Source organism: Barbus barbus, assembly GCF_936440315.1.
Source record: "Barbus barbus genome assembly, chromosome: 5".
NCBI lineage: Eukaryota > Metazoa > Chordata > Actinopteri > Cypriniformes > Cyprinidae > Barbus > Barbus barbus.
In genome coordinates this window covers 34301805-34414342 of record NC_136733.1, presented here as the reverse complement: position 1 = coordinate 34414342, position 112538 = coordinate 34301805, and the positions used below count along the sequence as shown (strand labels likewise).

At 37.7% G+C, this 112538-nt stretch overlaps 9 protein-coding genes, 1 long non-coding RNA gene and 1 pseudogene across 14 annotated transcripts; 4 read left to right on the top strand and 7 right to left on the bottom strand.

Annotated features, from left to right (window-relative positions):
• Positions 1–3906: 3906 nt before the first annotated feature.
• LOC306870332 (junctional adhesion molecule A-like) lies at positions 3907–8559 on the bottom strand. The gene is made up of 7 exons (XM_079417542.1): positions 8377–8559; positions 7670–7732; positions 7365–7481; positions 7090–7230; positions 6778–6980; positions 5824–5926; positions 3907–5148 (listed from the first exon to the last, which is right to left on the bottom strand). Exons 1-7 carry the CDS (start codon positions 8444–8446, stop codon positions 4934–4936), a joined length of 912 nt encoding a protein of 303 aa, XP_079273668.1. The 5' UTR covers positions 8447–8559; the 3' UTR covers positions 3907–4933.
• A 1251-nt stretch (positions 8560–9810) lies between these two features.
• Positions 9811–11919, top strand: LOC306869680. Its single transcript, XR_013784189.1, has 5 exons — positions 9811–10126; positions 10359–10421; positions 10710–10800; positions 11168–11293; positions 11468–11919. It is a non-coding gene; the product is annotated as an uncharacterized lncRNA (long non-coding RNA).
• Positions 11920–12689: 770 nt separating this feature from the next.
• Positions 12690–20153, bottom strand: LOC306870067 (upstream stimulatory factor 1-like). 2 transcript variants are annotated; one of them, XM_079417109.1, is made up of 11 exons: positions 20047–20153; positions 19517–19567; positions 19190–19236; positions 18377–18495; positions 18176–18301; positions 17922–18069; positions 17422–17476; positions 17269–17327; positions 17036–17130; positions 14548–14676; positions 12690–14265 (listed from the first exon to the last, which is right to left on the bottom strand). In XM_079417109.1, the coding sequence occupies exons 2-11, from the start codon at positions 19519–19521 to the stop codon at positions 14179–14181; spliced, it is 870 nt and encodes a 289-aa protein (XP_079273235.1). In that variant the 5' UTR covers positions 19522–19567; positions 20047–20153; the 3' UTR covers positions 12690–14178. The 2 variants fall into 2 exon arrangements, with proteins under 2 accessions (XP_079273235.1, XP_079273236.1); XM_079417110.1 differs by having other exon boundaries at positions 13484–14265; positions 17922–18054; positions 20047–20104.
• A 46-nt stretch (positions 20154–20199) lies between these two features.
• LOC306870066 (uncharacterized protein) lies at positions 20200–22733 on the bottom strand. Its single transcript, XM_079417108.1, has 4 exons — positions 22239–22733; positions 21407–21464; positions 20832–21155; positions 20200–20567 (listed from the first exon to the last, which is right to left on the bottom strand). The coding sequence occupies exons 1-4, from the start codon at positions 22356–22358 to the stop codon at positions 20467–20469; spliced, it is 603 nt and encodes a 200-aa protein (XP_079273234.1). The 5' UTR covers positions 22359–22733; the 3' UTR covers positions 20200–20466.
• A 676-nt stretch (positions 22734–23409) lies between these two features.
• On the bottom strand, positions 23410–28058 carry LOC306869242 (uncharacterized protein). Its single transcript, XM_079415922.1, has 4 exons — positions 27955–28058; positions 27478–27558; positions 25595–26014; positions 23410–25380 (listed from the first exon to the last, which is right to left on the bottom strand). Exons 2-4 carry the CDS (start codon positions 27515–27517, stop codon positions 25274–25276), a joined length of 567 nt encoding a protein of 188 aa, XP_079272048.1. The 5' UTR covers positions 27518–27558; positions 27955–28058; the 3' UTR covers positions 23410–25273.
• A 2673-nt stretch (positions 28059–30731) lies between these two features.
• Positions 30732–46404, top strand: LOC306869289 (cilia- and flagella-associated protein 77). Its single transcript, XM_079415981.1, has 7 exons — positions 30732–30885; positions 31056–31136; positions 37521–37620; positions 39185–39413; positions 43340–43445; positions 43540–43641; positions 46196–46404. The coding sequence occupies exons 2-7, from the start codon at positions 31074–31076 to the stop codon at positions 46316–46318; spliced, it is 723 nt and encodes a 240-aa protein (XP_079272107.1). The 5' UTR covers positions 30732–30885; positions 31056–31073; the 3' UTR covers positions 46319–46404.
• Positions 46405–47317: 913 nt separating this feature from the next.
• Positions 47318–50084, top strand: LOC306869620 (barH-like 1 homeobox protein; the record flags this gene model as incomplete). Its single annotated transcript, XM_079416427.1, has 3 exons — positions 47318–47705; positions 48601–48823; positions 49820–50084. 3 exons carry the CDS (start codon positions 47318–47320, stop codon positions 50082–50084), a joined length of 876 nt encoding a protein of 291 aa, XP_079272553.1.
• Positions 50085–50687: 603 nt separating this feature from the next.
• LOC306869701 (ATP-dependent DNA helicase DDX31-like) lies at positions 50688–70391 on the bottom strand. Its single transcript, XM_079416577.1, has 20 exons — positions 70083–70391; positions 69650–69957; positions 69479–69554; positions 69342–69385; positions 69201–69271; positions 68913–68977; positions 68642–68686; positions 68489–68530; positions 68327–68391; positions 67561–67680; positions 64460–64566; positions 63985–64199; positions 63588–63755; positions 61886–61945; positions 60065–60115; positions 59778–59917; positions 59244–59328; positions 57914–58025; positions 57336–57531; positions 50688–51988 (listed from the first exon to the last, which is right to left on the bottom strand). Exons 1-20 carry the CDS (start codon positions 70182–70184, stop codon positions 51841–51843), a joined length of 2220 nt encoding a protein of 739 aa, XP_079272703.1. The 5' UTR covers positions 70185–70391; the 3' UTR covers positions 50688–51840.
• A 2386-nt stretch (positions 70392–72777) lies between these two features.
• LOC306869509 (adenylate kinase 8-like) lies at positions 72778–94615 on the bottom strand (annotated as a pseudogene). Its single transcript has 13 exons — positions 94587–94615; positions 93979–94030; positions 93850–93903; positions 93479–93559; positions 93016–93126; positions 91914–91982; positions 87977–88058; positions 87741–87812; positions 87123–87326; positions 84664–84810; positions 79727–79779; positions 73126–73206; positions 72778–73017 (listed from the first exon to the last, which is right to left on the bottom strand). The product of its transcript is annotated as an adenylate kinase 8-like (transcript).
• A 131-nt stretch (positions 94616–94746) lies between these two features.
• LOC306870312 (sperm acrosome-associated protein 9-like) lies at positions 94747–96704 on the top strand (the record flags this gene model as incomplete). Its single annotated transcript, XM_079417510.1, has 3 exons — positions 94747–94890; positions 95414–95616; positions 95972–96704. 3 exons carry the CDS (start codon positions 94747–94749, stop codon positions 96267–96269), a joined length of 645 nt encoding a protein of 214 aa, XP_079273636.1. The 3' UTR covers positions 96270–96704.
• On the bottom strand, positions 96365–111819 carry LOC306870311 (hamartin-like). Of its 3 annotated transcripts, none has more exons than XM_079417508.1 (22): positions 111700–111819; positions 109212–109409; positions 108953–109056; positions 108687–108839; positions 106845–106989; positions 106582–106736; positions 106391–106464; positions 106137–106297; positions 105757–105863; positions 105287–105449; positions 105083–105195; positions 104932–104989; positions 104759–104842; positions 104178–104658; positions 104047–104090; positions 103429–103601; positions 102855–103037; positions 102588–102698; positions 102334–102456; positions 101971–102158; positions 98752–98916; positions 96365–98591 (listed from the first exon to the last, which is right to left on the bottom strand). In XM_079417508.1, exons 2-22 carry the CDS (start codon positions 109318–109320, stop codon positions 98096–98098), a joined length of 3390 nt encoding a protein of 1129 aa, XP_079273634.1. In that variant the 5' UTR covers positions 109321–109409; positions 111700–111819; the 3' UTR covers positions 96365–98095. The 3 variants fall into 3 exon arrangements, with proteins under 3 accessions (XP_079273634.1, XP_079273633.1, XP_079273635.1); XM_079417507.1 differs by having other exon boundaries at positions 96370–98591; positions 104020–104090; XM_079417509.1 differs by lacking the exon at positions 109212–109409 and having other exon boundaries at positions 96370–98591; positions 104020–104090; positions 111700–111724.
• Positions 111820–112538: the final 719 nt, after the last annotated feature.

Here is a 112538-nt window from a genome sequence, read left to right as displayed (position 1 = left end):
CACAGAAACTGATATATGATGTTACAGTTTCTGTGAGCTCGTCCAGATCATCAAAAACACTCCAATCATTAAGGTCGAGACAGGCTTGTAAAATCCGCTCTGTCTCATTAGTCCATCTCTTTACAGTCCTTAATACAGGTTTAACAGATTTAAGTTTCTGCCTGTAGGTTGGAATAAGATGAACCAAACAGTGATCAGAGAGTCCTAAAGCTGCCCGTGGGACAGATTGATATGCATCCTTTATCGCTGTGTAACAGTGATCCAATATATTACTCTCTCTGGTGGGACATGTAACATGCTGTCTGTATTTTGGCAGTTCGTGGGAGAGATTTGCTTTATTAAAGTCAGATCAGCGAGTTTCTGTAAAGCTGTTGTGGTGGAATGTAGACACTCACGAGAATGAACGAGCAGAACTCCCGCGGCGAGTAGAACGGTTTACAGTTGATGAAAAGCGTTTCTAGATCTGAACAGCACATCTTCTTTAACACTGTCACATCTGTACACCACCTCTCATTGATATAGAAGCACGATTTCTCCGTTGATTCCGCGTCGCGATCTGCTCTGATCTGCGTGAAATTAGGCAGATGTAAGGTGCTGTTTGGAATGGTGTCGTTCAGCCATGTTTCTGTGAAACACAGAGCAGCAGAGTTTGAAAAGTCCTTGTTAAACCGGGAAAGCAGAAGGAGTTTGTCCGTTTTGTTGGGTAGAGAGCGGAGATTCGCCAGATGGATGCTAGGCAACGGCATTCGAAATCCACACTGTCTGAGCTTCACGAGCGCGCCAGCTCGCTTCCCCGTCTGCGCGTCCTGAAGCGTCTAAACAGCGATGCAGCTCCGCCGACTACTATGTTCAGCAAAACATCCGAATAATCGAAAACCGGTTGGAGATTTGGAGTGTTCTGTCGAATGTTCAGCAGGTCTTCCTTGGTGAAACTGATCATGTTAGACAAACAAAAAACAGGAAAAACTAACAAAAACACTAAAACAACTGGAGAGCCAAGCACAATGGCTGCCATGCCATCTTGTTGAGAGATCATACATAAAAAAAACATAAACACATTCCCATGAACTATGGCAGATCAAACCAAGAACAAACCTTCATCTGCCAGCACCCCTTAATATGGTCCGTGGCGTCAACAAAAACCTGCACATTAGTGTAGCACCAACATTGGCCCCATAGTCACATATTGACTAGGTAGTATCTCTATTAAAAAATAAAGAAAGAAAAGAAAAGAAAAGAAAGAAAGAGAAGGAATAAAACATAACTAAAATAACATCATAATCAGTAAGCGATACTGTATGCACAATGAAAGCTTCTAGTAACTGTGAATTAAGAAGTGAACATTAAAGTGAACAGTGAAAGAGACAGTTACCCAACCATTTAGAGCACCTCTTCTCCGATTAGACAGCACATGTCCAGCTGAAGTTCACTGAGAGTTGGTGGATGAATGGGATCTGAGAAAAGCTACTGCTTCTTCTGGGGAGTAGGCCTTTAGCATTTTAGGTTCACCTTGATTGAGAATGACCTTCAGCGTTGCAGGATAAAGAAGAAAATTCTGGATGCCAGCGTCTCTAATCTCCTTCCTAAATGGCGCAAATGCATTTCATCTTTTTCCGGTGATTGGACAAAAATCTGGAGAGAAAGACAGCGTTGCTCCGTCAGATGTTTTCACCGGGACATGAAGTCTGGCGGCCCACAGAATGAGCTCCCTGTCCGTGTACCTCAGCAGTTTAAAGATGAAAACCCGTGGTTTAGCGCGATCTGAGAAGAGCCTTGTGTACACGCGATGCGCTCGCTCCACTTCAATCTCTTTTCCCGCCAGAGACGGGAGCCACATCGGTAACGATCTTTTCAAAAAGCCCATAGGGTCGTCCTTTTCGGAACCTTCAGGCAGACGCAGACCAGATGCAGATTGCTGCGCCTATTGTGATCCTGTAAGTCCACAACCTGTTGCTCGAGCGCGGCTACTCGCCTATCGTGATCTGCAACAACTTTCTTTTGTTCTCTCATCTCCGCTGTAAGAAGTCTAGTTTAGAGCATAGCGACTGAACCACTGACATGTGAGAAGCGAACTCGTTCTGCATCGCCGTCCACTCGGTTCTTAGAATGTCCTCAAAGTGTGTAACAGTGTTCGCCATCTTGTCCATCATATCACTCACGGTAGCTTAGATTTCTTCTTAATTGGAGAAGCTGATGGAGACAACTCCTGCTGTTTCCGATTGTATGCCATCAGGGAAAGTATTATTAATGAATAAAACTTAAAATAAAACAAAAAAATGTCAGCAAAAAGGGGTCAAACGTACAGAGCTCTACTCAAGTCCGACTAGGTTCATGAGCATGTCACGTGACTCTTGCATAAATATATTTTATATTCATAACTTTATAACAAAAAAAAAACTATACTTGTATGGAGGCCTACACTATAAAGATTTATGTGTAGGTGAATTTATGGATATGTTCTGATACTTGACTTTCTTTACTTGTTGAACAGTATAGGCTAATACAGAAATGGAGCCCACCATTTTTTGTTTTTGCTTTCATTTAGATGATTAGAGTTTACAGCTCATGAAAGTCAAAAATCCAGTCTCTCAGAATATTCAAATATTTAAATGGTTTCATTAAATGGCCATCCCTACAGTATAAATTCCGGGCATCTCTTGTTTTTTGAAACCACAACAATGGGGAAGACTGCTGACTTGGTAATGGTCCAGTAGACAGTCACTGACACCCTCCACAGGGTAAGTCACAGAGGGTCATTACTGAAAGGGGTGGCTGTTCACAGAGTGGTGTATCAAAACATATTAAATTCAAAGTTGACTGGAAGGAAGAAATTGGGTAGGAAAAGGTGCACAGGCAACAGGGATGACCGCAAGCTTGAAAATACTGTCAAGCAAAGCAGAATCAAACACTTGAGAGAGTTTCACAAGCCGTGGATTGAAGCTGAAGTCAGTGCATCAAGAGTCACCACGCTCAGACGTCTTCAGGAAAAGGGCTACCAAGCCACTTCTGAAACAGAAACAACGTCAGAAGCATCTTACCTGGGCTAAGGAGAAAAAGAACTGGACCGTTGCTCAGTGGTCCAAAGTCCTCTTTTCAGATAAAAGTAAAATTTTCCATTTAATTTGGAAATCAAGGTCTGGAGTCTGGAGGAAGACTGGAGAGGCACAGAATCAAAGCTGCTTGAAGTCCAGTGGGAAGTTTTCCGAAGCCATTGATGATTTGGGGTGCCGTAACTACTGCTGGTGTTGGTCCATTGTGTTTTATCAAGTCCAAAGTCAATGTAGCCATCTACATCTTCTGGGGCAGTCATGACCTAATGGATAGAGAGTCGGACTTGTATCCCAAAGGTTGCAGGTTCGAGTCTCAGGTGCGGCAGGAATTGTCTGTTGGGGGAGTGAATAACCAGCGCTCTCTCTCCACCCTCAATTCCATGGCTGAGTTGAGACCCTTGAGCAAGGCACCGAACCCCCAACTGCTCTCCGGGCGCTGCAGCATTGGCTGCCCACTGCTCCGGGTGTGTGTTTATGTGAGTGTGTGTTCACTTGGTTGAGTTAAATGCAGAGCACAAATTCCAAGTATGGGACACCATACTTGGCCACACGTCACTTACCAGCACTTTATGCTTTAGATGCTTTATGCATCTGCTGACAAGTTTTATGGAGATTTCCTTTTCCAGCAAGACTTTAGCACCTGCCCATAGTGCCAAAACCATTTCCAAGTGGTTTGCTGACTATGATATTATTGTGCTTGATTGGCCAGCCAACATGTCTGACCTGAACCCCATATGGAATCTATGGGATATTTTCAAGAGAAAGATGAGAAACAGTCGATCCAACAATAAATCCAGTTTATGCTTCCATGCCACTCCTCACTGATGCTGGTGTAAGGTCCACAAATTTGGCCCAAAGAAGGTATCCAATGGTGGCTGAAGGTTTCCTGCGTGTTTGGTCTTTTTAATGCACAAAGTTCTTTAATTTAAGTTAAACTCTAATCTGACTCCATTTTATTATGACCTCAAATTTAGGTTGAAATGCAAATTGATTGTTTGTCTATTTCTAATTAGTATTCTTCTGATATTTGATTATTCTAGTTAACTCTTTACTTTATATTAACTTGTTCATTCGGGTGCTCATTTCGCTAATAAGGATACAACGTAATCTACTAGAGTCAATAATTACATAGTAAAACAGAATAAGATCAAATGTAACAATTTATTATCAGTCAGGTAAATACTGTATGTGTTATGCCAATTACATAGCCAATTCAGAGATATCAAATCGTATCAATATAAACCATCGAATTCTCAAAGATAAATCTACGAGTAAAAGATGCATACCTGACTTAATAGAAATACATAGAGTGAAGTATAGAGACACACCACACTACGGAATCGCCCAAATCCTTTTGCAACATTTCCTTAAGTACTTCAGACCAAGACAATCCTCCCCCGAAATGCAGACAGACAGGAACTAACAATTTGAATTTGTGTTGATCAAACCGAATTAACACCGTTTGGGACAGATGCTAATTTGCATGGAACGACACACCTTGTACAGTGAGCCAAATATCTATTAACTCTTTAAGAACTGTATTATCTTTTAGTCTACTTTTGTAGACCATTGTACCACTCGCCCTGAGACTATTCAAATGATACCAAACATGACTGTAAATATCACTTGCATTCATGTAGAACATGTTACCAACAAGTTACCAAAAAAAAAAAAACTTTTCTCAGTATTCTAATTTTTTGAGATGCACCTGTGTGTATATATATATATATATATATATATATATATATATATATATATAGTATATATTGGAAAATATTGAACATGGTACCTTCAGTTATCAATTTAACTGATTTGCAAAACACATCTGAAATAATGACATTGAAATAAAGTCCTGGATTCAAAACAGCAATGTTCAATGGTATTTAAGGTTCTTGTCCAAGTTTTTGCAGCTCCAACTTTAACTTGGTTATTTCTAATTCTAGCTTTTGTATCTCTAGTTTTAGTTTCACCTCTTGCAACATGAATACACCATACTGTTTTTCCAGCATGTGGTTCATGGTGATCTTGCTTGGGACATTCTGGGTCTCTGTGCTCAAGCTGCCCCTCGCAGCTGATGCTTGGCTGTTGTCCTCATCACCTATAAAACCAAAAAAGGTAGCTAGAAAACCTAGCAGAAAAACAACACTCTACTCACAAGATAGAAGCAGAGCATTGGCAATAATGGCAATAGGAAGTGATGTTTCTTCTTTTGTTACGTGAAATGGACTGGCCTGCTCTCACCGACTTCAAGGATTCCCCAAAACATTCTGCATACACTTCTATAACTTTCTGTTTTTATGTATAGTTTTCGGTTGTCCTCCAGTTGCTGTATTGTTTATTTTAAATATCTCTTTCTTTACATCCTGCACCATGTTTAGAAAATGTTTTTAAACATCTTTAACAATTTGTTTATAAAAAAAAAGATTTGATGGCCTTATATTTTTCTCAAATGCAACTTTACTTAGGTTAATGGATATGTTTGTGCAACCAGCCCCATATATGCTAAGGATTTATATTTGTTTGCTTGCATTATAGTAAAAAACAAAATGAGGAGGTAGATCTGATCAAATGTGAGAATATGGAAGTAGTTATTTAAAGTCTTGTAGTGCAGTGACAACTTAAGTGAACTGAGTAGTATGATTTGAAAAATAAAATGTTTTTATTTATAGATAATATGTTGATATTGAGAGCACATCCGCTGGTGACTCTGAAAGTCCTATAACTGTGTGTAAATGTGCAGCTATTATTTGAAAGCAATGACAATGTTACTTACGGACTTCCATTAGCACAGCATCGCCGCACTGAGGAGTGCCTTCTCCATTACTGGCCTCACAGAAATATGAACCAGTATCCAGTTTAGACACAGTCGGGAACTCCTGATCACACAAACAATCCAGTTTTACAAATATACTTTATCTTTCAATACAATGAGGAGGTATATACAAAAAAATAAAATTATATATATATATATATATATATATATATATATATATATATATATATATATATATATATATATATATATATATATATATATATGTGTGTGTGTGTGTATGTATGTATATATATATATATATATATATATATATATATATATATATATATATATACATATATACACACACACACACACACATATATATATATATATATGCATAATTACAGTCAATAACAACAGAGATGTGGAAAAGTGCATAAAACTAAGCCAGCAAGAATGCAAGCTGTTATCAAGACCATAGTTTTTATTATGTGTGAATAAAGACTATTTAGTTGTTTTTAGTTTGTTATTTGCCTAATAAATGACAATACATTTTTTGTGTTAAACATTTTTGACAGATTGCTAAATGATTTCTGTTTTCTCTTTATTATGACAGGTGGTCTAATAAATTTGTTAAGCACCTACAGTGCTTTACAAATCTATTAGACTGTATTTATTGACTGTAATTGGGCATGTGAATAAAAAAATAAAATGGTTTACTATTTTTCCTACCTTTCTTGTAAAACAGTACATTTGAAAATTCATGGATAACAACAATAATTATATTTTATTTCACATACTGCTGGATTAACCATTACAGAAGCATAAAAATGATTTTTGTAATCACCAATACTGTTAGTTTAGGGCAGTTGTGGCACAAACCTGCCATCGGGTGGTGGTGGTCTAATAAATTTGTTAAGCACTGCATATATTTGTATGTATTTTCTAATATTGTAGATGAACACTCACCAGGGTACCATTGTAAACGTTCATCTTGTAGGTGAGGTTCTTAAAATTGGGGAACTTGGTTGGATCCTCAGGGAGGGGAGTGTTGTCTTTGTACCACCTATAGGTGGATGGAGGGGAGCCATCTGCGTCGAAGCAGGTCAGGAGAACGTTATTGCCTGTAGTGACTGATGAAGGGATTCTGGATACAGGCTTGGAAGGAGGCACTGTAGTGGAGGGAATTACAGTGGGAATGACAAGGCTGTTTTATCTGTTACATTATTTCATCAAAACAATAATCTTTGCAAAATGACTTTTTTTACTACTCAGATTTACCAAGGACCGTAAGCTTGATGGTCTTCTCGTCATATCCACTATTGCCAGACACCTCACAGTCATAGTCTCCACTGTCTGCTCGCGTCACCTTGTTAAATCTCAGTCCTCCATTATACACAGTGATACGGCCTTCATATTCAGCTACAGAAAGAAAAAAGATGCATAATGCAATATCTTTTCTTTATGTTCATTACAATAAGACACACGTCAGCACATAATAAGGAAACTGCCAGGTAACAATCATGACACTGGATGACAACAATAAAGTCTTATACCAGTTATCATTCCAGCAAAGTAGATGAAAAACTGATAGCCCTTGAGATCCTCGAACTTCCATTCTATTCTGGGAGTTGCTCCAAAGTCAGCCGTGTAAGAACATTTCAAGTCAACTCCTGAAAAAAGTAATACTTTGTGCATAAATCTGAATCCTTGAATCAACCCAAACAGCTATTCTAGTGTAAAACCTATACAGACACATCCAATTTTCTCCATTATTTTTATTTATCTGATTACTGCCACACAGAAACAATTAGGCTGTAACTGAAAGGCAAGTAAACAGAAAAAAGAAAATGAAACTTACCCTCATTCTCTTTGACTTTTACCGAGGGGCTATCAACAACAACCGTAAAAGCAGCATGCAGGCCTGTAGACAGAAAGAGCAATACCAAGCTTTAATTACATCAGTAAGAAAGAATTCCTTGTCTAAGAAAGAACTGTCTTCATCTAGGGCAGCCACTTATTTTTCTATTTAATAGAAACATCAGGACAAGAAGAATCTTACAAATGCAACATGCCTGTTAAACAGACTATATATAATTCCTGAAACAATGCACAAGATTATTTCAACACTTAAGTAAACATATTACACTTCAACAGTGTTGAAACATTATTACCTCAACCAATTTCTTCTGAATACTTAATGCACACTCTTGCGAGGTGTTAAAATTGATGTAATTAGGCAACATTTGTGAACAGTGCAAAGTAATGATATGTCGGTTATTGGAGACTTAGGCTATATCATTAAAATAAACTCCAATTAAAACAATAAATTCTACTATGCATTTTTATCTTGTTTTATCTACGGATTGGTAAATTATTATTCATTCAATAAAAAAGATAAAAACATTGATGGAAACTGTATCAACAAAATAATAATAATAATAATAATAAAAAGTTTGTTTAGGCTGAATAATTCACTGCAGACAAAAGACAGCAGTCAATGATACAACGTGATAAAATATATATATATATCGTGCAAACCAATACTGAAAACATGGAGTAACTTACCTGTAACTGAGATAGAGAGGCACACAAAAACAAGGGTAAACATGTCCACTCTGAAAGTCTTCCAGAACATTTATCTTATTAAAATTATAACTTGTTTTAAATTATTTTAGCAGAACTTTATTGCAGTTGTTTGTTTGTTAGGCCCCTACAATACTAGATAAGCTGAAAGGCTAATAGGTTACTGTGTTACCTGTACTCCGTCTGTGATTGGCTGGAAACAAGACACTTCGACGACCCCGCTGCGTGACGCAATGAAAGTAAACAGATTCAAGGATAGACAAATAATTGGAGATCGTTCTCAGAATGAACCCTGTTTAGGAGTCCAGACTGCTATAGGTCTTTGTACTCTACATATACTGTACCTACATGATAAGACGTACAGAAACAAACATTTGTGAGGGAGAGTTAAAGCAAAGTCACAGACAAGTCTTGTAAAAACAAACAAACAAATCAAAAGTTTTGGATATTTATTAGCATCTCTTCGGGTAATTTATTCAAGAGTTTTATTCAAGAGTTTTATTTGTCACATACACAATTATACAGTGTATAACCAGCAGTGAAATGTAGGTAATTTTGATCGTTAGGTCATGAGACTTACTTTTGACACACCTGTATATTTCACCCGCACTGGAATGGAAAAAAATGCATTTTTATTTATTTATTTATATAACTCAAACTGAATTTTAATATATATATATATATATATATATAATAAAATATAGATTTTGTAATGTTTAAATACATATCTTAATCCTTAAAAAAAGCAAATTGAGGCTTCAAGTTGTTTTGCTCAGTTCAGAATCTCCTAGTGGAAGAGACCTATTTTATGTCATTTTTTCCCCCCACTAGATGGCACACTCGGTGACCCAATTTAAAATTCACTTCTTTTTTTTTTTTTTTGTAGTGTATGCGAATCTACTTGTAGAATATCCAGAATTTAAGATTAATATAAATGCAAAATCACTAAAAAGAAAATACTACAAAACCCTACATAAATAGCAAGAAGAAGAAAAAAAACATAAAAAAATGACCAAATAAAAAAAAAATAGTAGTGTCATTTTGACCTGGGAGGGAAGGATCTGTTACGGGAGAGGATGAGAGTTAATAGGTGTGAAATCATTTAATAATCGAAAACTAATACACTTTGCTGAAATAAGAAATTATTATTGCTTGTCCTATTTTGAGAAGAAGTTGTGGACCCAGACACCCATTTGTGTAAAATGTGATTAGAGCATGCGGTTAGAATGTTAACTAATGCATAAAAGCCAAAGAAAATTTTATATGATTCTTGTTTTTACTATTCCTCTTCAGCACTACATTACTAACAGATACTACAAATAAAAGCTAAAAAAAAAAAAGAATGTTGACATCAGAAGCACAACTCACCCCAGCATGTAAATGTGGTTCAGCATCTCTGCTAGGGTGGGCAGAGATAGTATCGAATCAGCTGTGTGGAGACTGGTTACAATGGTACCACCAGCAGTTGCAGTGCTGCCAACTCTCACGCTTTCGCCGTGTGACACACGGTTTTGCCTGTTTTCACACACACTCACGCCACACATCCAATTACTCACGCAAAAAAAAAAAAACGATCTTCGGCCGAGACTCGTTCGTTCCTTTTCAAACTCCCCGATGGTAGATGGCGCTGATGGCGTCTATGGCTGGCTGCACCCCGAAGTAAGAGATACCCCGAAAGATAACGAGAGAAACTACCACCTCGAGAAGTCTGATGCATCTGAGCTGAGACTAAGTATGTGACAATGAAATGTCGTTCAATTGAGTACTCACTCTCTTAAACTTTAAATCTTGAAAGAATTTTTTTTCAACAAGTTTGTGTCTGTGAACATGATTTAGTGTGGTGAATGTTAACTCAGCTGTCATAACAAGCAATGATCAGTATATTGCTTCGTGATATACTGCATGCTCAAAACATCAGCTCATAGCATTATGTACTCACATGGCATTTATATTTTTATCACCAGGCCAAAGAAAAGGACTCACTGTGGATGAAGACTTTCTGTAGGACCAAACAGCATTTCGAACAGGTAAGATGTATTCCAAAGAATTTAACATAAATACAGGAACTGCACAAGAGGTTTAGGTATGATATGTGTAATGGTTCAGTCAAGAGTTTTGTGTTATAGTTGATCACAGTAAAGTCATGGTTGATAGTTTTGACTAATTTGTGGTTTGTATTTCAGTGTAGTACAGTCCAGTTTTCTTAATTTGAGATCTTAGTTGCGGAATGTGTTTTTTACCTGTGCCCTATTATCGCAGGTGTCTATTTGAAATAAATCTTTTGGGAGGATTAATAATTTTTTATTTTTTTACAGACAAGAAGGGCTGAGGTCAAAGTGACAGCTGGGCTAGTAGTTCACAACGTACCCCTAGCCTTTGCAGACCACCTGGGGCCTCTCCTAAAAGGTGACATCACACCACAGCAGGTGGATTTATTCCATGAAGCTGTGTTGTGTTTCCTGACAAGTGCTGTGGTCTATGCACTTAGGAAGCTGCCACTGATCAAACATGCAAAATTCGTAGATGTACGGCAGAGGGCTGAAAGTGACATTGAAGATGTCCTGTACTTTGTTGAAAGATTAGTTTTTTTTCTCTAATTATTGTCTATCATCTTAGCTAAAATATCCTGCATTTTATGATGAGGTATGTTCACTCTTAAACTGCACATGAGCTATTCTTATGTGGCTTCTCCTCAAAGATGCGTATGAACTGCTGCTGGCTGATGATGATATACCTAGAACTTAACAACTTGTAACTCTACTTTCATAAATAGGTTTCCCCATCTCCTCCCATACCATGCCAATGATATCCCTGCAGGACGAAACTGAAATGGAAAGCTTTTGGGCTGAAATGGCAACCCGAAAAAAAACACTTTTTTTTTTGTCTTTCCTTTTGGCAGGTGTGGTTTGGCTACATCTGTTGCTTAAAAATTGTTGCATGCATATGTGTCATGCATGTTGCAAATTATGCATGTTTTTGTCTTTAATGGATCAACCTACAGTGTACTTGCAGTATTAATCAATCAAAAATCAAGGTATGTTTTTCCATTGTGTTCTTGGTGCATTTTCCATAGGTGACAGGTGCCAAAGAATTTGAGAGGCTTGCTGCCATCGGCAAACTGGTCCTGGTGTTGCCACATGCAAACGCAGATGCTGAGAGGGTGTTTTCAGTTGTGGGACTGAACAAAACCAAGAGAAGAAACAGCCTAGCACTGGATCCCGTCATCAATAATGACCATAAAGATGGCCAATCTGGAGCCCTGCTTCAAATGGGAGCCCCCTCAGATATCATCAAGGCCTCAGGCCAGTATAACCATGCCCACAGATCATAGACAAGGACTTTACCCAGCTTCTCATCTGCATCTGATACTGATTATGCCTCATTTTTAGTTATTTTTGTAATGCATTCATTTTTTGTAATGCATTCAGTTTTATTGCTTGAAAAAGTTGTACTGTTTAAGCACTTTATTTGTTTCTGATGGACCATGTGGTGGGAGACTTTGAATGAAGAATAATGTCCCTCCCTAACTAATCTTGTGTCGTTTTTGGCTGAACATTAATCATCAAGTGAGAATGCAATTATTCACAACATAGGCTAGGTTTCAGTTAAGAATTAGCTTAATACCATTCTAATCAAAATATCAATCAACCTACATAGGTCAAATCTTAAACACTGGTCTATGAATAAGGTTTTATTGTGGTACACAGGCAGTCATTTAGGCACAACAATAGTTTTCTGGTTGAATGTTCAGCTCAAGTCTAGCAGGCCCTACAAGTCAAGATGCCGACCATGAATCAGAACAAATTCAGGTATTGCACATCTTTAGCAGACCACCCAAAAATCCACTAGAATGCAGGAAATCACATCTACTTAATCCAAAATTTCCTGGGGGTGGACCTTCAGCTATGTCTGCATCACAGAATGTAACCAATATTGTCCATCTCCAGTAGGCTGCCCCTATCAAAGGCTTTGGGCCTCCCCACAAACCACCAGATGCAGGGTACAACATCAAATTAATTCCAATTTTCTGATATCTGCCAACTTATGTGGCTGCATGCGCGGCATAATTTTGATCACCCCTGACAAAATCTCACTCCAAGGTTTTTTGAAAAGTTGGCAGGTATGCAGTTGTGTGTGAGATAGTATCATCAGCAGCATATTAGCGTTGGGTTTCAGACCCAAAATATGTTTTGAAATGTGTGAGTACGTTACTGACATTGTACTCACAGGGTTATTTCATTGATAAAATGTATGAAACAGGAACATAAAGTATACACACATACAATATGCAGTATAACTTTTAAGACAAATTTTATAATAATAAAATGCAACCTGAACATTGTTGCAGACCACATAGCCCCTTTATTACAGTGGTGTTCCTTATGGCAGTGGCCACACTGCAAAAATAGTTTAAGAATGGTTTGAGTAACATGACAGAGAGTTCAAGGTGTTGGCTTGGCCTCCAAATCTGACTGAGAATGTCTGATGTGCTGGACCAGAAAAAATCCGGTCCATGGAGGTCCCATCTCACAACTTGCAAAATTTATTATAGGACCTGCTGCTTAAGTCTTTGTGCCAGATACCACACACGTTCAGAGGTTTTGCAGAGTCCATGCCTCGACACATCAGAGCTACGTTGGCACCACAAGAAGGACCTACATGATTTTAGGCAGGTTGTTTTAATGTTGAGGCCCACAAGGATTTTTAAATGTGTATGTTATAACATAGATTGAAATTAAAGTATGACATTAACTTTGCAACTTCCAAATTTTGCTGTTTAATTCACAAGTTCTGATTTTTAATTATTATTTTTTTCATAATATCAGCGTTTTTGTATTTAACCCTGGATATTTGTACTTGCATTATTGAAAATACCTTTCATTTATGTATGAATTTTCATGCATACATACAAAACTTTGTATGTGATGTATGTTACAAAATATTAGGCACACACATCAAAAGAGAACAATATCCGTCCTGTAATATTTTGTCTTCAAGCTAGTTTTCTCCAGCCAACCTTTTCACTCTGTTGTTAATAATAGTATTTGAGAATCTGCTGTACCAACAGGTAAAATCTGAGGTTCAAATTAGTACAACTGCGTTATTAGTAATTATTACTAATTTGCAATTGTTTTTGATATACAGTATTTAAATCCTGATCCAGTCTTACCAAATCTGTGCACTTGTGCTTGTTCACCAACATTTGAGTCAAATAAATCAACCAGTGTTTAAAATGTCATGAGGTTCAATCAAGATTTGATCAAACAATATTGTGTAAAGACATTTTGTAAGTTTACTGTGATGTGTACATTTCCTAACTGCAATACAAATTACCAAATTCTTGAAGCTGGTGTCTTGGCCTAAGTTGACTGTCAAGGCATTGTGTAAGAAAGTTTCAACAACAACTTTCACTGAATAGACATAAAAGAATAAAATTTTGTTTAAAGAACGCAATGAAGGTCACCAAAATGTAAACACATTTCAATGCTAAAAAAAAAATATCTGAAACACCACAGTAGTCATTCAAAGTATGATCATTCTTTAGACACAGATCTACAAATATACAGATCTGACAATTATACACAATATCAGTACAGTTAAAATACCAGACCTCTGGAAATAATCGGAAATAATCAAAGGCTGTGTGTGAACAGTGAAGGAGACAAAGAGAAAAGTGTGATTGTCCACAGTAAGAATGACTTCTTACAAGTCATTTCAAACATGAATTAACAGAATTAATGACAAGACCACAGCAGGAAATGCTTATAGTCGATCTGCAGTTCTTCACTGAGAGTCCATTGATGCTGCCACTATGCCGTGCTGTCTTAACTGGGCTCTGATCATCTGATTCTTTGATTTCCACTCTTCCATCTGTGAGTAGGTGGAGACAAGGCATAAGAGAGAGAAAGACAGACTGTATGGGCAAATGAAACAGTGTTGTCCATTTTATTTAAAACAATCCCACTAACAAAGTGCAGAACTGACTTCAGAAGTACTATTAGCAGCTGCAGTTGTGGTTATAGTGGAAGCTGGTAGTCATCCTCTAACTGTTCATTAAAGCATTTGATTCTGAAAATATGCTTACAACATCAGTTTTAATAAATGGATAACTAAAATGTTCAGAATGCTCTTTCATTTGAAGTGGTAAGTTACCTCTTGTTTGAGAAGCTGATTGTCCATCCTCAGTCTATCCACAGTATTGAGTTCCTCCTCCAGTCGTGCATTGCTCTGACGCAGCTCTTGGATATAGTCACATGCCTTGGACAAGATCCCACCTTTACTCTACACAGAAGAGCAGAAGACAATCTGAGGCAAGATTTCAATGTTTCATTTAGTTTAAAAAATTTGTGAAATGCATAAAGTAAAACTCAAAAATTAGAACTATAAAGACAAAAAAAAAAAAAAAAGAAAAGAAAAAAGTTTTAAAGGGGTCATCAGATGCCCATTTCCCACAAGTTGATATGATTCTTTAGGGTCTTAATTAAAAGTCTATAACATACTTTCATTAAAATTTCTCAATGGTAGTGTAAAAAAACACCTTTTTTGCCTGTCAAAATCAGCTCTGTTTTCAGTAAGCCATTCTAGTCCATGTTGCTTTAAATGCTAATGAGCTCTACTCACACCTCCCCTCATGTGGGGTGCAGACTGTAAACAGTGTTGCCAGATTAGTTGGTTTTGAACATGATTATGTGGGTAAATATTGGCTTGGGCAGGTGGACAAAATTTGGGCTTGTTTTTGGTCAGTTTGGCGGTTTTCTAAACTTATAAATTGTATAGGCTAATTGGTTAACAAACAAGCCCATGTGTGCATATATAACCAACTGCATGCATCCAATCAGTCAACTGTTACTAAACACACACACACACACACTGCAAAGACGACTGGTGCTGATATTGACGTCGCGGCCGCACTTTTGGCCAATCACTAGGGATCAGCAGACAGATGATTCATGAGCGACGGGTTTTTAGCGCGATAACGGATCTGATTTTGAATGTATAACTGTAAAAGAGTGGAGAGTGTTATAACTCTCAAAACACGAATTACACCTGTTGAGGGAGATGATGGCTATATCACTGCAACTCCGAAATCAGAGCACAGTTAAAACGATTTCATCAAAATCTGTTTATATCTATACGGTCATGTCTTTTATCTTTTAAACGGCTCAGATTGGTATATTTATTGTCGGATTATCATACAGAATGACACATTTTTGACTGCCATGGTGTGTGCATGAACGAGTGTGAAATACCTATAATAATGTTGCTTATTCTGATCACTTATTGGGCACGTTTTTGCATTTAAATTCTGACTGTTGACATTGAAAATGATGCATGAGTTTTTCGAGGGTATCGGTTCATTTCTTGATTGCCATTTTGACAGTGTCTGCTTGCATATTTTAATCATATTTGGTAGTTCTCTTTAATGTATCTGCCCCGATTTGATCCATGGGAAATTTATCTAGCATTATATTATTTTGTCGTCATTATTTAATTATAAGGAGTTAAAAATGTCTCTTATTAACCTTGATTTACATTGCATCACATTATTTTGACAGTTAAAGTTTTGGGCGGTTTTCGGGTGGGTTTTTGTGAGCTTTTGGGCTGGAAATCGTCCATCCAATCTGGCAACACTGACTGTAAACGTCAGCCGCGAATTGGCTAACTAGCACATTATTAGGAAAGGCAATTTGCAAAGACTCGTAAAAAAAACCTTATTCTCACTTCTTCTGTAGATGAAGCTTGATCTTGAATGATTCGTGTGAACACTCATTTAGGCAGATCGGGATCGGCTCATTCCCCTCAAAACGAAAGTAGTGTTAATCCTCTGCGTCTTCAGCAGCTCAGATCTCGGGAGTTAATGATGACTGCTATATTCATTATTACATCTAACAACAAAACACCTCAATCGCTTAATCTGAGACATCTTGTCTTCCCCTGCACCGGAGTCGACACAATGGCGGATGGACTGTTTACAGTTCACTCAGGGCGGGTCTAAGGTAAAACGGCCTTGTCAATCAACTGTCGTGGGAGCGGTCTGTAAAGAACTACATCATTCTGACAGGAATCTCAGAAAAGCCTGATTTGAGAAAGGGGATTTTAAAATGGGAATAAAAAATAAAAAAAACACTGGGTGGATTTTTCAGGGGTGCAAACTCGTCTGGAGTGAAAAAGGTGACAAAAAGTTAGGCTTCAGGAGTGAGATTGGTTGGATGAGGTAAAGAGCATTAAGGTAAGCCAATCAGAGGCAGGGTAGGACGGGTCCATTCCTTTGCCAACAGGGGAAAAAAACGCTACAGGTGACGTGACACAGATGACTTGCAGATACGACTACGAAACTAAAATATTTCGCCGAAAGGTGACAAGTTTGCACCCCTGGATTTTTATCATTATAGGATGGATGTGTACACACACTTCCAACACACATTTATGTTCAAACAACTTGTAAAGTGAATTTTGCATCCGATGACCCCTTTAAACTAAAAAAAAAATCAAAAAACAAATAAAAACCCAAATAAAAAAATTCAAAATATTAATAAAAATGTACAGCATCCCCATTATTCTACAATAACACTGTACATTAGACCTTTGAATAAAACATTCAAACTGGACACTGCTGGTGGCTTGTGCTAACTAAGCTTACTTGACCATTTTTGGTTGCATCCACATTGCAGTCAGGAATTGTTTTGGAAAGCTGGACAATCCAGTTGTTGATCTTGTCCCTCCGTCTGCGTTCCACTGAGGGGAAAAAATGCTTACATTCAGACAGACCTTCACGACATTTAAGATAAATCTTTTTCAGTCTAATATGAAATAGAGCAACAGGGATTGGATAATGAGGTGGAGCAGCCGATTTCAAACAAAACACAGAATAACCTTCATTGTGTTGAGCCTTCCGCTTGTCATCCCTGGAAGCACGCTGTGTTCCCGACTTACTGTGAAGAATATAGGATTCGTTGAAGATGTTGAGAAGAAACAGAATAATGTGATAGGACATGCGATTTTATGCATGTGATACGAGAGAACAACCTCTGTTGTGTTGTGGCTAGAACTTCCTGAGGTGACATCATTACATAGAGTTGACCTGCAAGAAAATGAAGGCAGGCAACTGAAAACGATATACTGTTGATATAATTGCATCATTAAGTCTCACAAAGGCATTTATTTAAATAAGATAAAATACTACTATTTCAATTTAAATATTTATTAAAATGTAATTAATGTCTGTGTTGGCAAAGCTGAATTTTCAGCAGCCATTACTCCAGTCTTCATGATTCTTCAGAAATCATTCTAATATAGGCCTACTGATTTAGCTTCCAAGCAACATTTCTTATTACTATCAATGTTGAAAACAGTTATGCCACCTAATATTGAAACCATTACATGTTTTGCCAGAATTCTATAGTTCAGAAGAATGACCTTTATTTGAAATGTCATACATCTTTACTATCACTGTAGCTCAAATATAATGCGTCCAAATTTGAATTCTTTAGAATTTGAATGATATTGTACATGTAGTTTGGCATTACCTGCAGAGGCTGGCTGAGATAGTACCGAATCAGCTGTGTGGAGATTGGTGACCATGGTGCTGGCAGTTGTGTCAGAGATGGTGGCAGGATAGTAGTATTGAGTCTCAGACGTCTCTCCCTCTAGACTCTCAGACTGAGAGATTACAGCCTAAAAATACATGCACACAAGCACCTACTAACACAAGCACCTCTTTGATATAAAAAGGTTTCAGTAACAAGCTCAAATATCTATTGCTGTTAAAAACAACTAATACCTGGGTTATAGGTGGTATGGCTGCCTGAGTTACAGTGGGAAACCCAGTCACCACACTGACTGCTGCAGCCCCATCTGCCTGTCCTTCTACCTGCCCATCAGCCAAGTGGATCACCCGGTATGTTACCTGAACCACGGAGGTCAAGGGTTTAATCATCATATCTCATGATCTGTTTTTACTGTGCATACATGTGCCACATACCTGCCCCCCTGTTCCTTCCGTTTTTACAAGATGATACTTAATTTGCTGATCTGTGGAGAATGCGGCAGCTGACTGGATGGCTGCGATAGCCAGTGGGTCGTCTGCTGTTTCAGAAACACCTGGTAAAGCAGCACATACAGGTTATTGTTTGGTAACTCCTAAAAGGACTGGATACAAATGTATCATGTCAATTTCAACATGGAGTTTTTGTAAAGTAGAGAGGTCAGGTATTTGATCAGCAACAATCTCACTGATGTTGAATGTAGGGGTGATCATCATCATCCTCGTTTTCCCAGGCATGTCCTGGATGGGATTTCTAAATTAACTAAAATGTCAGAGTTTTGGCTTTTTTACCTATTGACATGCTCTCTACAGTTCTCATACATTATGTGCATTTGCTGAAGATCCCACCCTTCTCGCATGCCACGATTGGTCGATTATGTACAATGCCTGCATGGTATTGGACTTTTCATAACCTTTAGCAAGTATGAAAACATTAGGAAAACAGAGCCTAAACCCATGCATTTTAGGCAATTTAGAAAAGAGGGTGTATGGTCACCTTACTGAATCTACTGATGGGTTTTTTTCTTGCTTGAGAAAATGTGAAGTTTGTTTCTTGATGTGCAGGTACATGTACTGTATATACTTTGTTTAGCACTAGATGGTGCTATACAGGGGGTAAACTGTCACAACTAAACTGAAACTAAACTTAAGACCCTGCAAACCCAAGCATTATTATGTTGTGTATTTCCCTAAACACACTATGACTCAGAATGACAAAGGAACTTGGACAGCTCAATTTGAGCATCTCACCGTCTTGCAGTATGGGAGAATCTTCAGGATCAGGACTATTATGGTTTCTAAAAAAAAAAGGAAACAAATGTATAATTAAATAATTATGTTATATAAGAAGTGCATAACTATAATGCTAGATAAATATATTAACAAATGTTTTATTACAACATAGAAAAGCATAGGTGTTTAAAATAAGCAGTACAAAGATTGTATAATATATACACTGACGTCTTGCTTTTTCAGAGGATTTAAAATCACTTCAGATAACATTGTAGAAGTGCAGATTTCAACAGTAGGATGATGAGCATAAGGTGTGACAAGCATAATACTGAAGATTAAACTCACTTCATATTTTTAAGCAAATAAGGCTTTGGAGTCCTCAAACGTAAACATTCACTGCAAAAACAACGGGAAAACAAAGGAGCACATTTGATACATAAACTTTGCACAACTGGACTACATCCTGCTCTTAAAAACGTCCAACAACTCAAAGCAGGTGTGTGGCGTCGGCGGAGTTATGCATTTTACACAGTTGCGTTAAAACTCCCATCACACCGATGTGTTGAGAAACCGCCCGGAAAGCTATACATAGCTCACTTTAAGAACTGATTACATGCTGTTCAATATTCATTTTTACTAATAACCGTGATATTATTTAGTATAAAAATCACGAACACTGGAATTACTTCGACTAACTCGGCAAGAATCAAAACAAGAACGGAAACAAAGCAGCATTTAGCATTTGAGCCAAGCAAAAAAAAAAAAAGATACGTGAAAACCATCCCGCTAAAAAGTTTGTATGCATGACTAATTATAATCCATATTATCGTATACCCCCTCCAATAACATTCTCTAGTGACATTTAACAGAGTTACCTGTTTGTCGTTAGCAGCTAACGTTCAGCCGACATATCCTTTTCCTGCGCATGTGCAAGCTTTTCTGGATTTTAATGTTAGTAAGAGGGCGCCATACACACGTTTGTAAGGCTGAGCAACAAATAAACATGCTTTAATAACACCAACATATGATACCATCCAAATAGAACCTTTATTTTACTGTAGAATTCATACTTGAAACAGTGGGTTCACAAACTTTAAAGCATAATTCCACATCCAAGGTACATACTTTTTCATTGTATTTAAGGGACATGCATAACATGACAGTGTTTTTGACATCAGCATCATCATTTCTGATGGAGGAAACACACAGATTACTTATATTTTGATTCAGTACAAGCTAGAGGATTTAACATTTTGGTTTTAGGGATTGGTGTTGTAACGAGATACATTGTAGACTCAGAGAAGCTCTGACAGCAATGGGAAAGTGAGGAAAACAAGCAGGAGAGCTGCTCCACTGTGTTGCATGACACACCAGGCAGAACAAGTCTGAAGCTTACCTGGAAAAAACAACAACAGAGCAGCCTGATCAACATCTGTCAGTCACTGATTCATTACAATAAAAGTCATAAGTTCATGAATAAAAGATAAAATAAAAAGAAAATGCACAAAAACAACTACAGTGTGCTTTCCTTGTCAATTCCAAGCAATCAGGTTGCTCATTTACTAGTGCAGCTGCAAAATATACTTAGTCAATAAATATGCAATGTATTTAAGGGGAAAGCAAGATGTAGCCTAATAAATGTTTAAGTTTTGTTGCTTACTCTTGTCCACGACTGCAGAGATTGACACTGGTGTGGCAGTTTGTTTGATGAAACAGGTGTAGGTTTTGGGTTTGTCATCTGAGAAACCTTTCAAATTCAGCTCACACATGTTTTCCACTAGAGAGACAACGGCACGGTTTTTGAAGGTGCTGTCTGGTTCACTGCTTTTGTTCGAAGAGCCAATCAACTTATTCTCCGTCATGTAGTAGCAAGTCTTCTGGAGCTTGGGGTCTGAAGCTGGAGTGAACTTGCAGTACATGTCCAGGTTTTGGTCCTTAGTCAAACAGGATGAAAGCTGAACAGGAGTCTGGGCAGAAGCAACACCTAGAAAATAACACCAACTTAGCCTTAAGTTTGAGTCATGGTACAGTACTTGTATGGCATAATATAGGCTACAGTTAGATTACGGTGATATTTGTCCTGTGTATTTTCAAAGGACAACATTGTTAGTACATCATACTGAAATACAACTAGTGTAACTGGTTAAGTAAAAAAAACAAGAAAAAGGGGAACAATTAAATGTTCTTGTCTTCTCTTCTCTTTTCTAGGAGCATGTGATGATAATGTAAATTTACCCAACAGGAAAAAGGTAGCAAAGGCAGTATAGTACATCATCCTGACCACAGTATCCTGCTGGAGAACAAACACAAGACAAGTCACACTTACAACACAAACTAATACTGATTACCTCAGTATTGTATACTATTTGTATCGTGCAAAAACATGAGCATTAATGGCGTTTAAGAACTTTTAAGTTTTCACCTGCATACAAAACAAATCTATGTATTCCTGGCAATGTTTAAAGACAATAAATACAAGCGCTCTTGTATAGCCAGTGCAGCAAATTTCTCAATACGGGTGGGGTCATGAGTCATGACATATCGGAGCACATAAACAAACAAACAAACAAATCTAAAAAGTATTATAAATAATAAAACTATTATTATATAACTAATGCACACGGATACATGGACCCCACCCAAACCACACACAGCGTTCGGTCAGAAACCCCTTCCAGACATGTGAAGAACTCATTACAAGGCCCCGTGTGCATCTCTTTTTTTTGAGGCAAGACTCAACTCGTGAAGATTCTTTAGAAGTGACATGTCTCATGCAACATTCTTTGGCAAGAATTCAAGTCGAACTTCAGCAATAAAAGTCATTCAAATCTTTAAAAAATATTGTAAAGTGGCTTTACGTCATCATTTAAAAGGATAACGTGTTTTATTTCAACTTAATTTCACTTCAAAGCGTCCTGAACAGAAGTCAAGGTAACCTACTTATTTTTTAGGCTGGGTGGTTGGCGTTGTAAATAATGAGGACCAGACCGCTACACACGCGAGTTGAGTTTCCACTTGCGTCTTTGATATCGATACATAGACTTTCTGAGTTTGTTACGGTTCTTACCTTGTCTTCTCTGCTTTCGGATGCTGGAGCTGTTGGTCCGTTATTGAGGCAACTCCCTGAGTGATTACTCGAGGAAGACAGTGGGATGGTGAGATTAAGTAAGAGGAGATTCACGCCCATAGACTACATCACGCGACCTGCCCATTACCACCAGTTTAAACGTGTGTGTACAAGTTGTTGTTCAAGAAAACAACAAGATGACACTCGTGTAAATAATCTAGACAAAGTCATCATTGTTAAAATGTATATACTTGCGCCACCATTTGAGGTTGCCACACCCTTTAAAGGTGCCTCAGATATTTTAATGTGCAACCAAATTCAGAAATATAGATATATTAAGCTTTTCCTTTGAAACTAGGTTACTAAAGGAGTCTTCAGAGTTCGGGAAGAATCTTTTGGGCTCCATCTTGTAAGTTCAGAGAACTGCCCTTTTTGAAAAGGTGCCTAGTTTCCAGAGGGTTCTGCCAGTGTGGCAGTCTGCTGCCTCAAGTATCTGTTCATGTTTATAGTAAAAACTCAATGCAACCTAATTGAAATAAAAATGTAACGGTGTTTCTTTGCGCACCAGTTACAGACAAAACGTCATCAGTCTGATACGTTATTAAAATTTAATGATGGATCATAAGGCTTTATTGGATTATATGCATCCTATGAATATTTCATAATAAATGCAGAGAGAGAGAGAATTGTAATAATATTTAATATCATTTTCATATTTGGTGTGATGTGTCTCCACTGTCACTGGTGGTTATGGTCCTACAGTATTTTCAGCAAAGCTGTTTTGTTACATTTATGATGATACTGTGCAATTCTATACAAATATTTAAATTGAATAGAAAATGTTTCTTTTATATTCTACTATTGCATATGGAAAAGGCAAATATAGCCTGTTTATTTTTGGCTTCAGTACAAGAACAAATAAACCCCTGTTATTTAATTTTGGAAACAATATTAGAAACATATTTTGTAATATCATGCTTATTATTTTTAGGAAGGTGGTCCCTCTAAACTAAAGGGATTAATAATAATGGTCTAAAATGGGTTTCTGACATGCAGCATGTTTCTTCAAAAATATTTTTAAATCTCTGATAAAGCCAACTAAGAATAATTGTAATAATTCAGCACTTTTACATTCTCAAATATGTGTTGATGTAAGTAAAAAGATCAGGTTACGCTCTACATTCTTTATTGTTTTCTGTGACATTTCTCAGTACAGATCCTTCAAAAAATAAGACGAAGCAATGGAAAGAGTGAAAGAAGGGAAGACAAAGGCTTTCAAAAAAAGGCTTCATGCGTGAAATGCTTGCGCTTGAATATATTGCTATGCAGTATTTGTGAGTCAGTAAAATGAAACAGACAAAGCACTACATTTCTAAAGCTCAGATTATACCTTAAAGCCAACCTAAGGCACTTAAGGTTAGTGCAAGGAAGCATGTGTAAAAAGCAGCTAAACGTGTGGAAGCATACAGCAGCTGCACCGTGCATGCGAGTGCAATGGATGACACATAGAAACACATGTAAGAGTACATTTAAATACTCAATCATCATGTAACTTAATAGACTCATTCTTATGCACTTGTGTTCTGTTCCAGGCCTGAATCATTCGTTCCGCTAAACATAACTGAACAAAAAGTCCTTGAATTGTTGTCCACAGGATATTTAGTTGCATCATGTGTAAGTTTTGCAATATAATATGTCAGCAGTGGTGATGTCCTTCAGACAGAGCTGACCTTATTCATAGTGATAAACAGAAGCGATTAGACAATGATAATTGCACTGGACAAATCGCAAGGATCGATAAACCAGCCATCCGATAAATGAGATTACAGATTACTCTTACAATGATTTCACTCAATTATTTCTATAAATATTACAAAAATGTCAGCAATAAAATGTATAATATCTTTTTGAGCTATGACTTGATTTGAAGGAAGCACATAATTGATACTGTATAAAGGTCCTATGCCATGTGTCAAAACAATAACATATATTTCTTACAACAGAGAATATTTTAGGTGACATATACTTTATACTTTTTCGTGCCGTCCTTCATCTGAATTCAATGCAAATGACAGACATGCTGCGTTCAGTGATACTGTAAATTCAAGAATAAATTCATTTCATAGATTGTGTTAAGCAGCTGCAATATTTGCTGTTACAAAATGTTCCGATTGAAATATTTTAAATCAACATACACTACTGTTCAAAATTTTGGAGTAAGATTTTTTTTTTTTTAAATGCTTTTAAAAGAAATCTCTTATGCTCACCAAGGCTGCATTTATTTGATTCAAAACACAATAAAACAGTTATATTTTTAAAATAACCATTTTCTATTTGAATCTATTTTTTTTTTTAATTCTGAGATGGCAAAGCTATCCAGAATTTAGTGTCACATGATCCTTTAGAAGTCATTCTGATATGCTGATTTGATGCTTGAGAAACACATTTTATTATCAATATTGAAAACTTTTTTGAAAACTGTACTAAATGTTTTTCAGGATTCTTTAATGAGCAGAAATGTATAGAAATAGAAATCTTTTATAACATTTTAAATGTCTTTACTGTCACTTTTGATCAATTGAATGCATCCTTGATTGTATGTATTAATTTCTTTCCAAACCTCTTACTGACCTCAAACTTTTGAACAGTAGTGTAGTACAACTGTAGTATTTCGCAATAACACTACCTTCAAACACCTGTTATTTGGACGTCTTTAGGTGATAAGAACATGTTCACCATCCTAATTTGCATTGTATACCAATGTTCTTTCATGTTTAATATCGAACAGCATTTTGGATATATATACTTGAGTGGGTCGCATATCTAGTTTGTTTTTTGTTTTCACTGTGAATCCTGAAGATGTAATAATGATGGTCTCCACAGAAACTTTAGAACTGTAAAAAAAAACAAAAAAACATAAAAGTCAACATAACCATGTAAGATGTAAAAATAACTAAATATAAATCTAATTCAAAATGCGAAAGGCAGTTGATTGTGAGAATGGCTTTGCTTTAGCCTGTTCGATATTGGTCTGGTCATGCTGATAGAAGCCCGAGGGAAACAGGAAGTGATATCACGACTGCAAGCATCCATGGTCCAGTGTGAAAGAATATGCTTAATGCAGAGCACACCAGAAGATTTCCTGTTTGAAACAGAGAGACAAATAATAAACAGCAGAGCAATGACTTGAGAGCAGACAGATTGCGAAAGCCAACAGATTGGGAAAGAAGAAAATGTCACAAGCAGTGACAACACCTTCAATTTAAATGAGAACAGGCATTGCACAATTCCTAAGTAATATTTATTGTCTTTCAGCATATGTTAAGGAGGTCTTACTGAGTCATGTTCAAACTCACTTTGGTGGAACGCCATGCTATTCTCCTTCCAGGTGCTGCCCTGATAAACCCTGCAGGTGTAGGTGTACGCGCGGTCATCGGACATGGGCATCCAGGTGAGGCGACAAATGTTAGGTGACACCAGGGTCACATTGACTCGGCGTCGGGTCTCAATAGGTGGGATCATGTGGACCGGGTTATTTGGGTAGGTGGAGCCCATGAGTCGCCCATCCTGTTTGAACTCGCAGAATGGCCCAGGGACCTTGTGGGTCTCTGGGAATTCACAGTCAACCCGGAGGTTCTTCTCAATGTAAGTAATGCAGGAGTACATCTGTGGCCCTCGAGGGGTGTTCCAGAACCAAGAATTAAAATCCAAGAAGCTGGGTTTCTGGTATGGATCTGTTGTAGTGATCACTTCCACCATACATGACAGACATGATACTGGGAGAAAAGCACAAACACTTTAAAATATGAATATGATTTTGGAGTTTGCAATGCTTATGGAGAAATTAATATTTTCAGGAATAAGATGAGCATTTTGTTGTTTTTATAGAATAATTATGTGCCTCTCTACATATATTTCTGATATGTAGCCTATCATAAAAGCATTTTTACTCTAAACAGACAAGGAGAAGTGTTATGAGCACAACTCAGAACAGTTGACTTCTAAGTAGTCTAATACATTCTTTAAAAAGATGTAAGGAAGGGGAATTGGACTTGATTTGTGGCCAGTACTGTACTGTACTCTCTAATCTTGTGATGTTTAGAACAGCTGTCTCTACTTCCTGCTACACGTTGTTGTTCTTACTGGTGCCATAGTGTCATTTGTGTGTTTCCATGCATGAGAAAATAAAATTATGATGACAATACTGCATAATAGTACTTTTGATTGAATTTTGACACATATGAAAACATGCTTCTGTTGTTCGGTCATTTAAAAAAGAATTGGGGGTTTCATCATCAGAATGGTACAAAACTTGGTAAAGGTTTTGGCACTTGCTATGTGAACACACACACAAAAAACAATGGACATGATTCAAAAAGGAAAAAATAGCCACACTTGTATTGTTCGCGGTGAAAAATGGCCACATTGGAAATTAATGTGAGGAGTGAATTTTATCTGGAAACGTTTGGTACTGTGCCCCAAACAAAATCCTACTGAAATTTTGAGATCTCAGCCTCAAATTTGTAACACAACTTGTTTAGATTTATGGCTTTGATTCTCTTGCCGTTTTAGAGTAAAACATGTTGGAAAATATATATATTTTTATATAAAATTTTAAAATAGTATTTTTGTGCATTTTTCATAACAATCAACTTGAACTTCTATAACTTTTTTGTTTCACTTTTTAAACGTTTTCACTTCAGCAAGAATCTGCCAAGGGACTAAACTCAAGTCTGTGCTCCAACGCATTCAAAATTTACAAAATTCTATTATCAAAAAGTCGTTAACAGGTACTAATTGGATCATAACTGTTCCATTAATATTGTTTATAAAGATTGAGTGATGCTATTATAAATTAAAATAATGAAGTACAATTTTTTTTATAATAAATAAGATCAATAACATACATTTAGAAAATAGGGTGGATTTTCACTCCATGCTGACTTTAAAAGAGTTTTATTAGGAATTTACTTAAATTTACATTGCCCTGCAGTGTGTCAAAAGGTTTTTTAATAATATTCCTTGTAGTTAAATTCAATTAAAATGAGCTCATTATAGGTTAACCTAATAATAATTTACTACAAAATTTAAAGAATTATTTTATAATGAAGCATATGTTGGCCAATGTTTAACATTTCAGTTACCAAATAACACAGTAGCCCTCAAACCATCTCACGACATATAAATAAACAGGGAACTTTTGCATTAATGTTATTAGTCTAAAGGACATGTTACTTACACAACAAAAAACAAGCTGCTAGTGAAGGATAAGACTTCATTGCCTCTTCTGTATAGGGTCCAAATTTCCTCCTTTAAACAACTGTAGAGAAAAATGTTAAACGTGTTGGACATAGGCCTACACAAAAAACAAGCATGAGCTCCGAGACATTAAATATAGAACCTGGGAAGGTCATTATGTGGCCCAACATTTTTATAGGTGACGTCCTGATATCTCAGTATCATTTTTATAGGTGACGTCCTGATATCTCAGTATCAAACATCTCACCTATACACATTTCAAACAGATTAGCTCTATTTAAAACAGAGGCAGCCTAACAAATTCCGTCGGGCACTAAATTACCGCATACCGCAGACCGACCCATCCCATATCTGTTCAAGGACAGTGCAGCTCATTGAATTTACATTGTTCTCTTACAGAATCTAAAATCACATGCAAATACAGACTGCGATATAGCTAAACGACAATGTTTGTTACCTTCAAGCCGATATATTCGGCCGTTTCCTCTTCTGCTCGTCAGGGTACTCAAGGATGCGAGTCGATGGAGATGATGCTGATGCTGACGAAGCCGCGGCTCGAGCATTGACTGCAGCCGCCGGGTCCTGCATGCACGAGTTTCAACTCTCCTTACGGCGACAACCCTGTCTCTGACTAATCTTGAATGCCTTGTTATATATTTTCCTCTGTATTAAAATAAGCGGGCACACTTTACATCGCTTATAGCCTACAGACTGACTGAGCTTGTTTCTATAAATGTAAACCGATTTTAGACATTATTAAGGATGTGGTAGGCCTAACTTCTAAAAGACCCCATAGGACTAGATGAGCTATATTTAGTAATCTGTGGGAATTTAGGCAGCCATAGATAGAACAAATGATGACGCGCCAGATTTGAGAAATTGCTCTTGTCAGTGTTAAGATTTCCACCAGCAGAGGTCGCTTTACACTAGAAATTAGGGGTTCAGTTACAGTCCTTTTTACATGCAATGGAAGTGAACGAAGATTAGGTTTAATTGTCTGGCTTGTTTCTTAAAAAATAGTCAATTTCTCGTACAATAAACAGATGTGAATCTATGTACATTTTCTTCGCTGGAGGAGTTCGTTTCTTTAAAATCTAGGTGTAGCCACTGTGGTTCCCAACCACATTCCTGGAGCCCACCCCCCAACACTGCATATTTTGCATCTGTCCTTTGTCTGACACAACCATTTCAGGTCTTAAAGTCTCGACTAATGAGTTGATGATCTGAATCAGATGTGTTTGATTATGGAGACATGGAAAACATGCAGTGTTGGGGCGACTCCAGTATGTGGTTGGGAAACTAAACACTAACTAGAGTTTTGTATTCACAATGCAGGTTATAAGTAAACTACACCTAGCTATTAGAAAAATAAATAAATAAACAAAAAAAAATAGCTTAAGTTTAGCTACTCTTTGATCAAATTCCAAATGGCTAATGTGAGCTATTAACTTATTAATTCAATAACCATCAATAACCTATTTTAATTGAATTGAAAACTTAAAAATCAAATGAAATTTACACAAGTGGTTTAATATACATTAGTCAAGTCACCTTTATTTATATAGCGCTTTTAACAATACAGATTGTGTCAAAGCACTTAACAGTATCAAATTGGAGGATAGAGTGTCAGTAATGTATCAAAATAAGAATAAACACTCAATTTTCAGGTAAAGGCATTTCACTATTGAATTCAGAGATGTCATTGTCTAGCTCAGTTTAGTTTAAATAGTATCTGCTAAATCAAATTGACGATAATCACTAGAAATTAGTGATTTAGGCTATATAACTTTTGTAAAAAAAATTAATAAAAACTATGGGTGAAATGATATGCCTTCATTATTCAGAGTAACAGATATATAGTCTTTATTTAAGTAAAAATGGCCATAGCCCACATTCATATAAGCTTATACATATATAGGCCTACAGTTACTATTTGGTTTATTTGAAACAGAACAATAAAACACGAAAATTTTATTTTATAAAATTATATCAAAACCCATATTTTTGATGAACATATTTACATTATTAATCTGTTATTTATCTTAGCAAAATGTTATATTCATCAGTCAAAATTGATTCAAAAGAAACCATATATATTTTGTAATAATGATCTTAAAATATAATATAAGAGAACAAAATTCTCTAAATTCTCTCTTGGCTTGTCCGGGAAGCCCCTACAGTTGCTGCTGTCTCATCACCAGCTTAAGCTTATAAAAACAATAACAATTCTAAAGCTTTTGTTATATTATGTTATATGGCACTTTTTTATCCTGGCATTTTTTTTATTTTTTTTTATTTTATTTTATTTAATCTTAATATATATTCTTTTATTATTATTCTGTTTTACATGCTTTAAACTGTACGACATTACCCTATATATACTTTTGGAATAAATCTGTGGATGGTAAAACTGGGTAAAACACATCAGTCGCTGAGGCTGGGGCAATACGTAAATGTTGTACACTGTTAACAAGTAACAATTAAAATACAGAATATTTTAGTTTATAGTCTATGTGGTTGAGCTTGAAGTATGTAATACCCCTGACTTTGATTTTAAAACTGTGAAATATTTGTCCTTTTGTCGGAATTGTGATGTTGAATTTTTGGTTAATAATATTTTGATTTTGGCCAATTACTTCATTCATAAATTCATAGATTCTTTAATAACCCTCCCACTTTATTACTTTTCCAGCAAGATTCTATGATTTTCTTCAAATCCTTGAAGACTATGTAGCATTTTGAAGGTGTTTTTTGATGATTAAGCCCCTTGTATTATATTACTGTATTATTTATTTTTCTGTATTTTTTTTTTTTTTTTCTTTGTTGGTTTTCCTGTTATGTTTATTTTGTTTATCTGTATTTTTTGTTATGCTGCTATTTGTACTTTTTTAAATTGTATTAAGAATGTTGTTAATTGGTGTTTTTGTATGTTTAAGCAATACAAAAATTAATTAATAATAAAATTTTAAAAAAAGTTTATATTCTATGTACGCTTTCTCTTTTGTTGCATCTGTTGTACAATGCTTCCCTCTATCGTGCTGGAGTGACGATCATGAACCGGTGACTTTGAAATGTTGAATATATTGAATATGATTTTTATTTTTTTTTACTTTTAGAATAAAATATATCTCATTATAAGTTTAAGTATTAAATGAATACATTTAAAAATAATCACAATCTTCAATAGAAACATCGCAATACTCGTGCTTACGGAAGCGTCCCATCTCCATGACAACGCAAGACAACAAGAAACACGGCCTGTGAAATCACTGAAATATATCGGTGTATTTTAGTGCTTTTGAACTGCAGTTACTACATTCACCAAGATTTGTTTATCCACAAAATCACCCGGGGACCGTGTTTTTCAAGCTGTCATCTCGCCCTACAGGTTGGAAATCGTCTTTCAAAAAATAACTCGAAAATATGCCAAAGAAAAGTCATAGTTGGTTCGACAATATTGTTTTCGACAATGTGCAATCGACATGTAGTAATTGTTATTTTGACTTTGTCAAATCATAATATCTTATAATCCTCTATAATACTTTTATTTTGCACTAGGGATTGAAGGAGTCAGAAATGGAAAGTCCTCGTGTTGGTGTGGTGAGAGAGTCCATGCTGCATCGTCCTCTCTTAATTAAGGTCAGGACTGATATTAATATTAAGAATGGCTTTGAATAGTAAGTTACTAGGAAAGGCAACTTTGTAAACGTATTTATCTGCATAGCACCATGTATGAATGCTTTATTCTCGCATATATATAATAAACAAACAAATAATTAGTCTTAATGTATAAATTCCTGCTGTGTTTCACAAGCAAATGGTGAAATGTTCACCTTTTTGTTTCGAAAAGCACAACAAAATAACGTCATAACTAAAATGAGCACTAGATGGCAGAGTTAGTCTCTGAATAAATCTGACTATGACTTCTCAGCACTCTCACACACATCGTGCAAGTCACTTAACACTAATATTAATAAGCTGAAGCGTAAACCAAGAGTTTTTTTTTAAAAGATACACTCCCAGAAAATGTAACCCACCCTGGTTTAGTCTGTTTTATTTTTAAACCTTCATACTTTGTTGTAAACGCATTAAGTTATGCTCAGAAGGCTGTTAATGGTCTGTGAATTCTCGCTTTTTTTATAAGTATGTGTATTGAATATTAAAGTTTAATTTATTTTTCATTAATTCATTCAAAAAAAAAAAACAACAATAACTGTGAAAAAGATTTGCGTCTCCATGGGATTCAATGTTCCAATGAATATGTTTTTGTAACCAACAAATGATTTCTTCTGAATGTTTGAATAAAGGAATTGTGCACGTTAATAGTGTCAAACTGTAAATGATCCAAAAGGGTGTTTTCACAATGATGCCACAGGAGAACTTTCAGTGATTAATTTTTATTCGTTTTTCCACTACAAAGAACTTTTAGTGCAGTTGCAAGGTTCTATGGATGTTAGGGGTTCTTCTTAGAAACACAGATTACAGCAAAGTAGGCCTACTTTTATTTTTAAGAGAGTGCGGTACTGAGATTTGTTTGGTGCCGATCACATTTTTTTCTCTGCTTTCCTGTAGTTAGCCCTCTTTGTGAAACCCAGCGCAAGTCTTGAATCTCTAAGTACTTCCAGCGTATCTTTCATCTAATTCTGCTTCATTTCAACCTCATCAAGTCTACCATTGGAGCAGAAGGAAGAATGAAAGGAACCTGCACAATTCTCAATGTTTCTCCTTTTCTTTCGCTTCCATGGCCTTTCTCTCTTTTCACACTCATCCAATCATCCTGGCCATCCCTGGTGGGATAAGATGCCTCTGTTAGACCTTTGCTTGCTTTCGCCCCTCCTTTCTTTCTAATGTTCTCTAGGGTTATTTGATATGCCCCTTTTGACTGATGCAGAAAATAGGATTACTGTATTTAAATGACTATGATAATGAACTGCGTGCATGTTCCCATAGTCCCATGAGATCAAGGATTTCTCATTCTTTTTCATTGTGAGCAGTCATAGCTACAGGTTTTGGCAATGCGCTGGAACAATGACAGAGTCATCTGTGAGGATTTAAGCTTTTGTTCTTGTGGCGTTGCCTGATGTTGCTCTATTTCTTCCCTATTGCACATCTAGTTTTGAGAGCTGTAGGTTCGAACATTCAACCTTCTTCAATCAGCGGAGTCTGTCTTTGCTCGCTTGCAATGTAAAGGGAGACCCGTGAAAGGCTCATATTCATTAAGAAATAGGCCAACTGCAGCAAGTCCCTTGTGCTGAGCACTCTTGTCGGCCTGCGCAGCAGTTCATCATCGCCGAAGTTTTCTCTGCTTACGCAGGGCTGATGTATGGCTGTCCCGTGGGGAAAAGGGACATATATCTTAGTAATGTGCTAATAGGCCTCAAAGTGAAAAGGAGAGGAATTAGTCTGCATCTTGAAGCGAGCACCCAATGTGCAGTTTTCTGTGTTTCTGACCAAAAAGTTGATAGTGAGAAAAGTACAAAAAGGCCTCTCCTCTCCTCTTGTTAATTCCTTTTTGATGAGGCATGGCCAATAAATCCTGTTTTCATGCCTGTATTCCCTGATGACCAGTAAATTAGAGATCAGGGGAGCAGATTTGGGGCTTTTGTTGTTCTCTGGTGTCTGAGAGAGCCCTGCTGTGCAGCAGGCTGGCTGGGCCCCATTCACAGTTCCCTCTTCCCACTCATTACCATTCGCTTCATTCAGCCTGTGTAGCTAATGCTAGACACACGGCAATCTGCGGTTCATTCTTAAGCAAATCTGTACTGTAGCCGATACTTTCCTGCAGCACAAATTTATTATATATATGTGGTCTGGCCTAAAGCTGTTTTTGCATGAATTTAACTTAAATCTGTAAAAATAAAAAAATATATCTTTTGAAGGCTCTGGGTGCTTTAAAAAGCAATATCAGAGTTTGAGAGTTGGCAAATTAAGCTAAAATTTCATACAGTTGCCTGGTGACTTTAATTGACCTCTGGAATTTATTTGAATTGCAAAAGAACTGGCCCAGACCTTGACCTTCACCCACCTCAGTTGTACATAGGCATCTACAGTTAGGCCCACGCATAGTGCCTCACTATAACTTCTGCAAGGTGCTTTAGCTTCCACACGGTCTCTGTAGCAACACAGGGCCTTATTATTAATGGGATCCAGCTGGGACTGCTGTAGACAAAAGCACAGAGAGACAGATACATAAGCATGAACCCAATACATAACTGTAAACTGCTTGCATAATAGATACATGTAAATGAGATAAGTAAAAAAAACCTTTGGCATATGTAGTCTGTCATAACAAGGGCCGTATGCATTCATTTATGGATTAAGAGAATGGAAACAGATGTATCATTCTTGTCCGTGTTCAGTTGTAGTGCTAACTATTTATGTAGTCTGAGGGGCCACTATCAGCTGTGAACTATCATTACAATTTAAAATAAAAATTATAATAGTATTTTATTTCTGTCATGGTAAAGCTGAATTTTCAGTAGATCTGGTGCTCAAGAAACATTTCATGTTGAGAACAGCTGCTTCAATACTTTGTGGAAACCATGATATGTTTCTTAGAGGATTCTTTAATGAATAGAAAGTTGAAAAGAACAGCATTTATTTGATATAGAAATCTTTTTAACATTATTAATGTATTTTCGATTAATTGAATGCATCTCTGAATAAAGGTATTCATTTCTTTCAAAACAATTTTTGCACTCTTGAACTACTTTCTATACCGCTTATTAACATGGTTTAAACGCAGCTTGTGATCCAAATTTTTTTTATTAAAGACACCCACACATACATACTTAAGCATACATACATCTTAAGCAGTAGGATAACACTCATCTGTATTGAAGAAGGGTAGCACAAGCTTGCCCAGACACATGCTCCCAATTAGCTGACCCTCTTTATGGAAATGCCTCATCAATTATACCCAAAGCTTCAGGATTTGCCACACATAAAGAGAGTTAGCATCTTAATAACCAGCCAGACTATAGAGGAGATGAGATGAATGTGTGTGTATGTTTGCATTGCACATATGCGCGCATTGACATTCTGGGGATTTTAGAAGTTGGCTGATATTAATTTAGAGTTGACGGATTTAGCTAGAGAAGAGAAAAGCTGTGATCTGATGAGAAAGTTAGGGTTATGATTCCACTTTCTGTCCCCTCAGCATTTTTGACTTAATCCTTATTAATAAATTTATTTTTTAGCTGACTTAAACATGTTGGCATTTTCTGGATTGCCTTCTACTGCATACAGCAGTGAGGTCGAAATTATGAGTATGGAGCATGTTTTCATCGTCTGCTTCTTTATAACAGTGTATATATTTGAAATCTCTCCATGAATTGTATCAGATAACACTGTGACAAAGATACAGATTCTTTTTTGTGCTTCCCCACTTCCGCTTTCTCTCCATTCATTCCCTCCATTTACTTTAGTTGAGATGAAGAGATTATTTTTAAACCAATGTGCCTGCTGTCCTGTAATCAGGCACCAGATGGCGCTGAACCGAGTTGGAAGAGTTGGATAATAATTAGTGGAGACAGTTCGGTGAGCATTACTGTCGTTATCCTCTAATCGTCATCATGGGCACTTTTATTTGTAAGTCTGACGGAGAAGCTGTCTGTCAGCACTGATGAGATGAGATGATCAGGCCTGGCTCGCAGTTCTTCATGCCGCTGCCTGACAAGATTAAACCAGTTCCACAGGGACCAAATAAACCTACTAGGTCCTGGACAGGAGGAGCAGACCAGTTTTATCCAGAAGCTTCCTCCAAAATGTGTGTAAATCTAGTAGCAAGGCTGTCAGGAACGATGTCTGGATGAGATCAAGGGGAAAAAAAGACAAATACCACATGGTACTCGCAACAACTGAGAAAAAAAACAAAAAACAATTTGTCCAAGGGTTCAAACAGGACCGGCAACGGGACTGAAAAGTGCAGTGATGGACTCACAGGGTCAGCACTAAACTAATCTCAGCAGCTCAAGCCAAATCCTAAAAGCACACATGAGCAAGAGAACACAAAAGGATGGTGAAATTAAAGCACAGGGACCTGAATAGACTGAAGGGGTCTCCTTAGTAAGAGATGATTATGTCCCCCTGTTCTCTGTTTCTTTTAGCCTGTGCGAATAATCTGCTCCCGCTGACCCTCGTGTAGCCTCTCCTGAAGCGGCCCTATTCTCATGCCGGCCTCTGGCTCTTTCAGCAGGTCCATGCCTGGTTAATAAAAACACAATATAGAGACAGATCACCAGTAAATGACAATATAAAAGGAGCTTTTGCTTAACATAATCCTTCGCCCGACTTGCCTTTTCTGTTGTCCTCTTCTCTTTCAGCCCTTTTATTGCGAATGAAAGGCCCAATAATGTTTTGAGGGGTCTGATTAGCCGTTTTACGCCAGTGGTCAACACGTTCCGTCAGGCATCTCTAAGTGTTCTCCTCAAAACAATCTGCAGATTAAAATTGCGAAGGGGATTAAAGGGTTGGCTGAGAAGCCTGGTGGCACTTGCTGAAAAGATTGGTGCTTTTAAGAAGCGTTTGATACGTTTCAGCAGACATGTTAACTAGAGGTTTGGTGTCTTGTGAGTTAAAAAGGCCAAGAAAGATTTAGGTTATCTCAGTTTGGCCGTGCTTAGGAATTCATCATCAAAAAGGGCCAAGTTTGGCAGTCGAGTTTGGTTTTTGGAGGGCTTTACTTGCCCAGCATGATTGGTGGGGGTCCAGTGACAAATATCTTTCAAATCCATTTTTCAATGTAGACTATTCAAAGCTCAGAATAATGAAGGATTGAGGGTTTTTAACCAAGAATTAAGTCTTTAGAGCACAGCAAACACAGAGATCTCCAGAGATGACGATAGGCTCACTGCGTTGATTCTTTTCTCCCTCCAAAAATTGCATACGGCATCGTGAGGAGAACCGCCGACATGAATGTAACTCTGTGACTGACACATGAGCACACCTGCCTCATGTTCCATCAAACATCAAAGATTTGTGCTTCTGGAGTGCTCAGGCACCATATTCCACAGATCACTTTTGATACATCCGGTTGTCACCTTTGCCGTGGTTTGATTCTCAATTTTCCACCTTTTCGCAGCTAAGCTGCTCTTAAAACAACGCTTTCAGCTGTTTAACAGAGCTCAGAGAAAAATAGTGGGCTTTTCTTTTGCCCCATGAGAGCTTCTCTCTGGGTAGATTATGATAGGGGGTAAATACCCCCCTCCCAAACAACCCCCCCTACACACACATGGTAGGATAAGTGTTGCCTTTTTCAACTTTTTAGCTGTCAATCATCTTACAGTTATGACTCTGGAGACATAAATCATACTCTACATGATCTGACTGGACTACATTGTGCTAGTAATTCAGTCCTGACTGAAGAAATCAGCCATCAAGATCACTCACATCAACGTTCAATGGGAATTCATTTTACTGTGCTGCCAGACACCACAGTCATTTGGGCTTCTTTTGCGGCATTTTTTATGGTAATAAGTTTGTGCATAATTATGATTTTATTAATAGACACAATCAGATGCTTTTGTGTGCCAGGGTTTGAAGGTGTAGGTCGGAAAACTGCCTGTCAATCAAGAAATCAGCCGCCACTCTAGAGGTCCATAAAACTTTGACATTGTGATGCATGCATTGTCTTACGCCGTTAAATTCTTCAGTTTAACAGGGCCTTTATTGTGGTGATGTAATTGAGGTTGATTGACAGTTTGATTGACAGTGTTCAGGTTCAGAAAAAAAAGGGTCTTGAAAAATAAGAGCTGTTGTTCTGTCAGAAAATAGACATAAACAGCCTTTAGAGAGAAAATGAGATAAATATTTAGATAAAAACAATTACTAAAATAATTATTATTTACAAATATATACATATTTAGTAACAAATAATTATTAAAATGTACTTAAAATAAAAAATGAAATTTAAATTTAGAATTGAAGTCTGTCTACATCTGCATGATATTTTTAAAATGTAATAAATACAAATATTTCATGAAATAGTGTCCTTATAATCTCATTATTGTGTTCTCTCTATAGCCAGCTCTTGGAAAGACCAAGTCAAGAGGTTTGTCCTATCCGGGGCCTGACTTTGTTTTTGGGACAGCGACCACAATTCAGGATGGAGGAGTGCCAGAGGGTAAGTGGCAAATATTTGCCTTTAAAACTGTACCACTGTTGGCTTTACATTCGAAACCTCATCATTATGATTCAGTCATTATAAAGCTCCATCTACACTAACTCAAAGCCTTTTGTTTATGAGACACCATTCCCGTTCCCCCTCAACTCTTGTCACAGAATGATGTCACAGTGCGTTTTCTTGAGTAAGTGTCCCCTCAGGCGCTTAGCCTGTGCTGTCAGTGCGCTCCTGTTAGCATACTAAACTGTGCCTGACTTATGCACTGGCTCCCCGTCTCACACTTTAATTATGCACTTCCAACGGACGACAGGCAGTGACTGCAAGTGTCAAGCCCTTATACAGTCCCATAACCAATGATGCAGTTCTAGGCTGAGGTTACCCTGTCATGCTTATCTAAGCTTACTCATCACAAATCCTTATGTAACAATTATTGCAGGAAACACCCAAAACTGATCTCTACTTGGTTCTGAACATGTCAGCCAGAGCCTTGCAGGAGCCCATGCCTGCTTTTATTTTGCCGGTGTCATAAAGGAGAGCTGCCAGTCACCAAAGCCATTGAACAGTTTTGGGTTTTCGCTGCCTCAAACTGCTTATCTGTCTATGGCTGTATCTAATAGTTTGAGTACTGATAATATTTCTAACTTAAGCATTCAGAACAAGGTAGAAGTATATGTCATTTATTTGAAAAAAATAATTTTTTTGTTACCACTTTTAAGTTAATTTAACTTTTAACAGTATAGTGATGTTTGTTCATAGTGTTATTTGTCTAAGAAGTCTCCAGAAGTTATGACTTATTTAGACCTATAAAACCAGTGTGTATTGCATTCTCAGTGTCCAAAGCTGCCACATTGCAAGAAAAATAGTATTTTTAAGTGAAAATAACAAGATAAATGTACTTTAAAAGCAAAATGATATCAGACAATATTTCCTGAATTAAGTTTTTCTAACCCTGTTGGCAAATTGATTTTCTTGTTTTACGCATACATTTAATTGCGTTCAGTTTCAGATATGTGACCCTGGACCACAAAACCAGTCTTAAGTGTCAATTTTTCAAAATTGAGATTTATACATTATCTGAATGCTGGATAAATAAGCTTTCCATTGACGTATGGTTTGTTAGGATTGGACAATATTTGGCTGAGATACGACTATTTGAAAATCTGGAATCTGAGGGTGCAAAAAAAATCTAAATACTGAGAAAATCACCTTTAAAGTTGTCCAAATTAAGTTCTTAGCAATGCATATTACTAATCAAAAATTAAGTTTTGATATATTTACAGTAGTAAATTTACAAAATATCTTCATGGAACATGATCTTTACTTAATGTCCTAATGATTTTTGGCATAAAAGAAAAATCGATCATTTTGACCCATACAATGTATTTTTGGCTATTGCTACAAATATACCCCAGCGACTTAAGACTAGTGTTGTGGTCCAGGGTCATACATGACGAAAATACTGATTAGAAAAACTTGCAGTGCCTTGTAATCCTTCTCATCAAAGGAATTTTGTGTGCTGAATTAAGTCTATATATCAGTTCTCTCTCTCTCTTTCATTTTTTAGCTATCTCCAGCTGGCACACTCACACTATGTCTACCAGAAACAGGGAGGCTCAGAGGGATTTTATCGCCCTTAACAGAGAAGGGGTCAAGTCAGGCTTGGTTACTGCTAAAGAGCTGCATCAGTACCGCGCCACCCATGACATTCGGCGCCAACCGTTAGCCAGAGAGGGGTTTCGCAGGTCTGCCCCAGATCGCATACCACCAGATGCTTCGTTTGGAATTACTAACAGGTGAGTGTATAGGTGTGTTTACCATTATAGTCTCAGTCTAATCTCAATCAAAGCTTGCTGAGAGGAATCAGAAGAAAGCAAATCATTATTTTTAGTGAAAACAATAATTTATATTTTCAAAGAAAAGGGTGTTACTACATTATTTAAAAACTCACTAATACATTTTTATAAAGAGGAAGAAACCATTTATAAATCTCTACATACTGATATGCATTTTAATGATACCCCCCTCTGCCTCGGCTTTGTCTCTTTCCCACTGTCTGTTTACATCTCCCACCCACATATACACACCCTCATGTCAGATATAGGCAGTGAATCAAAACATCCAAAAACACTTGGCACCGCACAGGAACAATTTTATAGTCTGCCACAAAGCTTTGTCTAAAAGAAAATGTCAATAAAAGTTTTCATAAACATATTCAGTAGCATTGCATTTATATATTTAACAGTAACCTTTTTTTAAATTAATAATAATAATTGGGGGGGGGGGGGTTATTTTGAAAATAATCATTATATTTTAAGAATTTTGTTTTGCTTGGCTGAAAATTATAGCCAAAAGCCAGCCATGTAAATAAGCATCTGAAGAAACATCTGTCAAATGGTTGTATCAGTATTAGATTGAATAAATCCTATTATGTCCAGCACCCAGCCTTTCAGCAAATCATTTAGGACTTCTGGGTGAATATTATTTCTGTAATTAATATTCATGAGCCAGTAATCAGTTCTGTACTGTAAAAAAGGAATTGTTTTGATTTTTTGGTCCTCTCAGCTATTGTCTTAAGTCAGACTATTTTTTGTCATTTCACATTTGTTTATTTACTAAATGCTAAATGTGTCATTCAGCCAATAAATTTCTTGTTCAGCAAATGTTCATTTAGTAATACAATAAATTATTGATCTAGCATTTTGTTGTCACATACTTTACAAAGCAAAAAGGCTGTACACAGACTCCAGATGAGAATGAAAAATAAAAGATGTAAAAAGTCAACAAAAAAACTGCAAAACAATAATCCTACAACAAGAACAACATAATTAATTAATGCTGCAATGCATGCTTGGAACTCACAAACCCAGTATAGTTGAATCGGTAAACTGGAAAATATGTAGTTGCTTTTACTCACCTGGATATATTGAGGGAGCAGATCTGTAAATAGGTCCAAGAAAACAATTTACAAATCTGTACGCCATTCTTATGTGGGAATCTGAGGTGGATGGGTGTTGATCAACTTAGAAAGTGATTTGGGTGTTTTATTTTTCTGGAAGCGGCAAAAGGCAAGAGCAGGAAAGTGATAGAGGTACAGAATTGTATATCAATAAGAATCAGAGGGAAAGAGGTAGAAGGAAGGGAGAGAGCACTCATCTTTGAGCTCTGTGCCCACTGAGATATGACACGAGCACTCTGCTGAGAGCACAGGTAAGATTATTACAGCGGTCCGCAGCGCCACAAGCTCCCTTCACTCCTTCCTTCTGCCTTCCGCCTGCTTTCTTTTTTGTTCTCGTCCTCTAGGGCCTTGATACTGTTGAAATGGAGCTGAATTATTTAACTGAAAACACAGCTTTGTGTCCAGACTTTCTCTCTTTCGCGCACACACAGACACACACACTTGATGTTGATACATCCAGTGTGAGAAGTGCTAGGTGAGAATGTGTTTCAAGAGTCAGTCAGGAGAAAGGAGGTCTGAAGCAATGAGAGGTAAGATCAGGGGTCCACAGGGACTTGTTTGGCCCTGCACTCTATCCATCAAATGCTGTTTGCCAATGCCACGGTAAGCCCTAATGAGGGTGTGCTAGGATCCTTGCACAAAATGTCACTATTCCCATGCACACACAATAAATACAGCACACACATGCACACAAGAGATATATATCTGGAGATATCTATTTGAGATATAAGAATGTTTTGTTTTCACAACTTTACACCAGGCGGTCTAAGATCAAATGCCAGTGAAATGGAAGTGCTCGGCGTTCCATTGCACTACCCAGAACCTCATTGGGAGGCTCCCTTAGCTGCCTATTTAAACTCATTAGGATGTTGAGCCATTGATCACAATGCCCAGATAGAATATGCATAGCGGCATAGGGTATATATATATATACTGATGATTATGAGTTTGCTATCACTGGCCTACTATACTGAACGTTATTATATAAACAGCAGCAGAATATGGTTATTATCAGTCCCAGAGTTGTAACTAGTTACAGTAATAATATTACTTTTTTGCAATAACTAGTAGTGTGACTAATTTCTAATACAATTTTAGTAATAATATTACAGTTACCATCCATAAAACAGCTTGTTACTTAGTTATTTTGATCCCTTAAGCCCTAGTGATTTGAAATCCACCAATCCAGTAATTCCTAGAATTATTCTCAGAATTCTCATGACTTGCACATGAAGTCACCAGTGCAGCAGGCAAGCTTGGAATATGGAAAGGTATTGTCATTACATTGATTTTGTCAGGAGAAAAAATGATCTGAACACTGATGTGTAAGTTGTGGCATTATTTTATTCTGCATTATATGGCTTGCCCACCCACATCCCTCTGATCCCAATATAAATTGTATTACTAGAATTAAAAACATTTTTAGAAACCGTATTTTCTTATGAACTTTTGTGATTTCTTTTGATAAAATGCATCATGAAATACAATTGTATATGAGTAACAGAGATATTATAGCAACAATTAGCTTCAAACTACACAATTAATGAGAATAATACAACACTTTGACTTAAAGGTTACTATCAATCACCATTGAGTGTTTGCAATAACTTCTAACTGCGATCCAATGTGAATTTTGGTGAAATGATGAGGCAGAAATATATTTTTAGTAACATTTTAGAAGAATTTTATGGGGAAGATATGCAATTACAACTTCTGTGGGTGAAAGAAAAGTAATGTAACTAGTGTAACTAAGCCAGAAAGTAATTAGTAACGTATCCTAATATTAGCTATCAGCCTACTTTTGAAATGAGTAGCCTAACTATGAGTAATAAATTACATTTTTGGAGTAACTAGCCCAACACTGGTCAGCCCTGTATTAGAAAGATAACCTAATGCTTCTTTACGAGAGTGACAACCGTAGGCTATTCTGTAACCGAACTTAAACACGTTCGTACATTTTCTGGACTCACAAACCATTTTTGTCGAACCGCTGCTGTGTGAATGGAACAGTATGGTGTGTTGTTGTGTTTTGTTTTCATGAATTTACAGAGACGGAGATGTGTGCCATCTGAAGGTTTTAGATTCAGTCACCATCTTCAATCCGCGCTAATCTCGTCAGTTTTGTGGTCTGTACTGTTATCTGTACAATTATCTGTACTCAGATAATTAAGATTTGACAGATGAACTCGGCCTCGATGGTAGGCCTACTCGCTTCGCGTCAACTACGATGCCAGTGTTATGAACATCGCCATCTTTGATACACGGTTTTGTCACCTGCGGTTACAGATGATATTCACGGCTAGCGCAGCAATAATCACATTGATTATTCGTTCATACAGTAGCGACTCGAATACTGCATGTAATGAGTTCTGTGAACGTTAGAGTCACACCTGTTATTAAATGCAACTGTCAATGCCAAACACTGAACATGGCTTAAAAGACTTTATAGTTCAACTCGTGTCATTCCAAACCTGCATGACTTGCTTTCTTCTGTAGAACACAAAAGATATTTTAAAGAATGTTGGAAACCAAACAGTTTTGGTTACCACTGACTTCCATTAGGCCTATATGAAAACAAAAATCTTATTTTATGTTCCAGAGGAGAAAGAAAGTCATACAGGGGAGTAAATGATTTTGTGAACAATCCTTTTAAATATATTGTCTAATTTGATTATGCTTTTATCTACCAAAACAAGTGTAAACCACGGAATTCTTCATATTCAGATTTGGGTAACCTGAGAAAACTGTTTTGTTCCATTTTAGACCATCAACCCCAATCTCAGAGCTCATGGAGTATAAGTATGCTCAAAAATGGCTGGAAGAGCAGCAGGCCAAGGACAAAATCCTGCAGGCCCATCGGCATAAGAAGGTCTGTTGAAGATATCGCAGTATGACTTTAATATTAACCTCCGCTTCTGTGAGAAGAGTGATTAAGCTGTAAGTGTCTATTGAATCCTTCACAGGCTCAGCTTGGACGTATACAGGATACAAGAACAACCATGCTCCGCAAGAGTCGCCCCTTACCTGAGGCCCCATCCATGTGGAAAATGCCTCGTTTCCAGCAGGTGAAAACTCCCCTAGTGCCTGCCTACTATTTCGTTTTCACTCTGTAGTGTTCATGCTAATTTTTCTTCCACACCTAATTAGTCTACTTGTTTTTTAAATAATACATAATTATATTTGTGGCAACTATATGCATTTTATATTATATTATTTTTTTCATTCAGTAGTTTAATTGACTCCCACTGGAAGGATAGACAGGATCAGTGCACTGTGTGTGTGTGTGTGTGTGTGTGTGTGTGTGTGTACATGTACATGTACATGCATGAGAGAGAGAGAGAGAGTGTGCGTGTGTTGTGACAGCATGAAGTATGAGGATGCCTTGCTGAAAAATCTACGCTGAAAGTAACAATATCTGCCTCAAGCCCTTACGATTGTTCACATGCACACTAACCTCTTCAGTTTTAGTCCATCTGCTAGCCTTAATGCAAAAGCACCAAGTAAATCAAAAGTGCTTTGTTTTTATTGGTCTTTTGCGTTGACAAGCAGACTACCAGCCTGACAGCTCTACCTGTCAGCGGTGCATGACAATTCTCTATTGACAATCCCCAATGCTTCCAATTATGAAGGAATCAGACTCCTGCTGAGCTAATGATGGCCCTTACACACATCCAAACACACCTTTACAAGCATTGACGGAACACCACAATACATATGCACTAGCAACATTATTTATTTACACAGGGCTCCGGACCGTGAGTAAAAATTGTCGCAAATGCAACAAAAATATTAAATCATTTTAAAAATGATTTAAAACCCAGTTGAGGAAGTTTTGTCCATATGTGATATCATCTTGTTCTAGCGTGAGTCGCTGATTCTTGCACACAACAACAAAAAACACAGTGTGAGACCACAATCCTTCGTGTCTGATTCATGAAAAATTATTTCTTTTTAATAATTCAGCCAAAAAGATTCACGAAATGGCTACAGACTTGAACTTGGGTCAGATCTGAAATGAACTGGAGGTAATTAACTTAAGATTTGTGACACTTTTTATTGACGTTAATTTGACAATGTGTTGAAAAATAAATATATATTCATAACTGAGTTTTGTTGGCCAAATTAATGTTGTTCTATTATTGGTTATTGAGAATGATATTTGTTGTAAAACATCAAATTGGAACAAATGTATTCAGTATTTAAGCCATCTTATTACACAGAAGTGACTGTTGTAAAAGGATAAATGTAAAAGCTTTGAGAATTTAAGATTTTAGCTAAATTATATATATATATATATATAAAATAATTTCGCTCCTAAATATTTAATTTTAGGATCCAGTGGGTACCTCACCTTTTTTTGTATCACACAAATATAGGAACACAAAAAAGCATAAACACAACAACATGGAGATATATTTATTTGCATGACACATGCACGTTTAAACATGAATATTATTGTTGTACGGTGCATATAAGCTCTCTCTCACACAATGATATCCCATACTGCTATTTTTTTTTCCTTTTAACTCTTTCCATGCACTCCTCCACCATCCTATTTTTCCTCTCTGTCTGAATTTCCTCTGCAAATTACATCCCCCTCCCCAACCACACACACACACACACACACACACACACCACACCCCGTGGCTGCCTGTCCTGTCGTCCACCCTCAGTCGGCTCTAATGAGGGAGGGAGAGTGTTATTTTGGTTGCACGTCTGCGCTAAATTCTCTCTTGTATGACAGCTGATGGAGAGAGAGAGGAGCGTTAACCTTATAAAAGATTTACCTCTGCTCATTACAGCCTGTCAAGTAGCTTTCCTGATAGCACCAGGTTCGACATTTGCATCCTTGACTCTCTTCTTCATTCTACACTCATTTTCTTCATCCCTGTTGTTTGTTTGTTTGTATTGTCACCTTCCTTTACATCTCTTTCATTCCACCTTTCTTGAGACGTGTGTTCCTCCTATTTAATTCAAAAAGGTTTGGAGGTGTCAAAAGTGTTTGTGGGAGGCAACAGATTTTTAGAATAGAAAAAGGAAAAAAGATAAACAAATAAATATTTTTAAAACATGATGTGACACCGATAAAGTTTCAACGTGTTTTTGCTGTTCAGAAACATGCCATAAACATGGTAAACATATAAAATAGAAATTTTCATGCATATTTTTCTTACATATCTGCCTGTTTTGAGCCATTGTTCAAATTATAAATGTGCTGTGCCAACAAGTTCCATTATTTAATAGCTGTCAGTATACATTTTTACGTACCAGCTTAGATGCTACAGAAGTAAAACATGGCAAAGCGTCTCTGCTGCCTTTTACAGGGATATGTTTTTTAATGTTCGACTATTCTGACTGCACTTTTGTGTATCAAAACCGAAAGTCTTCCATGTTCCAACAGTGCCATCCATGTTACTTTCCTCTGTCATTCATATCTTTTTGTTTTTGGTGTTGAACTGCAATAAGCCTAAATCTATTTTCCTACTCTAGGACGATTTATCAGATGCAATGAGATTACACACTCTTTTTTTCCTACATATTATATTATTATATATTATAGCATCCCAGTCTGCTGAAAGTCAGTGTAAGATTTATGGGACACTGTTTTGTATTCTGTAGGTGGGACCAGCTCTGGACACCTTTCGAGATCCTGAAGCCCGGAAGAAAGCTATGAGCGCCCACCACTCAGAGTCTGCAAGCAGGAGAGGGATTCTGGGTCAAGGCACTTATACGGTGAATTAACAGAGCTACAATGATTTGATCTCAGCGCCTCTGTGAATCAGGCTTCATCTTTAAGTATTAATCTCTCAATAAAAAAAATGTGATGTAATTTGTTCTGTTTTTTTCTTATTATTTATTATCATATCATATTGGTCTCTGGGACATCTGAGAGTTGGAATGGGGGTCTTTGAGTCTGTCCAAGTTTAAAAACCCTGCTTTAGATGTTGGTTTAAAAGGGAAACTGGTGGATGAATGATAAAGTGGTGAATGTAAAATCTAGCACCTTGTGCAGGATCCACATGTCAGTATTACGTGTCTGCGATTTATTTAGAAGAGGGAGGGTTGACTATCTTTCTCTCCCTCCCACAACACATACGTGATCATCAGCCCCCAAAAACACCCTTAAACCAATAACGACATGGCGCTCGGGACAAACGCGGAATGGACACCTTTAAAAGCTGTTCCTCCTCCGGTATTGGCTGTTTCCTTCAGGGTGTCATTTTCAGGTCGTGGAGATCACTGCCTGTGTTTATACTCCGTTACACAGGTTTAGTCCTCGCAGACCTGGACTAGAACTTTACACATCAGCATCGGGTTTAGGTCAGAGGATTTGGGGCTTAGCAGGGTTGTAGTTGTGTCTCTAGAGAGCCAGATAAGTTTCCAAGCTAATGAATAGTTTTATAATGAATGCTGATAGTGCTGTTCTTATGTAGTTGTACCTGTCCTTGGTGCTGAAACTGACCGGTGCACTTCACGGATTTGCTTTCGAGGGACTGTACGACAACAAATTCAACAAATCTGACCTGCAATCATCGACAGGAGGAGGATCTGGTAAAAACAACTTTAACAAATATAGGACCTTTTTCCCCCGGGATAAAATCTAAAGGAGTTTGGCGGACTTTAAAAAAATGGCCAGAATAGTCATCTAAATTTACCGTTGTAAATCTACCAGTTTTCGCTGTATCAACAAAACCAGTGTCAGAAAGGACAAATGCACATTTGATATCGATTTGTCTCGCGATGGAGGTATCAAACGGGTCGAGCTTTGGGATCGAGTCTATACTTTCTCACAGACCGACCAGTCCGTGTGTGTCAAAGGGGGAGTGCAGGTCTCCAGCGGAGTTGAGCCCGCGGTCGGATCTGGACAGCGGCTGTTCGTCGCCTCCCTCCCCGAGACGGACTTCGGTGGAAGACGCGGTGCAAAGACACGCTCGCGCCCTCGGACTGGACTCTCCTTTACAAATATCTCAGCAGCCGCGAACAGTCACGTCCTCGTTCTTGATCAGAGACATACTAGCGGACTGCAAACCCTTGGCAGCCTGTGCTCCTTATTCCAGCACTGGACAGTCAGCACAAGACTGCATGGATAAACTTCACAGCAATTCGTCCTCGGACAGTGAATACAGGGGTGAGACACACTAAGCTTGTTTTTTTTATTTTTTTAAGCAAAATATATCTACTCAAAAGATTTCCAATGCAAACACTGTTATATTATTATTTTATTTTTACATTTTATATTTAGATTAAATTAAAACTGATATATGGTCACACGCTGTTTTGCATTTTTACATTCTTAAGAAATTAGGTAAAACTTACTAAATCAAGATAAATATGTAAATGTATTTTTTAATGTTTAAAATCGAGATCTAAAATAAGAAATCAGTCCGAAAACGGAGGGTTTTCTAAGAGATCACAAAATAATTACAAATAAATGGGCAGCATTGCTGACCTCCGTCAAGAAAAAATAACAAATTATTCAGGCCGATATTTTTATGATAATATTTTCGTTTACTTTTTTATTCCTTCCTATAACGCAGTCCAATGTAATTAATCGTTCAATTTATTTGCAATCGAACAATATGGTATTAAAATAAAAATGTATCCCTGTTTTGGAGGTCATTTTGACCCAAATCAAATGTCCTGATACAGGTTCAATCAACTGAGAGAGCCTGTTTGCTCACAATTAAGCTCACAACTAATTGGCAATAAATGTGTTTCCTTAAATAATTTTGGCTGTGAATTTGTCCATCTGATGATCAGATGTGTAACACAAAGACAAGCCGCTTTTGAGAGACTTCAGTTCTCATTGCAGCTCATTTGAGCTGTTGTTTAAATTCTTAAATGTAAAATTACAACAAAATAATATCAAGAAGTGTCTCGTGCTGTTTAAAACCATATGCATTTAAATAATGGAAATAACTGAATTTAACAATATAACAAACGTGAATGAGCTCGAGAAAGAAATGGCAATTCTGTCAAAATGCTAAATGCTTATGATATAAATGTGTGCATGGCGTTTTCAGTGAAAGACGAAGCTGATCGAGAAATCTCCAGCAGTAGAGACAGCCCCAGCTCCCGGCTGAAGAAGCCTCGGAAAGCGCGCACTGCGTTCACGGATCACCAGCTGGCGCAACTAGAGCGCAGCTTCGAGCGTCAGAAGTACCTCAGCGTGCAGGACAGGATGGAGCTGGCAGCGTCCCTCAACCTCACCGACACACAGGTCAAAACATGGTACCAAAACCGCAGGTGAATACAAACATCATATACTTTTGCACAGTCAAAGATGAAATTAAATTGACAGGTTTTATACAAAATCACTATGAAAGGTTTTATATTTCTGAAATAGGCCTAATATAATATCAGTAGCCTATTATTTTGTAAAAGAATCGGTTGTTGTGTGTTTTTTCTGTTATGCTCTCAAAAAATTCAACCACAACGGGAAAAAGTTGTGCATATACAACCACTCACAGCACGACTCCAACACATTTAGTCATAAATAATAAATTACCGCATCGTGTATCAATAATTTAGCTTCCGAGTAGTAATTAAACAATTGCCAAAATGATCAATTATTTATCTGAAATGGCTCTTTGCTGAGTGACAATTTGACGGATGAGTGTTTTACAGGATATTACACGGATTCATCCTCGACGAACAAAAACTTTCCACGAAGCGCCAAATAGCTTGTTTGTTTGTAGTTTATTATTATTTTTAAAATATTCATAGCTCTGACTGCATTATGGAAAAAGCTAATATTTGTCATTTTTGAAAAGCATATAGGCCTACCCCTTTCCAGAAAAAAAAGTAACTTGGGCTATTAAAAATTCACCTTGCACCTTGAATTTTAAGAACATTTTTGAATCACGAGGTTTTCTTTGGGTTACTTTATTTGATCTGAGCAAATTTTTCCTTTTCATAAAAATGTCAAATTATGCGAAAAAAAAATATATATAGGCTAAATCAAAGGCCTAAAAACTTGAAGACATCGACACACCTAGGGGGTTTTTGTTTTATGGTTTAGTGTCACATGACATGTCTTCCTGCATGTTAGTTACGCCACACTTTGATTTGATGGACAAGATTTAAGAAATATATACATTTAAAAAAACAACAACAGTAATAATAAACATTCTAGACTCCGAGATAATTTCCTACAATTTCCGTCATTTAAGAAGAAAACTGATATATAAAGAAAACATGAACATGATGTTGCAAATTAATGAGGCTGTATGTTTCAAACAGGACGAAGTGGAAAAGGCAGACAGCAGTTGGACTGGAGCTCCTCGCGGAAGCAGGGAATTATTCAGCTCTACAAAGAATGTTCCCATCGCCCTATTTTTACCCTCAAAGTCTGGTGTCTAACCTCGACCCGGGACCAGGGTTGTATCTGTACAGAGGGCCGTCCGCGCCTCCTCCACCGGTCCCGAGGATCCTCCTGCACGGTCTTCAGGGCGGCGGAGAGCCAGCGTCTCTCCCTGGAGTCATACCGCGACATACACCGCGATGAACTCATCCAACCTGACAAAAAACTCCAACCTCAGGAACGACAGGGTTGCGCTTGGACCCATGTATACTGAACATATAAACGCGCAATAATAGACTTTTCAAATGACTCTGACCAAAAGGTGAATGCTAACTATTTATGAAACTTTAAAGTGCGGAAGTAGTTATCAGAAAATTATTTGACGAGGTTCCATCACCTCATGAACCTCTTTACTGTTTTCTAAAAGAAGTTGCTTTTCCCCAAGAAATGGCGTGGTTTATTTGCACATAATTATGACGCAAGCAAACCAAAATAAACATATCCTAAAAATTTCAATTCAACCATATGCAATTCAATTGTGAATTTTTGATAATGCATTGTAAGAGCAAAAATAATAAAACTAAAACACTAATAACTAACAAATGTAATTTGTCACCGATTAATGTAGTGCTGAGCGACTGTTTTACAAAAGTTCAACCGTTTTTCTGATGAAATGCACAGATGAGCGCAACTAATGGCACTACAACCTGTTCAGACAAGGAATCCGTTTTTGTGGAAATTGTGTTGTTTTCATGGATAGTTTACAACCCAGTTCAACAGACTCTTCTAAATAAAGACTGTGAATTTGTCACACAAGACAGAAGTACTTTATTCTTCGATATTCTCTTGGTCAAACAGTTTTTGTATATTAGTTGTGAATATATGGTGCACATGAGCAGCTTTAAAATAAGCAAAAATGTCATTTTTATAACTGCATTAGAGCTGGACATCAAACCAACAGCCCGTGAACGCAGTTACGCAATAAAAACAATCTTTTCCGTCTGTTTCCTGCGCTCATATTGTGACTTGTTCTCCTATCCCTCTGCATTTACATAAATGTTTACGTTTTTAATTAACATAGGCTAGGCATATGCATAATTTCCCAAGGAAACCTTTTGTGAGCTCTCTTCACAAGCACACTCACATCGAAACCAGCGTGGGCAAGTGGTTTGTTGTGTGGGTTTAATTGACCAATCATAATAGTCGTTTCATTATTACAGACCAATCAAATTTTTACAAGCGCTTTTACGCTAATAAAGCGACCGTGAAACGTAATATTCCGGTCAAATTTCTTTAAACGCTCGCAGCGAGACTCGGCCAAAAGACAGCAGCTGGTGACCGGGCGAGTCAGACTCAACGCTTGGACAGCTGGTCAGCGTAAGCCTCCATACATACCCACCCCTATTTACCTGACCAAGCCAGGGAAATGAGCTAAAACGCTTTTAACAAAGGCTATTTATATGCAGTGTTCTCATAACCTTGTGTACTACATGAAAGGCACGCCTAGTTTGGTCGCCAAATCGTTTGGATTCAATCCTGTGGAGAGTCCAAAATCTGATTAAAATAAACAAACACACTTATTAAATACAATTCACTTTTATATCAAATTCAGTGACTATTACAACAATCTGTAAATCCCATTGCTTACGCATATGCTTAAACAGTCATATTTCTGGCACATTTATAATAAATTCATAGGTGAACAGACTGAGCAATAAAACATTTCATATGCACTTCACTCTATTAAGCCTATTTTACGATTTGCAGCAAAGCTTTTTTTGACAGATGGTAACAGCAGGTTTTCAGACCACGCTGCTGACCATTCATGCTTTGTTACAGGTAAAAAATATCACTCTGTATAAAAAACACCTGTGTTCTCAACCCTGAGAATCCACCTGGCTGCAAGGACTCAGACCTCAGCATTAAAAAGAGCCTCGGATCTCTCTGAAAGTCTTCCGCTTTATGCTGCGGTAGATTGCTCTTCCTCTGCTTGACCTTTCTTCTTTTTCCTCTTCTTCTTAGACTTGGATTCTCCACCTATCCCACTGAGATACTCTGAACGCATTAGGTTTGACACTCGCTCTTTCGCCGTGAGTTTCTTGGGAGGCCTGAAAAACATTTCAATGAACTTATCACTCTTAAGTGCATTTAAAAAGCCTTTCCTCCTAAAACCAATACAGAATAAGGAAAAAAGGGCGGAATTAAACATCTTAACCACAATGATAAAAAAATAACCTTGTGAATTCCTCTAAAGCATCCCAAAGCACGAATCTGAGATTTACCCTGTAAAGAGAGGCAGTAGGTTAGCTGGCTGGCTTGAGACCGGCTGAACAAGTTTCCCACTGTCGTCGATAAAAGGCTCGTAGACAGCAGCGGGGGCCTGATGTAAAACTAGTGACTGTTTATCTAATCAATAACTCTGGAGAATGAAGCGTCGCTTTGGCCCCGTGGGGCTGCTTAAGGATCCAATACACACGCATCTACCTCATGGTGACACGACACACTCTACCCCCGGGGCTTAGAGAGGCTATGAGACAGCAGTTATTGTTCTTTTGGTCCCTGAGCGCTCTACAGGGACCCCTACAGGACATATGAAGCATGTATGCAGATATACATGAAGGTGGTATATTATATACAGTATAGAATGTCACTATATTTACACATACCGATAGACATGTCAATGCTTCAGCAGAAGTGATGCATCCAAATAGTTTTCAACTTAAAATAATTTGTTACCGACTTCAAATTTTTAGTTTAGTCAACTAAAATATTGCAGTTGTCCCTTAAATTAACATTGAGTAACTTAAAATTTCAAGTTGACTAAACTACAATTTCTTAAGTCAGCGGGGTAAATTATTTTTAAGCTGAAACAAGTTTAAAGTTTATATGTTTTTTTACAGTGTAAGCAAGCGTTAATCTTTCAAAGTTCTCCTTGGAAGTAAAGATTGCACTGAGGGAGACCTTCAAGCAGAGCTACAAAATGGAATGAGATTAAGCAAAATAAAACAATGGAATCTCCACAACTAATGCACTCAAAACTAATTAGCTTTAACACTCAGACAAGAAAGACGGACCAAAGAACGACAAAACGAACATCCTGCAGGATGTCCGAATCTAGACACACTTTCTGACCAATGAATCTCTGCCATTTGTCCACGAGTTTTCCAGTCATTTATAATGACTAGATAAGAGTACATAAAGAAAAAACATTTTATAAATAGTTTTGGGGGCTGTTATTATTTTTTTTAATTAATAGTTTTATTGAGCAAGGGTGCATTAAATTGGCCAAAAGTGATAGTCAAGGCATTTGTGTTACAAAAAATCTATTTCAAATAAACGGTTCATTTTATGAACTTTCTATCCAAAGAATCCTGAAAAAAAATGCATCACTGTTTCTACAAAATATTAAGCAGTGCAACATTGATAAGAAATGCTTGAGCACCAAATATATTAGCATATTAGAATGATTTCTGCAGGATCATGAGACACTGAAGTCTGCTGAAAATTCAGCGGTTATCACAAAAATAAATTACATTAAAATAGAAAACAGTTGTTTTAAATTATATTTCACACTACTAGATTTTATCACTTGATCACTATTCTCCATATTATATAAATAAAATATATTAATTATAAAATATTAATACAACACCCTCCAAAAATAAGAAATAGAATGAAACTTTCAGAGGGATTGGTGTGTGTGTGTGTGTGTGTGTATTTTTGGTTGCCTGTAATGGCCTCTCTCCCGTGCACCAAAGGTCTTTGTTGTTGCGTCGCGTGTCTATAAGTGTGTGTATGTTTATATTGGTGTGATCTGCTCATTAGAGAAATCTTGTCTGGACATGGACAGTGTACACCACAGTCGGCTGTAATGAAGTCTCTCCTGACAGGACAGCGAGACTCGACTGAGACCGTAAGACAGCACAGCACAACACAGCGATGACACACACACAATTAGGCTGGGAATGGTAAATGTTAATAGGGCCAAAGCACTGACCAGTTAAGTGGTATCGGCATAGTGCGGCATGAATATTCCATACTGAGCGATGGCTGGTAAATATAGATGTCAGCTGTCAGCTATGACGGCTGATAAGTTCATTACGGCTGTTGTCTGTTGTCTGGGCAGAGGAGGGAGAGTGCGAGTACGTTATGGCTGCTCTGGGGCAGCTCCTCAGGGACTGACCTATTGTCGCGCTCCATGGGTTTCATTCACAGGTCCTGCTGCAGGTCACCCTGCCAATTACTAGTGGTTAGACACATGCTTCTCCCTATAGTGTCTGAGCCAGCATGTGGCACAAGTCAAAACTCAATAGTACCATAAAGAAGTGTCCATGTACAATCGAAGCCACAAAACTATTTAATACACAATTCTGAAATGAGCAGGGCTTCAAACACACGAAAAGAAATTTGAGGGAGCCACTGGATCCTAACTTAAATGACATTTTTTATTTTTTTTAAAGCTGATAAATAAAAAATAAAAATCTATTGTTCAGTGTGATGACAAGATGTTATCGTATATAGACTACAAACATTTAAGTTACTCAAAACTAGGTAGCTTTTGTAGTTGAATATAGTATCAATTTGTGCCATGTGTTTGGATCTCGTATGTTAATCAATAACCAATAATATTTGTTCGTTATAAATATTTAAATTATAAACTATATTTGTCACAGTCCATATACTATAAACTATATTTATGCATTTTTTAAAAATACTGTAAAACGGGTTAAGAATATTATTACTTATTATAGAGTATCAGTTCTAAATTCAGATAGTGTACAAAAATATTCAAATTCAAATATTTATAACAAATATGAAAATGATTGGTTATTGGGTGTCTTTATCCTTATTTACACAATGTTATATGAATAATATCAGCAAACAGACTGATGTAAAAATGTAAAGTAAATCACAGAAAGACTGATTAATTCAGTACTTTAATTCAGTATTGTCGCACAATTCTTTATTTTTAGCTGCATTTTCAATTTAAAGCTGTGATAGGACTTCATCCTAATAGTTTTACATATAAAGCATTCTATAATGAAAGTAGCTACACACACAGCGCCCTTCGACAATGGAATAAGATCTTGAGTAAAAAACGACTACCGGGAGTCTGCTTTGCACTCTGAAATAAAACCATGCAACTCAGTTAAATTTAATGCTTCACTAACTTTGAGTAGAGCAACTTTAACATCAGATTTTACCAAACTGTACCTGACACCCCCTTTACAGCGCACAGACAGCACACAGGGGCTTTTGAGCCTTTATCTCAAAGGCACAGTAAAGAACTGAAGGTGGGATGAAAGAGAGGGAAGTAAAATACAGCAGAATACACTAACAATAACAGAAATTTTCAAATGACAGTTCTGGTCTAACAAGAGAACTGTGATCACTGCATGTGCGGGTCAGCTATGAACACTGAGAGGAGAGGCCCATATGTCAATATTCTTTATTTAAACGCGCTGTGGATACAGATAAAGCTCCTCACTATGTGACAGTAATGACGTTGAAGGTGGTTTTAGGCTCTGGCTCGGTTTAATTAAGTGTCCTGTGGAGAATCTGACCACACTAAGGTCTACACCAACACATCCATGCGTGAGGGCTAGTCTGGACATGGCCTTTGCTAACCAGTCCCCAAGCTTTCAACGCCACATTCAATCCTGTGGGAAATGACCACTAATAACCCTGCAGTATCAAGCACTGGCCAAATCTCATAGTTTGTGGCCTAACAACCATACTGCAACGTACTGGCCAGTGGCCATATCATCAGCACATAATCAATCATCACCATCCACGTCTGCAGTGAAAATTTGCACATACTTGTGCCAAGGACTTGTATCAGATTAAGTATACCGGTTTTTAGGACAAGAGTACAGTCTGTATAGAAAGCAACAAAAACAGCTCTTTATAAAGGATGGCATATCCAACATACTTTGGGAATAACGCTGTTACTGCATCACATAAGGGAAAACAAGAGGGGTGAGTGTGTCAGAGGTGCAAGGTAAAACGTGCAGCTGGTAAAGGCAGGACTTGACTAGTCCTTTTTGACCCTGAAGAGCTCTGCTACAGTGAAAGACTCACAGCTGCCAAGAGTGTGTGTGAGCTGTGGGCTTTTCTCCAGCGCAGCAATGCTGGCAATTTTCAGGGGAGCCATAGCAGGACATTTACACTAATTCAACGTCCTACAAAATGGCTCGAAGGCATTTCTCTTCCCTTTTCTTCAAGAAGTGACACTAGATAAGTGGATGCATCTTACAAAAGCAATAAAGGATTTTGGTGGTTTCATATTTTTGCTAAACACCAGATTTATAGTTCGCTTAGAAATGTCAAAAACACTGGTACTTTGGTACCTAGTTGATTCCACAGCACATGTAGTAATGAGTCTACTGACTCAATTTGGTTTTGCAGTGGCTGTTTTAAACAGAGAGAAGCAGATTAAGCATTTGTTTTTTTTTTTGGTTTATTAATTAAACAGGTTTAAATTACTTGTAATGTTTGCTTAATAGAATATTCTTGAAGACTAAATGTTTTAATTAAACGGTATTAGTACTTAATAGTATATTTTGTTGAAACTCATATAGAGAATCTATAGGTATCGATTGCTGAAATTTTGGTATGACAGCTTAAAGTCAAATAATGAGCTACATTCCCAATTCTGTCTATAATAATGCACTTCTGTTTTCAAATTCTAGGATACGGTACTGTTCAAAAAAACTTTAATGATTTTAAAACGGCATTTATTTGATCAAAAACACAGTAAAAACATTAACACTGTGAAATATTGCTACAATTTAAAATAACCGTTTTCTATTTTAATGTATTTAAAATGTAACTGATTCCTGTGATGGCAAAACTGAATTTTCAGCAGCCATTACTCCAGTCTTCAGTTTCACAGAAATCATTCTAATATGCTGATTTGATGCTCAAGCAACATTTCTTATTATCAAACGTTGACAACAGTTGTGCTGTTTTTCTGGAAACTAATAAATTTTTAGCCAGGATTCAATAAATAAAGTTAAAAAAGAACAGCGTTTATTTTAAACAGAAATAATTTATGATATTATAAATGTCTTTACTTTAACTTTTGATCAATTTAATACTGAAAAAAGAATTAACTACTTTCTTTAAAAAAAATAAAAATGCACTGACCCCAAACATTTGAATGGTGGTGTATATGACATTGAGCAAATCAGAACACTTCCCTTTAATTACAAAGGAAAATAAAAACAAAACAATGAAAAAGTAAAGAAAAATAAATATTTAAAAGAGCTCACAATTTCAAACCTTATGTGGAAAAAACCCTAAAGGTGTTACAGAAGCCACAAAGAAAAATTTTCAAATCAAACAGAACATGGCTTAATTTATCTAAAAGCAGAACCAGATCATACTATCTGGCAGAGCAAACTGTTTGACAGATTCATAAATTACGGTCCAATTGCTGAAGACTTGCAGTACCTCTTGGCTTTGTCTTTGCCCTTCTTGGAGTCTTTGCTGTTGGCAGGATTAGTGGTTATGGAGCTGCCCAGGCCCTGGGGTGCGTCCCTCAGGCCAAAGCTCTTAGCAGCGTGGCCCAGGTGCAGGCTGCGGATGTGGAAGATGTGTTTCAGACTGGAGGGGTACGTGGTGTATGCTCTCAGGAAAGACTGCAGTGCTACAGGACCAAAAAAAAAAAAAAAAAAGTTACAGCTCACATAGCAGATTTTTCCAAGCACTTTCACTGGCAATAAAGGATTTTAAACACTATTTTAATGTTACTAATATTGCTTTAGTTTAATTAATTGATTTTACATTATTAAACTATTAAACTAAAATACACTTAATACTTTGTTGTTGTATTTATTAAAATATTTTATTGAATACAAATAATCACAATTGCAATACCAAGAGAAATAACAATTATGGTTTAGAGATTTAATGGTTGCAAAAAAAAATTAAATATTCTATGTAATGAAAATGTAGCTGGGCTGCAAAACTGTAGAACAAAACATTAGTTTAACACAGTAACCCTACATGATAATTTTCTTTTGGCTTACCGCTCTTCGCTGTTTGCAGAGACTCGTTATTGGCATGAACATAATTCTCAAAGTCAGTCTGTAAAACAGTGGCTCTCTCTCGTACCTCCTGCTCAAAAGCAGCAGCTGATCTCTGCAGAGTCATGTACAAAGAGACACACAAAGATAAAAAAAAATCTGAGTAAAATGAATGCATTGCATTCCAGCAATTATGCGGGGGAAAAAAAGAAATCACATTTTATTATAATAAAAGCCGATAAAAACCAACAGCATCACATAAACTTTATTGGTTACACACACTAATGACACCTCCCCTCCCCATCAATGACCTCTGACCCTCAAATGAGGCTGCTAACAAGGGGGGTGGCACGGGTGAGGATTACAACCAGCCGATTGGTGCTGGGAGGGAAAAGGACATTAAATCAGGATTAGGACTGACTGAGCACTGGCAGAAACATTTGCTCATTGTTGTCAGACGGCTCTCATTGTTGAGAGAGAGAGGGGGGAAAAAAGAGAGAGAAAGCCATTCTTCTCCCACAGCTGTTCTCTAGATCTGCATTTTTAACCACATGCGATCTTCAACCAAGATAGAAAAGTTATAACAGTTATGCACAGTTCAACAAGTCAACACTGACCACGTTTACAAGCGCACGAATAATGTGATTATTTCCAATAATCAGAGTAAGGATTTAATCGCATTATGATGTTTACATGTCAAGAGCAAACCTCTTCACTCCTGCTTACATGCAATTTCCATTACTTTAATTATTCGCTAAGAATTGTGGTTATTGTTTTACTGCCATTATTCACATACCCCACTGAACAGCACAACTGGCCACTGTTTTAATTTATTTTCGTCTAATGCAAAACACTTATGTATGGTTGTATTCTATGCTTTTTCAGCGCCGTAGAAATGTGATGGCAATTTGTTTGCCTACGCTGGTGTCGTGTTCTGCTCGCCGTTTCTGAATGTGGGTAAGGAACAGAGACTGGTGGCAGCGAGTTGTGTTTTCCCCAGAAATGCGATGCTTTCTTCCCCACCATCGTTTCTAATCTCTGTATTATTACAGGTGCGTGTCCCGTCATTCATGTACATCAGAACGGCAATACTGCGATTAAGGTGTTTACATGCTTGTATATTTCGATTAAAATCGGCGTACGCCACCTATGTTAATACGATTATGCATGCTCCGATTATGAGCATAATTGCATTAAATTGAAGTATTGAGTTTACATTAGATAGTTTAATCGCAATATTGCCAAAATCTCATTATAATCGCATTAAGAGGGTGCCTGTAAACGCACTCACTGACTCTTTGACTGTTTTTATGGCTTAGATGTCAGAAGTTACCTTACTGTCCCATTTCCCTCTGCATTTGAATCGCTCGTCTTTCATCAGATTGGTCAAGATGTCCTCCATCTTCATCTCGGACAAACTGAGGGTGTAGATGGATATTATACATTAATATATTTATCAATGGGAAATAAATAGATAAATTGCACCAAACATTTTCCTGATTGTAAGTTGTCTGGTTTAGATAGGGCTCAACGTATCGAGCCCTGCTAACCCTACCAAACTCCTTTTGATCATCCTTTAGTCCTGTAAACTGTAACGTGAGCCAAATATCATAGTCCTTGTGCCAGCAGAACAGATTCATTCTGCTCTCACGCAGAGAGACTGAGAGTGTGTTTTCTCTCAGCACAGAGTCATCAGTCCAGCTTTTGACTGTTATATTGTGGGCTTTGGAACAGAGACCATCTTTAATCAGTGTCAGGGACTGGACTTCATCCACACATAAGACAGGTCTTGCCTTACAGTCCCCTACTGCTGTGTTCATCAAAATGATAAGTAAATGTGATATAGATGAGACGCCAGGCAGCACACCTGATGTTGTGATTGGCCAGCAAATCCACAAAAGCCGTCTCAGAGGGGGTGAGGAAGAGCAGGCTGCTGCCCTGAGCTCCAATTCGTGCTGTGCGGCCCACACGATGAACGTACTCCGCCGTGGAAACAGGAGGGTTATACTGAAACAGAAAGATGATATTTATATATATAAAAAAAAAAGTAGTACTGGAAAACTGAACAGTTCAGTAATAGTAACAAAACCGGCTAAATTATTCATTGCACTTGCGATGTGCAATTATGAGATTTTACAAATGAAGAAATCTAACCTGAACAATCCATGTAACCTGAGGCAGATCCAATCCACGTGCAGCCACATCCTAAGGAGAAAATAAACAAAAATATTTAAACAGACTTTAACTAAAAAATATTAAAATCAACAAAAAAAGGGAACAAACTGTCAACTAAAACTTACAGAAATTATTTTTAATTATTGAAATAAAAGATGGAAAACGCAAACTTATTTCAGTTAGTAGCCTAGGCAACATTTCTCATTTATTTTTGTGTGTTTTTTTAAATACTAAAATCACTAAAACTGTATATTCATGACAAAAGCACATAAAATGACTAAAACTTAAAATAAAACCGAAAATATAAAAAAGGTCATTTAAAATCCTAATAAGCTCAATACAATATAAAAACAGTAAAATAACACTGTGTGGAATAAGACTGTGATGGACCAAGAAATATTCACCTAAATCTAAGTTGTCTCATTCTTGTTCCATAATTTTCAGTCATATTCTAACTTGGTTTGTCAAGACTCAGGCTTTATTTGTTGGTCTGACAAGTGCAAACAATGTCCTAGATTGACCTGATTCACTCAACTGAATTTACTATATTGCCTTATTTTACAAATCTATTGCCACACTATGCTATTATGATTTTTGAGCAAGATGTATATTTACGGCTCCCTCCTTGTGCAACTGAATCTGCTTACTTATGGTTACCAGCACTGAGCTTTCACCACTAAGCCACACTATTTTTTTTTGGGAGAATTTTCAAACTTAACTCGAGCTCTCAAGCTCAACTAGCCTAAACTCTCAGTTGAGGTGTCTGGAGCTGGTACAGATGGAGACCAACACAATGCCATGCCAGACTGTCAAGAGGAATAGAAGCACTCATTTACTCCAGGAGTCCATCTGCAGAGTGACGAGATGGAAGAAGAGGAGGTGGAGGAAAGGGATGCACACACCTGTCCATACATTTTTTTAATCAACTAACTTATGTAACTTGAGCTACATCATTAGAATAATGCGTTAATGAGTTATTTAACAAATGTTTATTTTAAAAGAACCCTTATATTTTAAGATATTCCTCAAAGGGGGTTCACAAGTTCATGAAAAGCTAATACTTAATTATATCTAATATAAAACTAAAATAAATGAATGGGATTGCACACTAATCGTGATATAGCTTAGTGTGATCATCAAATCAAAGACTGCATTATAAGTAATTAACTTTATAGACTTATGAGTTTTGGAGTGAAGCACATGCAGCTCGTGATCCAGAGTGTTTCAGTGTCTCTGAGTGGCTTGGTTCACAGTAAATACCGCAATCTCAATCTCTGCATGTACTGCGAGCTTAATGTGCATTTGGGAACGCAACATGCACTAGGTTTACATTAAGAACATAAGATGTAAATATTAGTATTGTAATTTGCACTGCAACTACTATAATTATTTAATATAAATTTATTATTTCGCACCACAGTTGTAATATAAAACAATAATATATTTCTGTCTTCATTTTATAATTAGATGTGAATTTTCTATAAATAATAATAATTATTATTCCTCACACAAAATGACAAAAAAAATTTTCCATATAACATAGTAACTGAATACGTTAATTAAAAATGTGTTTATAATATTTTAACCTTTTGACAACTACATATTTTCTCTTTTAATTTGTATTTTATCGATTCTATAGGTTTAACAAGATCTTACAATTGAAAAATTATTTTATGTATTTCTCAAACCTGAGCAAACAGGCCCTCAGGTATGAATAAACCTGACTGGGAATCACTGCTCTAGACTGCAGACATGGTCAGACAGTTTACCATACAAATTGCACCTGTTCAAATTACTTACCGTGCACAGCAGAATGCCGGTTTTACACTGAGAGAACTCCTGGAAGACTTCAGTGCGCTCCTGAAGGGAGAGAAACAGGAAAGTTCATTGCCATTATGTTTCTAAAGTGGTCAAACGCTGTACAAAAGAGAAACACTTTAGCTTAATCTTTAATTTGTTGTGAGACAATATTTCAGCCAAAAAACTCTCTGCATTTATATCAGAACACAAGGTGAGGCAGAAACACAGATGAGAGCCCATCTGAAGATGGGATGTCCAACAGCTCCTCTCTCTTTTTCTGCATGGAGCGCAATCTGTTGTGTGCTGGAACAGCTGCCCGTCTCCTGCAGCTCTCCTCATCGGAGGAGACGTCCAGAGCTCAGCCTGTGCTGTCCCATTACCAAACCCATCCATAACACTACAGGCCAGCACCACACCCAGACCTGCTCTCTCATACATCTGACCAAGAGACTTCAGAGTCCCATGCCCTTCCAGTGCCATATGGGCGACCCACGGCAGCTCCATTTATGTGGGGGTGAGGATGCAGGCTGGACAGTGGCAGGATGCAGTTCCCCTGACACTGCCACAGGGAACCGACTGCTGCTGTTGCCTGAACGCCAGCTGGCTGAGAGCTGGCGGACCCCAACGGTCAACCAGACCATGATGGTCTAACCTAGTGTCATATGTTGCTAGTGATTCTGGATGCTTTTAAGAGACATGGTCATTTTAACAGAATAGAAGCATGGGCTCCATTAATGTGTTGTTGTAGTCTGACTTTTGCTCAGATTTCTGCATCAATTTACTTTCTGGAGAAGATGCTGGTTGCCCAAAGTTCAAGGCATTCCACAGCTTTGAGATGACAGAATTAATAGAAAAATCACAAAGTATGATGGTCAAGATTTTTTACCTTCAGATTATGACTCCATCCAGTTGGAGGATATCAACCATGTTTGATATTTTGATTCAATTTTAGAACACACATTGTGTTCATTTGTCACACATCTAGCAATAAGGTATGCGTTTCTGCGTGATTTTGTTGTATTTGGAATGACTTGAAAGACTGGTAGAGTAAGTGATCCTCAGTCGTGTATGATGCCCATTTTTTCTCTGTAACTTTTTATAAAGTTGGCAAGTGCATGATGCCTACTGTTTTAAAAATCTGTTCCTATTCAAGTGTCGCGTAGTGTATTCCAGCCTTAAGGTAAAATCTGAATATTTAATTGCTGCCTGAATAACAAAAGTGAGGCTATATAGGACAGATACATACTAGCCTGCCATGTATATAAATATGTATTTTTTTTTATTTATATACATTAAATATCAAACTTTTATGACTGTTTTTTTTTGTTGAAGTCTTTTCAGAAATTTTTCAAGAGTTATTTCCCAAAAAATATTTCATGCTTTTCACAATAAAAGGAATAAAATTTCTAAATATATTAAAATAGAAAATAATTATTTTAAATCTTTGTAATATCGCACAATATTAATTACCGATATATATAATCATTCTTTATTGTTACTATTTTTCACATTATAGAATAATAGTAAAGTCTTCAAAACTATAAAATGCCTGAAATGGAAGAATGGGAATTATGTAGGGACCAAAGAACAAACAATTAAATCCTGTGTCCTGTGAGGGAGTGGTTGGTCTAATAAAGTTAAACTGCATTCTGTGAACAAAACCTTGACAATCATTATAACTGGACTTGACACAATGTCTGACCTCTTGTCTCATGTTGCCATGAAGCCTGTAGAAGGTAAGGGATGCTGAGGTATGTTTGGTTGATGTGGTGCTGGGCTTCTCACAGAGGACTGCAGTGAAGAGAGTAAGCAGAAACTCCACAGCCTCACAGCTGGATATGAAAATGATCAGCTTCTGCCGCTGCTCAAACTATGTACAAAAACACAATAAAATACTTAAGTCCAGTGACAGCTACTGTGCATCTAACATGAGCAAATGACTTTCTTTGTAACAGTAAGCTCTAGCAGTAATAACATTGTTGGTTATCAGTTATAATATTTTGGTAATTGGGTCACACTTGATTTTAAGGTCCAATGCTCACTATTAACAAACCATAAACTATGACTTTTACCTCAAACTCAAAAATTGTGTCCTGTACCTTGCATTTGGCCAGAATAAAGGCAGCCAAACAGACCAGGTGGAGTTTGCTGGGCACCACCACAACATGCTGCTGCAGCCTCTCAGGCACCGCATAGCTGTCTGACAGAGCCCGAGGGGCCACCTGGGGACACGCTTCAACTGTCTCCTCACTCCCCTCTGTCACATGGATACTCACGGGCTCCTTCATACTGATACTGGCTAATCGGGACAGTCCTGGACGTGAAGAGAACAGGATCAGCATAAACGGTTGCACAGCTATGCAGATTGTCACCAAAATGCTTTTGTGTTCTGTTCTGTCATGCAAAGAAGAGAAAGACTGGACTTGAAAGACAAAAACTCCAGTCAGCTCATCCTAGTCTGTTTCTAAAGCCAGTACATTACCTACCATAGTCTAAAGCGAGCACTTATGCCACTGTCTCACTTTACATCCAGACACACTCTGAACAGTGGTAGTGAGCGGACGATAAGCTTACCCTCGGTGAGCGTGGCTGAAAGCAGCACATTCTGCCTGGCAAGTCCAGTGGCATTCAGAGCATTCAGAATCACAGTCAGATCTTTCTCAAAGCCCAAATCCAGAGTCCTTCAAAACAGCATGGATGAACTAATCGTAAATACACACGATACTGATACGGCTTCAAATTATGGCAGCAAGAACTAATAAAGTAAAACCGAAATGATCAACACCAAATTTCTTTGTCAATTATTCAGGTACTTCACACTGTGAACTGATGAATATCACTTTAAAGCAGTAAAAAAAAATATATATATTTTTATGATTAAGAAATCATTTTTAGTTTAATTTTACTTTGAGTAGTAGAATAGTAGTATAATATCCAATTAATAAGATATTAATAAAATAAACAATTAGCAGATTAAAGGTTAACAAATTTGCCCTAATGTAAACCACACCATATCATTCTCAGTTCAAATCGGCAAACAATTTATTTATTTGTTTGTTTATTTAATGCCATATCAGCAGCAATGTCTATATTCATGGCAAAATTAACAGTAACATTTCAATACATCATATACAATAATCAGGGCTCCAAACTGCGACTAAAATGGTCGCATTTGCGACCAAAAATATTAATTTGCGAGTGAAGTTTTTGCTGAGGTCGCCACTGGCGACTATATACACTCACCTAAAGGATTATTAGGAACACCATACTAATACTGTGTTTGACCCCCTTTCGCCTTCAGAACTGCCTTAATTCTACGTGGCATTGATTCAACAAGGTGCTGAAAGCATTCTTTAGAAATGTTGGCCCATATTGATAGGATAGCATCTTGCAGTTGATGCAGATTTGTGGGATGCACATCCAGGGCACGAAGCTCCCGTTCCACCACATCCCAAAGATGCTCTATTGGGTTGAGATCTGGTGACTGTGGGGGCCATTTTAGTACAGTGAACTCATTGTCATGTTCAAGAAACCAATTTGAAATGATTCGAGCTTTGTGACATGGTGCATTATCCTGCTGGAAGTAGCCATCAGGGGATGGGTACATGCTGGTCATAAAGGGATGGACATGGTCAGAAACAATGCTCAGGTAGGCCGTGGCATTTAAATGATGCCCAATTGGCACTAAGGGGCCTAAAGTGTGCCAAGAAAACATCCCCACACCATTACACCACCACCACCAGCCTGCACAGTGGTAACAAGGCATGATGGATCCATGTTCTCATTCTGTTTACGCCAAATTCTGACTCTACCATCTGAATGTCTCAACAGAAATCGAGACTCATCAGACCAGGCAACATTTTTCCAGTCTTCAACCGTCCAATTTTGGTGAGCTCGTGCAAATTGTAGCCTCTTTTTCCTATTTGTAGTGGAGATGAGTGGTACCCGGTGGGGTCTTCTGCTGTTGTAGCCCATCCGCCTCAAGGTTGTGCATGTTGTGGCTTCACAAATGCTTTGCTGCATACCTCGGTTGTAACGAGTGGTTATTTCAGTCAAAGTTGCTCTTCTATCAGCTTGAATCAGTCGGCCCATTCTCCTCTGACCTCTAGCATCAAGGCATTTTCGCCCACAGGACTGCCGCATACTGGATGTTTTTCCCTTTTCACACCATTCTTTGTAAACCCTAGAAATGGTTGTGCGTGAAAATCCCAGTAACTGAGCAGATTGTGAAATACTCAGACCACCGGCCCGTCTGGCACCAACAACCATGCCACACTCAAAATTGCTTAAATCACCTTTCTTTCCCATTCTGACATTCAGTTTGGCGTTCAGGAGATTGTCTTGACCAGGACCACACCCCTAAATGCATTGAAGCAACTGCCATGTGATTGGTTGATTAGATAATTGCATTAATGAGAAATTGAACAGGTGTTCCTAATAATCCTTTAGGTGAGTGTATAATTTGCATGAAAGGACTTTTTTCCCGATTGTTTTGCGCTCACATCTTTTGTTATGTTCACGTATTAAACTTACATAAGACGATGCGCATCAAAGTTTTACTGGAAAAGAGTTTCAAACAGTCCTCGTCTCTGCCGCACACAGTCTGCTGAACGCAGTGAGAGAGACCTGAAAGGTGATAATATAAACACCAGTACCCCGCGTCCACACGGTCCGTGTATGCGTCCGGATCGCGCGAGCGGAGAGTATCGCACTTAATGCTCAGGCGCGATCTCTTTAGCACCTCAGTTAAAGCAGCAAGTGAACCCATTATATATTTCGATTTACTACTATAGTATGAAATGAACATGATCAAAAGGTAGGCAATAAGAAAGCCTATAGTACAACTTACTGAAATGTTTTATGTAAAAGCTCATTGTTTCAAACTGAGGAAATGTATAAAGCTTGTAAACATTGCATTGTAATACATTTACCTCAGAATAACCACTGTGTCCATAAACTCATCAGTCAGCTAGAAAAATAACTATAAAGAGGAGCGTTTTGCTATATTTATGCGCTGTTGCATATTAATATTTTTACTTATTGTGTTGTACATGATTCAACTCCTCCTATAAAATTGCATTTTACTAATGAAGAAAAACAGACTGAATGTGTGAAAGACGTGACAACATTTATAGGATGCACTGCACTCAGTTGCCAAGTGATGCTTATGGTCCATGATATTGGTACAGATTCTGTGTAACGAACAATTCTTTGTGACTGTACATTTCAAGTTGTAAAAGACATTTAATTCACACTTTAAGTGAACCTTAGTCCCCCGGTCGACCTGATCATCTACAAGATGGATTAAAATGCTGATAAAGCCTAGAAAAGATAAGACATAAACGCATGACAAAATGATTGAAATGTTAAAATAGGGGGGAAAAATAAAATGATAATAATAAAATAAACCACTTTTATTCTGTGGCACCTAAAAAAATAATTTGGCGCCTAAGTTTTTCTTTTATAGGAGCCAATGGCTCCTTACTCGATTTTTTTGTCTGGAGCCCTGAATAATATAACATTTTCTTAAGCAGCAATCACTAAACAAAAAAACATACATATAACAGCAACAGTACTGTTAAAAAAATCATATAGAATCTTTCATTTTAATCAATGATACATTTTTTCCAGGAAAGACCTTTTTAAAAATGTCTCAAATCAGCAACCAAACTGACCTGTCGGCTTCATCCAGAATGAGCCAGCACACAGCGCTGAAAGCAATACTTAGAGTGTTCTTTATGTGGTCCACCAGTCGGCCTGGAGTCGAGATCAGAACATTAATGCCCTTCCTCAGTCTGAATTCAAGACAAAGACAAGCAAAAACATATGGAAACACAGCAAGACATCGCACAGACTGAAGTGAAATTGCAGAATGAACTATATACTACTGTTAAAAGTGTGGAGTCGGTAAGATTTTTATGTTTTTGACAAAAGTCTCTTACACACAAGGCTGCATTTATTTGATCAAAAATACAGTAAAGCATTAATGGGGATTAATGTCCAGCAGCCATTACTCCAGATCCTTCCGAAATCATTAGATAGTGATTTTCTGCTCAAGAAACATTTGTTATTATCAATTCTGAGAACATTTGTGCTGCTCAGTGATTTTGTAGACACTGACATTTGTTTTCAGGGTTCTGAATCTAAAGTTTAAAGAACAATATTTATTTGAAATATAAATGTTTTGTAAAATGCTAAATGTCTTTGCTGTCACTTTCGATCAATTTAATGCATCTTTGCTGAATGCATTTCTTTAAAAAAAAAAAATCTTACTGACTCAAAGCTGTTAAACTATTGTGTATTTGCAGTGATTCTGTAATTATTCTAAATGGATCTGTAATGCAAGATACAATACTTTTACATCTGAATAATCACCAGAAGTCTAATTCAGACCCATTGCAGTAGATATAAGTATTTTGTGTGGCTGTGTGTGCTGTTAACCTGGCTTTTTCTGCTTTTCTTTTCTCTCCTCCCATCAGAACGCCAGGCACAATCCAAGTGAAAGGCTGAAAATAATCATTACAGTGAGTGAATTTTAAAGATTGGAAATGGTTCAATTAGGTCCATACAGCACAATAATTTAGCAAAAGTGCAAATCCTCACTTTTAGAAGTTTCTGAAACATCTGAAAGCTCTGCAGAGCAAGCTGAAGCACAACCAGAAACAGATCCATGTTGGAAAAAGGGTACATATAAGTGGAATATGCTATAAGATAAATCAGAAAATTATTGTGGTTTTGTATCATTTAATACATTACCTCTCTGGTTGGAACAATCACAACAGCCAAAGGCCCGTCTGATCTCTGAAAAAAAATATTATACTTAATTTAAGACATCAAAAGTTGATGCATATAATGGTGCGTTAGCTATTTTATGGTTAACATTACTTCAGACACAAAATTTATTTTATCAATTTGAGTTTTTATTATAATACAATACAGTGTTGAATGACTGCTAATGACCCCAATTTCTACTTTAAGCCAACTATAACTGTTGAGTGTGTTGTTTTAGGCATTCAGGCTGTCTTGCCTTCACTTTAGGCTGCATCGCTTGTAAGGACTGAACCACTGGAATTCCATACGCCAATGTTTTTCCTGCAGGACAAATGTAAGAAAAATATGAATAATCACATCTTTTAAAGTTGTTTAGGTTTTGTTCATTCTTCTTTCTTTGCAACATCTAACTTAAACACTCTAGCGATTTCTAGTTTTAACAGATTAGAGTTACTACTACATAAGGATTTTTTGTAAACAAAATCATCTGAACATTCAATATTTTATTACATTTTATTTACATGAAATATTGCAGGAGTCCCACCTGATCCAGTCTGTGAGCGCACGACAGCATCTTTGCCAGACATCAACACTGGTATGGTTTTCTTCTGGACACTAAAAACACAGATGAACATGAGAAAATGCAAAGAGATGGACAATAAAAGGTAAGACGAAGCTACAGTACCTCGTCATGCTGGTCACATTCAACACCTTATGGAGCGTTGCCACCTGTAAATAGTTTAGGTGAGGAGAGAAGAGTATAAGACAGTAGAAGCGTTTTAGTTGAGAGATTTGTTAAGCGATATTGAGGTTTGTTCGTACCAGATGAGGATGTAGATCGAGTTCTTCAAACATGTTGCTGGTGAAGACTTTCTCCTTTACTTGATTTACAGCAGGACTGGGAGAAAAAAAGACAAGTAAATTGCATGCAAAGGTCAATTTTGAGAAAGACCCCTGGGTCCATTCACACAAGCTCAAATGTGTTGCATCTACCGGAGGACATCAGGGATCTCTGGGTTGTTTCTGAAGAGAGACGATGTCTTGATAAATGGTCTGCCATGCTCTTCGGGAGCTTTCTTTGGAAATGTTTTCACCTTTGATGGGGACTTTGCAGCAGAGTTTTCTCCCTGGTCCGCGTTCTCCTCTGTGTCTCTATTATTACTCCTCTGAGAGGGGCTTCTGGGGGTTTGCAGCTTTTGCTTATGTGTGTGCTGTTGACCAGTTTGATTAATCTTCCTCTGTTTGGAAGCACTGCTCTCCTGGGGCTCAAAGACAGCCTTCCTCTTTGATTCTCGCTTTTTCTTTAACATCAACACAAACGGTACAGCACTTTAGAATCAGGCTGAAAGAAACTTGTGTGTAAAACAGAGTACATCAGTGTGTAATGAAAATTACAGCAACAGCATAGCGAGCAGGAGTGACTCACCTGTGCCCATTTCTCTGCTGTTGACAGATGTCTTCGATTTGTCTTTTTGTGAAACTTTACTGGATCTGAGGAGATGTTGAGCATCAGCTCGTCCTCAGCCATGATAGTAAGCGGGCTATAAACGCCTATTAAAACAGGTGCTGTAGTAGCTAAATAAGTAAACTACACTCGCACAGTGATAAATGTATGTTTACAAGTGATTTTCACTTTAAAACAGTAAAAACACAACACAGACAGCTATACATAAATGAAGCGGAGCTACACACGTGTTTTTCCTGCGTCAACCACAACGTGAAGAAACTTCCGGGTATGACGTTACCAAAATAAAAGTCCCGCTGCTTTTTTTTTTTTTTTTTTGGCGACTCGAAGGACATTTAATCTCATTTGGGATATATTATGTATAGTAATCTGCTGCTAATTATGTTAAATTGCTTGTTTTTGAAAGTGTAAACATTTTCAATAACTGTTTTCTTTAATAAAAAATATTTACACCTTAATATAATATGAAATCTCCTTTTTAAAAGTTGTTGAGGAGAAAAATATTGATTTTGTGTTTTAGCATTTAGATTAAGTTGGATTATTTTTATATAATTTAATTTCAATTATTGTAAATCATCCTGCTGCACTTGCTAAGGCCTATTGCTTAGAACAATTAAAATACAGTATTATAAGATACACATAAACCATAACCCTAATCAAATTATGGTTTTTATTAAAATTCTCATATTGTTTTCTCTTATCTCTACTTTTCTTCATGGTTCTGCAATTAGTCAAGCTTACTCTTAATTAATACAGAGGATTAGGACAATACTTTCTTGTTTTCAGATTTAGATTTTAGTGGATTAAGAACTCCATGTCATCTGCAAAAGACCATTTTTGTTATATTGTATACTTGTATGCATTTTATGGTATAAAGATGTTGTGAGGCCTTTTAAAGGGATGGTCCACCCAAAAATGAAAATTCTGTCATCATTTATTCATATCATTCCAAACCTGTATGACTGACTTTCTGTGGAACACAAATAAGATATTTTGAAGAATGCTGGTAAGTTTTGGTTACCAACATTCTGTATTCCAGAGACGAGACAAAGTCATACAGGTTTGGAATGACATGAGCAAATGATGAGAAGATTTTCATCTTTAGGTGGACTATCTCTAACATTGTATAAAGTTTAAATAGGAATCTTTCTAATATTATAAAAATCGCATCACTTTTTTTTTTTTCTACGTATACAGATTTGAAATAAAACCTTTGTTGAAAATCAGTCTTTGTTCAGAGTATAAACAGATTAGGGTGCTACAGAACCAAGGGGAGCTCAGGGAATATACTTCCTCATTCAGACACATTTCATTTTTGTAGCCTCCTCTCCCTTTGGATATACACTGGCCCTCATGTTTACATATTCAGAGATGCAGCATATTCTGGACCTCATCTGCTGTAATTAAGTCAGTGTCTGCCTGTCATAGCACACTATCTGAGGGGAATTTAAAAATCAGCCTGTTAACATGTTCCTCTAACCAGTGCACTTAACTCCTTTCCCCCCAGTGGGAGTCATCCAGTGGCCTCGAAGAAAGGAAGAGAGAAGGAGAGCGAATTTAATAATCAAAGCAGCATCGACTGGTTTCCTTAGCATAAGACCACTGAAGCGGGACTAATAATGCCCACCACAAATGGTCTGGCCAGTCTGCTTTTTCTCGCTATGTTAATTAAACATACGTTGAATTAGCAGGTGCCATGCACTCCCGTGAGTTCACACACGGTCAGATGGCAAGAATGACTACATTGGTTGGGTAATGTATTTTTCCCATGAAGAATTTGGAGACATACTGTAGCAGCATTAATTAAAATAAAAGATACAAAATATGACCAAGAAAAGATAACCAAGTCAAATTTATAAGCAATTTATTAAGTAGCCTATCAGAAGTTTACAAGATGAAATGAAAATTAAAACAAAAAAAATTTACTCCACCCAAACAAAATGTTTTCATGCAATCTCAGAAGTTTATGGCTCTTTCTTTTGTGAAACACAAATGGTGATTTCTAGACAAACAACCCATCTCTGTGTATTCATATAATGTAAGTGGATGGGGCCATCAAAGTTGGTGCAAATAGATTAAATGAATACATACAACACCAGTGGATGAATCAGTGTCTTCTGAAGCAAAACCATATGTGTGTGTGTGAGAGAAAATACTAATACTAATATTTTAAACTTTTATATAAACATTAAACTATAAACTATTACTTCCAGCCAGTTGTCTTGCATCACCTCTTGCATGAGTTTCATAATGGGCGTATGTCTCGCATCACAACATGCTGAAGTTTACATCAAGAGTAAACTCATGAAACTGCGTTTGACAGTTATCTAAGTGGCTTATAGTGTAAAAAGTTGAAAATATTACTATTCTTCTCACATTTTTCATTTTATTTCAGAAGACACTGATTCATTCACAGGGGTTGTATTGTATTACGGTCATGTTAATTTTGTGTGGATTTTAAAACGTCAGCTTTGAGGGTGCCACTTGCATTATATGGACTCAGAGAGAAGGATTATTTTACTAAAAATCTCATTTTTTATTTACCAGAACAAAGAAAGTCCTACACCTGGGATAGTATGAGAGTGAGTAAATGATGAGAGAATTTTTTATTTTGGGTGGAGTATCCCAATAACAGTGTTTAGCCCTCAAATGTTTCTTAGTAAGACAGGACATTAGGTAGTCGGCCCACTAGCCTACTTTCCAGTGATTCAAACACAGCGTGTGGGTCCTGGTCAGCGTTGATGCACACTGCCTGTGTGTAGAAGGCCTGCAGGTCCGCTGCATGGTTCCAGTACTCCTTAAGCCTTTTAGCAGCTGTGCCTCTGAATGTCGCGGGTTAAATCGAAGCCGGGACTGCACTTCCGGACCAGGAGCAGGTTTATATATGCTGTGATACCTGCAGAGTTTAAACGCAACATTCAGAATGCAGATATGTGCTTACTGGAACCTAAAGGAATGGATTCTTTACACAAATTTACAATGCGCTAAGCAGATTCTCTCTCACCATTCTCCAGTCACAGGATCCACACCCCTAAGTGTTACCCTCTCGATAGCAATGTCATCAGTCATTTCCAGGAAGAAGACCCTAGAGGGGAGAGAAGCCGAAATCATGTGGAAGTCTGTTATGATACCTGTGATCCTCTCAAATTGACCTTAAGAAGTGTTTCTTAAGCACAAAATCAGCATATAAGAATGATTTCAGAAGATCATATGACACTAAAAGTTGGAGAAATGGCTGTTGAAAATTTAGCTTTGCCATCACAGCAATAATTACATTTTGAAATATAATAAAAGTTATTTAAAATTGTAATAATATTTCACAATATTACTGTATTTTTGGTCAAATAAGTGCTGCCTTGTGGAGCACAAGAGACTTCTTTAGAAAAACATGAAAAAATCTGACTCCAAATTTTGAACTGTGGTGTATATTTTGCGAAACCAGAATTGTAGCAGGAACTGTAACCATTAAATTCTTTACAGTTCCCAAATTCAATTGTAAAAATGCCTGCAAAAAATCACAACATGTCAAGCGAAAACCATATCAATCCATTATTCCATTATATGAAGACTTCATCTAGCATTCAGACAGGAATAATCATAATGCGCTGGTATTGGAGCTAAATAAATAATGAAGAAAATAATGGAAAACAGGGACACTCTCCTGAGCTACGAGAGGACTTCAACAGAGGAATGTTGAGGTCTCTACCCAGGGGTCATTATGCTTTGACATTGTCCAGACGCAAAGTGGGCCTAATGGTGTGGTCAGGTGGGGGGGTTTACATGTCATTCTCGTCCCAAATGATTTCATCCAGGCCTCCAGAGGATGGGAACCTCACAGCCTCTTCCACATTATTTAATTTTTAGCCACCTAAACATTTTACACAGACTGAGATTTTTGTGAAATGTAATTCTGGACCAATTCAGCTATATATAAAGACCAATAGGAATTTTACATCATGAGGCCTTTCCAACAAAAAGGGGTGAGAATAGTAAGGAAAATAGGAGAGATCTAAGTTGGTGCTTTTGATTAAATATTTAAATGTCTTTGTGTTCCTGGCTCTCAGTACCACTGTGAACCACTGGGCCCTCTGAAATGGACAAAGGAGACATGGTGCTTTAACTGGCTATTAGTCTGGACTGAAAATGCTAGATATTTGATGTGTTTAAGAGCCATGATAATGTGTGTGTATATGTGTGTCTGTGTGAGTAGGTTTAATTATTTCAGAAAAAGGCTTCTCTCAATTTTTAATGAATATTTGTCTTAAAAAAGAAATAATAACTACTCTGCAAAGCTATTAGAATTAATATTTATGCTTCCTCATGAAATATTTATAAATCTGGGGGAGCAAAAGGATGGTGCGTTGTGTCTGAGGCTGGAGGATGGGAGGTTGGGGGCTTCTCATTCTCCCACTTTTTATGTGGGGGGAGCTGTACAAGATGAATTGATTTACATTAGATGTTTCTTACATGACAGCTGGAGATCCTCTAACAAATGACTGACTAAAACAAGGCAGATAACAAGAGCCTGACAGTCCTCAGCTGCTACAAATGATCACAAACCATGCAAGCATATTCTGCCATCAGTATATATACGTGTGTGTGTGTGCATTTCTATTCTTCCACTGGTATACAGTATACATTAAGTAGATAGTAACCTATGACCCCTTTGTTCTTCAGTTTACTCGCTGAGCTGAAGTGATCCAAGAAAGCCTCGGTCCATCCGATCTCTCCGAGCATTGCCGTTCCCGTCAGCCTCCCTTTCTATCTCTCCAAATTAAGAAATTAATGAGGGAAAGATTCTTTACAGGTGGCCACGGCAATGTTTACCACTGATTAAATTGTAATGCTGCCCCTGCTGTATAATTGATAAGCCAATCAGAGGAAGTGTTGCTTGATTTGATGGGAAGCAGACATATGAAATACATTTAAGTAATAGAGAGCAAGAGCGCAGTGCAGGTGGAAAGAGAGAAAGAGAGCAAGGTAATTGGGCCAGACTCTAAGATTACATGGCTAATTGCTCTTCTTTATCTACCTGTCACAGGTAGCCATGCATATTTCAAAGCTCTCAAAGACTCTGATTGTTTGCAAGCGTGTCAAGGCTGTAAGAGGCTGATGACTAGCCAAACTGGAGAGTAGTTAAAGACTGGTAGGAGGGGTGGGAGTGAGATCAGCGAAACTGAAGTAGTAACAGTGACCTGCTGTACAGTCCGAGAATGATTGTGCAAGAGGGTTTTGGATATGAGTCTTAAGAGAAGCTCATTTATTTTGTGAAACCTTTCATTTAATATTCATTTAAAAGGGATAGTTCACTTGAAAATGGAAATTGTGTCATCACCCTTGTGTTGTTCCAAACTTCTATGACTTACTTTATTTGGTGGAATGCAAGAGATTTTTGAAGAATATCATGGTCATTGTTTTCCATATAATGAAATTGAATGAGAGCAGTCAAACTAATTCACGGAAACCTGTTCATGAACTAGGGTAGATGTTAAGATTTACAACCTGAATTACAGAAATGTTGGGACGTTTCTTAAATTTGAATAAAATGAAAACTAAAAGATTTTCAAATCACATGAGCCAATATTTTATTCACAATAGAACATAAAGAACATAACAAATGTTTAAACAGAGAAATTTTACACTTTTATCCACTAAATATGCTCATTTCAAATTTGATGTTGGCACGGGGGCAACAAAGGGCTGAAAAAGCAAGAAATTTTGAAACGATTCAACTGGGAGAACATCTACCAACTAATTAAGTTAATTGACATCAGGTCTGTAACATGATTAGCTATAAAAGGGATGTCTTAGAGAGGCAGAGTCTCTCAGAAGTAAAGATGGGCAGAGGCTCTCCGATCTGTGAAAGAGTGCGTAAAAAGATTGTGGAATACTTTAAAAACAACATTCCTCAATGTCAAATTAAAAAGGCTTTGCTAATCTCATCATCTACAGTGCATAACATCATCAAAAGATTCAGAGAAACTGGAGAAATATCTGTGCGTAAGGGACAAGGCCGAAGACATTTGTTGGATGCCTGTGGTCTTCGGGCCCTCAGACGACACTGTATCACTCATCGGCATGATTCTGTCATTGACATTACTAAATGGGCCCAGGAATACTTCCAGAAACCACCGTCTGTAAACACAATCCGCCGTGCCATCTGCAGATGCCAACTAAAGCTCTATCATGCAAAAAGGAAGCCATATGTGAACATGGTTCAGAACCACCGTCGTGTCCTGTGGGACAAAGGCTCATTTAAAATGGACTGTTTCAAAGTGGAAAAGTGTTCTATGGTCAGACGAGTCCAAATTTGACATTCTTGTTGGAAATCACGGATGCCGTGTCCTCCAGGCTAAAGAGGAGGGAGACCTTCCAGCGTGTTATCAGCATTCAGTTTAAAAGCCAGCATCTCTGATGGTATGGGGGTGCATAAGTGCATATGGTATGGGCAGCTTGCATGTTTTGGAAGGCACTATGAATGCTGAAAGGTATATAAAGGTTTTAGAGCAACATATGCTCTCCTCCAGATGACGTCTATTTCAGGGAAGGCCTTGTGTATTTCAGCAGGACAATCCAAAACCACATACTGCAGCTATTACAATAGCATGGTTTCATAGTAGAAGAGTCCGGGTGCTGAATTGGCCTGCCAGCAGTCCAGATCTTTCACCTATAGAGAACATTTGGTGCATCATTAAACAAAAAACTGTAAACCTATATCAGGCAAGAATGGGACCAAATTCCAACACCAAAACTCCAGAAACTCACAACCTCGATACCCAGACGTCTTCAAACTTTTATTTTTGTGCATAAAATTGTAAAATATATATCAGTTTAAACATTTATGTTATAATAAAATATTGGCTCATGTGAATTGAAATTCTTTTAGTTTTGATTTTATTCTAATAAAAAAAACGTCCCAACATTTCCGGAATTCGTGTTGTACAAAAGATGACAAATTTCTGTTCCTTCTGTTTCACAAATCTATCATTTCTGTTCCTTCTGTTTCACAAATCAGCTTCAGAGGTTTTGGAAAATAGACCACAAGCTGTAAGAACTTTCATAATACTTTCATACCTTTTTGTTATTTCACAATTATTATAAGGAAAAGAGCAGCCAGCATTTTCACCTAAAAAGTTCAGAGAATTTTTATTAAAATTAAAATATGTAAATAAAATATATAAAATTAAAATATGCTAAAACATCAAATAATAATCTAAATAATCTTGTTTTAATTCCCCACTCAACTTTTTAGTTTTTTAAAAGTTGCCTAATTTTAAAAGCGTAATTTCGAGGTATGTAAAGAACCTTTAAAAATCCTTTTCCAATAAATCACAAATGGCTGGAAAATTTAGACTTCCTTCTAAATTGAAAGCGTCACACATCCAGGGCCAACTGTGACTGATCAGCTTAGGAAAGAGGATCAGATGATTGCACCATCAGAAACCAGAGCAAAGGCATCTGATGAGGGAACTTCATTAGCGAGCATCCTTTTTCCTTTTCTTCCCCTTTCGTCTTTCATGGATCAGGTAACTTCCTTTACATGACAAAAGACGGAGCGCTAACTGGAACAGACAGCCACTACTTGAATCACCAGCCACTACAAAATATTCAGCAAGGCAAATAGGTCATTATTGTAAGTATATTTGAACAGCTCAAAGCCAAAGTATACGCTCAGAAAAAAGGTGCAAAAGCTGCCATGGGGACGTCCCTTATCAAAAGTTGCACCTTTGTACCTGAAGGGTCTATAATGGTACCTTAAGGATATTATAGTACCTACTGTATAGTGTACATTTTAGTACCTAAAAGGTACAAATGTGTACCTTTAGAAAAACTGCCACCCCAGTGACAGCTTTTGTACCTTTTGTCTGTAAATGTACAATTAATATGTGCCTACAAAAAAACAAGAATAAAAAAAATAAAAAAAAGAATGTTATTACTTTTTTTTTTTTTAAACAAAGCTCTTAAAATAAGACTAACCACTGGATTTTAATCCACTTTACCATATAATTAACTACACAAAGTTTGTCAATACAAGCTAAAGACTCTGGTGCCACATGAACAACATCATCTTGGCACTTATTGCAGGCAATGACTCTCTGTTAATGGAGCCCTTTCAGGAAATGGGTAAAGGGATCCCTCCAATCTAACCAGTATGCCAACACTGCTGCACTCTGTCCCCTCTCCCTTCTGCCAGTGACACCTATTAAATGCCCATGCTCTGGCACAGCTCCAAGAGGAGCTGACTTATTCATCCTCACTAAAGCCTGGTAACCAGAGAGCTGTTAATTAATAAAGCTGTCAGGTACAGCGCCGCCATCGGGCCATCATCGGCCCATCGGAAACATTATCTTCCCATTGTTTCAGAGCCAGGCTAACCGTGGGCCTTCGAATCAATTACACTAATGCTATGTAAATGAGGTCTCCTGCCATTAGCCCAAACAACATGGGCTGTTAATGGAGGAAATAAGGTCTTGCTACACAGAAGCTGTGAGGGAAGCGGACACCGTGGCTACTTGCTGATCTCTGGGATCCAATCTTAATTCCAGAGAGCACATAAAATGGGGGAATATGATGAAAAATCATAATGAGTAACAACAGAATACAAAACAGGCCCTATGGTGATAATGTAAATTTTTCCTAATGCTATTGCACAGATTTGTGCTCCAGCTCCTGTTTCTGTGTCAAAGGAGACAGAATTGGGACACGGTTATTTTCACTGATGACCTAACCTCAAAGTGAGCTCTCTGATGAGGGGACACACACAGAGGACAGGTTGTATAATCTAAGTGCCATCAGATCCTCCAGGGCAGCTGAGTTAAGGGTAATCTGAGAGGGCAATCTGAGCCGTGTGGTTACACTCACTATTTAGGATAACCGAGGAGACACGAAAATCACAAATAATAAGCTCAAAGACTCACATAGTGCAGTTCATTATCTCCTTTGCTGTTTTGTTTTTGTTTTTTAAACACCTACTCTGTTTACATCTGTTTGTCACTGTGAAGGTCCTAGAGCCTTTAAATGAATGGGAACACAGTGGTTAGATAATCCATAGTTTGAAATCGATACAGGACACAAAAATATTAAGCAACACAACTGTTTTCAACCGTTAAACTGAAGACTGGATTAATGGCTGTTGAAAAATCAGTTTTGACATAATAGGAATAAATGACATTTTAAAATGTATTAAAATAAAAAAAACAGTTATTTTAAATTGTAATAATATTTCACAATACTACTATTTTTTGCTGTATTTCTTTATCAAATGCAGCATAAGAGATTTGAAAAAACAAAGATATTTAATGTGTCACAAAAATTATATTTTTTCAAAATATCTTCTTTTGGAAAAACATGAGGGTTAGAAAATGATCACACAAATCACAGAACTGGGTAATCTATCCTGTTATGCCAAAAATGCTAGTTAATCAGATTATGGTGGTGGCAGTGAAGATGTTTTTTGTTTTTTTTTCTAGTTTCAGAGGGAGAAGGGAATGAGAAACCAACTGAGAACCATTGTTACAAATCACTGTGATAACAGTTTACATCCCTGTATAGTCATATGCCTTCCACAGTTATGAAGTTATACATGACTTTAGTGACTGATATACCTGTTTGGGATGAAATTAGACTCTTGAAGTTCTTCTGCCTGCTCCACGTCTCTCTGGCACTGTTTGGATTAAACCACAAATACAGCGAAAATATGGTTATCATCTATTTATACCTTCTTCCTAATTACATGACAGAAGTGCAACAATACAAAGAATAGAAGAAATCAAATAAAGGCAAACAAAAACCTCAAAAATGTTGACGCAAGAGGTTCAGACTCCTGAGCATCAACTTGTTGTGTCCTTTGAATGACACTCGTCCTATATACAGTAAACATGATGTTCAGAGGGGGTTTACCCCATGAGATGCACACACAAGCACACCTGCTTAGCATTTGTTTGAAATACTGTATACGTTCCTCCCTGTAGGACGTCAGATCACAATGTTATAGATCTAACGGACGTGAGAAAGACCTTTCATTTGTTTACTTCTTCCAGGTACTGGAAGAAGACTTTATAGAAAGAAAAAAAAGTATGAAGTATGAAAGATGCAGATATACAATGCAGTTTTAAGGCTTTAAAGTATTAAATAAACAGTTCATTGAAGCTGATTCGAAAACACATGGGCACAAGCGGACAGAAACCTAAATTAACGTTTCACTTAAACTGAGGTGCAGGGCATCTAGAAAGCTGTAGTGCCCATTAAGAGGATTAAATTAAGGAGATGGTCTGAGGAAAACTGAACCATCATCATCTCCATGCTAAGCATCAGTGATCTCATCATCAAGCGGTATTGTCAAGGACGTGCCTTTTGTTTGTATCCGTATCAAATCAAGGCGGTTTTTTCAGATGTGAGATGATAAATAATTAGCAGACACGGTGTCATTTAAATTCATGTATGTACATTTTGTCTTTTGAAGATATTTCACGGGTCCCTCTCAGACTACAAAAGCAGTCAACGGCTGGCTGACAGACAACATAAGCGAATTGTTTAAGGGGATGATGGCACCTCTTAAAACCAACGGAAATCACACTAGAGGAGGGTGGCGCTCGTAATGCTGCGGGAAAATTAACGAGAGCGGTGGAGGACAAACAAATAATGAGGGTGAAGAGAAAATAGAACAGCATTCTTTAAGGAATGCAAGCTGGCACCCAGGGGGGTCCCCGCAGCTGGTGAAAAATTAAAGTCGACGGTTTCAAACTGTCCAATTTCCACATCAAACGTGCACAGCCTCTTGCCTATCTCTGCAGCCCTGCTTCAAACATCAGGCAGCCTGGAGAGGCTTCCTCTTCCTTCTTTCTTTCCTCTCCTTCTTCACTTCTGCTAAGACTATTTTTTGGTTTGCTTAATAATCCGGCTTCTCAACTCCCAGAAGAACTGTACTGGTTACACTAGCCACCATCTCTCCATTGCCTAATTATACCCCTGTGAGGCCATTAATCAACTTGTAAATTATTTAGGCAAGCTCTCTGCCTCAAATCCTCACTGTCACGGGAAAAGGGGGAGAGAGGCAAAGGAGAGAGAGAGAGAGAGAGAGAGAGAGAGAGAGAGAGAAGGCACAAAAATCCCCCTCTCCCAGGATACCGCAGCCCTGTTCAACAAGGCACCATACGAGCTAACAAAACATTTACATAGCATTTCTTATGCACACATTGCTGCTTCAATAAACACGCAACATGAATTTATGAACATACAGTCCCCTCCATAAGTATTGGAACAGTAAAGACAAAATTGCTCAGTTGGCTGTGGAGTCAAGACATTTGCAAATATGATTAAAACAGGAATGAGACAAAACTACAGAATGTCACATTTTATTATTAGCCGTTTCAACACATACATGTTTTACCAAATAAAAATAACAGCACTTTTAGAGTTCATCCCACTCATTGATGTGAGCATAAATATTGGGACAGTTGAACATAAGGCAGATATAAAAGATTAAAAGCTATTATTTAGTTGCAGATCCCTTGCGCACAATCACAGCAGTGAGTCAGTGACCCATAGACATCACCAGACTCTTGGTCTCATCCTTTGAACTACTTTTCCCAGCCTTTAATGCAGCCAATTCCAATTGTTGCTTGTTTTGGGAAGTTTCTGCCTTTACTCTCCTCTCCAGCTGGTGAAATTAATGTTCAATCGGATTTAAATCTGGAGAGTGACTTGGGCAATCTAAGACTTTTCATTTCTTTGTCCTTATAAATTCCTTGACTGAACTGGCAGGGTGTTTCGGGTCATTGTCCTGATGCAATATGAAGCACTTCCCAATAAAACCGGTTGGCATTTTATTGGTATTGGTAGGCAAAATGGTTTTGTACCCTTCAAAATTCATTCTGCTACTGTCATCATACATTAAGTCATCAGTAAAGTTGAGAGGGCCTGTTCCAGAGGCAGCCATGCATGCCCATGCCACGACACCACCTCCACCATGCTTTACAGATGAGGCTGTATGCTTGGGATCATTGCAGTTCCCTTTTTTTCTCCACATTTTTGCTTCCCCATCACTTAGATAAAGGTTCATCTTTGTCTCATCGGTCAATAAACACAGTTCCAAAACTCTTCTGGCTCACCTTTGTGCTTTTTTGCAAATTCTAATCTTGCCTTTCTATTTTTGGTGCTGGTCAGAGGTTTGCATCTTGCTGTGTAGCATCTGTAATTCTGTGTCAAAGTCTCCTGAGGACAGTAGATTGTCAGAGCATCACCCCAGCTTTCTGGAAGTTGTTGGTGATTTTACAGACACATCTTTTAGGATTAATTTTCACAGCTTTTATGATTTGTCTGTCATCAACTACTGTTATTTTCTCAGCCGATCAGGTCGTTGTTGGTTGCTGGTGTCGCTGGTGGTTTCCAAACTCTTGATTTCTCCATGCCCTTTGTTTTTGCTAGAGCTCTAACTGACTTCCTCTTTTCTTTCAGCATGCAAATTGTTTGCTTTTCTCTCAAAGTCAGCTCCCTCATCTTCATCCTGGTTTGTGTGTGTCATCATCGAATGCAAGATTCAGAATGCAGAAGTAATGGATATAACTGATACAACACATTCCCTGCTTTTAATATCTGAAGAATTAATGCAACAGGACACAGCTGATCACTTAGAAAGACCTGTGAGGCAACTGTTCCAATACTTATGCTCACATCAGATAGGGGGATGAAACTCTAAAAGTGCTGAACTTCTTAGCTGGTAAAACATCTATGTGTTGAATCACCCAATAATAAAATGTGACATTCTGTAGTTTTGTCTCATATTCATCTTTTAATCATATTTGTAAATGTCTTGACTCCACAGCCAACAGAGTCTTTACTGTTCCAATACTTTTGGAGGGCACTGTATGTTGCACGTGACAGATACTGCTAACGCTGAAAAGATACTTAACATGCTCTGACAGATCAGACAATCATATTGGGTGTTCATGTGTACTCATCAGAGATCATAAATAAACTAAAATAAAAGTTGAGTCCACTTTCAAGAATTCTGCATGAGCCGTAATAGATTTTATTCCTACAGTATTCCATATAGTAAAATAAATATGATTTGGTAGCACTAATAACTTTCATTAATAGATCACAAACATTGCATCATACTTAACAGAGAGTTCATGTACAAATCTGAATATTTCACAACTGTGTATCAAAGTTTCATGATGTGAAATTTTTCGTTGTAATAATGTTATCCAAAAACTTAAAAAAGTACAATATAATATGATAATACTATAATATATAATAATTATACATCAGTTTTAAAATGTTTCCTGTAGAAATCTGCTTTGAAAAAATCTGCATTGCATAAACCACTATGTAAATGAATGTGATATATTATATCATATTATGTTAATGAAAGTTATCACACAATATTAAAACAATAAAAGTTATCAAAGAGTGTTAAAAACAAGCTTTTAGTTGAGGTCAAGATTTTTATTGTATGCATGATGTAACTGGTAAAATGATGCCTGGCTGACAAGTGGGAGTTCCGGTTCAATACTCAAGCCTATTTAAACGAATAGTTCACCAAAACAATTAATCATTTAATCACCTTTATGTCATTCCAAACTTACATGAGTTTATATACTGTATATACTTACTATTTATGCTATGAAACACAAAAGAGAAAATATTTTTACATTGTTTTTTTCTTGCAATAAAGTCTAATGTTGTTTCGACCCCACTGGCTTTCTAAATGTCTCCTTTTGTGTTATATAGAAGAAAGAAGTTCAGGTTTGGACATGAGCATAGGGTGAGTAAATGAAAGAATGATCATTTTTGGTTGAACTACTGATTTACAGCTAAGAATGTGAATTGTAAAACAATGAGATGACATGTAGCTCTTTTAAGCGATGCAAGTTTGAATCTGGCTTGCGTTGTTCCTCCTCTTCTCCCCATTTTTTGTATTCCCTTTACTATTATCAATGAAAGCGTCAAAAAGGCGAAAAGTAAAAAAATACATGCTTACATTCTGTGATTTGCATCCCATGAGAATCTTTATTAAATTAATGAAAACTTGCTCAAGGCGAGAGGCCCGGGCCGGAGCTGTAATAAAGGCAGTGATTGGCAGTCCCAGTGGCTGAACGCATTCTCTGAGGGGCGGGACTATAGATATATATTTACTTATTGTTTCTGAGGAATTTAGAACAGAAAGGTGTTGGGCAGACACAGAGGGTGTGAGATGGGAAGGGAATAACAATGATGAGGATGAATGAAAGGTCACAGATAGTCAAGACATCTAGACCATTATGGTCTGTTCAAAATATAAAAGTACTGGCTGTCTACAGTAAAAACCTAAGAGGCCAGCAAGCACTGTGATTTTGATTAAAAGTAATAAAACAGTCTGCAGAATTATATACTGCAAATTACATGATAATCATTTAGAATGCAGTTACCATAAACTAATGTCATATATGTGAATATAGCACAACATATTCACCCACCAGACTATTCCGGCTGTAAGGGGCCCAATTATCTGGTCAAAAGCAGGAAACAGAACTCTGCAGCTTACAGACTGGGGTTTTACTTGTTCTGTATGATTGACCCATTTGGCAGTAGGTATAGAGGAGGTGAGGAGGCATACCTTGCTGTTCTGACTCCAGGTAGGGTTTAATGAGCTCCCCCATATGGCTCTCATCAGCTGACACAGCCTTCAGAAGCTCACCACAACAAACTACAGCGACAGAGTTATAAGAAAGAAAAAAAGAAAGTTTAAAATAAACACCATAGAACTATGGATGCTGTACAATGGTTTACTCATTGGTTATTTTTTTACTGTTTCTCATGTTGTTCTAAACCCTTATACTGTTACTTTGCATGATTTGTGTTTTTTTGTTGCTTTGAAGCTTGACAGAACCTGATCACAATAAACAGTCGCTGTATGGCAAGAGCTACATAATGATTCTTTAAAAATGTTTACTTTTGTGCTCCACATTAAAAAAAAACAGCATAGTTGTTTGAAACTACATAAGGGGGAGTAATTAATGAGAGAATTTTACATTTTAGCTAAACTAAGATAAGAAAGTACAGATGGAAAAGTGACAGCAGAAGTTGAGGAGGTGTCAGTGAGTCTCAGTCACCCCAGTCACCAGTCACCACTTACCCACAATCTCAGTCACCTGTGTTCTAATCACCTGCCGAACTCCAATCAAGCCACCTACAAAACCACACTCCACGCGCTCACTGGTCGTCTGGTCTACCGTTCACTACAGGAACCAAACCCGACCCAATCTACTAACCTTTGTGCTCTTATACCCAGATCTTCCTACGTGTCTCCACCGCTCCTGTAATTTTTTCTCTAACCCTGTGGTGATTGTTTAGTACCGTATCATACTTTAATACAAAACAACACAATGCAGGCACAGATAGATTCTATTGATTGTTTAATGGAGAAAGATAATAGAGCACACTTGTGAGGCTGGTGACAGCCCATTCGCTCAGATCATAAACAGAGATTGCCACTAAACTGAATATAAAGCCACTTGATTAATTAATCATTAGAGTCTTCCTTTCATGTCCATGGGGGCATTTGCTTGTAGTGTGACATCCACGTCGAAGCCATCTGTTTGCAGTTGGGTTTCACTCACAACAATGCTGTTTGTCTGGAACCTGCGCTGAGCCGCCATTCTAATATGCGATGATTAACAACAGCCTAATCATAACTAATGAGTCTCTCTCATCCAGCCCTTTATGCTGCTAATTGTTATACAACAACATGATAAATGCTTAATATGCAAAACATGTTAATGCGCTAAAAGGCTAAGTCAGGGGGAAACTAGCGACATTACAATCAAACCGCATGCTGAATTAGCACTAATCAAGATTTAAGATGACAGCCTTATTGCTGTTTGCTCCTCAGTATGGGTTTATGAATGTTTTATGGCAGAGTTTATCTCAAATATTTATTTAATGTCCTCCATTTAGACGTATAAAGAAAATCAGGTGCAGTTAAATCAAGATTAAGGCATAATGGCACACTGTCCTAAATCTACAATTTACAAACCAAGCCCACAGCGCAAAACCATTAGGCTGGAGGGCCGCTTCCTTGATAGGTACTCGATGGAGCATTTTGGATTTAATACTAATGTGCCATGAGACTAAATGAGCCTTTATTTCCCCCCAGATAAGCCTAACTTCTATGAGAAAGAGAGAAAGCAAGAGAAACCATGTAGCTTGAGCTGGCAAAATATTGTGAGTGATAGACAGACATTGATTTATGACAAATCTCTCTAAAAGTGCAGCCCTTATATGAAAGCTTGGCTATGAATTCCACGCATACTCATTTGTATGATAAATATGCATCTTTATTATTAAAAAACTGTGGTATGAATTTCACAAAATGCTGCTAACCTGCCTAATACTACAGTCAAAGTGATGTATGCAAAGAATGGTTTAAATATTCACCGCCTGGCTCTACTTCACAACTAAAGGAAGGGAAGTGACAAAATAATTTTGTCAAGTTGAGCGATATAATATTTAGACAGGTTGTATTCAGATGGTTTTAATGTAATTGCCGAGGACCGCTCATCCCTGCCCAGATTCTCATGGGATAGTCTGTGCCTGCAGAGCTGCCTGGGGCAACCTCCTCGACTGGCAGAGTGCCTGACAAGCAGGTCAATCACTGCATCTGAATGCAGCCGCTGTGATACTGACCTCCGACCAATGGGGCGGTAGATCTCGGTTCATCACAGTAGGTGATATTAGTAGAAATGTTTATAAAGCTCTAAATGGAACTCCGTGACCTACCTAAACCTAATCTGGAGACATTTTTAGAGATACAGTCTATGTTTTGAATTCAAATGACTTGATTGAATTAGCAACCAATGGAAAATTCCACCTTATATAAATTTCTTACCTCAAAGTCAGTGATGACTGGTAGCTTGACAAGAAGATCTGTAAACACTAATTTAAAGCGATAGCCAAAATGCTGCCAAAAATGAAAATTTGGTCACTGGTACCAGACTGTGTGAAGCTGGTGACGTTTACTTTGTGAGAAGACGTCTACATGGGGCTGGTCTGCATTGATGGTCTTCAGGCAGATGTGGTATGTGCGCTTCAGAGCATGAGCTTCTGTGTGGAACTTCTGCAGCTTTTTGGCTATAAGATCAGCTGGCATCAGTGTACTGGGTGTTTCTAAACGCTGTGCAACCTCTTCACTTTCAGGCCACATGAAGGTAACGTGATATACATCTGCAACATAGAAAGGAAACATGTGGGTAAGGTCATGTTTTATACACCAGGGTATATGTGCTGAGGTTTAAGTCTTGTGTGTAAAATACTAAAAAAATGTATCGTAGCATTTATTTTGACAGTGACTCTCCTAAAAAAGGTTCATAAACAGAGATCATTAACAAACAAAAGGGAAAATTGCAATTACGTGCATTCGCACCATCACAAATCTGCAGGGAGCTCTGGCTTTTGTTCATTACAGCTGGGCTTTCTGAAACCCTGAGGACACACAGGGTCCGTTTGGGATTTGGCAAACAGGTTGAGTGCTGTCAAGGTCCACAGATAATGAAATGCATTCTAACAAGGGTGCGTGTTGGCTGCCTGTCTCGCAGTCCCACTCTCTGAACTAAGAAAAGTGTAATGATCATACATAACCTCCTGTGATAGGGTCTATCCTCTTGCCCGAGCTCCTTTCAATCAGGACGACATCAGGAGCTTCCAGCATCACTGTGAGGAAGGAGTTATAAGAATGCACTAGAGTTTGACAAATCCTCAGGGGAGTGATAGTGAATCCGAGAGGGATATTTGGCCAGTCTCATTATCGAGTCCTGATTCAAACCTCTTGTTTTTCAGATGGGAACAACAAAGTGTTTGGACAACATGCCACTAACCAACATGATCTGGGGTGATGCCTGCTTCTAGTAGACATAGTGCCTCTTCTTGCGTCTTGGGAATGGTTTCCAAAACCCAGCCCTGGAAACACAATGCATGTTATGCACATACTTCTCTCGAGAAGGAACAAACAATTTGCTTTAAACAATAACACAACTCTCTGGTGACAGAGTCCAACTCCGCTGGTGACACAGACAATGCTGACGCCTTCTGCTATTAACACTTTGCATTTTGTCTTAAATAAACACACACGCATGATTTTTCTGTTTACATTTCTATAAATGCACTTGCTTTTCCCCATGGTCAGCTACTGTGCTTAAATTGTTGTTTAAAATTGTTTTCATATAAGCAAAACAATATCCTGCCTGGAAAAATACTTTAAAAAACAGTAATAGGCTTTGAATGAATAATTTTATATGAATAATTCATATAAATTGCTGCCCTGTACCAGTCTAAATAATGAATGTATAAATTGTTGTATGAATAAGGAGTAAAACTGGCCCATATGGGGTCTCATGCAGGGAGGCAAATGGAGGGTTAAATCCATAAAAACCTTGAAAATGTGCCTAATTCTCCAGCTCCTTTTCACACTTCTCACTTAACAATAAAAATAACATAAGAAGAAAGGAAACCGTATGCATATCATTCATTAGCTCCAAATCCATAAAAAAAAAAAATCCTCCTCTCTAATAGTCTCCTAAATCCCAAGGCTTGCTGTGCAATGGTGCTGTAAAATAAAGAACAGTCAAAAGCCATCTCCCAAAAGTGCTTGTTAGGGGCCAACTTATTACTGCAGTGAATAATCTTAAAATAAATAAATATATGCAACAAACATTTATAGATCTAAGTATTATCAGAGGAGCTGTGGGTTTTTGTTGCCGAGTTTCGAGTGTCTGTTTGATATCAGCCTTTGTTTTTTCAGGCTTTGATCTTTAACAGCAAACCTATCCTTTGCTTCACCTGATCTCAGCGCGCAAGTTTCCTCCCACTTACTTTCCCATTAAGCATTTGATTGCCTCTGTGGCTGGGAAGCCCATGAGCAGGGCCTGACTCACAGATTGCTTGAAAGGCCTCTAGCCTACACAGTCTAACTGCCATGAATATAGGAAAAATACAGGGTGGATGTTGAGCAAACCACAACCTCTTGAATTACAAATGTCAGTACACTCTTAAAAATAAAGGTTCTTTATATTGGCATCTTTTGTTCTATGAAGAACCTTAAACCTCAGCATTTCTAGAAGAACATGGTGAAATAATATTACAGAACACACAGACATCAGCTGAGGATTTTATACAAATATGCAACTGTAGGCATTCAGAGGTTTGACAAGGAGACCGACAGGTAGAGTCCAAAGTTGCTTCAGTAAAACTTCTGTACACACATACTCGGTCTCTCTGCACACATTAACTCCCACAACACACATACATCCGAACACAGAGCCCCACTGCGACTTGTTTCATTCCGTTTCATCCCCACATCAAAAGAGGCCGTGGTGCTGTAGCAGTGGGCTCAGACAGAGACCCCAGGACTGGAACATCTGCAGTGAGGCCAGCTATCACAGGAGGGACATGCATGGAGCAGATGTCACCAGCCAGCCCAACAGCAGGCAAGGCAGGGGAGCAGAAGCGGAGCCCTGACATGTCACTCACAGACCCCGACACACAGCTCCCCCACACAGTAGACCAACAATATGGCAGCATGAGTGGCTGCAAAACACTCCACTTGACTTTTACAATTAGATCTCAATTAGTTGTTCACTTAGCTGTTAACCACTGTGGTTTATTTATATTTTGCGCTTGTTTTTTAATAAAAACTAAAATTAAATTAAATGTCAAAAAACGCAACAGAACCCAGGTCTCATGATTTTTTTAAAAATATTGAAATTCTTTTAATTTGATATGGCTTCTCAAATGCAGTGCAAAGTGGAAAACACTGAGACATTTACATTTACATTTACATTTATTCATTTAGCTGACGCTTTTATCCAAAGCGACTTACAATTGCTATAGATGTCAGAGGTCGCACGCCTCTGGAGCAACTAGGGGTTAAGTGTCTTGCTCAGGGACACATTGGTGTCTCACAGTGGATTCGAACCCGGGTCTCTCACACCAAAGGCATGCGTCTTATCCACTGCACCATCACCACCCCTACACATCAGTTATAGCTTCAGTAAAATCAGCTTTGCCATCACAGCAATAAATTGCATATTAAAATATACACATTAAAATAGAAAACAGCCATTTAAAATTGTTATAATATTTCTCAATATTATGTTTGTATATGTTTTGATTAAATAAACGCAGCCTTAGTAAGCATAAGACATTTAAAAAAATATATATTTTTTAAATCTTACCGACCCCAAACTTTACAAATTGCCTGAATTATTTTATTGCTGTTCAACTAAATCCGATTATCTGCATTGCGTGTTCTCAAAAAGTTTCAATATCTTTTCATTTGCAAACTTTCCTTTAGATTCCTCCTTTCTCCCTCAAAATAGAATTACAGGCGCTATGCAAATTCAAACAGCATAACTTTATTTGGAGGCCTCATTAGGGATCCAGATGACTGTGACATGCGCCCCATGATCTTTCTTTCTTTCCTTCCTTCCTTCTTTCTTTCTAATTTACTTTAGGGTCCATCTTTTTTTCCAGGACTGAAAGGCACTCATTAAATTTACATTTTACTTTAAATCACTATTCATTACCTGTGCTCCCTCTCTTCAATTTCCACAAGTCTAAAGTTTTACAAACAGCAGCCTCATGAGAGAACGAGAGAGCGAGGGAGAAAGAATTAAGACAGCTTGAGAAGCAGTGACAGGCAGAGATGAACTAGATGACCTAGATTAGGCATGATTAACATTCATTGTTGCTTAATTTGGAAAAACAGGTAGACAAGCACACACACACGTAGGCATCTGTGGCAGAGCAATTAAGCTTAGCTGTCTAGGCTCCAGTGGTGATGTGACATGTCAATCATTCCATTCTCTGGCCCATTTAAGTGTGTGCGAAGCAAGATAGCATGAGATGAAGGCTCCTCATGGTGAGCCAGAGATGCTTTGTCAGGTGTCTAAATCAACAGAGGAAAAACTCTACCTCAATCCTCTGCTCATATGCAGATCAGTCGGGAAGAAAAATAATTAAATAACCTGATAAATACTATCAGACAGTTTGCCTGAAGGGATAAACATCCATTACTAGATTCAAAGCAGTCGCTAATCACAAACTACTGAGATTAAAAGGTGAAAGTTAAAGGATGCCAAGCGAAAAAACTTTCACGATGGGATTCTTGGCTGAGTAAAGCCATTTGCGGAGTTTAGTGAGGAATAAAAGGAGATGCTGTTTGGAGTTGGACGATTTACATATTCCTCCATGCGGCCGCACAGAAGAAACTGACACTTCAGAGAAAGACACGATCAGGGAGACCGTGATTGATTGTGTGATTTGATGGAGAAATGAAAGGAGGAATCAAAAGGGTGCGAGATCTGAGAGTGTACGTGAACGGACACCTCAGCGGTGAGGCTCTTAAGTGGCATTAGTACTGAGATCACATGTAACTGGCAGCCGGTGAGGGGCCCGCTGGTGATGAAAGGTTTCCTCAGAGAACTCTCACCAGCAGTCTTGCATTCCCCGAGACCCATCCCAGCAGTCCTCAAGGGAGGCGGAGAAACACACGTCTAATTATTTATCATAGAAGGTTGAGTGTAAATAAAGAAAAAAATACGACAAATTATTTGGGCATCATGCTTGTAAAAATATACGCAGTTCAAAACGCGGAGGTTACGTGCAAGTTCACGATGAAAATGTTTCTCTCACTTTCGTTTTTTTTTTTTTTTTCATATTTTAGACAATTTGAGTCAAACGCTCAGTGTTAATTTTTCTAAATTAATTACAAAAGAGTAAATAAATGAAGAAAAAATTAAAAACTCAAGTCCTTACCCGTCGAACACAGGCTTGTTTTGACAGGCGTTGCTAAATCAACTGTCTCCAGTGGACTTTGGGGATCTTCTATCAGACCAACATTAACAAAAAAGGGAGTAAATCTTTTATTCAAATTCAATTCAATTCAAGAATTTTTTTTACTAATTTGTCTAAATCAGATTCTATATATTAATCTAATATTACATTTACATTTAGACATTTGGCAGATGCTTTTATCCAAAGCGATTTACAAATGAGGACAATATTAATTAATATTCATATTATTATATTATTAATATTAATCTAATGTTAGACCACCATCAACAAATCAGTAAAGTCAGAGAGTAAATACTAAAATCTTTTAAATTTAATAATTAATAACACTTGTCAGAGTCAAACAAAAATATAAACCAAATGATTTGTGTGCTTCTAACACTACCTTATATACCTACCTGAGATATATCTGGTCTATAGTAAATGACTTTCGGCGTCCACCAAAACAATACAATTATTATTAAACAAATACATTAAAATATGCTGTTGAATCTCTAATTATTTATGACATTCTCTGCTGCTTTGATCTCACTCTCCTTTGTGAATTTTGTGAAAATGATAATAATTGGGATCGTTCTATTTTAAACTCAAGGCCACGGCGAGTTTAAGTGAGAGGATAATTAGAATAATTAAACCATTGGGAGGCACTTTTCCTAAGCACATCTCTCTCTTTTCTTCCAATTCTATTCAACTCCGCTGATTTATCGACTAACTAGCCTGCATTGCATTTGCATGATCAGACTTCAGATAAAATCAGTTCTATGTCTTTACAATACCACAGAGACAGCAATTACTGGCATCTAGAGAGTGTAGCAAATGCTGACAACATTACCTTTCCTACTTATACATCTAAAATGAATATCATGATCAAGGCATTCCAGACTAATTTTCCTTGAAGATACTTTGCCATTAAGCAGTTACATTTTGTACACACAGGCTTACAAACAGATCCCCTCTTCTAGGTCTCCTAAAAAGTCAAATTTAGTCATAACAATCTATGGTAAACCTTATAGAAGTATATGTGTTTTCAAGAGAAATGACAAAGACTGAGAAAGAGAGACCCCACCTGTTTTTTGTCTTGGTACTGCTGTGCAGCTCTGCTTAATTCACTGTCATCCTTTAAGATATCGCTAAAAGTTATGTGAATAGCCTGTGTGCGCTCACACAACTTTTTAGCCTGCAACAAGGCAAAAGAGGACAATCTGCATCACCGTATAAAATGACAGAAATGAAAATACTCAGTATTGGGATCTCTGAGGCCTGACGCTATGGCGAATATCAGATTGAAATGTCAGTCTGATTGACATGACCGGTGTATTTATAAATACATTTCAAAACTTCAGAAAATTTGCACAAAAGAAACAAATATAATGTATGCAGAGTTATTTACAGGGAGAACAGCACTGGCAATGCTGGATGACGCTTTAAAAAAAAACATACATGAGAAAAATATACATTAGAACAGTTCAATAGTAACAACGTTTAAAATGCAGAAATGAATTGAACTACTACTCAAATGATGCACTTACTATGGTTCTTTTCCCAGACGCTGGAGGACCTAACAATATGATTCTTGGCACTGGAACAAATATATTTGTTGAAATGATTTACTGAAGCAAGGCAACATAACAGTTAATTAAATCTAGTAATGTATTTCTAGTTGATATCAAAAGCTGGCAGTTAGTATCATTCTATAATGATGTTAAACTGTTAAAATGTTAAACGAGTTGGAAATTTACAGCTCCTTTAACTTTACGTTCCGCTTTTTATTCGATATTATGTACGACTGCGCCATCTTGTGGTAAATATTGTATTATTATAAGAATGTATTGCCTTTATACTACCTAATTTAAATAATAAACACAAATAGTAATGATTTAGCAACAGTGCAAACCAACACTGTCCCTTGAATGGGGTCCCCTGGTTTATCCACCATCAAATTTCTCACTAGTGTCTGCAAATGTACCATTTATTTGATTAATATTGCCATCATAAACTTCATAAACATTGTCTAGTTAAATGTCTATACCTGGAACAGGTGAAATATGTCAGGTTTCTCTGCATAAATGTCGCATCCATCACTGAAGAACACCACACGACACCGAGAGCTCACCAAAGACTTGGAAATTTGGAAATAACTGTAAAAATAAAAAAGTGAACTCAAGAGAAAACTTCAAAGTAATCAAACATAAAATAGTCTTTTATGAGACTAAACGTGTAGAAAGCGGGAGAAGGTTTCTGAGGCAAGGATGAGACGCGGGCTTTTTTGTCAGTAATGTTAACGTTAAACCAACGAAGTTTTCGGATTGACCTTTCAAGCAGAACAAATTACGGATATTATGGTACATAGGGGGAATTTGATGAATGTAACAGGAACCGCTTAGCTACTTGATTAAAAAAGAGAATTACAATTAAGAAACATATTTAATGTTACCTTGGCTTGAACCGTAGTTGTTGCTAGTTAGCTGTGCGCATGCGTTTGTTACTGTTCGTTGCCATTGGTAACTTGGACAGCCAATCACCACCAACAGAGGGAGCACTAGTATCTTACTCTTGTTACATAGCAACGCAAATTCACTTAACGTACACAGAAACAGTAGCGACTGTAGAAATTTGATATGCCGTTATAATACCTACTGATACAGGTAAGTTCTAATACATGTCATGAATACTATTTCTTTTACATTGTTAAAATTGCTCATCTTCTTTATAGTAAAATTCGACACTGCACAAGTTCTTATTCTGCACTTAAACACTGCTGTATCCATTTTTAAACAGGTTAACTACTAAAACTGAGATGACAGACGTCAGAGAGCAGCTACTTTCCATTGAGCAGAAATATAAACTTTTCAAACAACAGCAGTTTATATTTATAACGGCTCTTGAGCGCTCGAGGGAGCAGGCCAGGGACAGAACTGAGCCCGTCTCCACCGTGACACAGGTGATTTATTCACACTTCACGCTGTTATGGTCAAAGATTCTTATAATTACACACAATTACACAATAACTGCATTACCCTTCTAAAGTTTGGGGCGTAAGATTTTTTTTTATGTTTTGGAAAAGGTCTTGTGCTCAACAAGGCTGCTTTTATTTCATAAAAATACAGAAAAACAGTAATATTACAATTTAAAGTAACTATTTTAAGTGTTTTTTTCTTCCTGTGATGGCAGGCTGTTTAAGATTCCTCAGAATTTTTTTTTAACATGCTAAATTGGTGCTCAAAAAACATTTCCTATAATTAATAATGTAGAAAGCAGCCATGTAATGTAGCTAAATACAAATATTAATAAAAAAATAAAAAAAACATTACTGACCCCAAACTTTCAAACAGCAGTGTATGTGTACTTAAGTTCCACACAATATTATTGCTTATTAGTTGCACTAAACACCAACTAATATAATTACACAAACTGTAACACTGATCTTAAGTTTGACCTTGTTAGTAAATGATGTTCCTCTATAGGTCCAAAGGTACATGAATCAACACTGCAGCAATTCCACAGACAGACGCATCTTCTCGCTCTTTTTGGAAATTATTTCTGATCTTGAAGGTGTTTTAAAACATCTGGAGACCTCACTGTCAAGCAGAAAGACTTTTAGTGAGGGCCTGAACACTTGCAGGGTGATCTTGAGCCCCAACAGCAACATCAGTCAGCTAAGAGCACAGTTAAGTGACAGGAAGAAACAAATTTATATCACACTAGTTATTTAAATTTAAATTCTCCAGGATAAGGATGCTATAGTCCAGGGGTGGCAAACGTCGGTCCTGGAGAGCCACAGCCATGCAGAGTTTTGCTTCAACCGTAATCAAACACACCTGATCAAGCTAATCAAGGTCTGAAGCGGTACTAGAAAGCTACAGGCAGGTGTTTTAATCAGGGTTGGAGCTGAACTCTGCAGGGCTGCGGCTCTCCAGGACCGGAGTTCGCCACCCCTGTCCTGATACGGTCTATTTTGCTCATTGATTGAAATCACATGGTAAAGAACCTCAGGAGTTTTTTTTTTTTTTTCTACTTCACAGCTACCCACACAACGAGATAAACCGGCTAAGCTGTGATGAAGCAAGAAATTTCTACGGTGGGATTGTGAGTACGATTCCACTGGCTCTAGACCTCCTCAACACCTACAGCAGAGGAGGTGCTCAACGTGTCACTCCAACAGCTACAGAAATCTCTCATCAAACGATTGCAAAAAATGCAGAGATGGTTGAAGACCTTGATAAAGACACCAGTAACAAACTGAGTAGATATAAAAAAGGTGCAGGTGGCTGGCATGCTGGAAAACCAGCCTGGAAGCCACCAGGAAATACAAGTAGATAAAACACTTCAACACTTACGCGTGTATCACAGTGAGCTGTCACACAAAGTATTATTAAATATACAATTACCATTTTAAAATCAATGACTATGACAAAAATATGCAAAACATATATTTTATTTTTTGTTGATCATAGCAAATAGGACAACGCAAATCTGTTTTCTCAAATTCAAAATAGTCTCTGGTTACCGGTTACACCCATCACCATCTGTGTGTACCATAGTTCAGATAACTTTCAACAAACGACTTAAGGTGACATAGACTTCCTACTTCTGTCAGTAAGGCATTTCGTGAAACAACAATTTTTGAGAGGGCTTTTGGTATAAAAACAAAGTAAAGTCTAAGTGACAGGGAAACACAGCACAAGCTGTAAGACCACACTCGTAGTGAACTGTGATAAGAACAGTCTAAACAGAAATAAAACTGCAGTGATTTCCAAAGGTTTCAATTCTCATTGTAAACTCTCTGAGCCATTTCCCCAGCTGGCAGGCCGAAGCCAACATTTTATGTTCTTTGCACTTCACATATTCCAATTATATCCTGCTCTGAAAACAAACCCTTGGGGCAAGTTTTTTAGAAAGAGATAAGTATGCTGCTCTCCTAAGGTTCAGCAATAGCCTGAATTAAAAAAAGAAGTGCTTTTACTTCAGCCAGCTGCAACCCCATTATATGAAGCCTTTTCTTCGCAGATGGGGTATGACCTGTGTAAGACAGAAATGAAAGAATATAATAGAGACATAAGCCTTCTGGCTTATAGTGAGCAGCTTCTTTTCAGAGTTTAGTGTGTCAAAGTATTGCAGTGGCGGTATTTTGTACGCTATTAACACAAGCGCATTCACCCACCAGACACATCTTAGACCAAAAAGATATTCTCGTTTCACAACAGGTCTGAACTGGACAAATGCACCTACAGCAGCCTGGCCTGTGTTCTATAAGGCTCTGACGGTCCTGCAAAGCAGCAATCTAAATCGGTTTATTTTTACCATCACCACTCATACCTTTGAGCTGGCATGAAGTGTTAGCTAAGAAGTATTGCACTGGTGACTGGGCGCTACAATCCCAGCAGAGAACTTAATGCATAAAAATAAAATCTATAACTAGAAACACAACACAAGACTTGCTTATTCTCTATAAGCGAAGCCCACTGCTAAGGCATATACACACGGCTCGCCTCAGCAACGAAATGTGATTTCTTAATCTACTTCACATAGCTTCTTTTTTTCACATTTTTATCGAACTGATTGGTTGGCTGGCATGATTATTTACAGTGCAGCATTTGCAGTGATCAGTCTGATCACACACAGTAATGTGCAATTTCCGAGTCATATCAGTGGAAATTAACAATGCTTATCTCACAGCGACTCGAGGGGGCATTTCGCGTGGACAAATTAAGGAACGTTGCAAACCGAACGGTACTATTACAAGAGGAAATACAGTGATTAAGTCAATACATTTGCTGAAAAGTACAGTGAGGCCCGAATAACATCCAACCACCATGCAATATAAATCACCACGGTTGCTCACTAAATGCCCATTATAAAAAACGAAACAACCCCCCCAAAAAAACCCCACTGAATTACAATGAATTCATATTAGACAAAAGATAAGTGAAGCTTTTGTGAAGACAAGATATTCTCTTGCCAATCTGGTGACTACATGGCAAATGCCAAGTGACAACCTTATTCTTTTTTTGGCATTTTGTAGTACAAGAGCTTTTAAAATGAACTAAAACTTTGCAAACCACTCTAACAAAAAGAGCAGCGCATTCTAATACTGGGTTAAAAATTATCCTCTTCTAACTTCGGGCAATCATGTCAGCAATGTACAATCAATGCTCATGGTGGGTCTCGTTGTAGTCCATGATTCTCAGATCCTGCTGCCTCCTCTGCTGAATATTATACGCCCGGGGTCTGTCCATGGGCTGCAGGTCAGCCTGATCAGTAGCCTCTTCAAGCTCCACGCTCTCTGTGGGGTCTGTGATTGCCTCAACCTTAAGATCCTTAGAGAGGCAGGTGAAGGTGGCCGGCTCACCATCGTAGTGGCTCTCGCTCTTATTTCGAAACATCTCTCTGGCTCTCTTACCCAAAAAGCTTCCGGTACTGGGGTAAGAGCCAACTGCCAGTGGGGAGTCGCAGGGGAGGGAAGGAAATGAACGGGTAAGGGCAGAAAGATCTTCTTCCTGACTGCCATTAATGAGTGCTGAGGGTGTCTGAGGAGACCCGGCAGATATTTCACCACTGACACGCACGTGCATGCCTTCCTCTTTTTTCACGGGGTCGGCTGATAGAGATGGAGCAGATGGGCCTGTACTGTTGCTACTTGGCCTGAAACACAAATAGAAATAGAATTCTGCTACACTTCCAACAACCCATCATCTTTTTATCTTATATTTTGCCCTGTAAAAGTCTAGAATGCATTACAGAACACACCATTTGTATTTGTAAATCAGTCTGTGGAGGAGAAACATGTCAATACAGAACATACCTCTTTTTGGGAGGACTGCTGGGCTCAGAAGTGGGCTCTGCTGGTGATTTAGTGTTCAGGTTTTTGAGCTCTATCTGGCAATAGAGTTCAAGTAGCTCAGATTGTAATGCCTGAGTGATGTGCTTCTGGGCCAGATACCTGTTCTCTGAAGCCTGCCGCTGCTCCCTACAGGAAACAAAAAACCAGTGCAGACAAGGATTAAATTAGCAAATCTTAGAGCAAGATTCTGTTGAAGAGATAAACAGAACCTGATGATCCATATTGTACAGATCAATACAGCACCACTTCATTAGATCTATCGTATGCATCATTAGCAAAGATATCATACCTAATACAGTGCCCTCCATAAGTATTGGAACAGTAAAGACAAAATTGCTCTGTTGGCTGTGGAGTCAAGACATTTGCAAATATGATTAAAAGAGGAATGAGACAAAACTACAGAATGTCACATTTTATTATTAGCCATTTCAACACATACATGTTTTACCAAATAAAAAGAACAGCACTTTTAGAGTTCATCCCACTCACTGATGTGAGCATAAATATTGGGACAGTTGAACATAAGGCAGATATAAAAGATTAAAAGCTATTATTTAGTTGCAGATCCCTTACGCACAATCACAGCAGTGAGTCTGTGACCCATAGACATCACCAGACTCTTGTCTCATCCTTTGAAATGCTTTTCTTAGCCTTTAATGCAGCCAATTCCAATTGTTGCTTATTTTGGGGAGTTTCTGCCTTTAATCTCCTCTTCAGCTGGTGAAATTCATGTTAAATCGGATTTAAATCTGGAGATTGACTTGGGCAACCTAAGACTTTCCATTTCTTTGCCCTCATTAATTCCTTGACTGAACTGGCAGGGTGTTTTGGGTCAATATGAAGCACTTCCCAATGAATCTGGTGGCATTTTCTTGAATATTGGTAGGCAAGATGGTTTTGTACCCTTCAAAATTCATTCTGCTACTGTCATCATACATCAAGTCATCAGTAAGGTTGAGAGGGCCTGTTCCAGAGGCAGCCATGTATGTCCATGCCATGACACCACCTCCACCATGCTTTACAGATGAGGCTGTATGCTTGGGATCATTGCAGTTCCCTTTTTTTCTCCACATTTTTGCTTCCCCATCACTTAGATAAAGGTTCATCTTTGTCTCATCGGTCAATAAACACAGTTCCAAAACTCTTCTGGCTCACCTTTGTGCTTTTTTGCAAACTCTAATCTTGCCTTTCTATTTTTGGTGCTGGTCAGAGGTTTGCATCTTGCTGTGTAGCATCTGTAATTCTGTGTCAAAGTCTCCTGAGGACAATAAATTGTCAGAGCATCACCCCAGCTTTCTGGAAGTTGTTGGTGATTTTACAGACACGTCTTTTAGGATTCATTTTCACAGCTTTTATGATTTGTCTGTCATCAACTACTGTTATTTTCTCAGCCGATCAGGTCGTTGTTGGTTGCTGGTGGTTTCCAAACTCTTGATTTCTCCATGCCCTTTGTTTTTGCTAGAGCTCTAACCGACTTCCTCTTTTCTTTTAACATCCAAATTGTTTGCTTTTCTCTCAAAGTCAGCTCCCTCATCTTCATCCTGGTTTGTGTGTGTCATCATCGAATGCAAGATTCAGAATGCAGAAGTAATGGATATAACTGATACGACACATTCCCTGCTTTTAATATCTGAAGAATTAATGCAACAGGACACAGCTGATCACTTAGAAAGACCTGTGAGGCAACTGTTCCAATACTTATGCTCACATCAGATAGAGGGATGAAACTCTAAAAGTGCTGAACTTCTTAGCTGGTAAAACATCTGTGTTGAATCACCCAATAATAAAATGTGACATTCTGTAGTTGTGTCTCATATTCATCTTTTAATCATATTTGTAAATGTCTTGACTCCACAGCCAACAGATCAATTTTGTCTTTACTGCTCCAATACTTTTGGAGGGCACTGTACATAAAAAAACCCCGGGTTCGAGTGGAAAACACAGGAGGTTCACTAGTTGTTAAATATAACAATTAAATCAAATTTAAAATGAGTTTTTACCTATTTTAAGTATTTAAAAATAAAAACAAAATCAAACAAACTATTTGATTTGTTTGCCTGCATTTGACGATCATCAGAACCATGAACATACAAATGTATTATATTATTTAAATATTTACATAAAATATCAAGGGGTACATCAAGTAAATATTTTAGAGGGTTAGTTCATCCAAACATGAAAATTCTGTCATTAATTACTCACCCTCATGTCGTTTCAAACCCGTGAGACCTCCGTTCATCTTCAGAACACAAAATAAGATATTTTTGACAGAATCTGAGAGCTCTCTGACACTCCCATAGACAGCAAGGGTTCCTACACGATCAAGGTCCAGAAATGTAGCAAGGAGATCAGTAAAATTATCCATGTGACATCAGGGGTTCAACCGTAATTTTACAAAGCTACAAGAATACTTTTTGTATGCAAAGAAAACAAAAATAAAAGACATCATCATCAGTTTTTCTCCTCTACATCAGCGTAGCGCCATTTTGGAGAATATCTGCTGGACGCAAACTGCGTACGCTCTTCTGTGTTAGCCTCACCGCGCGAATACGTCTTCTATGTATATTTATGCTTTGATTTCAATTAAAACAGCGCATCCAGTGTGTGGCTAAAACAGAAGAGTGTACAGTTTCCATCCAGCGGATATTCTCCAAAATGGCGCTACGGTGATGCAGAGGAGACAAATTTGAATAAAGTCATTTTGGTTTTTTTTGCGCACAAAAAAGTCTTCTCGTAGCTTCGTAAAATTACGGTTGAACCCCTGATGTCACATGGATTATTTTACCGATCTTCTTGCTACGTTTCTGGATCTTGATCGTGTATAAACCCTTGCTGTCTATGGAAGGTCTGAGAGCTCTCAGATTTCATAAAAAATATCTTAATTTGTGTTCCGAAGATGAACGGAGGTCTTACGGGTTTAGAACGACATCAGGGTGAGTAATTAATGACAGAATTAAAATTTTTGGGTGAACAATCCGTTTAAGTCTAAGGTTTTCACCTGGCAAATCAGTTCTGAAAACCCTTTAATATAATATATTGTAATGTAATGAAGTGTAATGTAATGAAGTGTAATGTAATATAATACCCTGTGTAATAAGAATAAAGACTTAGAATCAAACCAGTATCAGAAAATTAATTTGAACTTTTAACAGGACAGTGAAGGTGGAGGTCAGCTCATACATCGCCTGGCTTTTGACATTTTCCAGCAGTTTCTTTTGCTCTCGGATGATTTGCTCTTTCTTGGTGAGTTGGGTCTCCAGGTCTGTGATGCGCTGTTGGGCGGCTTCAAGTCTCTGACTCTGCTGAAGAGAGCTCTGCCTCAAACGCTCAACCTCACGCAGTGAAGATACCTGCAGCATATTCAGCTCCTAACAGTCACAAGAGATCAAGTCAACAATCAGCATATTATTCAGGTACAAGAATGATTCGCATTAGCCACTATTTTATAGAAGCTGTTAAAAACACAACGGTCACAAACTAGAGATCCACTGGTTTATGCAGTGATGCAAGTCATAAGTCAATAGTTAATAAATCATTGCTTACCTTGCTAACATCAGGCCCCAAGCGGTCGATTTTTTCCACACATAACTTGTTGGCTTCACCCAAAAGCAGCAGCTGCTTGTTCAGGAAAGCCATCTGCTGCTCCATGTTCTCACTATTGTTCAGCTGTGGTTGGATAAATCAGGAACACAAATCAAAATTAAGCAATCAGTAAAACAGGCCCATATTTTTTGCTTTCAAATTATTCTTGCAGTGTGATAGTCTTTCTGCATATCTTTGTCATAAACAAGTCTTACCTTGATGGACAGCTGGCTGAGTATGTGTCCCATATTACACACTTTGTTATTGGCTTTCTGGAGCTCTGCCTCCATTTCTCCGACCTTCTTCTGATTCTCTTGCAAATCACTCTGTAAATGTTGGCAAATAAAACATTAATATTTAACACAGTGCACACATGCTCTTCTACATTCCAGCAATGGAATGGCAAATGCGGACAATTTTTGTGCTGTATTGTGAGCAAGATTAACTATGTAACTTTTCATGTCCTCCAGCCCTATGTTCACCTTTAACTCCTGCATCTTTGAGTAATAGTCGTTCCGCTCCTTCTGTAGCTGCTGGATTTGAGTATGCAGTTGGTTCACAAGAGCATCTCTGTCTTCCTTTATATGCCTGGAGCGCCTCTGTTCCTCTTTCAGGCTTACCTGCACAGCCTTCATCTCAACGTCCTGAAGCTTGAGTTGGGTTTTCTGCCACGCACACAAAAATCACATCACTGGAAAATCACTTACAAGAAACAACAACTTAAGAAGGCTTTTTTTTTTTTCAAGCCTGACAAGAATTTGAGGGGTTTTAACAGGGCAATGTCACCAGTCACGCCAAGACCTGAACACTCATATTTTCTGCACTGATTACAGAGGAATATTTACAAAATTCTTCAGAATGGATTTATTAAAATGTGATAAATGGAGCTAAAAGTACTATTGCTTATTGGCTGGTAAAGCGAAACTAAACCAAACTAAAATATTTCATGAGTATGCAAAGAATGGGGCACGTGTAGAACTTAATGACTGACAAGCCTTTCAACTATATGCAGAATTTTGCACAGGCCTGGGTAATTCTTCTAGTTTCGTTAATTACCATGGAGTTGTTTTGCTCTTCCAGTGCAGTAGCATTGACGATACGTCCAAACAGACGACGGTTACGAAGTGCATGTTGCTCTCTCTTGTGTCTCTCATACAACAGCTGGTTATGCAGCAACAGCAGCTGACTGCGCAACATCTCCAGCTCATCTGACACTGCCGACACAGGACCTGGAAAATACACGGCAGTCAATGCAAATACACAAGAATAGCGATGTAGTTTAAATGTAAAAAAAAAAACAACAACAACAAAACCTAGAATTAAGGCTGCAAGATATTGGAAAAACCATAATGATAGTTTATGTAAAAATACAATAGAATAATAAATAAAGTTCTCATTTCAACATGTATTGTGCAGTTATACTAAGAATCTACAGAGATTCTGGCTATTCGGCTGATCATGGCCAACAATGATGTCTGACTGATTTTATGAAGAATGACACAGAAAACAGTAAAAGAATCTGAAAAAGTATTTAGAGGAAAGTGACAGGAAAATGGAAATGAACACAGGAAAGTTGTAGGAGAAAAGCTGGAGGACACCGGCGTCTTGAGCACAGAGAGCCTATGAATTAGTAAAGTTACTAAATACCTTTTCCTTTATTGCTATGCTGTTTACCTCCAGAGTGTTGGTCTGCTGATTGGCTTTGAGAGGACAGAGTTCTGCAAGAAAGCAAATGGACACTCTTCTGTCACATTTCCTCTAAAACACTGCAAGTAGTCATATTAGTAAGAGGAACAGAAGCGTACCTCTTCAGCATTTTCCCATGGGTGTCATGACCCTGCTGAATAACACGATCCAATACCTCCAGAGGGGATGTGGCAGAAAGATCCTCCCCTTCTAGCTCCTCTCGGTGCTCGCTTTCTTCTTCAGCCCTTCGGATGGCCTCTGTGGTCTTCCGCTCCAAAAACAGAAATGCCACTTTAGGCAGGGCGAGGTCAAACAGTGGCTCATAAGGCATGGACCCCTTCGTCAGATCAGACAGAGAACAGTTACTGCTCTTTCCGTGCTCGATGGGGGTGAAAGTGGGCCAGAAGGACCAGGGTTGCTGCTCTCCTCCTTTGGCAGAAAATTCAACCCTGTTGGGTGTGGATGCTATATTCTCCTCATGGCTGGGGTGAGACAAGAGAAGGGTGTCCAAGGAGCCTGAAAATGAGGAATCCAGGCCTGGCCTCGTTCCAAAGTCCAGTCTCCCGAGAGTCAGACTCAAAATCTCTTCATTGATGGTATCTTGAAAGAAAACATTGGAAAAGCTCACTGAAAATGAAGCCACGATTAAACAATTTTAATGTGTGGGACTCATTGTTTTGCATGATGTCACTGCTCTCACCAATCTCTATCTCCCCATCTGTCCTTTTAACAGTGTCAGAGAGCTGTGCCAATGACCCCGGAATCTTGGCATCACTTACACCTCCTAAAAGTAGCAAAAGTAAAGCATATTAATTTGTGTGTGTCAGTTACTAAATGGAATGAGACACTATAAATCTCAGCAGATATTCTCACCTTTGTCATTAATACTCCTAGGTGTGACTTTCCTAAGCTCTTTGCCCGTCTGAATAACCTGAACAGTTTTAGACAGAAAAGCATTTTTATAAAAACACGCTCGCAGAATATTTCTTAAGTAATAAAGCAAATGCTTTATGCGTCCATGTACCTTAGCCTGAATACTGCTGGTGTTTTGGGCAGGCTGCCCTATTTCCTCTGAGAGTGATGAGAGAGGAGATGACGCTGAGGGCGTGGAGGGAGATAGGGTCCATTTTCCATCCCCTTTAACAAAAATAACCCCTTAAGCCATGCAAGGGACTAAACAAACAAGCAGAACCTTTTTGCTTTCTAGACTAGAATGCATTTGGCTGACCTGAAGTGCTGGGGATCCGTCCTGAGAGGTGGGAGGCAATATGTGAGACATCAGAAACTGCGGTGGGGGACATTCCTCGAGAGCTAGGAGGGGTGGTCATCCCACACACTGAGGAAGGGCTCCATATCTCCTCCTTCGTCCCTGAGGAGTTCATCCTATCACTCTATTGATGGACCAATCATAAATTCATTCAGTTAGGGTCACAGATGTGCTAATCTACATTGAGACTAGGATATATGGATAACTACATACCTTGGGTTAGGCTATTAACCAGTAGACACGACACATTTTTTGCCATTTTGTTTAATTGTTATATTGCTTCTATTTACAATCTTTGCTCATTGTATTACTGTTGGTTTACTTGTCTTCAGTGGGCTGGAGAATTTAACTCGTTATTGTACAAACGATATCAGGAAATTAAATTACTCAAAATGTTGGTCATTTTACTTACGTCTTTGGAGGATTCTTACCTGATGGTCGGGGGTCTTTGCGCTGGAACCTGGGTCTTGGGTTACAGTGAGACAAGACAGAGAAAGAGACTGACGAACAGCAGCCATTGGTGTGACAGATGTGATTTCTGTTAGCAGAAAAAGTAGTTAAGATTCACAATCGGTAATCTCACAAAAAAAAAAAAAAAATTATTATTAATACACAAAAAAGTCTTTATTATATGTAGATTTCATAAGCTGGTCTCCTTTAGACATCAAGAGTTGGGTATGAAGACCTGTGTCTGCAAATGCCTTAGTTTCAATTTTCTAAATAAAACACTAGTGGCTGGATTTACAGACAATAATTAAACAGGACATCACTGAATTAGTATTTAGTAAATATAAATCATAAATAATTTTACCATGGATGCTGAGCTCTGACCATGATCGGCTATGGTCTACAGGGCGCCATGATATGTGATCCGACAGAGAGGAGTTTCCTTCTTCAGATGATGCCTCCTTAGAATCCAGCGAAAGTTTGGCACATTCAATCACAATATCATGAGGCTCAAATCTCTTCCATCTACACACAGTTAAAAACAGTAAAGCATGAAAAATCATATTCACTGGATCATGTTATAATATAACAGAAATCATAATATTTAATTTTACGTACCTAATTGGATCAACCTCATAGTCTTTGGTTCCGGTGATGAGCTCAGGATGTATTCGTACATACTCTAACATGGGCTGTTATAAAAGGAGGAGGAAATTTTTAGGCCAGGTGATGGAATAGTAATAATAGTTTTGCCACTTATATGAAGTGACCATTCTTAAAATCGTGTGGAACGAAAGATAAAACCTTACCTTCACCACTTCCTCAAATGTGTCAACATTTTCTTTCATACTGTAGTGGGCACGCAAGTAAGAAATGAAATTACAGGGATACATGCCATATAAACGATGAAAAAGTGAGTAAATGCTGGCATGTAGATGGACTGCAAACACTCCGTGAGGATGACCTACAGGACACATTCATAGAATGAGTACTTTCAGACCAAGTTATGTTTCAGCTATCTAGAAATTTAATTTACAAAAGAAAGATTTTTGCAGTGTTTCTGCCTGGGTACCTGGGTGACGTCGGTTCCAGGCAGCAAGCCTTCCAAAGATATCAAAGTACTCGCAAAGAAGCTGTTTATTGGTTTGAGGAATCATGGGAAGTAGAGCGATCAACACCAGCACACCAGTTATGAGAACTACAACATCAGAGTCAGCCTGGAAGTAAAAAAACAAAAACAATAGTTTTTTTCAGCAAGGATGGATTCAATTTATTAAGTGGAATAAATATTCCACTAGTGTCATTCCATGTCAACTTAACCAAAGGTCCCTGGATAAAATTTTAGATTTTTTTCCTGAAGAAAAATAAACATGTATAGCAAGGAAAGCCAAATTATTAATTGTCACAGATGTATATTTACTGAGTAATCCGCTATTTTGTAAAGGGGGGTCAAAATTACCTTTTTTTTTTTTTAATGCAAAATTGTAATAATATTCCCCAATATTACTGTTTTAATATATTTTTTAAATCATAGGAGACTTAAACCCATTTAAATATCTAAGGACTGAACCAACATTTTTGAACAGTAGTTTATATAGATGTACATACATGTGCACACATACAGTCATGGCCAAAAATATTGGCACCCTTGGTAAATATGATCAAAGGCGGCTGTGAAAATTAATCTTCATTGTTAATCCTAAAAAAAAAAAAAAAAAAAAAAAAAACTAACCTTTCATTGGATAAGAATTTAAATTCAAGATTTTTGGGGGGGAATATCATTATGAAATAAATGTTTTTCTCAAATACACGTTGGACACAATTATTGGCACCCCTAGAAATTCTTATGAGTAAAATATCTCTGAAGTATATTGCCATTCATAATCACAATTTTGAGCACTCCAGGGTGATTATGAACATAAAATTATCCTGTTTCACAGAACTATAAATAAGAGGAAAAACAAAGCCCAAATTCCCTTAATCATCCATCCCAATGAGAAAAAACAAAGAATATATTTCTGATGTGTAGCAAAAGATAATAGAGCTTCACAAATTAGTGAAGTGGCTTTAAGAAAAGAGCTAGAGCAGTGAAAATTCCCATTTCCACCATCAGGGCAATAATTAAGAATTTCCAATCAACAGAAAATGTTACGAAACTGCCTGGAAGAGGACGTGTCTATATCGTCCTAATGCACAGTGAGAAGGAGAGTTTGATTGGCTAAAAACTCTCCAAGGACCACAGCTGAATAATTGCAGAAAATAGTTGTGTCTCGGGGTCAGAAAACCTTAAAAAAAAAAAACTGGTCAAACAGCACCTACATCACCACATATTGTTTGGGAGGGTTTCAAGAAAAATTATCCTAGCTCATCCAAAAAAAACTCCAGCATATTCAGTTATCAGACACAACTGGAACTTCAAATAGGACTGGCTTCTATGGTCAGATGAAACTAAAAAATTTGCTTTTTAGCAGCAAACACTCAAGATGGGTTTGGTGAACACAGAGATAAAGAGTACCCCATGTGTACAATGTAACATACTGCTGTATTTTTGATGTTGTGGGGCTATATTTCTGCTGGAGGTCCTGGACATTTTGTTTAGACACATGGCATCATGGATTCTACCAAATACCAACAGATAAAAAAAAAAATCTGTGACTGACTCTAATAATGGGCCATGTTTGGATCTTCCAACCGGACAATAATCCAAACACAAACCTCAAAAACAACACATTCCTTGTGTGTGTAAACACACTTGTCAATAAAGCTCTTTCGGATTCTGAAATATCCCATTAAAACAATTTACACTGTAGAATTCTATTTCTCAAGTCAGAACAACCCACATGCAAAACATTATCCAAGTTCAAGGTCCTATTTGTAACCCTATCACAGTTGACTGGCTTAGAATTTTTGGTACCTTGAGGCATTTGAGCAGCGAGGCAAGCAGAGGGAAGCGAGCAATCTTGTGGATCCATGGTGGCTGCTTGCGAGCAATATGGCCGAGGAGGGTGATGGTGGAGACGCGGCAGCTCTGCTTGCCCATGCATTCATTCATCTTATCTAAAATATACTACAAAGAAATATATCCAGATGAGGCTGTTATTCATTAATCAGTGATGTTCTGAAATCCATGATGAATCATTAATTCACCAAAGTGTATACTGAAGACGAGTCTTTCTTCACCTTATCATGGGGCTCCCTGACAGAAGACAGGATGTCCACAGCTTGAGATGAGCTTGTCTCTAGGAAATAGTCCACAAGGCTATTCAGCAACATGGCCCCTTTATCTGTCAAAGAAAAAAAGAAATCCTACATTTATCCACTTAACACTAACAAACATATTAAGTAGTGAAAGTTCAAACACAAGTTGGACACGTTACGGTACAATTTTCTCAACTTGACTCATGCACTTGAGAAGTTATGTGAACAAGAGCTGACTAACCTGCGCTGAGTGTTTCCTGCAGCAGGTTTTTGACCTGCACCAGCTCATGTAGGTCAGTGGACCCCAGAAGAGGGATGAGGTCAAACACATTTGGCTGGTCTTTGGCCATAGCTGTGCAGGACAGTGGGCAGGACTGATGCCTTTGTCACAGCATAAACCAATGCCCTGTGGTGTCAGCATGGGGTGTGTATGCATGAACTAGTGATACAAATTATAAGACAATCAGAAAAAAAGACAAAGAACAATAATGTGAGTGATGTCAACGTGCTACAAAAAAAAAAAAAAAAAAGTCTTTGAGTCTGCAACTGAAAGCTTAGAACTACAACTAAAAAAAACTGCATTGACAAAAAATACTGAAGTGTACCAGTTCTACTATGGATATACTGTGTTTTAGGACAAGAGCAACAGCAATTTCATTTTTGGACCCATGCTATAGCAATTGTTTTTTGATATGCACCATGGATTTGGACATGGGTTATGACAATACCAGGTTTTTATGGAAATGAGCCATGCCAATACCATGTTTTCTGACATTTACTGTGCTATAACATTGCCAAGTCCTTTTTTCAGCACATTTACCATGATTGTACAATTAGTTGATTGTATAACTAGACGTGCATACATACACATTTATGATGGTCAGTATGGTATACATAAATACCATACATTAATGATACATGAACATGGTATTCACTCATGGTATAACCAGGGTTTGAAATTAACACCCGCCAACCCGCCAAATGCAGGTAAAAATCAGCTGTGGCTGGTAACGCTGTCAATTCACTAGCCAATCTGGCAGGTTAATTTTCGGAAGTTATGTTCACTCATTAATGTCTTGGGAAATTCATGCAAGCCAAATCTGCGCAGGTTTAGCGCAAATACTGTGAGACATCATGACAAACAAAACACGTACAGAGTGCACGCATACACGACGTGAAGTCTGCTTAGACTAACTTAGTGCGCGTTCTTTCACTGCATGATTCAGTCTATTAATATGCATTAAGAATGATCATAATTCAAGATAAGGGGGCAGAAAATATACACATTTATATCAATTCATATAGTTAATCAATATCACACGAAAAGTGCCGTTTTTTCTTTAAAAATCAGCATGATTACAAATGTGATATTGATTTTATTCAACAGTTCAATAAACAATAATACAATTATTATAAACATAATATATTTTAAATAATTTCAAATATCAGTATTCAACATTTCATGTTTAAAATATCAAAACATTATTTATGCATTTGTAACTGCAGGTTAAAGCATTCCACGTCCCTCTTAGCTGCATGTGTAAATACATCTAAATGCCACTTCATATGCATCTTCTGTAAAGATTCATTTTATTGATACTGATTTCATTTGTTTAGTAACAGCCTAAATGTATGATGAATTTCTATCACTGCTGTGAACTAACCACACAGAATATGAAGAATATCAAAAACATTAGGAGCCAGCTGTCCACGGCAGTCCTTAAGATACCAGCACAATAACACACTCAGCAAAATCTCATCTAATTATCTTTATCAATAAAATCCCAGAGAAATGTTGAGATTATTTTTTTGTTTGTATTGCACACCACTAGTATTGACACAAAATCATGTGCAAGGGTCGCTTTGTCACTTCCAGTGTAGACAGCCTTGGGCTGTTGGTTTATTTTGGCTAGTAGAAGTTATGACTGGCCGGTAACTTAATATAGTAGCCAAACTGGCTGGTGAGTGAAAAATTTTATTTCAATCCCTGGGTATAACCATCTGATACCATTACTCAAGATTTGTATGTGTCACATACACAATTATACAGAGTATAACCAGCAGTGAAATGTACTCCATACCAAACCTGTAATATGTTGCAGCTTGCAAGGGTGTAATCTCAGCAAATCACTCCTCTATGATACCTAAAATATGCTGTCTAGGTAGTCAGCTCACTAGATGTTGAAACGCAGCTACTGTGAAAATCAAATGTAGAGTCATGCTGGATTGAAAGAAAGTTGAACTGCGTGCGTTTATAAAGACTGAAGGCAAATTAAAAGCAGTTGGATTCTTGACTTCACGAATACTTAAACCGAATATTAATCTAAAGACCTTTAACTGTTTTCCTCAGTCTCATTGTAAGTGTTAAACTCAGTAAATAAAGCAAAACAGTTCTTGTAAACGCCATGTGTTCCGTGACAGCAGCGCATTCATCACATAAGAGAGCTTTAACTCTGCTTCGCGTCTATGACACCTTTTGCCATCTGTTTTTACTAAAACCCGACTTTCTCTACGACAAATGTGGCACATTAAACATGCACCAGGCGCCTGAAAAACAATTTATTGCCGTACAGAGAGTGCGAACTTCACACGGTCGCCATCTTGAACACCTCACGACCATTTACACTGCTGAGCTGTTTGCGCAGATGAAAAACTTAATATACGTAACGAACCAAGCGAAAGTGCTGAGGGTTTATGGGCTGATGTTTAATTATAGAAAGCATACTGACCGAGTCTTCTGTCTCGCTGTCATAAGATCACGGCATGAGTGGCAGAAAGGTGTGAAGTGCTGCTGTGCAATGAGAGCTAGCTAAGCATGCAGCGGCTTCAGCGTGACAGAAGATCACAGCGCATGCGCGGAGTTTTAAAGGACAAGTAGCGAACAGACTTGAGTTTTAAAAATGTATTGGCCTATAACTAACAAATATAATTTTAAAACTTATTTCAACATACATTGACGGTGCACATGGCAAAAATGTACACCCTGGTAATAAAATCATAATCAACATCACCACCACCACACAATAATACCATAATAATAATAATAGTTTATCGTTACTGGTAAATAATATTAGTTAAATAATAAAAATTAGATAATAATCATAAAAACAGTACAAAAAATGTATGTGCCAAATTAGCGAAAGTACCTGATGTGACCAACTAAGGATATAACAGAAAAAGTATATATATTATAATTGTATTATAATTTCTCTTTCATTAAGTAGGCTACAAACAAAGCAGCCTGTATTTCACTGAGCTCCTTGTTTAGTAATGTGTGGTTTAATTATAGCCTGTTAAGAAGCATTCATTAATGTTGTGAGATTGCCATATCTGATTTATTAGTTGTTCAAGAGAGAATATTAGAGAGCTATTACCAAAACTTTCCAGAAAGGACAGCAATCAGATAAGACCTTTACAGCAACACTGGGGACCTGATCCCGAGCAAAAGACCAATCAGAAAAAAAAAGTGAACATTGAGGCTGGCCAGGTGCAAACCCAGATAACACCCCAGCTTCATGCTGATATGCTTAATATACTGACAAGGTATGAAAATGGTCTGAGTGCTGTG

Coding starts and splice junctions, on each gene's coding strand:
- LOC306870332 (XM_079417542.1), bottom strand. CDS start 8,446: ATGTTCTGGAAGACTTTCAGAGTGGACATGTTTACCCTTGTTTTTGTG. Junction 6,981..7,089: donor CATCAAGCTTACGGTCCTTG/GTAAATCTGAGT, acceptor CCTCCACTACAG/TGCCTCCTTCCAAGCCTGTA. Junction 5,149..5,823: donor TGCTGTGCTAATGGAAGTCC/GTAAGTAACATT, acceptor TTGGTTTTATAG/GTGATGAGGACAACAGCCAA.
- LOC306870067 (XM_079417109.1), bottom strand. Junction 17,328..17,421: donor CTAGCCACAACACAACAGAG/GTTGTTCTCTCG, acceptor TATTCTTCACAG/TAAGTCGGGAACACAGCGTG. Junction 17,131..17,268: donor GAAGGCTCAACACAATGAAG/GTTATTCTGTGT, acceptor TTTTCCCCTCAG/TGGAACGCAGACGGAGGGAC.
- LOC306870066 (XM_079417108.1), bottom strand. CDS start 22,358: ATGGGCGTGAATCTCCTCTTACTTAATCTCACCATCCCACTGTCTTCC. Junction 21,156..21,406: donor TGCTACCTTTTTCCTGTTGG/GTAAATTTACAT, acceptor GTTATTTTCTAG/GTGTTGCTTCTGCCCAGACT. Junction 20,568..20,831: donor CTCTGCAGTCGTGGACAAGA/GTAAGCAACAAA, acceptor TGTTTTTTCCAG/GTAAGCTTCAGACTTGTTCT.
- LOC306869242 (XM_079415922.1), bottom strand. CDS start 27,517: ATGAAGTCTTATCCTTCACTAGCAGCTTGTTTTTTGTTGT. Junction 26,015..27,477: donor AGCAGCTTGTTTTTTGTTGT/GTAAGTAACATG, acceptor CTTTTCTCCCAG/TATCATGTCTGTCATGTATG. Junction 25,381..25,594: donor TAGCATGGCGTTCCACCAAA/GTGAGTTTGAAC, acceptor TGTTTCAAACAG/GAAATCTTCTGGTGTGCTCT.
- LOC306869289 (XM_079415981.1), top strand. CDS start 31,074: ATGGAAAGTCCTCGTGTTGGTGTGGTGAGAGAGTCCATGCTGCATCGT. Junction 31,137..37,520: donor ATCGTCCTCTCTTAATTAAG/GTCAGGACTGAT, acceptor TTCTCTCTATAG/CCAGCTCTTGGAAAGACCAA. Junction 39,414..43,339: donor TCGTTTGGAATTACTAACAG/GTGAGTGTATAG, acceptor GTTCCATTTTAG/ACCATCAACCCCAATCTCAG.
- LOC306869701 (XM_079416577.1), bottom strand. CDS start 70,184: ATGGCTGAGGACGAGCTGATGCTCAACATCTCCTCAGATCCAGTAAAG. Junction 67,681..68,326: donor AGAAAAGCAGAAAAAGCCAG/GTTAACAGCACA, acceptor TCTTGAATTCAG/ACTGAGGAAGGGCATTAATG. Junction 60,116..61,885: donor CCGGCATTCTGCTGTGCACG/GTAAGTAATTTG, acceptor TTTTCTCCTTAG/GATGTGGCTGCACGTGGATT.
- LOC306870311 (XM_079417507.1), bottom strand. CDS start 109,320: ATGGCCAAAGACCAGCCAAATGTGTTTGACCTCATCCCTCTTCTGGGG. Junction 105,450..105,756: donor CAAAGACCCCCGACCATCAG/GTAAGAATCCTC, acceptor GTCCATCAATAG/AGTGATAGGATGAACTCCTC. Junction 105,196..105,286: donor ACGGATCCCCAGCACTTCAG/GTCAGCCAAATG, acceptor TTTTTGTTAAAG/GGGATGGAAAATGGACCCTA.